The following is a 144,179-nucleotide window of genomic DNA, read 5'->3' as shown; positions in this document are numbered from 1 at the left end:
AAGAGAAAGAAAAGGAAAAGGGAAGAGAAAAGGAGAAGCGAGTGGGGAACAGAAGGGCGTGTTGACTGTGAGAGAGACAAACAGACAAGAGACAAAGAGAGGGAGGGAGGGAGGGAGAGAAGGGCAGACAGAAAGACAGACAAAGAGAGACTGAAACAAAGGGAGACAGAGAGAGGGGGGGAAGGAAAAGGACTCGATTTTCTGAACTTTGAGATGACCAGTCTATCAGTTTAGATTACTCTGATTTCTAAGGTGTTGGGAACAACTAGTACTGTTTTATCTTCCTTTGTTTTCCCTTGGTCTGAGAAAGATCTTGTTAGTTAAATAATTACATAGTAATGTGGGTGGAGCACAAAACTCCCACTATGCAATCAGAAGGCTCTGATTCATTGAGAATGACCCTGAATTTACAGGATGGACCAATGAGCTCCATTCGGAGCTCTTGAAATTCCAAATTACTGTGGTGGTATTTTAAGATGAAAGGTCACCCCCATGTCTGAAGTCACCAGTAAACTGTATTCAGAGAAAACTGGGAAGACTTGTATAAAGTGAGCAGAAACCAGAGAACAATCTATACTGTAGCACTGTCAAGAAAAACAGCTTTGAAAAAACTTAAGAACTCTGATTGAAGAGAAGATCAAGCATCATTCCAAAAGACTGCTGATGAAGGATGCTTCCCTCCTCTTGGTGAAGAGATGTTGAATTGAAGCTACAGGATGAGACATCTTTTCAGATATGACCATTGCAGCATAAATTTGTTTTCTTTGACTTCCAAGGAGAGATTTTGGGGATAGGGGTCAGGGGTGGGGGTGGGGAAGAGGACATGGTGAGAGTGGGAGAAAATAGTAATAGTGGTGCAAAAAAAAGAAAAAAGAAAGAAGTGTTGAGATATTTCAAAAATATACAGAAAACAGAAGTTCAGAAGGGGATACAGATAAGTGGGAAAATGTGGATGCTGCCTTGTTAAACTTCATATATAGTGTATCTATTTATATGTGTATTATTACATTATATTAATATTAGTGTTACAGGTATAAATCTGTTTATAATCAATTCACAGTTTCAAATACAGTCTTCATTTTTTACCTTCTTTGTAAGAAGTAATAATAATAGCTAGCACTAATATAGTGCTTTTGAAGGTAGCTAGGTTGCCCAATGGATAGAGCCCTAGACCAGGAGTCAGGAAAACCTGAGTTCAAATCAAACCTCAGATACTATGTGATCCTGGATATTTAACCTCTTTTTTCTTTAATCTACTGAAGAAGGAACTAGCAAAACACTACAGTATTTTTGCCAAGAAAGCATCATGGGTGATATTGGCAGGCTGTGGTCCACAGTCACAGAATCAGATACGTGTGAATGACATAGTGCATTGAGGTTTACAAAAAGCTTTACATGTCAATTCATTTGATCCTCCTGACAGTCTTGTGAAGTAGGTATTATCTCCATTTTATTATAATCTATTATTAACCTTATTTTACAGGTGAGGAAACTGAAATTTAGAAAGGCTAAGTGGCTTGAGCCCAAGATCAAAAGTCTAGTGTTTGGGAAAGGATATGAATTCTGGTCTTCCCGTTCTATACTCCATCATGTTAGCTGACGGTTTCTAATTCATAATAAAAATATTTTTTAACTTTAGTGAGAGAGGAGGCAGAGGGAAAAGATATTAAGAGGGAAGGAGAAAGAAATAAGAAATTGAGGCTAGTAAAGGGAAAGGTTAGAAGCAAAGATAGAATCCTCTTCATGGATCCCTTCTCCAGTCCAACTATTTTCTCCAATATCACAAATAGGAGACTCCACCTGCCTTGGGAATTTTTAACTCCCCCACTAAAGGTCACCCCCCCAACCCCAACCATGTCCGGCCTCTTCAAGACTCCATGTAAGAGTGACGAGTATGGAGTCCCTGAAAGGAAGCATCTTTGGCATTTATAGGACTGAAAGGAGACGGACATCCTGAAGAGTGGTGGTGGGGGGTGGAGATGAGCAAGGAAACAGGAAGGTGGAGAGAACTTCTCATGGGTCCCATGAGATTGGGGGAGGGGGCAAGTGTTGGGGTTCACTTTTTTTCTGATTTCTGGAAGGATGGAGCCCTGTCCTTTCCCTTCTCAGTTCATCCCTAGAACATCACGTTTGAGAAAGGGAGAATATGGATCCAGGGAGCTCATCCAAATTAAACAAATGTTTGTTGAATGGCTTCTGTGTGGGAAGCACTGTACTAGACCCTGGGAATCAGCAACCAAGTGGTTGTTTAGCTTCAACAGAGTTGCCGATCTCTGTACTTCCTCTCAGCCTCTCCTGATGTTCTAAAACAGAACCTGTACACAGAATTCCCAGAGCAGACACACCCTGGCTCTTTAAAAGAGAGGACAATGTTCTCTGGTTTGTTTCCAACTCCTTCCTCATGATGTCCAGCACCTGGTGGTAGCCTGTTTGGAACCACAGTGACTCCCAGATCCTTTCCCTGAGATCTGATACCCCAGAGACAATTGTTCTGTAATTTGTATTATTTTTCCCTGGAACCCCCCCAAAAAATCAGTTCTTTCTAGATGATTAACTCATTCTCTTCAATCTTTTTGACTTTCAATCTCTTCTCCTTTGTTTTCTTTCACTGTGCACACACAAATATGTATGCATGTTTGTCTTTAGTCTCAAAAGATTTAGAAGGGGAAAGAACCTTAGAGATCAGCTAGCCCAAACCTCCTCTGATTTTATGTAACTATATCTTCAAATTTTTTAATTTTGTTTTTTGTTTTTATATCATTCTTAGAAATACTTCCCATTCCTCAATAGACCTCCAAGTTGAACATTTCTTCCCTAGCATGGCAGATGTCAGGTGTCAACCCTCAGAAAGTTTATAACTGCCTTTACATCAGGTAATTGGACAAAAGAGGTATTGCAGAGAGAAATGATTTAGGACATTGCCCTTACACTTATCTATATATTAAGTATATCAAACTGAGTCACACTTGTTCACACAGCTTTAAAATATCTTTAGGTGTTCCTCCTGTGTGTTTGTCATCTTCTATTTTGGATTATAAGCTTCTTGAGGGCAGGAATGTTTCATCAGGATCAAAAAGTTTCCTCTGGTGCCCATAAGCACGGGGGCCATGAGGGGTACAGGGTGGTCTGATAGAAACTGGTCTTGTCTTTGGCTTCCCAGACTCCTGCCCTCCGAATCTACTGCCAATTAACCTTAAATTAACCTTAACTTAATAGCTAGATTCCTATGGTGCCTCAATCATCTAGGGAGCTCCCAGAGAAAACTTGAAGACAATGGGTCTTCTCAGACCTCTAGCCCAGCCCTGGGAAAGAAGAAAGGTGGGAACAGGGAAATCCTAGCACCTAGACACCAGGCCAGAAACAACCATCAGGTTCCCAAATAACTTTCCCCTTCACTGTAAACTCTCTAAAGATCTCCACCCAGTCATCACCCTGAGAAAAGGTCAGCCAAGGCTGACATAGACATAGAATCATAGCATCAAGATAAAAACAAAACAAGACAATAAAAATATAAAAAAGAAATCAAAGGAAAAAATGTAGAGCTATGCAACATACTAAATAAACAAGAGCTAGAACCAGCCTCCACAAATGGGAGTTACCCAAGGTCCAAGAGTAGGAAAGTCAGGATTAGAACCTGGGTATTTTGATTCCAAATTTTTCCTCTCTGTATCAAAATACCCCCTATATTTCTGAGATGATGTGCAAGTAGGCAGATAAGTGATCCAATGAATAGATTGTTGGACCTGGAGTCAGGAAGACTCATTTTCTTGTGTGACTAGGCAAGTCATTTAGCCCTATTTGCCTCAGTTTCTTCGTCTGTAAAATGAACTGGAGAAGAAAATGGTAATCCACTGCAGTATCTTTGCCAAGAAAACTCCATGGACAGTATTTGTGTGCTATGGTCCATAGAATCAAAAAGAGTCACACAGGACTGAACAACAGTCCTATTACATCCTGCCATATTACATGCCATAAGAACACAGTGTAGGTCAATGGGAAGGGAGAAGCATTTGTCTGGGCCACGGATTCTAGCCTCTAATGCTCCTGAGAGCAACAACTCAACCAGCCATTCACCCACAAAAGATGGAGAGGTGTTGGCATCCTTTTGCCCCAGAGTTTCAGTGGTTTGCAGTATCAAGAATTCCTTTTCCCTATATTGTAACCCATTGTCTCTGGTCCTGTGTTCCAATGAATAAAGAATAGCTTTAACCACAGGCTTAACTGATTTTGATTCTGTTTGCATCAAGGACCAAAAGAGAAAGAGGTTGCCCATCCTCTCCCAGGTCTGCTTAGCCTCACAGACCTGTCTGACCCTGTTTGATCTTCCCACTCCTGGCCTTTGCTCCCTGTCAATGAATGACTTGGAGGAATGCTGAGCTGGGAACAGAGAGACTTCTTGGAGTTGGGGGGGGGGGGTTGGCAGGAGATAAGGAGCCAGTAAATAAATCATTAGAGGATTCATATGAGCAACAGAAAGGGGAAAGGCTTAGAAAGGGAGGAAAGGAAGGAACTGAAGGATTAAAGGTCAGGGACAGGGAGTAAGAACTCAAAGATATAGTCATAAATCTAAGATAGAAAAAGAAACCAAATTATGAAAAGTTGGGAGAAGACTGTCCATACCATCCAAGTTATAAGGCCAAAGACCTAGAGCTAGAGGGGTCCTCTGATACCCCCCAGACCAACTCCTTCATTTGATAGATAAGGAAGCTGAGTCTCAACTAGCTGAAGTAGAAATCTTGTGTTTGATAAACCCAAAGATCCCAGCTTTGGGGATAAGAACAAACTATGTGATAAAAACTTCTGGGAAAATTGGAAAACCAGTTTGCAAAAATTAGGTTTAGATCAATATCTCACACCCTATATCAAGATAAGTTCAAAATAGCTATATGATTTAAATATACTGATACTATAAGTAAATTAAGTAAACATGGAATAGTATATAGCTGTCAGATCTATGGAGAAGGAAAGAATTTAAGACCAAAAAAGAAATAGAGAATATTATAAGATATAAAATGAGTAATTTTGTTTATATTAAACTAAAAAGGGTTTGTACAAACAAAACCAATGCAACCAAGATTAAATGAGAAGCAACAAACTGGGGGGAAATGTATAACAAAATTCTCTGACAAAGGTCTAATTTCTCAAATAAACAAAGAACTAAGTCAAATTTACAAGAAATAAAATCATTTCCCAATTGATAAATGGTCAAGGGATATGAATAGGCAGTTTTCAGATGAAGAAATCAACTAGATGAAGTGACTTGCCTAAAGTCCCACAGAGTAGTAAGGAGAATCAAAATGCCTGTGAGGACCATTGTTTAATCCTTAGTAAGAAACAGAATCTATCTGTCCCACTGGTGGGATTAGGTCCATTGGAAGGGGAAGACACAGTTCTTATTCTCAAGAACTTCTGGTCTTATGGGATTGACAGTTCTTATCCTTAGGGAATCCCTGATAATGTTGGGGGAGACAGTCTCTGCTTTCAAGAAACTCTCAGTTCATATTAAGTCCATTTGAAAGAACCCAAACTCTGAGGAAGGGGACACATTCTCTGCCCTGGGAAGCCCAGGAAGCTCGGGTCTGTGCCCACTGATTCCTATGGCTTTTCACAACTGAAGTAAATGTGACTATTCACTGTGGGCATTTGCTCTGGAATTTTTGTAAACAGGAGTGGGGAAGCCCCAGGAGTTACCTACTCTTATCACACTTCTTTATTAGCCTTCCCCATGGGTGACTAATATAGAAAAAAACCATAGCAATCTAAGAGAAATAGAAACCAAACATGGAGAGTAGAACTTCCTTCCAGAGGACAGCCTTCAATAGCAGAGGAGAGTCGGTTGGGACTATAGACATCAGTGGTGAAATAGACATTCTAAGCTATCTCCTTCCCTCCTCCCCAGGAAGTTGACCTCAAAACAGGGCTAGGTGTCTACAAGAGTTGGATGAGGAAATAGGATATGAGCTGGGGGTGAGCCAATAACCAGGGAAGCCAGTGCCCAGGACCAGGATGGGGGCACCTGGCAGAGATACTACCTCATCCTTGCCAGGGTCACGAAGACATGATGTTCTCTCTCTCACCTCCAGTCCAGGATAACTAAAGCATCAGCTGATCTGTCCTACTCAGATGCATTTCATCAATAAGGGAGAAAGAGATTTTGGCATGTTGGCAAGGTCTACAGAGTGGTGGGAGAAGGAACTGGGAAATGGTGAGTACTGTGCAAATGCTAAACAACCTGGAGCTTCCCTCTTACATAACTGCTAGAACATTCCAGCCTTGGGCAGGAGGGGTGGAGCCTCAAAATGAACCCCTTCTCAGCCTCCTCCTGCTCTAGGTTTCTTCTTGCCTCCAGGCTTTGAAATGCATCTCTGGACTGAACAGCTCCAGACCATTTTCCCTACTTGTCTTTTGAGGAATTCTCACCTATACCCTCTCCCCTACTTCATATTTCCCAAGAAGGAAACTCAACTCCCAGAGCTGCCCTGATTGGGACTGCAGCTTTGAGAAAAATGATGGCTTTGTGGAAAGAGTCCTACATCTGGAAGGATGTGACTACTCATTTTCTGCTACCTACTTACCTGTATGATTTTGCCATTATAACTTTTTTTAAACCTTACCTTCTATTTTAGAATTAATACTATGAATTGATTCCAAGACCGAATAGTGGTAAGGGCTAGGCAATGGGTGTTAAGTGACTTGCCCAGGGTCACACAGCTAGGAAGTGTCTGAAACCAAATTTAAACCCAGGACATCCTGTCTCTAGTCTTGGCTCTCAATTCACTGAGCCACCTACCTACCCTCTGCCTGTTCCTCCTTTGGCCTCAGTTTCCTTCTCTGTAAACTAAAGGGTTTGAATTAGATGATGTATGAATTCCTTATCAGCTTTAGGTCCTAAAATCCTAAATGCTACTTTTTATCTAGATGAAAGAAAGTCGGGATGGGTGGGAAGCAACTGAATCGGTATTAATGAAGAGGCTATACTTTATCTTAAGGTTGTTGTTTGTTTGCTTGTTTTCATCCTGAACCCATGATTTTATGGAACTTCTGGAGTTCTCTACCAATATAGATCAGCACCTGTTTCACATCTTCTAGTTTTAGAAAATTAGTTGGAACCCTGGGAAGTTGTGACTTGCTCAAGGGTCAGATAGATAGTATATGCCAGAGGAGAACCTTGAAATCAGATCTTACTAATTCCAGAGATAGAAACTAGCATGCTATGCCAGGCTGCCTTACTTCCAGGCTTATGGAACACAAGACCATTGATCTTAAATTCAAAAGACCTGAGCTCTAGTCAGACTGTCTTTGGTGCCAGAAGACCTAAGTCTGACTGTTGACTTCAATAGCTAAAGCTCAGTGATGTTATGCAAATCTCCCTGAATTCCTTATCTGTAAAATTGTGAATGATGACACATTACCTACTTAAAAAAAAAAAACAACCTTCTTTTCTGTCTTAGTAACAACTCTAAGACAGAATGGCAAGGGTTAGGCAAAAAGGATTAAGTGACTTGCCCAGGGTCACATAGCTAGGAAGTGTGTGAGGGCAGATTTGAACACAGGACCTCTCATCACTAGACCTGGCTTTCTATCCACTGTGCCACCTAGTTGCCCCTACCTTTTCTTTGTAAAAGATCCTTTTCGTTTTTACCTTGAACTTGACTAATATAAGTATTTCCATATGTAGAAAATTTAAAAAGAATATTGCTTGTACATGAAATTTCAGGTCTCTATTATTGAATAGTTTGCATTTAAAAGAACTATAACAAATTCAAAACACCAGTTTAAGAACTATGCAACTTACCTATCTATGTCTCCTGTGAATCATTTTGTCCTCTAAGCATTTTTTAAAAGTAATACAATGACTTTTATCTTCCCTTTTTTTGGAGGGCATCATTATCTGTAGTTTTCTTCTCCCATCCAAACACTTCCTCCTCAATCAAAAAACAAACAAAAAAACCTAACACCTGCAACAAATAAGCCTAGCAAAAATAAGCAAACAAAATCCACACATTTGGTCATCTCAGAAAAAAAAAATGTATATCTTAATCTTCCCCTGGGGATCCCCTGTCTATATGTGCTATACAAGTAGCAGGTTTCATCATTAGTCCTTTGTAGTCATGGTTAGTCATTTTAGTCATTGAATTAATCATATTTTTTGAGTCTTTCAAAGTTATTCTTCCTTACAGTGTTATATTTAGGTTATAAATTGTTCTATTGGTTCTGGCCACTTCATTATCCATTATCTCTAAATCCTTCCCCATCTCTTTTTCTTAAAAACAACAACAACCTTAACTTCTTTTTTTTTTTGTGATAGATTGTCATTTCATCTTATTTTTTGTTTTGTTTTTAAACTTTATTTTATTGGGTCATTTTCATACATTATTCATTGGAAATAGAGATCATTTCTTTTCCTTCCCCCTCCAACCTCCCCAACCCCTCATCCCCGACACTCCTCTCCTATCCGACTTGAGATTCCATTGGGTATCACATGTCTCCTTGTTCCAAAACCATTTCCTTGTTGTTCGTATTTGCATTAGAGTGCTCATTTAGAGTCTCTCCTCAATCATATCCTCTCAACCCCTGTAGTCAAGCAGTTCCCTTTCCTCAGTGTTTTTACTCCCACAGTTCGTCCTCTGCTTAAGGATAGTGTTTTTTCTCATAGATCCCTGCAGATTGTTCAGGGACATTGCATTGCCATTAATGGAGAAGTCCATTACATTCGATTGTACCACAGTGTATCAGTCTCTGTGTACAATGATCTCCTAGTTCTGCTCCTCTCACTCTCCATCAATTACTGGAGGTTGTTCCAATCTCCATGGAATTCCTCCAATTTATTATTCCTTTGAGCACAATAGTATTCCATCACCAACATATACCACAATTTGTTCAGCCATTCCCCAATGGAAGGGCATTCCCTCATTTTCCAATTTTTGCCACCACAAAGAGCTCAGCTATGAATATTCTTGTACAAGTCTTTTTCCTTATTATCTCTTTGGGGTACAAACCCAGCAGTGCTATGGCTGGATCAAAGGGCAGACAGTCTTTTAGCGCCCTTTGGGCATAGTTCCAAATTGCCCTCCAGAATGGTTGGATCAATTCACAACTCCACCAGCAATGAATTAGTGTCCCCACTTTGCCACATCCCCTCCAGCATTCGTTACTTTCCTTTGCCCTTTGCCATCATGTTGGCCAATCTGCTAGGTGTGGGGTGTATCACACCAGAGTTGTTTTGATTTGCATCTCTCTGATTATAAGAGATTTAGAGCACTTTTTCATGTGCTTATTAATAGTTTTGATTTCTTTGGCTGAAAACTGCCTATTCATGTCCCTTGCCCATTTTTCAATTGGAGAATGGCTTGATTTTTTGTACAAATGGTTTAGCTCTTTATAAATTTGAGTAATTAGACCTTTGTCAGAGGTTTTTGTTATGAAGATTGTTTCTCATTTTGTTGCTTCCCTTCTAATTTTGGAGGCATTAGTTTGGTTTGCATAAAAACTTTAATTTTATGTAATCAAAATGATTGATTTTATATTTTGTGATATTTTTCTAGTTTTTGCTTGGTTTTAAAGTCTTTCCTTTCCCAAAGATCTGACATGTATACTATTATGTGTTCACCTAATTCACTTATAGTTTCCTTCTTTATATTCAGGTTGTAGCAGTCCACCCCTAGCTATGGGCAAGGGAAACAGTATGTACAGAGTGGCTTAGAAGAGAGCATGCTCAGTCTTGCGCATGGCTGGGAAAGCCTCTGACCCTTGACCCCAGCTTCCCCCAGGTTAGGAGGGAAAACAGGTTTCTTTGTGCTCACCTGGCTAAGAGAAACCACACCTATACCTTGTCATTAACCAATGATAATCATCCCTATGTATTGTGTATATTTGCATATCAAAGAGATTAAATACTGGGCCACAGAAAGCTCCGCCCCTCTCTTCCTCTTGGATCTCAGCTCTCTCTGATGCCTGTCCTTGCTGGAGCTAGGCCTCTGGCCAAGCTCCATCTTTGATTCTTTTCCTTATCTACCTCTCCCACTTGGGACCTGGCCTTCAGCCAGGCACTTTCTTCTCTCTATCATGTCTCTGACCTGTGTGGTATTAAATATGGATCTTTGGACGGGTATAAGCCTTCTGAGTAGTCCACTGATCTGAGTTTTTGCTGTGGCTCCTTGATAATTAATAAGGCCTGGATTTCTGACTCATTCCTGCCACCTCATATCTCTAACTTGGCTCCACCATCCCCCTTGCAGCACCCAGAACTTCTATCCTTCGTCTATCTTCCTACCTTGAGGCTTCTCGCGGGTTTGAGGAAGCTTCACAGGTCATTCGCTCATTCTGAGTTTATCTTGGTGTAGGGTGTGAGATGTTGATCCAAATCTAATCTCCCCCATACTGTTTTCCAATTTTCCTAGCAGTTTTTATCAAATAGTAGATTTTGGTCCCAAAAGCTGGGATCTTTGGGCTTATCATAGACTGTCTTGCTGAGGCCATTTACCCCAAGTCTATTCCACTGATCCTCCTTTCTGTCTCTTAGCCAGGACCAAATTGTTTTGATGACCACTGCTTTATAGTATAGTTTGAGATCTGGGACTGCAGGATCTCCTTCCTTCACATTTTTTTTCATGATTTTCCTGGATATCCTTGATTTTTTGTTCTTCCAAATGAACATTGTTATGGTTTTTTCTAATTAAGTAAAAAAAGTTTTTTGGTAGTTCAATGGGTATGGCAATAATAAGTAAATTAATTTGGATAAGATTGTCATTTTTATTATGTTAGCTCATCCTACCCATGAGCAATCAATGTTTTTCCAATTGTTTAGATCTCATTTTAATTGTGTGGAGAGTGTTTTGTAGTTGTGTTCATATAGTTCCTGTGTTTGTCTTGGCAGATAGATTCCAAAAGTATTTTATATTGTCTAGGGTAATTTTAAATGGAATTTCTCTTTCTAATTCTTGCTGCTGAAATGGGTTAGAGATATATAGAAATGCTGATGACTTATGCGGGTTTATTTTGTATCCTGCAACTTTGCTAAATCAAAATTCTCAGATTTTCATAAAAATACAATCTCAAACAAAAAAATCAAAATTCTTGAATTTTAAATTAAAATACAATCCCCCCTGAAGTAGGTGTTAAAAAACATCCAGTTCAGCTCAGGATGCAATGTTGAGTTTTGGAGGTTTATGAGTCAATTATTAAAAGAAGAGAAAAATAATCAAAAACATGAGAAAAAAATTCAAAATAAGTCCTTGTATAGGTCCAATTTAAAGTAATTTCTATCCCACAAGTCTGTAGGATAGAATGCAGTAATATTTCATTTAGCCATTTGTAGCCAAGACTACAGGAAGTTGCCATAATATAAGAAGAAAAAGAACTAGAATTCTATTTTGATAGGGAAGCATCATTCGCTCATCTGACTTTTTTGTCATTCTCAGGGATATAGGGAGCCAGCATGATAGTCAAATTTTGTACTTGTATGAGTACTTCGCAAAAAGTGTAGATACAAGGAAGTCCCACGACTTAACATATGTCAAGCATCGCAACCTCGAGTCTCACATTATTTCCTGTGTGCTCTTTTGGGCACTATTCAGGTTTAAGTCTTTGCTCCTTGTTTTTATCCCATTTCCTGGAATCAGATACAAACATTAATCACAGTCCTATAATATTTTATCAATAAATGGCAGGTTCCCATAGTTTAAAGCTTTTTGGTATGTATTGACATTATAGCAAGAATATATACATTAACTTGTATTACTGCAGAAAAATATTAATTATGTGTACCTTTAGTACAAGAAAAGAAAAAAATCAAATATTCTAATCAAAATAAAGAAAAGCAATAATAAAAATTAAGGAAAAATTAGTAATTCAATGTGTTCTCAAAAAACAGCATCCATTTGTCTATGGATTATTATCTCCAACATATATGATAGGGTACAGTCAATCAGTCTCAGCAGAAGATGCTTTCTTCACATGTGAGCAATGAATCCAAGAGTCCTTTTCTCCAATCTTTATAGATGTTGGAGTAGTTAACAATATTTGGAATGGTCCTTCCCATGAAGGCTGAGTTGCTCCAGTTCACTTGAAATTCTTAATATACACTTTATCTCCTGGGTTCAGGTCATGAAGAGAAAAGTCTAATGGTCCGGCTTGTACTGCAGCTCCGGATTCATGAAGTTCATGTAGTTTGTGCTGTAATTCCTGTATATAGGAAGCAATAGTAGTATCTCCCCCTAATAGTGATGTATATGCAGGGGAAAAAGGTTTAGCCTGTATAGGAGGATGTCCAAAAAGCATCTCAAATGGTGAAATATGTAAGTCTCCTCTAGGCCTGCTTCTAAGATAAAATAGGGCCAGAGGGAGAATTTCAGGCCATTTTAAATGGGTCTCAGTGCATAATTTTCCAATCATAGTTTTAAGTTCTTTGTTCATTCTTTCCTACTATTTGGAGTAGAGACAAAACTGAAAAAGGTTAATTAATATCAACAAAATCAACAAAGTCTAAGAAGAATCACCTTCATTATATTTGGGAAGTTCCTTGGGCACCCTCCTGAAGGGCACCTCTCTGAGGGGCATTAGCACCTCAAGTATTTTTCGGATGAGCACCATTTCTCATATATAGTTGTTGAGTATTATTATTTTCTTCATTTTGAGTATTGTCATTTTCCCAATTCCTATTTTTATAATTCTGGTTTCTAAAGTTCTGATTTCTATATTCATTATAGTTATTTCCATAATCATTATTATAATTTCTAAAATTTCTAAAATTCTGGTTTTTATGACCATTATCATCATTTCCATAGTTATTATTTCTAAAGTTATTATTAAATTGCATATTCCTTCCAATCATCTTAAGAAAGGTTCTACATTCCATCATTTTGTGGCCCTTCTTCTCACAGAAGTGGCAAGTTACTGATTTATTTGTGAATTCCCACAAAGGGGCTATAGTCTCTCCCTTATTTTTCAATTGTCTCTTTAACATTTCAATTTCTTTCTTTAAATCTTCCACTAATGTATTGTCTTCCTCAGGTCTTTTTACACGACCTTTATAAACATAGGTTGCTACTCTCCTTAATTCTTCAAGGTCCATAGAGTCCCAATTAGGACAGCTAGTTTTAAAGTAGTCTTTTACCACTGAACAACAATTCTCAACGAATTGCCTATGTATTTGCCTAATGTCTCTTTCTCTGGATAAATCAAGGTCCATATATGTATTTCCTCCATCAATAAGTCTGTCCATAAACTGGGAGGGTGTTTCATCAATATCTTGTTGGGTTCTTTCAAATTTTGACCATTTTTCAGGTCTATCAGAACAAGCTCTCATGGCTGTCAATAATGCTTCTCTGGCCTGGTTTAGTTTTGTGTGGTCTAGTTCAACATTGGGGTTCCAATGTGGATCTGCAGTTGGCCAATAATTTCCTTTTTTACCTCATTTTTGATTAGCCAGAGAGATGATATTATTTTTCTCTCTCTTTGTCAAAAATGCTTCTAATAAATTCTCAACATCCATCCAAGTGGGGTCAAAAGTTCTGAATATGTTCTCTAATTTTTTTATAATTAATACTGGTTCTTCCTCAAATGATGGCATATCTTCCTTCAATTTATTTAAATCCTTGGGGCTAAAAGGTGTATGATGTCTTACAGATACCAAGTTTCCATTTTTATTAAAAGTGGGTACTTTCCTTAAAGGAAATAAGCTATCTGAATTATTTGATACTCCTGTTTCTAGGCTTCTTGTTCCATTCTCAGGGGGGTAAGTATGAGAAATAGAAGAGTTGGGCATACTAAGGGAGAGGGCTTGTTGTTGTCCCATAGTGCCAGAAAGATCAGAGGTAGGAAAGATCTGAGAATCGAATTGAGCAGGGTGGGAAGGAGAAGCCAAGGAAGAAGTGTGAAAGGATACAGAGGTATTAGGATTGGTGGAATCAGTAAGGTGTGAAGTGGAAGCATTAGGATCAGAAGTATGGGTAGGGTGTGAACTTAGAGTGGATTGTATAGGGTCTGAAGCATGGGTGTAGTGTGTACTTAGAGTTGAGGGTGTGAGGTCAGAAGCATGACTAGTGGGGGGAGTGAGTTGGTTAGAAGTAGGGTTTTCTTTTTTTTTAACCCTTACCTTCCATCTTGGAGTCAATACTGTGTATTGGTTCCAAGGCAGAAGAGTGGTAAGGGCTAGGCAATGGGGGTCAAGTGACTTTCCCAGGGTCACACAGCTAGGAAGTGGCTGAGGCCAGATTTGAGCCTAGGACCTCCCATCTCTAGGCCTGGTTCTCAATCCACTGAGCTACCCAGCTGTCCCCAGAAGTAGGGTTTTCTAAGGCCAGTGGGGCAGGGGGAGGGGTGGTTTGATTAGATGTAGGGTTTTCTGAGGCTGATGGGGCAGGGGGAGGGGTGAGTTGGTTAAAAGGGTTAATGTCCAGAGTTTCTGATAATGTTCTTAACTCTCTTTTAATGCTTCTCATAAAAGTTACGATCTCCCCATGACGTCCCTCCATAAGCTCCTCTATAAGCTCCTGCCAAGTATTTAGTTCTACAATTTGTTGAATATTAAAGGGAGCAATTGGTTGGTTTGACTGAGAAGTGAGTTCTTCAAGGAAATACAATATTACAATTACAACAATCAAAAACTCAGGGGGAAAGTAGTATGTCGATTAGATTTTGCCATAAGTTCCATGGGATGAGCCCTTTCAGAGAGACAAGGAATTCTGTATTTATAAGATTGGTCATGGGGCTGATGAGCCAGCTGTTAAGTAAGTTGTAGACCAATGCTTGTACTAAGAAAAGAACAAAGTATTTACTGAAACGCCAGTTGTTAACTAAGTTCTGAACTGTCTGTAACTCCATATTTCTAAAGTAAACACGTGGGAAGCAGGACAAAGCCAAAAGCTTTCCCAGGTTTTTCTAGTCCTGATTTAGGCAGTTGCAAGCCAGGACCTTAGGGCCCTGTTGCTAAGATCTAAAACAGCTTAATTTAAGGAGAATCAAAAATATTTTTTACTCACCCGTTCTTGCAGCTGTAATTTTGAAGCCAAGTTAAAAAAGAAAACAAAATTGACTGATAGAGCAAGTAATAGAGCAAAGAGATAAAGGAAAGGGATTTCACAGGAACTTTTTGAGGGTTTTCTCACCAACCTCATGGTCAGCCATAAACTGTAATAGTTAAAATAGTTGGTTGACATAAACTGTAGTGATTAAAATAGTGAGAGACTTAAATTATAGTAGATAAAAGAGTGGATGAGTAAATTTTGACCGCAAAGATATGTTTTCACTACAGTGTCTTGTTTTAAAATCAATTATAAGGTGGTCACCAGGGAAAAATTCCCAATTATGAAATATACCCAAGTCAACTGGGTTTTATAGAGTTTTTAATTAATACAAATGTGAAATTAAAGAAAAAGAGAGATTGAGAGAAAAGGGGAATAATGAGAAAAGGATAGGCCAACCCAGGGCAGCCCTGGCCAACCCAGGCCTAAGCCCTAAAAGAAATATCAGTCAGTCTTTAATCACTCACCACAAGATCTGTCCAAGCAAGGATTCTGGTGACACCAGGCCAGCTTTATCTCAGCTGACTCCACCAGCTCAATGCCTGAATCTGAAAATTACTCAGAATGAATCTGAGCTCCTATTTAAAGGGAATTTTCTCCTATGTCTCCTCCCCTAAGTTCTCACATCTACCAATCACAGTAGACGTTTTTCAAAGGACAGACCATTCTTAGTTCAAACCTGAGTAGACTAATCTTTTGAGTAATTCACACCTGAGTAGACTAGAATCTCTGAGTAAGTTTTCACCTCTTTGCTCCTTGTAAGTTCACGCAAATCTATTCTCTGCCCCAATGGATTGGATTGTTCTTCCCTCTTTGGGTCAGTTTCAAAGCACATAAGAGTTGAGTATTTCCTATCTCCAACCTCTTTACCCTTCTAGTGTATAGATGTTCTCTCCCCTCCCACCATGAGCTTCTTTGTGACATATAAATATATAAATTTACCCCTATTTGTTTCTTTTCCCATTTCTTTTAGTATTAACCTCTTTTTGTTTAGCTCTGGTTGTGTGTGTGTATATACATATATATATATATATACGCATACACGTATATGTATTTATGCATGCATATATCTATATACCTATTTATGTCTTGTCCTTTCATCCTATACAGTTTGTCACTGTTCCCTATAAGTGTAATTCTTCTAGCTGCCCAGGTGATAGCAACAGTTTTTAAGAGTTACCAATGACCTCTTTTCTTATAGGGATACATATCATTTTTAACTTATTGAGTCTCTTAAAAAATATTTTGTTGTTTTGTTTTTCTTTTTCCCCTCTTTTTTAATTACCTTTTGATGATTCTCTTGAGTTCTGTGCTTGGACATCAAATTTTCTGTTCAGGTCTGGTCTTTACTTTACGAATGCTTGGAATTCTTCTATTGTGTTGAATGACTATACTTTCCCCTGCAAGAATATAATTAGTTTTGATGGGTATTTGATTCTTGGTTGTAGACCTAGTTCCCTTGCTTTGTGGAATATCATATTCCATGCCTTTCGGTCCTTCAGTGTGGATGCAGCCAGATCCTGTGTTATCCTCACTGTGTTTCCGTGGTATCTGAATGGCTTCTTCCTGGGAGCTTGTAATATCTTTTCTTTGGTCTGATAGTTTTTGAATTTGGCTATAACATTCCTGGGTATTGTCAGTTGGGGATTAAATACAGGAGATGATCTGTGGATTCTTTCAATCTCCACTTTCCCCTCTTGTTCTAGGATATCCGGACAGTTTTCCTGAATAATTTCCTGTAGTATTATGTCCAGACTTTTTCTTTTGTCATGGTCTTCTGGTAGACCAGTGATTCTTAAATTGTCTCTTTTCAAACAATTTTCTAAATCATCTGTTTTGTGAATGAGATGCTTCATATTTTCCTCAATTTTTTCATTCTTTTCGTTTTGTCTTATAGTGTCCTTCTGCCTTGTGAAGTCACTTAATTCCAGTTGTTGTATTCTGGTTCTTAAAGACTGGATTTCATCCCTGGTTTTTTGGTCATCCTTTTCCTTCTGGTCTGATTTTCTTTGAAGGTAGTCTTTCATCCTCTTTACCTCATCTTTCATCTCCTTTGCCTCATTTTCCAGCTGGTTGATTTTGGCTTTCAAGACATTTTCTCATTTTAGTTCAAGTGCCTCTGTTTCCAGATGACTTATCTTAATTTTTAAGTTCTTCTCCCAATTGTCTTCAGCCTCTCTTAATTGTGTTTTGAGTTCTTCCACAGCCTGTATCCAATTTGCTGGGATTTCTGATTTATTGTTTGCTGATCTCTCACCCTCTGTTCTGTTTGCTGAGTAGAAGCTATCTATTATAGTTTCTTTCTTCTTTTTCAGTTGTTTGCTCAAATTCACCCCCTTCTTTACTCCCCGTATTTGTCTGTGCTCTTGCTCCTCTTGTTTTTTTGGTTTTGGGGGCTTCTGTCAGTCTCCCCTCTTGGAGCTTTAACAGGAGATCTCTCAGTGTAGTCTCTGGTGGAGGTTTGTTGGAGTTTGAGCTTCCCTGTCCTTTGGAGGCTTTTGATTGAATTAAAGTCCAGCAGTCAATGAGGATGAGTGTGGAGCCTGGGTTTCCCTGAGTTCTGGAGACTTTTGATGGGATTAAATTCAGCTTAGTTGGGCTGGGTGTGCTCTGAGTCCAAAACTTCCTGGAAGGCTGGAGCAAATACAGAGGATCTCCACAGCTCTGGCCAGGCTGCCAGGTCCATGATCCCTCTCTAGCTTCTTCCCCACCATCTGTGTTGGACACTCTGAACTTGATCAGCCCTGCTCACAAGGTATGCCCTTCAGACCAGAACCTTTGCCCACCCAGAAGTTCCCACTGCTGCTAGAATCTCAGTGCTCTGGATGGGAGGGGGGATGGGTCCTGGGACCTTCCTTCTGTCTTCCACTTAAACCCAAGTGTTCTTGGATTCCAGATTTTCGGGGGGCATATCTTTTGAATTAAGTCCAGCAGGAGGGTTCCTTGGCTCTGTCTTGTTGTTAAGTTTGATTTTCAGTCCCCTGGGAGCATTCAATTTGTGATCAATTAGGAAGGGTATTCAGAGGTCTGAACTTCTACTCCTTCTAGGCCGCCATCTTGACTCCGCCTCTTCATTTCCTTAACTTCTATCTTCAAATGATACCAAGTATTAGTTCCAAGGCATAATGGAAGATCTAGGCTATTGGGGTTAAGTGACTTGCCCAGGGTCACAGTTAGGAAGTATCTGACACCATATTTGAACCCAGGAGCTAGTTCTCTATCCACTCAGCTACCTAGCTGCTTTCCCTTTTAAATGAATCCTTCCCTTTTATCAATTCTTTATATATAATAATCTGTGTTTCCCTTCCTGATTTAATGAGAACCCTCTTAGTTTCAAATTCTCTCCTTCAATAAAAAGTGCTGCTATAACTATTATTGTACATCTGAATCCTTTCCCTCCATCTTTGTTCTCTTTGGAGAAATATGGCTGATTGTCATCTCCTTGGGTCAAAGAGTAAGTTAGTGACCTTACGGGTACAGTTTCAAATTGGTTTCCAGAATGGCTGGATCAGTTCACAGCTGATTTAAATTTAAACAATTCTGAAGTTCTGCCTTATATCTATCAGATTGACAAAGATAACAAAAACAGAAAATGACAACTAATGTGCCTGTTTTCCTATATTTATTACATTTGTCATTTTCTGGGGGCAGCTGGTAGCTCAGTGGATTGAGAGCCAGGCCTAGAGACGGGAAGTCATAGGTTCAAATCTGGCCTCAGCCACTTCCTAGCTGTGTGACCCTGGGCAAGTCACTTGACCCCCATTGCCTAGCCCTTACCGCTCTTCTGCCTTGGAGCCAATACACAGTATTGACTCCAAGATGGAAGGTAAGGGTTTAAAAAAATTTTTTGTCATTTTCTGTTTTTGTTATCTTTGTCAATCTGATAGATATAAGGCAGAACTTCAGAATTGTTTAAATTTACATTTCTCTTATTAATGATTTAGAGTTTTATTTTTATTTTTGTGGTCAATGGCTTGTATTTCTTCCTTCAAGAACTGCCTTTCATACCAGTGCATTATTGGTGGAGCTGGGAAGCAATGCACCCATTTTAGAAAGCAATTTGGAATTATGCAAATAAAGTAACTAAAATATATACCCTTTGAATCAAAGATACCACTTGTAGGATTATGAACAACGAAACCATTGATATGAAGAAAATCACCATAGATATCAAAATATCTATAGCAATATGTTTTGAGTTTACCTATGGAAACAAAGTAGATGTCCATTAATTGCAATGTATGAAGTAACAGAATATTATTGTGCTATAAGAAAAAGATGAATATCATGATTATAGAGAATCATTGAAAGATTCATATGATCTGATGCAGAGTAAAATAGACAGTACTGAGAAAACAACATACACAATGACTATAAGCATATAAATAGAAAGAACAATCACAAAAGAAAGATGACATGAAAGAGCAGGTGGGGCTCCAAAGAAGAAATATGGGAAGACAGTCCTACTCCCTTCCTTTGTAGATGTAGGAGGTCCATAACTGCAGTTTTTCAATATATTGACCAATTTGCTGATTGCTATTTCTCTTGCTCAATATCTTCATCAGTTTTCTGACTTTTTTCTCTTCTTTTTTCTGCCTTTACAAATATCACTTCTTTTTTTTTAATCCTTACCTTCCACCTTAGAATCAATACTATATATTGGTTATAAGGCAGAAGAGTGGTAAGAGTTAGATAATGGGGGTTAAGTGATTTGCCCAAGGACACACAGCTAGGAAGTGTCTAGGTCCAGATTTAAACCTAGGCTCTCCCATCTCTAGGCCTGACTCTCAATGCAGAGTTACCCAGCTGCCCCCAAGAATATCATTTCTCACATAAAATGGCTTTCTTGGGTAAGGGGGAAATGAAATGCTTGGGGAAATTTTTAGTGATCATCAAACTTTTTTTAAAAAGACAAAAAAATTTCCTGCTTACATATAACTTTTGACCATTTCTCATGGAGAATGGCTTTATGTTCCTGTATATTTGAATCAATTCCTTTTATCTCTCAGATATGATATTTATCAAAAGAAACTGGCTGCCACACTCTTTGTGGTGGCAAAAAAATTGGTAAATGAGGGGATATCCTTCAATTGGGGAATGGCTAAACAAATTGTGGTATATGTTGGTGATGGAATACTATTGTGCTAAAAGGAATAATGAACTGGAGGAATTCCATGTGAACTGGAACAACCTCCAAGAATTGATGCAGAGTGAAAGGAGCAGAACCAGGAGAACAATGTACACAGAGACTGATACACTGTGTCACAATTGAACATAATGGACTTCTCCACTAGCATCAATGCAATGATAAAGGATGATTCTGAGGGACTTATGAGAAAGAACACTATCCACACCCAGAGAAAGAATTGTGAGAGTAGAAACACAGAAGAAAAATATGATCTATTACATTGTTCGTTGGGGATATGATTGGGGATTGCTCTCTTGCAAATATTAATAATATGGAAATAGGTCTTGATCAGTGAAACATATAAAATTCAATTGAATTGCTTGTTGGCTATGGGAGGGGGAGGGAAGAGGGGAGGGAAATAATATGAATCATGTAACCATGGAAAAATACTCTTAATTAATTAATTTTAAAAATAAAAAAGATAAAAAGTTTAAATGTTATTAAAATATAAAGCTTTTTTAAAAAAGAAACTGGCTACAAAGGATTTTTTTCTTAGCTGCATTGATTTTGTTTGTGCAGAAGTCTTTTCAACTTTATGTAATCAAAACTGCTATTTTATCTTCTACTATCCTCTTTATCTCTATATATCATGAATTCTTCTCTCCATAGTTGTGAAAGGATCTCCTTTGCACCTTGATGAGATGTGACCTTTTATAACTAAGTCATGTATACATTCTCAGTTTATTATGGTATATATGTAAGATGATGGTCCAAGCCTGATTTCTGCCAGACTGTTTTCCAGTTTTCCCAGCAGTTTTTTTTTTCCTGTTGAATAGCATGTCCTTATCCCAGTAGCTAGGAATCTTTGAGTTTATTGAATATTATGCTACTGCTTTTTTCTTCTCCACTGACCAATTTTTCTTTTCTTTTTTTTGTGAGTACTAAATAGTTTTGGTCATTCTAGCTTTGTAGTATGGTTTGAGATGTGATACTTCTTGTGAGGGAAGCACTTGATACTAAATGTGAGTTATTTTTGCTTTGTTCTTCCTGGAACAGGACCTCTGTCTGCTTAATACCTGTACTGGCAGTTCTCTCCCCATGCCCAGGGCTGGCCTTATCTGGAATAGCTTCCTGCCTGTGTGAACTGAAGGGCACCCAGACTTACCCATACCTTCAAATATCTCACTGCTAAAAAAGCATAGAGCCATAGAATGTTAAGTTTGGAAGGGATTGTAGAAATCATAAGGATAATAGGTTAGAGGCAAGAAGAGACATTTGAAGTCAACTAGTACAATTCATTTTTCAGATGAGGAAATTGAGGTCTATAAAAAACCAGTAAATTGGCCATTGTCAAACAGAAAGGAAGAGGAAGAATCAAGGTTCAAATCCAGGTTTTCTGACTTCAAATCTAGCTCTCTTTCCACTATGTCCCATTGGTCATCTAATCCAACTCCATCATAGTACAGTGTAGTGATTCCCAACATTGTTAAATTAAAAGACCTCTTCTTATTTTTATAAAAAAAAAAGTCAAGTCTTTCTCTTCCCTTTCACTGCCCCCTCCCCCCCCCATCCTACAATGATAGTAGTTGCACTCAGTATCTTATTGGCTGAGATGATGACTGGAAACTGAATGCTGCAAAAGTCTAATAACCAAGCTCATCCCTAAAGAAGAGATATGAAAAGGCATTTCATTATTTGCAAAGATAGGGGATTATGGAATATTGCATATATTGCCAGACTTTTTGACTATGTTGGTGAGTTTTGTTTAAATTTGCCCCCCTTTTTAAGTCTTTGTTCAATTGCTCTCTGGGATATTAGGGGGAATACATTGAGAAATGCAGATGATGTGAAAACAGAAGATATCCAGAAACATTTACGTTAAGAGGAAAATCTAGAATGACAAAGGCCATTATAAATCCAATCATAATTTTGAATAAATATGTATGTTACTCATCAAAATCACATCTACATCTATTTGAAAAGTCATAATATATATGTATATAAGTCACATTATTCAGTCTACAAAGGGTATATTTACTTATTAATGGATTCTAATTCAGGGATTCCTTGCCACCTAGGGCCCATGAGTTAGGAACCACTGGTATAGAGGAAAATATACTATATTGAGCCTCGAACCTAGGCTCCAGACTTTGCTGTGCCACTGATTTTACTGGGTGATCTTGGGCAAATTGCTGAAATTCTCTCCAATTTTTTGTTACTACAAAAAAGTTTTGTTATAAATATTTTGGCATACATATTAATATATATGTATATGTAACTAGATTACATATTGTATGGACATACATATATACATAGACCTAACCTGCTAGGCATAGATAGATCTATAGATAGATACATATATATGCATATATATACACACATACATATTTATTTGCCAGGAGAAACATCAACAATCTCAGATAGATGATATCACTCTCATGGCAGAGAATGAAGAGGAATTAAGAAACCTCTTGATGAGGGTAAAAAATAAGAATGAAAAAGCTGGTTTGAAGTTTAACCTTAGAAAACCTGGAATCTTAGCAACTGATTCCCTCATGTTCTGGCAAATAGAGGAAAAATATGTTTATATAAAATATACACATATAGGTTGGGTTTCTGGGTCGAGTGTAGACATATTAGTCACTTTCTTGACCTAATTCCAAGCTGATTTCTAGCGTGGTTCGTCCAACTCATAGCTCCACCGATGATGTATTTAGTAGTAGACGTATATAGTCCTAACTATAGAAAACTCTAACTGTCCTAGATTTTAACCATGTTTTCTGCTCCTAGTCCAGAATGCTTTACATACTTGGGAAAAAGTGAAAGGAACACCGTCTAATAGTTACTTGAATTTGCTTAAACATCAGTTTTCCAGGGGGTTTTGATACATTAAAATAATCCTCTGTAACTTTAAGCTAAGCTTAAGAAATGGGGACCTAACTGAATCTTACCCTAACAGCACCAGCAAGACCTGGACTGAGAACAGTTCTAGAAAATTTTGCTGATAAGAAGATCATTCTCTCACCTGGAGGTGAGATTTCCAGCCTGGATAACTGTTAACAGCCTATCTCCCCAAGATCCCAAAAGCCACTACAAGAAGTTACAGTCAAGAATTAGCTGTTAAAACCAGTCTCTCAAGCCACAATCTGTTTTTTTTTTCCCTTCTTTCACTTCCTCATGTTTCAAACAACAAAAGCTGACTAATTTCTGTATCCAATGGGGATTCCAGCATGCGTGCTTATTCTGCTGAGAAGAATACATTAAAATGCTCTTGCTTATTCCTCAGTTTCTGTGTTTTTCTCTCACTTAATTCATCCTGGGTCCTGGTGGGGTCAGACACCCAGGAAGATAATGGGTTGATACTTGAGAAGTGTAGAAATTAATTCCTCAAAGGGATAAGAGCTCAGAATAAGATTTTAGAAGCTGCCAACCTACCCTATAAATCTTTCCCCACATCTTCAACCCTGTTGTGGCCTTGTATGATGAGGAAGGGACAGGGCAAGGCAAGAGACAAGACAGAGAAAGGGAGCCTAAACTGTCTGTCAGAGAGCCCAGCAGACTAGGATAAAAAGAGGACATTAGGTTTGGAGTCAAAGAACCTAGTTTCAAGTCCTGTCTCTGATGCTTTCTCCCTTTCAGCTCTGGCAAGTCACCTCCATGGCCTCAGTTTCTTCTTCTGTAAAATGAGAAAGTTAAGTTATATGATTTCTATAGTCTCTTCCAGTTCTAAATCTATGCTCACAGGATTCTTTTTTGTGGACAGAGTCCTGACCTGGTCTAGTGTTCTAGGAGCAATCTTAAAGGAAAAGAGGGAAGTCAGATGTTGGACAGTGTCTCCATATCTCCTTCTGGTTAAAACTGAAATGAGAAACTGAAACAAGGGCTGGGAATTTTCTGTAGATTTCATCCACCTAAGTTTTCCTTACCTTCTTCTACTACCAGCGGGGCCAGAGGTCTGTAGACCAAAACAACAGAACTCTGGCACAGAGTGTCTAGTTCTGGGACTTCCAGTTAGGCTTTTAGGGGATCTTTGACCTCACTTCTGGCTGGCGGAGCAGGGAGCAGCAGAATGTTGTGGGGGACACATCTCTGGGGGCCCTGTGATCGCCATGACCAACCACCACATAACCACAGCAACCATCATCCAATCTACTCTTCTGGTCTGTCCTGGATTAATTAGAAATTAATTAGAGACCATCATTACTGAGATAAGTGAAGAGGAGGCTGGGAGAGGTAAGGGCCTATTCTATGGGTGCTGTTTCCCACCATTAGAAATAGTGGCAGCCATCTTAATTCACATAAGGACCCCCATCTTGCAGCATAGTGCAGACTCCATTTCACTACTATTACTCTTGTGCATCCTTATTAACTCCGATTTCTGCTTATTAACTCTGCCCTTTCCTAAAAGACCGTTACATGGGCCATCCTGTGGTCAGTTAGGCTAGTTAACCCCTAATTGCCTACAGGGCTAATAGGTTATCTATAATTCTGTCTTCTGTCATTCCCCCTCATAGAAAACCCAAAAAATAAAAAACAAGGTTAAGTAAAGGAAATGGTAGTAGCAGTAGTCGACCCTTTCACAAGACATGGACCATGATGTATGGCATCATAAAAGAAAATGACAGATCATTTTGCATTCTATATACTGAAATGGTAGTAAGCAGAACATGGAATATAAATAGATATTTTGAAACTAATCATTCCCAGCTCTTGGGAAAAAAATGAGAATGAAAGGAAGGAATATATTTCCAGGCAGCTACATCTTTATAAGAGCCAATCTAATTCCATCCTGAAATTTGTAAAAGGCTCTACAAATTTAACATCTGCAAGTTTGAGCATTGCTCACTCCATAGCTCAGCATGGAAAAGCATGCAGTGAGGGAGAATTTATTAAAGAAACACACCTAAGATGTGCACCAGTTCTATTTCACAATATGCAGAATAAAGATGCAATTATTAAAAGAATATCTGTTACCACTCAGTAGAAATATCATAAAAAACCAGATAATGAGACTGAACACAAACATACAACATCAATTAAAGAGAGACATAAGTAATTGTAAATATTTTTTTGATCTCTTGATGAAACTACTGATGTCACATCACATGCTCAGTTGGCCATTATTGGTCGATATTCTGATAGTCTCACAATGAGAGAAGAGTTGATAAAGTTAGTATCAGTGCCAACATGTATATCAGGAAGCAAAATATGTAAGGTTGTTATACAAACATTCCGTGACCTAAGCATTGATATCTCTAAAGTTGTTTCAGTGATGACAGATAGGGCACCAAACAAGTTAAATAATATCAAAACCAACAAAAGAAACCAACTGACAAATGAACAAAGAAGGCACTAAGCAGATTAAATAATTAGGTTTTGGTTTATTAAATACAGTTATATATTACAATTATACATTTTTGTTATTTAAACTATAAATATCATAAAATTATGGTTTTTTCTCAAAGTGACATACCACCCTAGTTATGCTCATGTTTTTGGTGAATTTTGACACACCAAGCTCAAAAGGTTGCCTATCACTGTCCTAAGGCCAAGCCAAAGATATTCAGGTCACTATTGGTTCCTGGGAAAGGTAATATTTGAGCTGAGATTTAAAAAAATTATTTATTTTTTTATTGTTAGTTATAATAAAGGGTCTTTAATGGCAGTCAGAAAGATTATTACCTGGTTGGCCAATGGTAGTAGTCTCTCAGTAACCGAGAATGACGATTGTCTTTGTGCGTTTTGCACAAAGACACCTGTGCATGAAAGAGATTTAAGTGGAAGAGTCGATGCACAGAGACAGTCCCACTCTCTCGGCGTTGGAAGCCTGGGTCCAGTGGCACGAAAAGTCGTTATACCTGGAGACTTCCCCAGCTGCATTGGATGACCATGTTGTCTTTTGTGCTCCAACACGCCCTAAGCACTCCACAGTGCTTTGCTGCGTCGCCCTCTCAGCCATTGAACCTTCTTATTGGTTTCTTCCACCTGTTCAGCCGAAGCAGTCTTCACATGCTGGGTGAGCAAAGCCTTGGTTCAACAGGGGTCGACGACCTGATGGCTACCCTCACAAGGTTTAGCCTGCCTGTCGAAGCCGTTGCCCGAGGTGTGGCCGCTGCCACATGCTAGCAGCTCCTGGGAGCCACAAGTGAGAGCTGGGTGTCAGGTGGGGGTCAGAGGCTGGAGAGCTGCCCTAGGAGGGCACGACAAGCCCTCCATACCAGAGATACTATCCCTCTCCGAACACCCCATACACCCCTAAAAGCCACATTCCCTGACCAGGAATCAAACCCGGGCCACGGTGGTGAGAGCACCGAATCCTAACCACTAGACCACCAGGGAGCTTCTTTTTGGTTGGCCAATATGACAGTAAAACAAAGTGATAAATGTTGGAGAATATATGGCAATATTGAGGCGCCAATGCATTGTTGGTGGAGTTGTGAACTGATCCAACCATTCTGGAGAACAATTTGGAACTATTTTCAGAAGGCTGTAAAATTGTGCACACCCTTTGATCCTATAATACCACTCCTGGGTCTATCATCATTTTAAAAAATCATAAAAAAGGGGAGATGACCTATTTATAAAATAATATTTAGAGCAACTCTTTTTGTAGTAGCAAAGAATTTGAAACTGAGGGGCTGTTCATCAATTAGGAAATGACTGAACAAATTATGGTATATGTTGGTGGTGGAATACTATTGTGCTATAAGAAATGATAAGCAAGGTGATTTCAGAAAAAAGCTGGAAAAATCTACATGAACTGATGCAGAGCGAAATAAGAAGAACTGAGAGAACATTGTACACAATAACAACAATATTGTGGAATGATCAATAGTGAAAGACTTCACTATTGAAATAATCCAGGACAATTCTGAAGCTCTTATGACAAAGAATGCTCTCCACTTCCAGAGAGAGAACTGTTGGAGTGGAAATGCAGAACACTATTTTCTACTTTAGTTTATTTGGGTTTTTATTTTGGGGTTTTGGTTAGGTAGGAGTGTGGTCTTACCACAAAAGCCAATACAGAAGTGTGTTTTGCATGACAAAACATGTATGGCCCAGATCAAATTGATTACTCTCTCTGAGTGGAGGGAGGGAAGTAAAGGAGGGAGACCATTTGGATCTTGTAATTTTGGAAAATGCAGATTGAAAATTATCATTACATGTAATTGGAAAAATAAAATACCTTTGAAAAAGATTGCAATCTGGGTTCCCCCCACTGCACCATGTACCACGCACCACGATACTTGGGATTTACAAATCTGATTCAGGAAGAGAGAATTAAATAACCTTTTGGAAATGGGGGAGAAGAAACCGTCAAGTTACTAGTGTACACAAAGGCTTGGGTGGCTGGGAGTGGATCTCTGGTTCTTTAAATTTGATTGTCCTGGGCAGCCAGGAGGCTCAATAGACAGGGCTGAAGAGGGGTATTCAAATCTGACCTCAGACATTTCCTGTGTTACCCTTGTCAAGACACTTAACCACCATTTCCTAGACCTTACTACTCCTCTGACTTGGAATGGATACTTTGTATTGATTCTAAGATATAAGGCATGAGTTTAAGGAAAAAAGAGATTTGTTTGTGTTCTTTCAATTCAAAATTTAAATTCAAAACAGATTAGTTCCTAGGAAAAGGGCAAGAATAATTCATAGTCAAATTAGTCATTATTTATCTTTTGTGTTCTTTGTTTTAGCATTCTGGGGAAAAGTCAGTAAGATTCTATGCAAATATCATTTACCCCAGATAGATAATTCCATCATTGACTAAAAGAAGCTTCTCAAGTATCAGGATACTAAAGGAAAAGTTCAATGAGATACAGATGTAAATAGATTAAAAAAATAATAATAGTGATGGATTTTAATCTTCCCCTCACAGAACTAAATAAATCTAACCAAAAAATAAATAAGAAAAAAGTTAAGGAGATGAATAGCATCTTGGGTAGAATTGAAAATATAGATCTCTAGAGAGCCCCAAATACCTGCATGAGCTTAGTCGTAGATCTAAGCATATACATAATCCAAATATAGTTTCAGGTGGGACACTAATGGCTAAGTGAGGATAAATATTCTATAAAAATCTTACCTAAACACTCATATTATGGAGGTAATCCTGCATCCCTGAGGTATTGTGGAACTAGGACAAAAGTTCCACTGGATATAATCAAGCTGGAAATACTTATTTGGAAAGAGTATGGTCCTGGCAGCAGATTGTGTCTGCTGCATAAGGACCAATCTAGCAAAATATGGTCCTGATAACATATGTTAACTGACAACCAGATGGACTAAAGAGATTAAATTAAATGCTGATAGAAACATGGAGAAACAGACTTGGTATTATATTGCTAGACCAGCTATGAATTTTGTTTTTTTGAAAACAAGATGGAATCATATATTAAGAATTACAAAGCTGTTCATGCTCATTGACCTAGAGCTCCCATTATCAAGAGTAGGCCCTAAGGGCATTATTGAGAGGGTAAAAATTTATGCTTATATGAAAATATTTGTGGAAGTATTGTTTATTATGACAAAATAACTGGTAATAACACAAATGCCATGAATGGGAGAGATGACTGAATAGATTGTGATATTTGAATGCAATGGATTGCATTATATTATTAAAATGACGAATATTGGATATTGTAAAATTGGACTTGAACTCTGGACTTCAATCCCCACAAGCCCTTGCTCCACTTCCCCAAAATGCTTTGTAATCTCACGGAAATTCTCAGGTGGGCCGAGATCGAGAAGGGATTTAACCTGATTGCAAAAGCTTTTGTCTTTTTTTTTTGGACTTCCATTTTGGAGCAGAGGCGTCTCTTCCATGGTGTGAGATTATCTTGTCTAGGCCACTCTGGCCTAGGCATGTGTTTCTTATCCTGTCTTTTCTTTAATCCTTAATCTTCAATAAACCTCTAAAAAATATAATACTCCTTGCAGAGAGAAACTAATTTCTATCTGCCTCAGTCTCCCCAAAATTTTAATCTTTACAATATATAAAGAAAATAAGGGCAATATAGGAAGAGCTGAAAAGAGAACAGAAAATAAGAATTATACATACCATGATTAGTAGTAGTGGTAGTCTCTCGGTGATAGAGAATGACGATTGTCTTTGTGCAGTTTCATCTACGGTGTACCCTCATATGGCTTTGGAGTCCAAAGGCTGAGGTGCAGAGTTTGTGGCACATGGGGCCTGGGACGCCAGTTGTTACGGGAGGTGCAGTTGTGGCCTGGTGTCGGCGTTCACGCGCAGCGGCAAGACATCTACGTAGCTCATCTTCAAAGGTGGCGTCGCCCGAGAGCCTGGCTGGCCTTTTGGATCCTGGCATTAATCTCATGGTTTAGGGACCCGTTGTTGGCAATGGTGCTGCAGTAATGCACAACTGGTTAGTTGGCCTCCCTGGTGCAGGTTGGAACAGCACCTCTGTTTTTCTGAGGCTGATAGTCAGGCCAAACAGTTTTGTTGCAGTGGAGAACCTGTCCACAATGGTTTGAAGATGATTTTCTTGGTGGGCCATGAGAGCACAGTCATCTGCAAAGAGAGCTTCCAGGATACCATGATTAAAGTTAAAAAAAAAAAAACACACACAAAAAAAAATCAAGAGGAAAAAAATCCAAGCAAAACAAATCCAAAGGGAACTCAAAATCAGAGGACATTTATATTAATTTTATTGTAAACAACATGGAGTTTACAGTCCTGTGCATAATCTTTCTTATGAATTTGTTGAGTTCATTTTTTTGGTGGTGGTGCTGATGGTTACTAAGTTTGTAATAATAATAATTTAAAAAATAGAACCAAGATACTGCAGGAGGACTTGAGCTAAGCTTTGAAGGAAGCAAGGAATCATAAGAAATAAAAATGAGGAGGGGAGTGCTTTCCAGGCATGAGTCACAGCCTGTACAAGGGCAGGAGATGGTTTCTCCTATAAGAGGAACCACCCCAAATATCAATTGAACTGAATTATTCCAACTAAATTTATCTGAAATGAGTATCTTGGCTTACATACATACAGCAAGCCTGCCTAGAGGAAAAAGAGATGTGAATTAGTGGGATGAATTCCTCTACCCCATAATTGGAGGGCTAGAAGGTGGAACAGTAAAAACTTCTCACAAGGCCTTCCTTTATCATCTTTCTGTTTTGTTTTGTTTTGTTTTGTTTTGTTTTAGCTGCAGTTTTGCTTGATTTCTAAAGCACTGAACATCATAGGCCCTGGTGGTTCTCTCTTCCCCCTTTTTCAAGCTTTTGTAAACTGACTTTCTTCTTTAGAATGTAAGCTCCTTGAGGGCATGATTATTTTTATTTTTCTTATTTGTATTCCAGGTTCTTTAGCACAGTGCCTGGCGCATAGTAGGTGCCTTAAAAATGATTATCAAATAGAAAAGCATACTGAATTTGGAGTCTGAATACTCATTTGGGTTCAGATTCTAGCTCTGCTCTACAGCTGGTATGACCATTAGCAAGTTCCTTCCCAAACCTGGGGCTCAGGTTTCCTAGCTTGTAAAACAAAGGCATGGGACTAAATGATTATTAAGAACTAAGGAACCTGTGTATCCATGCGTATGCATGCAGGTCTGAAGTAGCCAAGTAATGTGAATATGAAACCATCTACCTATTTTAACCTAGTCACAGGGAGACCCTTTATTTACTCACCCAGACTGGCGTCCCTCCCTCTCCTCCATGGGACTGTCATCATCTCTCTCAGGAAAGGTTTTCCTGGGTCTGTAAACATTCATTCATTTATTCAACAAACATTTAACAAATAGTTTCTATGTGCAGGGCCTGTGACAGGTGCACAAAGGAAAACAAAACTGAATAAGGCTTGATTCCTGCCTAGAAAATCTAGCAGAAGACATACCCCCTCTCCCCCATACAGACTGGGGCCTGTTTGCCTCAGGTAAATGTTGCCACATCTATGTGCACTCCCCATATATGTTACAGGACAAACCAGGAGTCTCCCAGCTTTCTATGCTTATCTCTCCTAAGGCTTTCCAGCAAATACACAGTGCCCTGGGCTTCCAAGATGATATCAAGCAGAGAACTCTAGCTAGTGAGAGACTAACTCCACACACACTTCCTTCTCTCTAGCGTCTCCCCTCCTGAATGAGCCTCCATTTGAGAAAGCCCAAACAGGCTTCCTGACTCCCACTCCCTAAACTTCTTCTGAATGTTACCCCTGCTACCTCCCCCCACTTTCACCTCTTTTTTTTTTTGGTATTATTTCTATATATCAGGTTCTATCTTTTGTATTGTTATCATGTAAGCTTCTGATGGGCAGGGATTGCCTTGCTTTTTGCTTAATAAGTACTCTATCTATCTAGCTATCTAGCTATCTAGCTATCTGTCTGTCTGTCTGTCTGCCTGTCTGCCTGTCTGCCTAATCTGCCTGTATCTATCTCTCCCCTACCTACCTCTGTGTCCATATCTTAATCTGTCTGTCTATCTATCTATATATCTGTCTGTCTCTCTCTCCCCCTACCTACCTCTACGTCCATCTCTTTACCTATGTTTGCCTATCCATCTATCTTCCTCTTTATTTCTTTATCTTTTTGTCTGTCTAGAAATCATTTTATGTATCTCTTTGTCTATGTACCTTTCTCCAACTATCTATCCATCTATCTATTCATTTCTTTGTCTATCTCTTTATCTATCATCTATCTGTGTCTGTTGCCCTACTTCTTTGTCTATTTCTTTGCCTCTCTTTTTGTCTATCTTTATTTATCAATCTGTCTTTTTATCCATATATTTGTCTGTCTGTTTATCTATCTATCTATCCATCCATCTATTTATCTGTCTGACTATCTATCTATCTATCTATCTACCCATCTGTCTCTCTATCTGTCCATCCATCTACCTATCAGTCTATCTACCCATCCATCCATCCATCCACCCACCCATCCATTCATCTATCTATCTATCTATCTATCTATCTATCTATCTATCTGTCTGTCTGTCTGTCTGTCTGTCTGTCTGTCTGTCTGTCTGTCTGCCTGCCTATCTATCTATCTATCTATCTGTCTGTCTGTTTGTCTATCTATCTATCTAACTAACTATCTATCCATCTATCTAGCTATCTATCCATCTGTCTCTCTATCTGTCCATCCATCTACCTATCAGTCTATCTACCCATCCATCCATCCATCCATCCATCCACCCATCCACCCATCCACCCATCCATCCATCCATTCATCTATCTATCTATCTATCTATCTATCTATCTGTCTGTCTGTCTGTCTGTCTGCCTGCCTGTCTGTCTGCCTGTCCATCTGGCATGGGAATTGTACCACCAAATTATAGAAGTGTTTCAGGCAAACTAAGCAGGGAAATTCCTTTGCTCCCTTCTATTCTTGTGAATCCTAACCCAAAACATCTGATGACTCCTATAAGACCTTAAGAGAATTATCCTCCTTGGATCATCCTTTACATTTGAGATGGACAGAGAGATACACTTCCTTGATACCATCAAGTTGTATCTCAGACATCTGTCTATCCTCTAAACTATGAGGGTCACCCCCTATGTCTTCAGGCAAACCTCACCCCCCCTCCAGTGCTTCAGGGCATACCATTCTAGAGTCATGCCTTCATCATGGCACAGGGGAACATCTTTACTGTGGTAAAGAGTATAAAGACCCCAGAATTGATGTCATCAGGGGGACAGCTTTCCATCCATGCTGTCTTCCTGACCAGATTCAACATTACCTTCTAAATTAATAAATTTCTCTTTTTTTTTAAGCTAAATTTTGGAGCACCCTTCCCAAACCCCGGGGGTTTACCTCAAGCTCCCCACAACATTTTGGCACCCAGTGTGTTTGGCTTTCCTGAAGAAAGCTGCTTCTGTACCCTGGATTCAGGTAGGAAGGGGCCTTTCTTGGACTCCTGAAACCTCCCCCCCCCATTTGGGGGTGACATCTTTGTGGGACTTCTTTCACCCTCTCTCCCATTGGCCCCAGAGGTCAGTCAGGCCATTGGATTTGGGATTTATCATCTCCTCTTAGGATGTTCTGGTGTAGAGGAGTCTCACCTCAGCGCTGAACTGAGTGCTAAAAGTCTGGCAACCTCTGTGGACGCACAGTTGTCCCTCAGTGAGGAACTGATCATTCCACATCTAAATGGAACAGAGACAGACCATAGCCCAAGATTCCCCTTTAGGGTGCATACTTACAAATTGGAAAAAAAAAAAACTTAAGTCTGACCTAGACTGCTTGTATCCTCCCTTGGGTAGTGACTGCATTGGACTTTCTCCCTTCAGTCTGGGAAGCCTCAGGGGCTGAGTGGCCAGATAGGGACTAGCCAATCCAACTAAGACAGAGGGAAAAGCATTCTCACAGGCCCAAGCCTAGGCAGCCTGAGTGAAATTCTAATTGAGGTGTTTTTTTTTTCCTTATGTTAAAAGACTGAGCAATATCATGGAAAAAAAATGAGGAATTTGGCTTTTTGATTCCCTAAATTCTAACACCAGGTGGCAATTGGACATATTTTGCAGGAAGAGGGCATATGGACAGAAGCCTCTTACCTTTTAGCTTTGTCCCCTCACTAGGCTCCCAGTTCTCCAAATTCTAATCTTGGATTTTTAAGGCAAGGGCCCACCCAGAAATCCATGCTGAGAGAGAGAGAAAAAGGAAATAGGGTAGCCACTGTTCAGATCTGCCTTTCTGTTCTGCTACAGGGAGGAGGAGGGTTGAAAGAGATTATTCAAGACAAAGAAGAGCATCCAGTCCTCTTCATGAACCATCTGGTTGAGACTGAGGAAATCCACCAGTTTAGACCCAGAGTATGAACAAGGAATCATTGTTCTACATTTCCATTTTATTAGTCAACTCCAGACATAGGACACAAACAACAGAAGCTAGACTTTAATCTCCAAACTCCTACTTTCAAATTAACCAAAGCTGCTTCTAAACTTTTGGGGTTTGTTTTGTTTTTTGGGGGGGGTTGCTAGAAACAAAGGCTCCTGCTGGAGTTAAGCTGCTTCCAGTCACCCTCACCCCCACCTTAGAGGCGGCTTCATCTCAAAATTCAGAATGATGGAAGCCTGTACCAGCCCTATCTCCCATCACAGCAGCAGACAATTAGAACTGGTGAGACACCCCTACTTTGGGGATTTTTAAGTGTCTTACACTTTTAAAACTAAGGCTTTTTTTTTTCCAATCTGTGAACAACATTCTCAATTATCCTCTGTTTTGGGGCAAAGAGATATAGAAAAGAAGTCCTGATAAAATCTTTCTCTGTCTGCTGGCCAAAAGGCAGTAATGCTTAAATCTCTCTATTAGAGTTCTTTATTGGTATTTTATTTCAAAACATGTGGGTTTAGAAAATAACATTCTAATTTTAATTATGTTTGTGGGACAGAGAAATTTCAGTCTGTATGGAAAAGTCATGGATCTGTTTTGTAAGTTTGTTTGTTTGTTTAGCAGTATAGCCTCAAGAAGACTTCACTCAATCCTTATCTGTCTTTCCATCATAAGAGGATTAAGGAAAAAAATGGGTTTAACTGTTTAAATTTACCAAAAATGGGTTGTTTTAAATTATCAAAAATGGTTTTCATCTCAGCATATTAAAGTTGACGAACTTTCTTCCTGATCTTGAAAATAGATAACCAGCCTGCTTGTCAAAAGGTTTGCTTTAATTGTACAAAAAATCAAGCCATTCTCCAATTGATAAATGGGCAAGGGACATGGATAGGCAGTTTTCAGTTAAAGAAATCAAAACTATTAATAAGCACATGAAAAAGTGCTCTAAATCTCTTATAATCAGAGAGATGCAAATCAAAACAACTCTGAGGCATCACCTCACACCTAGCAGATTGGCTAACATGACAGCAAAGGAAAGTAATGAATGCTGGAGGGGATGTGGCAAAGTAGGGACATTAATTCATTGCTAGTGGAGTTGTGAATTGATCCAACCATTCTGGAGGGCAATTTGGAACTATGCCTAAAGGGCGATAAAAGACTGTCTGCCCTTTGATTCAGCCATAGCACTGCTCAGTTTATACCCCAAAAAGATAATAAGGAAAAAGACTTGTACAAGAATATTCATAGCTGTGCTCTTTGTGGTGGCAAAAAATTGGAAAATGAGGGAATGCCCTTCGATTGGGGAATGGCTGAACAAATTGTGGCATATGTTGGTGATGGAATACTATTGTGCTCAAAGGAATAATGAACTGTAGGAATTCCATGTGAACTGGAACAACCTACAGGAAATGACACAGAGCAAAAGGAGCAGAGCCAGGAGAACATTGTACACAGAGACTGATACACTGTGGTACAATCAAATGTAATGGACTTCTCTACTAGCAGCAATACAATGATCCTGAACAACTTGGAGGGATCTATGAGAAAGAACAGTATCCACATTCAGAGGAAAAACTGTGGGAGCAGAAACACAGGAGAAAAATAACTGCTTGATCACATGGGTCGATGGGGATATGACTGAAGATGTAGACTCTAAATGATCATCCTAGTGCAAACATCAACAACATGGAAATAGGTTTTGATCAAGGACACATGTTAATACCCAGTGTAATTGTGATGGGAAGGGGTGGAGGAAGGGGAGGGAGGGAAAGAATATGATTCTTATAACCCAAGGAATAATGTTCTAAATTGACTAAATAAAATTTTCAAAAAAAAAAAGGTTTTCTTTAAGGTTTATAGCACTCAAAAGGTTAAAAAGAGAGAGCTTCTGGAGCACTGAGAATTTGTGCAAGGTATGAACACTAGAAGGAAAAAGCTATCAAATCTCTAAATTGAAAATAAACTCTATAATACTAAAAGCTTTATGATATTCTTTTTAAATATGACTTGTGAATTGTTCCTAAAACATGTATTTTAAGCATTGTTTGAATGTAAACAAAGCTCATTTTAAACCTGACTATACAATAGATTTTGTTCAATCCTAAGTGATTACCTCAGTTTACCAATTTGTACTATGAACTGAAATTTATAACTGATGAGTACTATGCTAAATATACAGTGTTTTAATGATAGAATCCTTTAAATCAGGATTCTTTTGGGTTATTGATTAGCAATTGCAGTGATACTGAATGGACTATTTATTTGACTTAAGATGTTAAAAGGCAAGTTGGAGAAGGTGAAGAGGTATGTTGGGTTTGAATATGGGAAAAAGAGGGACTTTGATCTAAAGTCCATAAAGCTTGGGTAGGCAGATTTGTGGAGGGAGAATGAAAGTTGTGTTCTGTTTTTTAAGCATATGGTTTGAAGGAAAAAAAAAATATATATATATATATATAGAGAGAGAGAGAGAGAGGAGGTGAAAGAGAACAGACAGATTACTCTAATAATTGGATCTTTAACTTAGGGATGATTTCTAAAATTGATGTATGTAGTTTTGGAAAATCACAAATGATTCTAGAATTTCTCTGGAAAGTTACCCTAGAGAAATTCCTGACTGACCTTGTCTTAAGTTCTTTCAAATGGCCTTAGACCAGGATGATCCTCTCCCTTGGATGATCTAACCCTGATTTGTATTTACTGTGGAGTTAATCAATTCAACACTCCTATTCCTTATTTCAGGTTTTGTGACTAAATTTTGATATATTAATTATTGCCAAAATATGTAAGAATAACTGTTAAAATGTAAACTCATAGGCTTTAAGGAATCCTTAGAGTGGGCAAGTGATTAGCCCTGTAGGATGAGAAAGGTTTGTTTGAGGTATATGGGATTTTTTTTTGTACTGCTGATAAGCAGAACTTCTCTGAGCTATAATGGATAAGACTTGTCTTTTAAGACAAAAAGGCTTCTGGGATCCAATGGTAATGAAGTACTCAAAGGATAGAGAAAGTCCATCCAAGGGCATTAACTTACAGTGAACCCCACCCACCTTTTATTTGAGCAAGTATTTATAAGCACCTACTATTTTATGGGCACCGTGCTAAACCTTTATAAAAATTATCTCATTTAATCCTCATAACAACCCTGGGAGGGAGGTGTTATTATTATCCCATTTTACAGATACAGAAACTTTGCTAGACAGAATTCAGGTGTTTTGCCAAGGATCACAGAGCTTATAAATATATGAGGCCAGATTTGAACTGAGGTCTTTCTGACTCTAAATCCAGGGTTTGCTTCATTATTTCCCCAAACTGCCTGAGCTGGAAGACTGATACTCCCTCCCCAAACAGCCAACCAGGACACTGTTACCTCGGGCCTCTCCAAATGGAAAGTCATCGGCTCCAGTATCCCTAATCTATTTCCTATCTCCAGACTGAGGGGAGCACATGGAAAATCCCATCTTCCCCTACCCCCTACCTCTGCTCTACTGCACCTGCTTCAGCCAGCTGGGACCAAGACAAAGGATCAGCTGAGAGGAGGAATCCTCACCTGCTTGAAGGGAGGGAGCAAGAAGGTAGCAGGTGGTTTCTGTGAAAACTGTGCTGGGAGGTAGGAACTAGTCCAGTCTGGTTGGATCTGGTTCTCTCAGACTCCCCAGAGAAGAGGAAGGCCAAGCAGGAGTCAGACACTTTAGAGTTAGAAGGAACCACAGAGGTTATCTTGTCCAACCCAATACCCTTCTCCAACATTCCTGACAAGTGGTCATTCAAACTTTCTTGAAGATTTCCATGACCTGACAAGGCAGTTCCATTTCTAGAATGTTCTAATTGCTATAAAATCCTTCCTTTTGTTGAATTATGTTATTGTTTCTTTTTAACTTTTATCCATTGTCCCTGCTTATGCCCTTATTATCAAATGGAAAACATTTCATTCACCTTCCCCGTTACAACCCCTCTGATACTTGTAGATAGCTATCATGCTCCCTTGAGTCTTCTCTTTTCCAAGGTAAACATCCCCTGATATTTAGGTTGGTCCAGTGGAACTTCATATGAACTGTTCTCAGTGACCAGCAAAGCAGGAAGATTTGATCTTCAAGGACACCCTTGCAATTTAGTTGGTGATAACCAACATGATGTAATATGAGGGATACCAGGACTTCCTTTGCTAGCAAATAGCCTACCTGTGGTAAGAGCAACATTCTTGTCATGTAGGTAAAGCTGGGTTTTTCCCTTAAAAAAAATTGTCTGCAATGATCTGGGAACATTCTGAAGGATTTATGATGGGGAATGCTATCCACCTTCAGAAAAACAACTATTAGAGTCCGATCAAAGCATGCTATCTTTCACATAAGCATATTTGTGGTTTTATTTGGGGATTTTGGTTTTCTCTTACAATAATGACCAATATGGAAGTGTGTTTTGCATAATAATAAATGTATGGCCCAGATTGAAAAAAAAAAAAGATTTACTTGACTTTCCTAGCTGTGTGATCCTAGACAAGTCACTTAACTCCCATTGCCTAGGCCTTACCACTCCTCTGCCTTGGAAACAATGCATAGTATTGATTCTAAGATGGAAGGTGGTGATTAAAAAAAAAAAAGACTTAATTGGCACCAAAGATTAAGGCTTGACCCAATGACGCAGCTTCTGGGTCTCCTGAAACATTAAAAAAAAAAAAACCCTACACAGAGTTAGTCTTTTTCACACTTGAAGGACTCTTTTTTTGCTGTGTGAAAGCAAGAGGTGCCAAGTCCATCTAAAACAATGCTATATCCTTATTAAAATACTTTCTATGACGTTATTGAGCTTTAAAAAATAGGGATGTTGGTCTAAGAATGTTTCATTTTGTTCTAATCCCAAATCAAAATCAGAGGACCAGCCTAAGTTAGGCTTGTTCCAGAACCCCACAACCCACAAGCTTTTATCTTTTAGTGCTTCTTTTTCATTAGAAATCTTACTGGTGGTAGTGATGGGGCAATGAGGGTAGAAATGGTACTGACTCCTTCACTTTTCATCCCTCCACATGAATTTTCCCATGATTTTCTGTATTCTTCCTACTCATCCCCTCTATATAGAAATACCTATTATAGTCAAGTACCACATGCATATCACAATGTGTTTAGCCCACTGATATCTACCTTGTATCCAGTTTGCTTCTACAAAAAAAAGTTCTGCTACAAATATTTTTACTTAAATGGGAACATTCTTTCTATAGCTTTGACTTTCTTGAAACAAAACTATTATTGATCATTAATTAATACCCAAGTAGAATTTTTTTTTTCAAATTGATTTCCTCAGTGACTGCTGGCTTGGAGAGTAAGACATAGAATTTTGGTCATTTCATTCTGGGAAGAAGAAAGAAACAATTTTGGACTCCAAAGTGTTCAGTGCCTTCATTGATGCCCCAGTGGGGGATTCTATGAAACCTGGAGACATTTATGAGGGTGCTTGGTGGCTGAGTGTGTACAAGAAAAGGTCACCTTGAAGAAAGAGGGAAGTCACAGAAAGAGAACTTGGAGATTCCTGAATACTGACTTTGCCTCGCCAAAGATGGTAGCTTAAAGCTATGGGGCTTTAAGATTTATTAAGCATTTCACATACATTATCTCACTTGATTCTCTTAGCAGCCCTTTAAGGAAGGCAATGTAGTTATTATCATTCTACAGATAAAGAAACAATTTGATAGGTTCATAGAATTAGAGTTAGAAGAGACCTTGTTATTGTTTTCCAGTCATTTCAGTCATATATAACTCTTCATGACTTCATTTGGGGTTTTCTTGGCACAGATACTGGAATGGTTTACCATTTTCTTCTCCAACTCATTTTACAGATGAGGAAAGTAAGGCAAATAGGGTTATGTGACATACCTAGGGTCGCATAGCAAATTTATATTAGGCTAGATTTGAACTCAGTTCTTCCTAACTTCAGGCCTGGTGCTCAATCTACTGAGCTAATTTAGCTGCCCCTAGAAAAGGGCCTTAGAGGCCATCAAGGATGTCAGAAACATTAGAGACTACCTGGGCTAATCTCCTAATTTAAAAAATGTGGAAACATGTTCAGTGAGTTTAAAAGATTTGTGCAAGTTGGGGCAGTTGATTAAGAGCCAGACCTAGAGACAGGAGGTCCTGAGTTTAAATATGACCTCAGACATTTCCCAGCTATGTTTCCTTAGGCAAGGACTTAATCCCCATTGCCTAGCCCTTACCACTCTTCTGCCTTGGAACCAATACACAGTATTGATTCTAAAACAAAAGGTAAGGGATTAAAAAAAAAAGATTTGCAGTCATATAAGCTGGTAAATATCAGAAATGGGTTCTGAGCCTAGGTTTTCCTGACACCAAGTTCAACACCCTATCTATCATGTCTGGTCTCGTTCAGAGGAAAGAGGGAAATGCCACTCCATTGAACCAAGTCTTCTGCTTTCTGGTCAACTACCACCAGTCTACTGCCTGAACTGCCTAATAGCCCTGAGATAACTCCAACCTGAAGTAAAAGCCTTGGGATATTAATAAACTACCTGAAGACATTCTTCAATGATTAACAAACTCTCATCTGGTCATAGTCTTCCCCAACCCAATGATTCCAAATCCCTAGCTATCATCATTCATCCTTTGCCAGCTCCTTTATTCCTATTCCTCTCAATGCAACCCACCCCCATGTCCCACTCTGAAGCTACCCATTCCCTCCGCTGTGCTCTTTAAAATATTTGCTCCATAGGTAATACATTTGCTTTCATCTTCAATCTTTTTCTTTTACTCTACCTTCATCTTCTGGTTTTCAGAGACCTGACACCCTCTGGGTGACAGATTCCAGAATTGGAAGTCCTCTCATTCATTCCCCCACTCATGGACATGGTGGTGGAGTTGGAAGACTCCTGGGTCCCCATTGCCACTTCCTGACTCTTCCGCTACCACCATCACTCAGCAACTCCATTTGACTACTGCCCAATGGGGTATATAGAGTGATCAGAAATGACTAGCACCTCTAGTGTGAGGACTTGCTGAGTCCTTTTCAGGGCTACTCATTCACCTTTGGTGTCCATCTTTCACCTAATTCTCATCTGTGGTTCCAAGAAGCTGTAGCATGAGTAGTGGTCACCTCTTGGTAAAACTGTCTCAGCAAACCAGCTAAAAAAGATTGAGGGTAACTGGACCCCAAATCTGTCAATGAGTTAGGGAGGTATCTCTACCAAGCATGTGAAGACTTCCTTCAGCAGAATGGGCAGATGAGAACAATTTGTTCCAATGGCCACAAAAGTGGCTGAAGCAGGTAGTATGGAATGCCTAGAGCTTCATCAGACATTACAAGCACCAAGGTCATCCACTGCATCCCAGGCCATTACGTGTCATCTTGACTTTGTCTTGATGCTGGACTTGGACTTTTTTAAGGTTGGAAGAGACTTGGGCTTGTTTTTAAACAACAGGGAAGCAGCTGGTAAAAAGGGAGAGACTGAAGATGAGGGAGAGAGAGTGGGGATGATAAAGGGGGCAATCTGCTGGAGAACATAGGACAACAGAATGGGATCACTTGATCATGAAGAGGAGCTCTTGGAAAGTTGAGCAGTTTTTATCAAATAGTGGATTTTGGTCCCAAAAGCTGGGATCTTTGGGCTTATCATAGACTGAATTGCTGAGGCCATTTACCCCAAGTCTATTTCACTGATCCTCCTCTCTGTCTCTTAGCCAGGACCAAATTGTTTTGATGACCACTGCTTTATAGTATAGTTTGAGATCTGGGACTTCAGGTCCTCCTTCCTTCACATTTTTTTTTCATGATTTCTCTGCATATCATTGATTTTTTGTTCTTCCAAATGAACTTTGTTATGGTTTTCTCAAATTCATTAAAAAAAAGTTTTTTGGTAGTTCAATGGGTATGGCAATAATAAGTAAATTAATTTGGGTAGGATTGTCATTTTTATTATGTTAGCTCATCCTACCTATGAGCAATCAATGTTTTTCCAATTGTTTCGATCTCATTTTAATTGTGTGGAGAGCGTTTTGTAGTTGTGTTCGTATAGTTCCTATGTTTGTCTCAGCAGATAGATTCCAAAAGTATTTTATATTGTCTAGCATAATTTTAAATGGAATTTCTCTTTCTAATTCTTGCTACTGAGATATGTTGGAGATATATAGAAATGCTGATGACTTACATGGGTTTATTTTGTATGCTAAAGTTGTTGATTATTTCCACTAGCTTTTTGGTTGATTCTCTAGGACTCTTTGAGTAGATCATCATATCATCTGCAAAGAGTAATAGCTTGGTCTCTTCAGTGCCTATTTTAATACCTTCAATTTCTTTTTCTTCTCTAATCGCTACAGCTAGCGTTTCTAGTACAATGTTAAATAATAGAGGTGATAATGGGCATCCTTGATTTACTCCTGATCCCATTGAGAAGGCTTCTAGTTTATCCCAATTGCAAATGATGTTTGCTGATGGTTTTAGATATATTCTGTTTATTATTTTTAGGAAAGGTCCTAATATTCCTATAGTTTCTAGTGTTTTCAATAGGAATGGGTGTTGTATTTTGTCAAAGGCTTTTTCTGCATCTATTGAGATAATCATATGATTTTTGTTTATTTGCTTGTACTGAACCATCCTTGCATTCATGGTATGAATCCCACCTGGTCATAGTGAATAACCCTTGTGATGACTTGCTGGAGTCTTTTTGCTAGTATCCTATTTAAGATTTTTGCATCTATATTCATTAAGGAGATTGGTCTATAGTTTTCTTTCTCTGTTTTGACCTGCCTGGCTTGAGAATCAGTACCATATTTGTGTTGTAAAATGAATTTGGTAGAACTCCTTCTTTGCTTATTCTGTCAAATAGTTTGTATAATATTGGGATTAGTTGTTCTTTGAATGTTTGATAGAATTAATTTGTGAATCCATCTGGACCTGGGAATTTTTTCTTAGGGAGGTCTTTTATGGCTTGAACAATTTCTTTTTCTGATATGGGGTTGTTTAGGTAATCTGTTTCTTCCTCTGTTAGTCTAGGCAATTTACATTTTTAAAATATTCATATCACCTAGATTGCCATATTTGTTGTCATATAATTGGGCATAATAGTTTTTAATGATTGCCTTATTTCCTCTTCATTAGAGGTGAGGTCTCCCTTTTCATCTTGGATACTTTCGATTGAGTTTTCATCTTTCCATTTTTTAATTAGATTGACTAGTACTTTGCCTATTTCATTGGGGTTTTTTTTTCCAGAGTACCAGCTTCTAGTCTTATTTATTAAATCAACAGTTCTTTGACTTTCAATTTTATTAATTTCTCCTTTGATTTTTAGGATCTCTAATTTAGTCTTCATCTGGGGATTTAATTTTTTCACTTTCTAGTTTTTTAATTTGCATATCCAATTCATTGACCTCTGCCCTCCCTAATTTGTTAATATATGAACTCAAGGATATAAATTTCCCTCTGAGTAGTGCTTTGGCTGCATCCCATGCGTTTTGAAAGGATGTCTCATCATTGTCATTTTCTTCAATGAAATTATTGATTGTTTCTATGATTTCTTCTTTAACTAACCAGTTTTGGAGAATTGTATTGTTTCATTTACAATTAATTTTTTATTTACCTCTCCAAGTACCCTTACTAATTATTATTTTCATTGCATTGTGATCTGAGAAGGTTGCATTTATTATTTCTGCTCTTTTGTACTTGTTTGCAATATTTTTATGCCCTAACACATGGTCAATTTTTGTGAATGTACCATGTGCTGCTGAAAAGGTGTATTCCTTTTTGTCCCTATTTATTTTTCTCCACATATCTACTAACTCTAATTTTTCTAAGATTTCATTCACTTCTCTTACCTTTTTCTTATTTATTTTTTGGTTTGATTTATTTGGTTTGGATAGAGGAAGGTTCAGGTCTCCCACTCGTATAGTTTTTCTATCTCTTTCATCCTTGAACTCCACTAGTTTCTCCTTTAGAAATTTGGATGCTATTCCATTTGGTGCATATATGTTGAGTACTGATATATCCTCACTGTCTATGCTGTCTTTTATAAGGATGTAATTACCTTCCCTATCTCTTTTAACTAGATTTATTTTTACTTTGGCTTTGTCAGATATTGTGATTGTGACTCTTGCCTTCTTTTTATCTGTTGATGCCCAATAGATTTGGCTCCATCCTCTTACTTTCACTCTATGTATATCTACCTTCTTTATGTGTGTTTCTTGTAGACAGCATATGGTAGGATTTTGGATTCTGATCCACTCTGCTATTCACTTGAGTTTTATGGGTGAGTTCATTCCATTCACATTCAGAGTTATGATTACTAGCTGTGTATTTCCCAGCATTTTGATTTCTACTCCTAGTCCTGTCTTTTCTTCTTTCACTATTTCCTTCTACATCAATATTTGTTTTTATCAGTTCCCCTAGTTCCCACCCTTATTTTCTTCCTTTCTACCCCCTCCCCTCTAATTCCTCCCCTTATTTTCTTTTCAGTCTTTTTTAAACTACTCCCCCACCCTCTCCCTCCCTTATACTGCTTCCCTCCCCACCAGTCTGTTTGTTACCCTTCAACTTCCCTATAGGGCACGGATCTATTCTCTGCCCCAAAGGATTGGATTGTTCTTCCCTCTTTGGGTCCATTTCAATGCATGTAAGAGTTGAGTATTTCCTATTTCCAACCTCTTTACCCTTCCAGTGTATTGATGTTCTCCCCCCTCCCACCATGAGCTTCTTTGTGGGATATAAGTTTACCTCCTTTTGTTCCTTTTCCCATTTGTTTTAGTATTAACCTCTTTTTTTAGCTCTAGTTGTAAATATGTATATACATATATATATATATATATATACACACACACATGTATATGTATTTAATCATACATATATCTATATACCTATTTATGTCTTGTCCTTTCATCCTATACAGTTTGTCACTGTTCCCTCTAAGTGTAATTCTTCTAGCTGCCCAGGTGATAATAATAATTATTATGAGTTATCAATGACCTCTTTTCTTATAGGGATACATATCATTTTAACTTATTGAGTCTCTTTAAAAAGGGTGGTTTTTTGTTTTGTTTTTCTTTTTTCCCTGTTTTTTAATTATCTTTTGATGATTCTCTTGAGTTCTGTGTTTGGGCATCAATTTTTTTCTTCAGGTCTGGTCTTTTCTTTACAAATGCTTGGAATTCTTCTATTTTGTTGAATGACCATACTTTCCCCTGTAAGAATATAGTCAGTTTTGCTGGGTAGTTGATCCTTGGTGGTAGACCCAGTTCCCTTGCTTTCTGGAATATCATAGTCCATGCCTTTCGGTCCTTCAGTGTAGATGCAGTGAGATCCTGTATTATCCTCACTGTGGTTCCATGGTATCTGAATGACTTCTTCTTGGCAGCTTGTAAATTTTTTTCATTGGTCTGATACTTCTTGAATTTGGCTATAACATTCTTGGGTGCCGTAAGTTGGGGATTAAATACAGGAGGTGATCTGTGGAATCTTTCAATCTCCATTTTTCCCTCTTGTTCTAGAATTTTGGGGCAGTTTTCTTGGATCATTTCCTATAGTATTATGTCCAGGCTTTTTCTTTCATCATGGTCTTCTGGTAGACCAATGATCCTTAAGTTATCTCTCCTAGAATGATTTTCTAAATCTTCTGTTTTGTGAATGAGATGCTTCATGTTTTCTTCAATTTTTCATTTTTTTTTATTTTGTTTTATAGTGTCCTGCTGCTTTGTGAAGTCATTTAATTCTAGTTGTTGTATTCTGGTTCTTAAAGACTGGATTTCATCCCTGGCTTTTTGGTCATCCTTTTCCTTCTGGTCTGATTTTCTTTGGAGGTCATCTTTCATCCTCTTTACCTTGCCTTTCATCTCCTTTTTCTCATCTTTCATCTTCTTTGCCTTATCTCTCATCTCCTTTGCCTCATTTTCAAGCTGGTTGATTTTGGATTTCAAGACACTATTTTCTGTTTCCAGATGGCTTATCTTAGTTTTTAAATTCTTTTCCAAATTTTCTTCAGCCTCTCTTAATTGTGTTTTGAATTGCATTTTGAGCTCTTCCAAAACCTGTATACAATTCTCTGGGATTTCTGATTTATTGTTTGATGATTCTTCCTCCTCTGTCCCATTTGCTCTTTGTTTGTTACCTGTATAGAAGCTGTCAATTGTAATTCCCTTTTTCTTTTTCTGTTGTTTGCTCATATTTACCCCTTCTTTACTCCCTGCAGTTGTCTATGCTCTTGCTCCTCTCATTTTTTTTTGGCTTTGGGGTTTTCTTTCAGTCTCCCCTCTTGGAGCTTTGTCAGGAGATCTCTCAGTGCAGTCTGTGGGGGAGGGGTGTTGGAGCTTGAGCTTCTCTGTCCTCTGGAGGCTTTGATTGGATTAAAGTCCAGCAGTCTGTAGGGGAGGGGTGTTGGAGCTTGAGCTTCCCTGTCCTCTGGAGGCTTTGATTGGATTAAAGTCCAGCAGTCTGTGGGGGAGGGGTGTCAGAGCTTGAGCTTCCCTCACCTCTGAAGACTTTTGATGGGATTAAGTTCAGCTGGCTTGGGCTGGATGTGCCCTGAAGCCAAAACCTCCCAGAATGTGGGAGAAATATGGAGGGTCTCCACTGCTGTTACCAGGCTGCCAGTTCTGGGCTCCCTCTCCAGTTCCTTCCCCACAACCTGTGTTCAACTCTCTGAGCCTGGCACAGTTTTTCCTGCAAGATACTCCCTCCAGACCAGCACCTCTGCCGTCCAGAGGTTCCCGCTGCCACTGGAGGCTTAGCACTCTAGGTGGGGAGGAGTACCGGGATCTTCCTTCTTCCTTACCCTTAAAGCCGAGTGTTCTCGAATTCTGGCTTTTGGGGGGCGTGCCTTTTGAATTGAGTCCAGCAGGAGGATTCCTTGGCTCTCTCTTGTTGTTAGGTTTGATTTTCAGTCCCCTAGGAGCATGTAGTTTGTAATTGGTAAAGAAGGGTTTTCAGAGGTCTGAACTTTTGCTGCCTCTATGCTGCCATCTTGACTCCGCCTCCCAGTGCCCCTATGTATAAACCCTTCCCTATCTCTATTTTTCACCTATAGTTTTCTCTGTCTGGTTCCTCTTTTAAAAGATGGAACCCAAATATGTACAACTCAGATACTCTTCAATTGATCATGAATTAATTAGTCATTTACAATATGATATCATTGAACCCAGATCCAGATTTAGAAGGGGAATGGCTTTTTCTTGTTGTCCTAACATTTAAGGAGGGAAAATTCTTCTTCCTTTTGGAAATTAACCTCTCCAGTCCTTTCACCTTACTTCAAAGACCTCCCTCCAGAAATCTTATGGAGGGGGAAGATATTCTGGGGAACAAGCTACTCCCTCCCAGCATCATGACTGTACAAACCCAATTCCTATATCTCAGCATTGGACCCATCTTCTGAGTCACCTCTGTTATTCCTTCAATTAAATTTGCTCCAGAACAATTTTAGCTCTTAGTGAATCAGCCATCCTTAATGAAGCCTCAATGGGACATGTAGTACCCTAGGCCAGAAGACTCCATAAGCCCTCCCTGAGGAGCCAATTCTATAACTCAAATCAAAGATGGCCTCAGTGGAGATGTTTACATCTTTCTAAGGAAGCCAATTCAATGCCAGAATAAAGCCTTCCTCCTATAACCTTGTCCATCTTGGCCAAGTTCTTTCTGGGTGGGCCCTTTACATTTATATTATTTCCATAGTCCATAAATTGATCAGCCATTGCCCAATCAAGAGATAAAATCAATAGATTTGGGGGAAGCTAGAGAGCTCAATGGTTTGAGAATCAGGCCCAGAGATGGAAAGTGGTGCGTTCAAATCTGACCTCAGTACTTTTTAACTATGTGACCCTGAATGAGTTACTTAACCCCAATTACCTAGCCCTCACCACTCTTCTGCCTTAGAACTAATTTGGTATAGGTTTTTGAGATGAATCTTTAGACTTGTTTCCCATTTTGGTTTTTGGTTGGGGTTTTTTTTTTTTTGGGGGGGGGGTGCATGGTTTGACCAATCAGATAATTAGATTCATATTGCTCTCATCAATAATCCGAAAAACAAATAATGGAGAGTTAACTATAACAACAAACAAAATCCTAGTTTTCCTGGCTTCCAACTTACATTCTCAAGGATCATATTGCACTCTTTTTGATAAAGAAGGAAGTAGAGCCACAGAGAAATCAATGGCCTAGGAGGGGATTAGAGTTGGGGCCAGATATATAGCATTTTATTGTAAAGAGGTTAGGAAGCTAGAGGATAGGACTGGATTAGGGCCAAATTCTCTGAAGGTTAAGAAAGTCATTCTTTCCCCTTAAGTCACTAAGTGGAGCTTGGTGTCCGTCATGGCCAAAGTCCAGGAGATGAAGAAAACATTGCTCAGAGACCGTGAAGCAAAGCTGGGGGGTAAATGTTTAAGCCCCATGGGATAGGGATGAAAGAACAGAGATAATATGCCTGGCCAGAGGGGGAGGGGGGCTCAAACCCATCTTTAGAGTGAGACTTTAACCCCTGGAGAGAGATTTAGTAACTCCCTACTCCACCTCCTCCCTAAGCCTCTAACAAAGCAAGATTGCCTCCTTCCAAATGTCTGCAGAGGGATGCCAGGTTATCCAGAGAAAATCTTAGAGCCCAGAGAAAGGCCATTATTTGGAGTAAAACTTTTCATCCAAAATTCAGAACGAAAAAGCTCTCCTCTCCTGGGGTGGATGGGCTCAGTTAAGGACATTTTAATTTGACCTGATTCTCACAAAATAATTTATTTTTCTGCCAAAGTGAATTTTTTCTTTATCCAGGCAGTCCAGAGGATCCCAAAAGGTCTTCCTATTCCCCAAACAATATTAAATTCCAATAACTACTTTCTCTGCTTTTTTCCCCCAAAACAAAATTTGCCCTTCCCTCTCCAAAACATTCCCTGTTCATTTACATTTCAGGCTGTGTGAAGCAGAAATTGAGGGGACCTTGAAAATATTGAAGTATATCCTCTTTAACCACTACTAAAAATATGACTAGGGAAATCCATCACTTAAAATATAATGCTTTATTGAGAGAGAGAGAGAGAGAGAGAGAGAGAGAGAGAGAGAGAGAGAGAGAGAGAGAGAGAGAGAAATGGGGGTCACTCAACCACTCAACCACTTTAACATTTTAAAGAAATGATAAGGAAGTTGGAGACAGATACAAAGAGAAGAGTTTAGGACTGGGTTATCTGGGAGGGGCTAATATGAGTATCATTCCAGCCACTGGGCTTGATATAATGGGAGCATAATGGAAGTGACTTCTACACAAAAGGGTACTCAAGGTTGGTACTTGAGATTTGTTCATTGAACTCTACTGCAAATATTAATAACATGGAAATAGGTTTTGATCAATGATACATGTAAAATCCAGTTGAATTGCTCATTTAGCTATGGGAGAGGGAAGGGAAGAGGGGAGGGAAAGAATATGAATCATGTAACCATGGAAAAATACTCTAAATTAAATGAATGCATCAATCAATCAATCAATGATTTGATCTTTGGGTTACTTTCAGGATCCAAAACCATCAGCCTGGGACTCCTGCTTAAGGCAAATTCCACTTAACTTAAAAGCTGTAAAGTCTTTGTAAGGATGGGGGCTGGGGAACAGCTTTTACTAAGCTTTTGGAGATATTAATAACTATTACAAACTTGAGAATAGCACACTAATTTCTCACTCCACACAAGGTCAAAAGTCTGGTCCTTTAGACTCTGTTCTATCCCAATTCACATCATATATATTAATATGTTTGGGAATTATATATATACATATATATACATATACATATATACACATATATTTTTTAAATCCTTACTTTCTGTCTTAGTAACAATCCTAAGACAGAAGAGTGGTAAAGGCTAGGCAGTTTGGGGTTGCCAAATGTGATTTTTAGAACCCCCAAGTTTGCCCCTTTGGGAACTTTCCTTAAGGGAAGTCCCAGATTGATCTGGTCTCAGACTGAACAATAAACCTTAAAGTACTTAATGATTCTAGTTTAGGTTAAATTAGTATATAATCAAATCTTAAGTACTTTTTGTCTTAGAAGTTTCTCCCATTGTGCCAGAGACCACTTTCCAGGTAGCTCATGCAGCCCCTGGATGGAATCACATTTTTGTATCCATTGTAAAACATCAGCCTGATAATCCAGCCCTGGACTCCTCATTTCCTTGTGGCCATTGTTAAGCTAATCAATTATATTTCCTTGTCCTTTTTTCCCCAAAAAGTATATAAGGCACCCAAGTTCTATTATTCTGTGGAAAATCATATTTGGCAGTGTGTTTTCCCAGAGTTCCCAAAGTCACAGAGCTTTGCCCCTGTGTGGTATTAAACACTTGACTGTGGTGGCCAAATCTTGAGTACTGGCTCTTACCCTGATTAAAGACTTGTTCTTCCTTTCTTTTTTTAAGACTTGTTCTTTCTGATTACTTTAGTGGTTCTGTGGTTTTCAAAGTTGACAGGGTTAAGTGACTTGCCCAGGATCACATAGCTAGGAAGTATCTGAGTTCACATTTGAACCCAAGACCTTCTTTCTCCAGACCTAGAGCTCTATTTACTGGGCCGCTTATCTGATCCCCCGCATCATATATTCTTGAGAGGCATCATGGGGAGAGTGCTAGACTTAGAATCAGGAAGATCTAAGTTCAAATCCCTGCTGAGTCACTTACTAGTTGTGTGAGTGTGCTCAGTTCATTTAACCTCTTTCAGTCTCAGTTTTCATCTCTGTCAAATGGAAGTAATTTCATCTACCTCCTAATGCCAAATCAAAGGAAAAAAAAGAGCTTTGCAAAACTTAAAGCACTATAGAAATGGCAGACAATATCATATTACTATTTTGTGGATGAAGAAACTGAGGATAATGAAAGTTAAATTATTTGTCAGCAGTTATAGCTAATAAATGTAGAGGCAGAATTGAAAATAGACTACAGGACTTTTCCCAGAGACAGTATGTTTCTCATAATTGCACATGCATATTCAATATCAAATTGCTTGCCATCTCAGGGAGGGTGGAAGGAAAGGAGGAACCAAGAGAATTTGGAACTCAAAAAAAAATGTTTTAAAATTCTTATCTTCTGTCTTGGAATCAGGACTATGTTTTAGCAATAGGGGTCAAGTGACTTGCCCAGAGTCACACAGCTAAGAAGTGTTTGAGGTCAAATTTGAATCTAGGGCCTCCCGTCTTTAGGGCTGACTCATTCCACTGAGCTACCCAGCTGCCCCATCTCAAAATTTAAAAAAAAGTGAATGTTAAAAAATTGTTTTGACTCGGAGTCATCTTTCCCATCAGTGTATTTATGGTTTTATTTTGGGGTTTTGGTTATGCATAAATGTGCTCTTAAGTGAGTTTTGCATGAAAATAAAAAAAATTTTAACTATTTCAACATGTGATTGGAAAAAAAATTACTTTTTTTTTTTTAAAGACAGAGGCAGAGCCAATGTGATCCATAAGTGGGAAGTTAGGAAAATACTTTTTGATAGGTCGTTTGATACTCAATTACAGTAATAGTCAAAGGTTTCCAGATTCACAGGAGGCCTGCTACATCTGCCCCTTAAGGTTCCTGGGGGGACTCTGAGAGATTTGGGCAAGGGGTATCTTCTCTAATGTTCTTTGAGCCCTAATCATCTGTGTCCTGTGATATGGAAATCACATTAAAAGACTGATATATATTAATTTAAGGTCGCCAAGGAATTCAGCTATGTAATTCCTAAGTGAAAAGTCAAGTCAGCAGTCAACCTTTTATGGAGTTTTTAATTACTAACAGGAGGAAGAAAGGTATGAGAGAGAGAGACAGAAAGAGAGACAGAGAGAGACAGACAGACAGACAGACAGACAGAGACAGAGAGAGAGAGACAGAGACAGAGAGAGACAGAGAGAGACAGAGAGACAGTGAGACAGAGAGACAGAGAGAAAGGGGAGATAAGGGAATAGGGCTTAAATACCCACTCTGCTTAGGCTGGGCCAAAGGCCCAAGGCCTTGGATAGCTGAGGCAAAGAAAAGAGATCAGTCCCTATCACTCACATGACCAAAATGGATAAACAGTCTTGGGCCTCCACCTCAAGCACCAGGCTCCAACTACCTCACTCACCCTCCACACAGGAAATCCCAGCCTCCTCAGCTCTCCTCTACCCCACTTCCTGTGTCTCCCCTGGCCAATGGTGGCTCTAGCTTAACCCAGGATCGCCCAGAGGTCTGTCCCCTTTGCACATGTCTGTTGAAGGTCATATTCTCAAATAATTAAATCTTGAGCTTTGCTGCAGCCCTTCCTAAATCCTGTTACCTTGAGTAGGGTGGAGATTGTAGTTTCCAAGACCTGATTCTGTCATTCCAAGTATCTCTATTGTTATTGATCAGGAAATAGCCAAATCCCATCCTCTAAAGAATGGTTTGAACAGGGTTGAGTAGTTTTGAAATTCACAGTCCCCACCCTCATTGTTACACCCTAGTTTCATTTAACCACATCAATTAGCTTTTGCAAAGGGGTATTTACTTTGAACATAGAGCAATGGCAAAGATACAAACATTTCCCACCAACACCTTGGGATAAAACTCTGAACTGTCCTATTTCCATCTCCGGGAAAAATAGCCTCAGACTTTGCTCTCTCTCTACACAGAATTGGTTCCACCAAGTTCACATCCAAATGCTGCCTCTCTTCTCAATGGCCCCAAAGGTCACTCTTTGTTTCTTGGGGGCATTAAAGCTGAGCTGGCTGCAAAACCTGGACGCTGGGACACTGGAACCTGGGAAATCAATCTCCTTTCTCCTAAAATGTAACCTTAAGTAAAAGAACCAAGGCCTCTCTTCAATGGGTTCACAGATTCAAATTCTCCTTCTTTATAGCACAGCCCTCACTTTGATGATTGAAGGAACCATGGCTTCCCCAAGATCAAGTGGCTGAACAGAATAGGGCTGAGGCTAACCAAAGCCCCTTTGGAAGCATCACTAACTCTGACTAGGCAGCCAATTCAAGAAGCTTCTCCTAAGCAAGTGATTGATTAGCAGACTGGAACCAATTACAAAATATCTACATGAACTCTAAAGTCTCTCCTCTCCTGGAAGCAAGATCCCAAATCACCTTCAAGTAGGGTAACACTCTCAGAGGCACTCTGCCCATGTGTCATTCCCCATTACACAGGAAATGTACAATTATTTATTGTTCTGTATCCAGTCCTACACTGAGCCTAGAAAGCAGCCTGATTCTTCTACCTGTCCTGGAAACCATCTCTTCTCTCTTGCATCCTTTCAAGATATTTTATTAACACTTTTTATTTATTTTATTCTGCAGATACTTCTCTATACTCATCCCTCCCAATAGAAACTTTCTTTGTTAAAACAACAACTAAAACTAACCTACACAATGGTCATATCTAGCATTAGATACAATATTCTGAACTTATACCCTCCCCAACCCTCCTCTAACTTTCTACCTAAAGGAGAGCAAGGAATAGGCATTTATTAAGTACCACTTTATGCCAGGCATTATGCTAAACACTTTACAAATATCTCATTTGAGCCTCACAACAACCCTGTGAAGTAGGTGCTAATATTGTCCCTATTTTATAGTTGAAGAAATGGAGGCAGATAGCGTTTAGGTGAATTTGCCCAGGGGGCACAGCTGGTAAGTGTCTGAGGTCAGGTCTTCCTGACTCTAGGTTTAGTACTCTATCTACTTCACTGTTTTATCATTTCTCCCTGGGAGAAATTGAACCAATATTGAAAAAAATATTGGTCATTGTATTTCATCTGAATGCAACTATTTTTAATTGTTTCTATTTGCACTACTTTCATCATTGTATACCATTTCTTCGTTTGCTATTCCATTCTAGTTTATACTAGTCCTTTCATGTTTCTCTAAAATCTTTCTTATTGCTCAATCGTTTTCTATTAATTTATGTCACAATTTGTTCAGCCACTTCCATAACAATGGGCACCTGCTTTATTTCTAGTTGGTTTTGCTATCACAAAAAAGTGTTTTCTTGAATATTTTGATTCACTTGGGTCCTTTTTATTTTTGACCTGTGTGTGGTATATACTAAATGGTTGGCTTGTTGATGTTCTTAAACTTTTAAAGTAACTTTTCTCAATTAATTCCAAATTGTTTTTATTCAAAGCTTCACCATGAGCCCACCTTACCATAGCCCCTCCATCATTGGCTATTTTTTTCCTCATCTTTGCCAATGTGACAAATCTAAGGTAGGGACTCCAAGTTGTTATGACTTAAAATGTTATTTCATATAGTTTTTGATAGTTTGTACTTCTTCTTTTGAAAATTATTTATATCCTTTGATCATTTATCTACTGGAGATCTCTTGCATATTCACTCTCTCTCCACTAATTCCCTCTCATCTGCTTACAATCATGGTATAGTTGGAAAACGGGTCCACTGAGGCTCAGGAACCTGGATTCAAAGCTCAGCTTTTTCACCTACTATGTCACCTTGAACAAATTACTTCCCCTATCTGGCCTCCCCTGTAAAATGAAAGGTTTGAGGTAGACATAAAAGGTACCTTCTAACTCAAAAATCTATAATCCTATGTTCATCATCAAATTCTGAATTTTCTTTTGATGGTTCTAAGGCCCTGTTTAATGAGGTTGCATGTTTTATTTCATATTACTTCCTTTCAGGCACTCTACATTCTAGCCAAATTGAACCTTTAGTCATTTAATAAGTTTAGGACTTCCTAAGGACTTGGAGCCTACACAGACATGGAAGCTGAGGGCCTAATCACAAAGATCAAAGTCTCTCTTTCACTCTATCCATACTTAGAATGAAACTCTAGGGAAATCTCCAAAACTAAGCTAAGCCATGGCTCCTGTCTAGGTTTTCCCCAATATAGGTAGCAGAGTCCTTTCCACAAGGGTATTCAACAACAAAATTAGAATATTAAGTTTGGAAAGCTTTCATTTCTTCTACCACAGAAAATATAAAAGACACAAAGGACTCATGGGTTTATTCAAACAAATAAGAAATAAAACATTCAAATGACATCTCATTAGTGTGGAAAAGAAAACCCAGACTGAAGAACCATTGTTTAGAATGTTGCCAGGAAGGGGAGCGGCAGTTGGAGCAGGAGAAGAAGCTAGTGGGAGAAAAAGCTGAAAAAGAGATCTTTTGCCATGTGAACTCTGGAGAGTCGGGAGCTAGGACCCAAGCTCGAGATCCTACCCTTTGGTGCCAGAGTCTTGCCTCCATTTACCTTGCCCTGAAGAGAGAAGATTCCTAATATCTTTAGATCATCAACTAAAATAAGAAAAGAACAACAACTGCTGCTGAAGGGGTGCTGATCCTTTGAACTTCACAGGGTCCCCCCAAAGACCCTTCCTATCCCTTGATCTTCCCAAGGAGGACACTTGACATTTGATTAGAATAGGACAGTGACAGTGATTAGAGAGGAAGGAGAGAGAGAAGCTGAAGCTGAGCCATTTGGCTCAGCTGAAGAAGGACAAAGATAACCCGTAGGTCTCCTATTCCCACAGACCTACCCCCCCCTTTTTTTGTCACTTGAATTAATAAACAATCTTGTATTGAAAAAACTCACAGTCAGATTCAAATCATAGAAGGACAAAGAAAGAGAGGGTGTTGGCTAGGCTGGCCATTTAGCCTTGGCTAACAACAAAGAGCCAGAAAGGACAGTGGGACTTCTGGGGGCTCAAGTACCAGTCAAACCTTGAGAGAAGTAAACTCCATTATTCCTCAGAAGCCTACTCATTGAGACACTGATCCTGTTCATCCTTGCCTTAACATCAGCTCAGGAGTACCTCTCTCTAGGGTTGAAGTGTAAGGGAAAGGGAAAATTACAAAGATCATTTCAGTCCAGTGATTTTCTCCTCTACTTCACTAGCCCTCCTTATTCTTTCTGTCCTTTCATCTCCTCCATTTCCTATTACAACCCTTCCTTATTCCCTTTACCCAATCCTTACATTAGCCTCCATGGAAGGGAAAGACCCTTAGGGAGATTACTGAATAAATATTTCCCTTTCACTTCAATACTGCACCAGGGTTGGTCAGGTCTGAGTGTCCTATGATATGGTTTAAGCCCTCCAGTTGCAGAATCCTATTATTAGTGACTTTCTTCTTCTCTAAGAATCATGCTATTAAGGAAAACTTCTCACTTGTGGGAGTCAATGCCCATCTCTGAAACTCAGAAACCATAAGATCTCTTGAAAATACACAGAACTCAAGATCACCTAAAAGAGGGCTGTGCTAGAACTCCCCTAGAGTTTCCTCTTGTTAAATTATCAATGTGAGCATTTATGCCTCAGAATGCTGGGCCTGATTTATTGTTTTGTTGATTGCCTAGACTTAAGAAAGTGATGGAAAAATATTAATAATGCAGATTAAACTTAATAGAGTGTCTTACATATATCTTTTCCCCAAGAACTAGTTAATCATTTATCACTATCTAAAAGGTAACTCCCTATGTGGCAATAATCATTCTCAGAACTGCTAGTCTAACCTGTGCTTAGAAAAGGAAAGAGAAAGGCTAAAGGCTGCCAAGTATTTTAAGATCATGAGCACCTCTTGAATAAGCACAGGTCACTTACTATGTGCTTCTGTGTGTTTCCATTTATGATTCTGGTGGCCATCATAAAATCACAAATCCACCCCACCTGTGGTACTAAAAAGCTATAGCATGAGAAGTGGCTACATCACAGTAAAACTGTCTCAGCAGGTAGACTAAGATCAGGTGGAAAATAACCCTCAAACCCTCAAAAAAAAAAAAACCTCAAACCCATTGGTAAGTTGTAAGAATGAGGTCTACCCAAGTATGTGAAAACTTCCCTCTAGCAAAATGGACAGATGAGAACAATTTGTTCCAACAGCCATGAAGGTACCTGAAACAAGCACTGTGGAACACTTAGAGATTGGTCAGACATGGAAAAGGCCAAGGTCATCCACTGCATCCTGAGCCATCACCAGTCTTTCTGACTTTTGTCTTGCCACTGGACTTCAATGACTTTAGAAGAGAAAGTGAGGCTGACAACTTTGTGCGACTCTGCCTCACTTATATCCAATTTACTCCAAATCAAGACATCATTCCATGTCACTGGTCCTCTACAAAAACAGAGGAACAAAAATGTTGCTGTTTTATGTTTCCATCAGTGGTAGGGAGAAATAAAAAAAAGAGGAAGAAATTCTACCTTGCTGAACTTAATAGAAGGAGACTACCATTCTTTTCTACAGGTAGATAAAGTATTTGAAAAGAAAAAAGGAGTCAAGAGTTTTTCATAGCCCTTGCAGGCCACTGAGAAAGCCTTTCTTCAAAGCAGAGTACATATATCCCTTGGCTTTTCTTAGTCATAAATCATCCTGGAGGCAACCCGGTCACTGGGAACCAATCAGAGGAATTCATCTCTCAGCAACAGGCAAAGACGTATGTCTAGTCCTACCAGAAATCTGCCCCCACCCACTCACTTCCAACAAAAGTTCATGTCCTGTAATCTCATCAAGTTGACTGTGGTAGAATCATAATAAATTAGAAGATCACTTGATTAGCTCCCATTATATCTGGAGAGTACTCTCTTCATATCTGCCAAATGAATTCCTTCTCTTCAAAGCTCATTTCAGATTTTATACCTCTTCCATGAGAATATCCCGTTTCCCTAGATGAAAGTACTTGTTCTTTTTCTGTTTTCCTATTCTCTTAGCTTGACCCCTGGGATATATGGGGTGTTTAGGGAAGACTAGTAACTCTGGTGTGAGAATTTGCTGAACTCTTTTCAGAGCTGTTCATCTACCTTTGGTGTCTACCTTCCACCTAACTCTCACCTGTGGCTCCAAGAAGTTGAAGCTTGCACAGTGGCCAGACTCCAGTAAAACTGTCTTGGTAGATAGCTAAACCAGGTTGAAAGTAACCAACAGACCTCAAACCCAACAGTACTTTTGGGAAATCTCTTCCCCAAGCATTGAAAGTCTTTCCTCAGCAAAAAAAAAAAAAGGGGGGGGCAGATGAAAATAATTTGTTCCAATGATCATAAAGGCAGCCAGCTAAAATAAGCACCGTAGAGAGCTTAGAGCTTGGTTAGACATAGAAGATGCCAGGGTCATTCACTGCATCTGGGATCATCACTAGTTTTCCTTACTTTTGTTTTTCCATTAGACTCCAATGACTCTGAATAAGAGAGAGTGATGCCAAAGACTTTGTGCAACTCTGTCTCACTTAAATCCAATTCACTTACAAGTCAAGACTCCATGATATCATTGGTCCTTTTTTAAAATGAAATCCTTCAAACCACCACCAACAACAACAATAACAGCTTGTACCCTCATCTGAAAAATGAGGAAATTGAATTAAGTGGCCTTAAAGATCTCTTTCCAGTTCTAAATTTATGGTCCTAATTCTTGGGGAACATTAATATAAAATGGCCAGAACCCAGAAAGGAGACAGACAAGGAGTTGACAGAAACATGAGAGAATGAGGAGAACTAGGAGAGTGTAGTATCTCTGAGGCCAAGGGAAGAGAACAATTATTTAGTAAAAGGAAGTATCTATTGACTGGTTACTAATGGAAAACACACTGGCAGGGGTTTATTGACTTCAGACTTAAAAGTACAGCCTCACAAGCTTATCTCCAGATCCTTGAAAGGTAATAGTCATCCCCATTAAAACAAACAAACAAATCCAACCAAATTCAAATTTGGGGACATAGACCAAATTTTAAGTAAAATAACAAATTTTGCTATTTAAAAAAATGACATCACAAAGTGTTTAGGCACAGCATTATTTCCAATGATGTCCTATGTTCAAGAAGTTTCATAAAGGAAATCAATGAAGAAATATATTATTGAAGAAAGATATATTATTATTGAATGAAATTCTCAGTGTGGAATTCTGTCTCCATAGATGTAGACTGGTAACTCATCTCTTCATCTGTAACTTACAGATAACTTAGAGAGTCTGAAGAGACACTCAGATTTTGTATCTTGCTTCATAGTACAAATATTTTTATCCCTATTTTGTGACCTGCCCATAGTCATACAACTAGTGGGTAGCAGAGGGGGAATTCAAACTTGGGTCTTTGGACTTCAAAACCAGCAATCTTTCAACTAATTTGTGCTGCAGACTTGATGAAGACTGTTTATCTGAGGATAAAAGCAGAGAGGAACATGTCTGGGACACTTTTTTTCAGCAGCTTTTTGGTGCTCAGTTGCTCAGTCATGTCCAACTCTTTGTGACTCTGTGGACCATACCTTGCCAGGCCCTTCTATTCTCCATTAGCTCCTTAAGTCAGTCCAGGTTCATATTCATTGTTTTCATTACACTATCTATCCATCCTATCCTCTGATGTCATTTCCTTTTGTGTTCAATCTTTCCTAACTTCAATATCTTTCCCCATGAGTCCTGTCTTTCCATTATATGGCCAAAGTTCAGTGTTTGACTTTCCAATAAATAGTCTAAATTAATTTCTTTAAGTAGGGACTGATTTGATCTCTTTGCTGTCCAAGAGAGTCTTAGAAGTGTCTACCACCACAATTCTAAAGTTGATTCTGCAGATGCAGCTGATTAAATTATCTACTTAGGTATGGAAAGATTGCAGTCTTTACAGCCTGAAGGACTGCACACATAGGTAAAATTATAGATTCTTAAAGTTTTCAAGTATAATTTTGTATAATAACTTCTCAGAACATGCCACCTTTTAAATTAATTTTATTAATATCCTTTATTTTTTTCAGTTATGTCTGACTCTTCAGTTACATCTGATCCCATTTGGGGATTTCTGGCAAAGATACTGAAGTGGTTTGACATTTTCTTCTCCAGCTCATTTGACAGATGAAGAAACAGAGGCAAATGAGGTGAAATGACTTGCCCATATGAGGGAACTGAGGCAAATGGGGTGAAGTGTCAGAAACAGGATTTGAACCCAGGTCTTCTTGGCTCCCAGGAGAGTTATCTCCTGTATTATGCTCTAATCCATGTTGTTTCTGGGAAACTGAGGCATAGAGGGTTCAGTGGCTCAAACAAGTCTCATAGCCAGTTAGTGTCTGAGGCAAGATTTGTATTCATTTCTTACCCAACTCCAGTACTTTGGAAGCAGCTCTGACTTCTTGACCACAGCCCCAGAGAACTTATTATTGGGAAAACCTCATCAGATCCCATTGGCCTTGAGATTCATCATCGGCCTTTTTTCCACTGATAAATGAACTCCAAAATCTCTATTGTAGGAGGGAGCACAGCTCAGAACATCTCATTTTTCACCTGGCTTCACTACTTTGAGACTTCTCTGGCTTTTTCATCATACACATTCTCTTTTATCTCCTTTTCACCTAACTTTTCAGGGTCTTTTGCCATTAAATTGTAAGATCCTTGAGGGCAGGGACTGTGTTTTTTTCATATTTGTAGCCCTAGTACTTAGCCCAGTGCCCTGCACAGAGTGAGTGAGAAAAAAGTTTTCTTGATTTAAAAAAAAATTTTTTTTAAACCCTTACCTTCTGTCTTGGAGTCAATACTGTGTATTAGCTCCAAGGCTTCTGCCTTGGAGTGGTAAAGGCTAGGCAATGGGAGTCAAGTGACTTGCCCAGGGTCACACAGCTGGGAAGTGTCTGAGGCCAGATTTGAACCTAGGACCTCTTGTCTCTAGGCCTGACTCTCAATCCACTGAGCTACCCATTTTCTTGATTTTTTAACCAACTACTCAGGTCTTCCTGATTCCAAGTACAGCACTCTGTTCACTATACTATCTAGGTGCATCTGATGTAGCAACAATGGAGGCTTTCACAGGATGCAGTGGTGATGGTGGTGTGGATGTTTGCAAGAAGAGGAAGGGAGAGAGAAACAGAGGTAGAGACAGAGAGAGGGAGAGAGGGAGATAGTCTTAGACTTCATCTTTGCACTAAGATCTGGCTCAACTCAGGAAGGAGGCCTCCCTGGCATCAGTGGTAGTCTTTCTAATGGTGGGTATGCCACTTCCCATTCTGAGTCCCCAATGGGTAATTTTTGTGGGATGTAACATGAAAAGATTTTTATTATTCAGATTAACCAGTTGCCTCCCTGTCCTGCACCAATGGTAAATGTCTTATAACCAATATTACAGAGATCTCTTAGCTACACAGAGGCGAACTCATGATGGGAAGCCATCCCAGAAATAATCTCAAGGGTGTTTCAAGTGGTAATGGGAAGTGGGATTAAAATTTATTCTTCTCTGTAAATTCTGTAACTTGACCACAGAGCTTTGTACACACAACATGCTCCATGACCGATTGTGGAACTGAACTGATTTGTCACCAAAAGCAAAAGGAGCTGGTAAGGATTTTTTATTAAGTGTAACTCAAGCCTCACATCTGGAGCATGTGCACAAAACCAGACTCATTGGAGGAGATAATAATGACAATGCTACATGCCTACCTGAGGGTTAGAATTGTCAGAAAGAATTTAGGAGCCTTCCTCTTCTTCCCCCCTTTCTCCTTCTCCTTGTTCATCTCTCTCTCTCTCTTTTTCTCTATCCCCCTTCCAACACACACCACCTCTTCCAGCAACGTTACTACTACCAGCAGTAACAAAGATAACAATTTAGAGGTCTTTTTTTTAAAACCCTTACTTTCCATCTTATAATCAATACTGTGTACTGGTTCTAAGATAGAAGAGTGGTATGGGTTAGGCAATGAGGGTTAAGTGACTTACCCAGGGTCACATAGTAGCTAGGAAGTGTCTAGGGCCATATTTGAACCCAAGATTTCCCATGTCTAGGCCTAGCTCTCAATCCACTGAACCACCCAGCTGCCCCCGAGGTCATTCTTGAAAAACAGTATTACAACTGCCTTGCAGGGCACTGCACATTAGGGCAAGAGTTTCATACATGATTATTTTCTGATCTGGGGCAAATGGCTTTCCTTTTCTGTGTTACAGACCCCCAGTAGGGTGGCTAATCTCCACAAGGAGGTCTGAGCACCCATTATGGTTACACCAGAGGTAGAGGGTGGTAGGATGAATAGAGTTCTGTATTTGGAATCAGGAAGACCTGAGTAGTGGGTCAGAAAATCAATAAACATTTTAAGGGAAAGACCAACCAATAAGACCTCGGTTGAGGCTTTGGTATGAATCTATCTATGTGTGAGTGTGTGTGTGGTTGCTTATAGTGGATCCAACTATTGTGCTTCCTGGTAGAGAAATTAAACTTTATAGGGAACAGCTGAGCATTGGAGAGGATAGAGACAGCATGCTGTGGTATAACAAGCATCATAATCTATCTAGAGTCCTGATTATAAAGTAGTTTGGTAGTAGGACCTGTATTGAACATATCTTATTTTTTAAACCCTTACCTTCAAGCATTGGTTCAAAGGCAAAAGAGTGATAAGGGCCAGGCAATGGGCAACTTGCTCAGGGTCAAGCCACCTAGTTACTCTTGAATCTATCTTTAATAAACATTGTCTGGTTGAGTTCTAGTCCTGTAAACTAGAAATGATCATCAGGAAAGGGTATAAAATACTGTGAAATCAGATGAAGGAAAGACCATTGTATGCTAAGAGCCATAGGGAAAACTTTCTGGGGGCAGCTAGGTGTTTCAATGAATAGACAGTCAGGCCTAAAAAACAGGATGTCTTGGGTTCAAATCTGACCTCAGACACTTCCTAGATATGACACTGGGCAAGTTACTTAATCCCAATTGCCTAGTCCTTCTGCCATGGAATTGATACTTCTATGGATGTTAAAAGAGAAGGTAAGGGTTTAAAAGAAAAAAGACTTTATGGAGGAGTCAGTATTTGAGCTGGGACTTAAAGAATAGGAAGAATGTCAATAGGTAGAATTGGGGAAGGCATTCCTGAAATTGGAACTGTATAATAAAGGCAGAGTGGTAGAAGGGATTGTTAGGTGCTTGGGTGATGAACTATCGTCCAGTTTGGCTATACTGTAGGTACCTTAAGAAGAGCAATGGGAGATAAGATGCTGGAAGAAACCTCAGAGGTTCTCTTGCCCAACCTCTTCATTTTTTGGATAAGGAACTGAGTGCCAGAAAGGTTAAGTGGTTTGCCTGGGGTCACATAGAAGTGTTTTCTGTCTCTCCATCCAGGGTTCTTTCTATTGTTGTTCAATTGCTTCTGACTCTTTGTGACCTCATTTGGGGTTTTCTAGGCAAAGATGGTAGAATAGGTTGCCATCTCCTTCTCCAGCTCATTTGACAGATGAGGAACTGAGGCAAACAGGCTTAGGTGACTTGTCCAGATTACTGAATTAAGTGTCATGCCCAGAATCACACAGGTAGTAAGTGTCTGATTTGGACTCAGGAAGATGAGTCTGACATTAAAGGGGTTAGGTAAAAAGTCATATACTGGTTTAAATTGGTTCTTCTTGAATCCCTAACTATAATTGTGGAAAGAACACTCAGTTTGGAATTAGAGGTCCTAAATTCCAAACATTGTTCTGCTACTTAATACTCAGTTTCTTCATTCATCAAATGAGAAATGACCTAAATGATCCCCAAGCTCCTTCCAATTCTAGGTCCTTCTGTCCTGTGGAATGTTATAAGACAGGCAGACACTCTGCCCCACACCTGTAGCACTGCTGTCTCTGGGTCATCAATTTTCTTGCCAAATCTTTTAGTCTCATGATTCCCAAATATTCATCCTGCAAGTAATGTCCAGCTCCAGAACCTGAGGCCCACGTCCTCCTTATGACCAAGTTCTGTTTATTGTCCAGATCAGACTTGGACCTTTGCTCCTTAGACAGAAATCTGTACTCATTCCAGCTGGTCCTCCTCCCCCTCCAATCAATCAGTAAATTCCCTCCTTCTCCTCCTTCTTCTGAGTGGACAAGTAACCCATTGTCTTCTTAGATTCCCTCTGGCCCCCAGGATCTATGCTGTGTAGGGGCCCCAAGGTGGGCGGGCACAAGCATCTGGGTCAAAAAAAAAATCCGTCAGAGGGTCCTGAAGTCCAGGGAAACAATGGTGAATCACAGAATGTAGCATGCCAGAGCTGGGAAGGTCTTTATAACAGAGTGTTAGGCCACAGACAGACTGTCAGAGCTGGGGAAACTTAGAAATCATCTGTCGAACACTTACATTCTACAGCTGGGGCTTTTTTGAGTAAAAGAAAATTCACCCAATTGCACCAGGCTCTCTAGACAGTGAATGGAGTATCAGTATAAATGTAGGGAAGGTGGACTGTGAGTCAAATAAGGACAACAACCAAGGGAAACGGGTTATCTCTTTACACAAAGGACAATTGTACCCATGGACCTATTGCTTATATCACAGGCAAAATCTGATTAACATTAAAGATCCCCAAGAAGGGAGAAAGCTATGTTTGAAAAACTGGCTACAGAGGTCTAAAGGGACAGCATATGAGAAATGGCAGGCATGGATGAAGCCACTCAGTAATATAGGTACCCTAGGCCTCTCTGAGGTGCATCAAGGTGTCACATTGGATGGAATAATGGGCTTGGGATTGGGAAGACTCATCTTCGTGAGTTCAAATCCAGTCTCAGATACTTACTAGCTGTGTGACTTTGGGCAAGTCACTGTTTTCCTCAGTTCCTCAACTGTAAAATGAGATGAAGAAGGAGATGGCAAACTACTATCTTGGTCAAGAAAACCCCAAATAGGGTTAGAAAGAGTCAGAAATGACTGAAAACGACTGAATAATAAGTGGTTTCTGAATTTAGTACAAGAATCTTTTCAGTCAAGTTCTGTCTTTAGGGACTAACATAAGAAGCTATCTCATGTCAAGAGGACAGGAGAAGGTCCCCCCAAAAATGGCTTCTGGGTTACTAGGTAGATGCTGTAACTTTTTGAAATCTCTGTAGTGGAGTTGTTAGGATAGAAAAAAACTGGAGATAAATTTGAAGAGAGAAAAAAAACTTTCTGCTAGTAAGGGTTAATATCTCATTTGTTCCTCATAACAATTCTATGAGACAGAAATATTATCTTTATTTAAACATGAAGACATTGAGATTCAAAGCGTTACAGTCACAAAGCAACTAAGTGATAGAATTTGAACACCAGTCTTATACTTAAATGCAAAAATGTATTTCATTGGTCCTGGGGTCAAAGCTGGCCTCAGATACTTCCTACCTGTGTGACCCTGGACAAGTCACTTAACCTCCATTGCCTAGCCTTGGAATCAATACACAGTCTTGATTCTAAGTAAGAAGGTAAGGATTTAATTTTTTTTAAGTATTTCATCTCTTCTAGCAGAGACATATAAAAAATTATTATTGAATTCTTACCCCAGGTGCTTCAAATCGCACAGACACATCAAGATACTCTTGCCTACTCTCCCTGTGAGGTCCTCTCTGGCCTTGAACCTAATTTTGTTCATATTTGGAGATCCTAAAGTTTGTTCTTGTTCCCTGTTCCCAAGGGAATCTATCATAAAGGGAATCCCAAGCTAGCAGTTTCAGGCTGTCTCCAGAAGCCTTTCCCAGTATATCACACCCTCCTTCCAAGGATTCAACTTGAGGATCCAACTGGAGATCTACAGCTTGCCAGACTAATGCACTATCTACTGTGCCAAAGAGTCACTCAACTCCAGCTTAGCTCCCACCTCAAGTGGATTGGCATTCCCCTGAGGGTCCCCTACTCAGCCTGAAACTGCTGGCCTGGGATTTCCTTTAGGGTAGATTCCCATGGGAACAGGGAACAAGGACAAGCTTTGGGGTCTCCAACCTATAAGCTAGTCCTGAAATTTGAGGTTCATAAGATCCCACTAGGCCACAAGTTTTGGATTCCTAGATTCCATGTTGACACACTGCTGGTTGACCATTGATAACATCCTGTCTCACTTCAATCTTCTGCCTTCTCTCAAGGCAATGGGAGTAAAGAAGCCATCTTGACCTTCTCTTCTCAGTAAAGTTAATGATGACAGTTCTGGGAAAATGTGCGGGTCAAGTTAGATGGTAAAGCTCAGGGTAGAATATAATAATTGAACAGAGGGGTTCTGGTCAGGAAACTGGAGCCAAGGCACAACACTTGGGAGAGGAGACAGAGCAAAAGGGATTGGAAGCTACTGAAAAGTCAGGTAGGAAAAAAATAAAATAAAAAAAGAAAGGTCAAGTAGGAAAATATACTAAAGGAAGAGATGGGAAGAGACTAAAGGTGGGAGAGGTGGAAAAATTGAAAAAAAAATAGAAGATTAAGGAAGAGGCACATAGAGGTGTTCAAATCCTGCCTCAAATATTTCCTGGCTGTGTGGCCCTGAGCAAATAACAACCTTCCCTTAGCCTCAGTTTTCCCATCTCTTAGTAGAATCCATTTTATAGGGTTATTGTGAGAATCAAATGAGTTAGTGCTTGTAAGGTTCTTTGTAAATCTTAAAACTACTTATAGGGCAGGTAGGTGGCTTAGTAGATAAAGAGCCAGGCTTGGAGTCAGGAAGACCTGGGTTCAAATCTAGCCTCCAACACCCGATAGCTGTGTGGCAATGGACAAATCACTTAACCCCAATTGCCAAGTCCTTACTGCTCTTCTGCCTTAGACCGGATTCTTAGTATCACTTCTAAGAGAGAAGGTAAGGGTTTAAACATACACACACATACACACATACACACACAAATGAAATGATAGGGAGGATAAGGAGACACAACAATGGCAGTCCTCATAACTACTAAAAATGCCAAGTAAAAAGCTGGCCAAACTTATAAACAGTGTCTGGCATATAGTGAGACTCAATAAAACACTGGTTGTTAAAAAAAAAATACTCCTTCTACCTTTGATCTCATTGCAACAAAAACAAAACCACAAAACAAAAACAAAACTTTCCCTCTCCACATTGCTTCCCCCTTCACCCCACCCTACAACTGAGACAGGAGCTGGACAAGGCATTGAAGATGCATTCTTGAAAAAAATAAAATTTGTGCCATCCCTACATTCCCTCCCACTCCTGCTGGGCTGAACTGTTCACACCAGCTTCTGAAGTTTCTCACAAACATGCATCTGAGCTCTGTCCTCCCAGAAAGGTGAATAAGCTCAGAGAAAATGGGAAATGTCTCTTTTAAATCACAGAAATGAGGATAAAAGGCTATATTAAAAAAAGACCTTCCACTGTGGTATATAGGTGAGGCATTTAGAAGGTGGGTGAAATATTACAAAGTTGACCCCCTAATTCAGGGCTAAAAAGACAGAAAGAAGTATTTGGGACCATGACATTTCCTCTTGCAGCAAAAGGCAAAGATACTAACATACATAAATGCATACATATACACTACAGACACCAGGAACAAGCACCTCCACCCAAGACATTAGAGCATCCTTCTGCCATTGACCCCCAACCCTATTATTTAGCTGGCCAATATCCTCCTGGAAGCCAGGTTACTGAGTGGTGTCCAGGATCTTAGATTCCTGCTACTTTATCCTCTCTCCTATAAAGAAGACTTTTTTCCGACAAAAATAGGTGTACTTGTAAGAAGGAAAGTGTCAAGTCCTCCAGGTTTTATGCCCTATGAAGCTATCCAGCATGATTACCCTTCGTTCTAACTGTCAAAACTTTCCTGGCATCTAGCAGGGAATGGGATCTGAAGGAGGGGAATGTTTCCCCCATTGTTAGCACCCTGTAATTCAAGTCTTCTCTCTTCCCTTCCTGGCTTTCTCCTACCCAAGAGCTTTTTAGGGTCAAGATGATCCTAGTATTTATAGCAGATGAGGACTTTGGAGGTTATATATCCAGTATTTAAAAGAGACAACACTGTTGAAGTTTACTATTGTCCCACTCTTCATGACCCTATTCGAGATTTAATTAGCAAAGATGCTTGTGAAATTCGCCATTTCTTTCTTCAGCTTATTTTACAGAGGAGGAAACTAAAGCAATCAGGGTCACACAGCTAGTAAGCATAGGAGACTGAATTCGAATTCAGGTCTTCCAGACTCCAGGACTGGCTCCATCCATTGAGCCACCTGGCTGCTCCGGACAGCTGACTTCTCATTTTACGGAGGAAGAAACAGAGGATCAGAGAGAGTAATCGATTTACCTAAAGTCACACCTAAAGTAGTTAAGCTTAAAGAGCACGCTACAGTTGCGGCAGAGAAATGTGTCTCCCAAAGGCTACAAAAAGAAGGTAAGGTAAGCTAATTGAGAATGGAAGCTGGAAGTCAAACAGAATTCCTTCACTGGTCGCAAGGATCTATCTGCTTATTGTTTGTAGGGTTACGGGAAGCCACCTACTTCTATTGGGTTCTCCAGCCCTGCAGCTGGTACCTTTTCCCCTGGCCCATTCTCCTTTCTCTTTCATCAATTCCATCCTTCCTCTTTTCTGCCTTAGTCCCCGGCTTTCCTACCGTAGGTCTCCAGTCCCCTTGGGGGAGAAGCGAAATAATAACAATTAGAAGCACTTACATTAATTAAAAAAATAATAATAACAGGGATGCCACTGCCCTCAGGCAGGTTCCGACACAGCTCCCAACACTCCACTCCACCTCCTCCTCCACCCTCTCCTGGGACTGGGTGAAGAGTAGGGGTAATGAACCTGGTGGAAAGGTGCTTCCAAGCCTCTTCCAGGAAGCTGAAGGAAGAGATCGCTTAGCTTCCTTCCAAGTCCAAAATTCTAAGCGGTAAGAATTAAATTTCACCTTCCATACTCTTCACCACCCCCCACCTCTTCCCGCCTCCAGCGGACTGGCCCATTAGGGAGGGGCGGGGCCGGACTCGTTCCCTCCTCTTAGTCCAAGGCTGGGGAGGGCGGGTGAGCCGGCTGGCCCCTCCCCAGGCTCGGAGGAGTGCGCTCGGGGCAGCTTGTTAAAGAGGCGCAGACTGGCGAAGCGAGCGCAGTGCAAGGCTAATACCGGGTGGCGGGCGGAGAGGAAGCCCACGTGTCTCCCAGTAGAGTGGGACTTGGAGCGCCCACCTCCTTACCCTAACGCAAAACTGCCCCTCCCCAAAATCTCCGTCACTTCTTAACCCACTGGGCTGTGTAAATCGAGGGTACTTCCCCCACATCGACCACCAACACCCAGCTAGTCCGGGACCCAAGGCGGGCCAACTTGGCAGAGAAACTTTGCCCTAGGAGAGGCGCTCCGCAAAGAAAAAAAGGAGCACTGCGCATGCGGTGCACCAAATTCAAACAGCTGTTTCCTGAGGCTGCGAGGGAGGGCGGTGGGGAGTCCTGGGGGTTGGGGGACCGCTTGCCCCTGGCACCACCCGCCCCTAACCTGGCGCAGGCCGGGAGCGGCCGGCCCCCTCCAGAGCCATGGTGGACCGGGGACCTCTGCTGACATCGGCCATCATCTTCTACCTGTCCATTGGGGCGGCAATCTTCGAGGTGCTGGAGGAGCCGCACTGGAGGACCGCCAAGGATAACTACGCCAGGCAGAAGATCCAGCTGCTCAAGGAGTTCCCGTGCCTGGGGCAGGAGGGCCTGGACAAGATCCTACAGGTAAGACTGGGCAGCCAGCCGGCCTTGGGGTCCTGGCTAAGCTCAGGGGCTTGCTCTTGCTTTTTTGGGAAGGTGACTCAGTCTCTCCACTTCCCGCCCTGATGGCCCTCTCCATCTTCTGGGAGTGCCTGTTCTAGGGTTCGGGATATGTGTTGGGATGATGGGTGCTGACACTTCGAAGCTTTAGAGAGGGATTGCTGAGAGCAACTCTCTCCTTTCCTCTCCTGTAATAGTTTTCTCCTGGATTCAATGTCTCCTTTCCACTGGGACTATTCTTCCTCCCCTTGGCTAGGGAGGTAGGGCGGAAGGATGGTCCTTTCCTGGGATGTTGTATTTCTGGGGAGCATATTTTCTTTTAGGGGGCAGAAGGGGATGCTACCTGTCTAGAGACCAATTTAGCACACCTCTTTTAAAGCGCCCGCAGTGCACAACGGTACACTGTTAAGCCGGAGTAATACAAAGATGGGCAAAAAATGAGGGAGCCTTTCAAGGAACTTTCTATTTACTGTTTACCGGGAGGGGTTTGGAGCCTTTTAGTCCAGGAATTTTGGAGGCCCGTTTTGGCGAGTCCTAAGGATTGACCCTTCCTTGACCCTGGAATTGGCCCTCTGTTAGCTAGTGTGTGCACCAGTTCATCCGTCTCCTAGGAATGACTAGAAAGGAGGACAAAAGCCTTCGATCGTGCCTTGGAGCCCTCCCTGCCAGCCTTGGGTAGTTCTTGCATCCCCTCTCCACTGCATTACAGTGCACTCTTTCCTCTGTTGCCTCAGTGAGACTGGGGTAAGGAGTTGCAGGGGTGTTGTGTGACTTTGGGGCTCTGGTTCCCTGATCTTGCTCCCACGTGCTGGCCCGCGAAAAGCCTCCAGTCCCCCAGCAGGGCCTCAGGGGAAGGGAGATGGGAAGCAGGTAGGATGTTGTGACTTGATAACTCCGGAGCAGCTCGGGTCTGGGGGTTGGGGAAGGACACCCTCTGGGAGACGGGGTCTGTGGGGAGATCTGTGTGGGGGCGGGGCGGGGCGGATTGTAAGGTTTGTGGCCTCACTTCCCGAGGTGGCTTATCTTCCCCAGACACCGGGGCTTAAAAGTACTACTGTTGGAAAGGAGGAGGTTAAAATGCACCCCCCCCCAGCCAAAACGGAATAAAAAGAAAAACTCTTTAAAACTTAAGTCTCTAAGTTTTGCCTCAGGCATCGCTCCACAGGTCTTTTCTTTAGGGGAACCACGGGGAATTAGGGTGGATTGCGAAGGATGAAATCAGGAATGGGAGTTGAGGGGGGAAAGGGGGTGACTCTAATCTCTGGCCGGTACACACCCCATCGATCCCGCTGACCTCACAGTTCATAGCTACCAACCGCCCATTCTGGGTGGTGTTATCTTTTGGGGAGCTATCTTGCATACCGTGCTAGCATGGGGGCAGGGAAAGACCATTAGCAGTCTGCTCTGGGGTCTTTCAAAGACCTCAGTCTGCTGGTCTGCCCTCCCCCTTCCCTCCTCCCCTCCCTTTGCCCGCAGACAATGGGGGGAAGAGGCTAAGGGGGCCTGGATAATCCTTTGACTATGCAAAGTAGAGAGCTGAGCTGACTGCTGGGGTGTTTGTGTAACTTTCTGGTGGAAGTTGAACGGGAGACTTGTTTTCCCCTAATATCTCTTCGGTGTTGCCTTGGACAAATGGTACACCGAGCCTCAGGTTCCCCATCTTTAAAAGTGTAGAGAATTTGAATAAATTTAACTCAGCTTTACAGCTTATTCTTAGATTATTAGAACCACAAAAGCAGGAATGGTTGTTACAGAAAGTTGTGTTGGGGAGCCCCAGACATTTCTTCCCATTTCTGCTGAGTCTTTTTTATTTTTTAAGTTGTCCTGCACTTCCAGACCCTATTTAGAATTTTCTTGGCAAAGATACTTTAGTGGTTTGTCGTTTTCCTCTCCTGCACATTTGACAGATGAGGAACCTGAGGCAAATATTGTTAGGTGACTTATCCAGAGTCACACAGGTAGTAAGTGTCTGAGACCAGATTTGAATTTAGGAAGATGAGTCTTCTTGACTCCAAGTCCAGCACTCTATCCATTTCACCATCTAGCTGTCCTTCCAGTCTTAAGAATGCAGTTTCTAGTTTTTTAATGTCATTGTGACCGAGGCAGTTCCTGTGGGTGAGTAGAGCCACTAGCAGAATTGGCTTGTGTAGACATGCCTTCTGAAAACAAAGAACCAGAGAGGACTTTCTGTCTTTTCCTTGGGTCTACTGGGGTTCTGATGACCTACCAGAGGAGTTCCACACCCTTTTAATATGCCAGGTCCTACAGAAATTAGATATGGAGGATTGGAGTTTCAAAGTGTTGTTGGGGGAATAAAGATCCTTGGATTGTTAAGGGGGAAGAAGATTTTGGGGAGCCAGTGCTTGATAGTAAACTAGGGCAGCCAGGTGGTACAGGAGATAGAGAGCACCAGGCCTAGAGTCAGGAAGACCAGAATTTAAATCCAGCCTCAGACATTTACTAGCTATCTAACCCTGGGCAAGTCACTTCACCCTATTTGCCTTGGTTTCCTCATCTGTCAAATGAGTTGGAGATGGAAATGGCAAACCACTCCAGTATCTTTGACAAGGAAACTCCAAATGGGGTCACAAAGAGTTGGACATGACTGAAATGATTGGAACCCTTAACCTTCTTCAGTTCCTGGGGTTTCTAACAGTGATTCTTTTCTAAAGTTCATTACTAGTCTCAGCTGATTTAGGAGGGTCGGGGAGGGAGGGAAGAGAGAGGAGAGTGTCACTGGATGATTTCCCTTGAGGAAACAATTTCCCTGGAAAACAAGGTTTCCTCGGAGTTTTCTTTACCTCTTTTGTTTTGCTGGTGGTTGAGAGGGTGCACACCAGGAAGGATTATAAAGCCTTGTTCTCTACTCTAAATGTTTCCCTTTTAGCTGCTACAGGACTGTGATAGGGGAAGGAAGGAAAAAATCCAAGGCTGAATGTGGGAAAATAAATTTCAAAACATGAAGGGAAAAGGGGGGGGGGCATTGTAGAGGGAGGCAGCTGGCTACAGCTGCTGGTGGTACTACATACAGCTGGCTGGCTTCCTTAAGGTGTTTGAACAAATAAAATGCCTCTTAATTCTGAGATCCTGCTAAGACTGTAAACAGAGCTCAGGCCCTCACTATAAAGTGGGCAGGTTACTTGAAAAAGAATTTGGGTATGGCCCAGCTTTGAACAATATGATGGAAGAACATCATAGACACGTCCACACATGCAATGTTTCTCCCCTCTCCTCACCCCCCCACTACTGACCCCCTTTCTTCCTTCAAACTTCCCCCTCCCATTAATGACCCAAATGAAGCACTTCACCAACTTCAGTTTTCCCTGTACTAACCTGCTTATCTCTCCATTATGATCTGTGCTTTAGGCACTGCCTCTGAGCTAGGGAAATAGTTTAGACAAAAAGAATGAAAGAAATCCTCTTCTCTGAGTGGGTAACTGGGCATTGTTGCCCATCTGGCCCCATAGCCATTTACTGAACACAGGAGCACTTAAGAGCCAAGTTTTCCTATTATATCTCAGTGGGATGGAAATTGCTTGAGGATAAGAACTCGGTGTTTTGGGGGTTTCTTTGGTTTTAGTTTCTGTCTGTATCCTGAAGATCTCATACATAAGCAATAAGTGACATTTATCTAGAGTTTTAAGGTTGGCAGAGCACATTACATATAGTATTTCATTTGATCCTCACAATAATCCTGGGAAGTAGGTGTTATTTATTATCATTTTACAGATAAGGAAAACTGAGGCTGAAAGTGCTTAAGTGAGTTGCTCAGATTCACACAACCAATATCCAAGGCAGGATTTGAACTGAGGCCTTCCTGACTTAAAGCACTAGCCATTGTACCCTCTAGCTATTTTGCTTGGTATAAGTAATTGTCAATTTAAGGAACATTTATCAAGTGCCAAAATATGCAAAGTACTATAAGTTCATACCCTCAGATCAATATGGGTGAGGTAAGGGAATAAGAAGAGCAATAATGGTAGCAATGGTGTTTTGCCCTCAGCCACATAAAGCATTTCATTTTGTTGATTTGCAAACAGTTTTCCAAATAGTTATTTGGAATTTAAATAATGCACCTTCACCTAGATGAACTTTCCTGTATTCCTGGTGCTATGATTTGAATGTGATAGTAGTGGAAATAAAGTTAGTTTTCAAACCCAAGGTCAGCTACTTATTATCTATGTGACTTCAGTGCTAATCATTTTTAAATCTACTTATCCAGCCTCAAGCTCTTTGCTGACCTCCAGTCTTGCATCTTAGACTGCTCAGTGGACATCTCATAGTGGATTGCCATGGACATCTTAACATATCCAAAACCAAACTCATTATCTTTCCCCACAGACCTTCCCCTTCTTCTAACCTCTCTATTACTGTCTGGAGATCATCATGCTCCTAGCCCTCCAGGTGTGAAAACTAAGAATCATCCTCATTCCCTTCTTGCTTCTCTTCTGACATTGCCTTTTCTCTGCTGCAGCTCCCCATTCATGACATTAAAACCATCTTTTGGCCATTCTTGCCACAAATTTCTTACCTAGTTGATTTTCCACCCAGCAGGTCTGACCATATCACTTCATATTCTGACTCCAGTGGCTTCCTGTCACCTCCAGGATCAAATATAAAATCTCATTTTGGCATTCAAAAGCCTTCATAACTTGCCCTCCCCAACAGCTTTTCCTGGGCTTACTTCTACTTCCATTTCACCACCTTAGCCTCCTCCACATGCTTGGTGAATGACTACACTGCCCTCCTTGTTGTTCCTCATGCAAACTAATTCATTTCCTGATGCTGAGCTTCTTCACCAGGTCTCCCTTGCTTAAAATTCTCTCCCTCTTCATCTCTGGCTTTCTGTCTTCCTTCAAGTCCCAATTGAAATCCTAGCTTCTACCAGAAGCCTTTCCCAATTCCCTTTTTCTCTAGAGCCTTCTCTTCATAGATTATCTCCAATTTATCCTATGTATATCTTGTTTGTATATAATTAATTCCATGTTGTCTCTCCCATTAGATTGTAAGCTTCCTGAAAGCAAGAATTTATTTTGCCTTTTTCTTTGCATCCCCGACATTTAAGTAAGCACTTAAGAAATGTTAACTGGCTTTGGGCAAGTTTCTTCTGTTTACAGTGTTTTTTCATCGGTAAAATGAAGGGCTTACTCTAGAGGGCATTTAAGGTTTATTACAGTTCTAAATCTATGGGTCTAGGGACAGCTAGGTGGCTGATTGGATAGAGAGCTAGACTTAGAGATAGAAGGTCCAGAGTTCAAATCTGGCCTCAAATACTTCCTGGATATATGACCCTGGGCAAGTCTCTTTTAATAGTTGCCTAGCCCTTCCCACTCTTCTGCCTTAGAATCTGATGCTTAGTATATACTCCAGGAAAAAAGGTAAGAGTTTTAAAAATAAACTTATGACTTTGAACATTTACTTTATTTATATTGAGTCGTTCTCCTAATTTCCTTGGCATCTAGAATGTTCTTATATTTGATTTTCATGCTCTTAAAAAACAGCTTGCCTCTCCCAGTTTTAGTTGTTCTGCCTTCCTCCCCTCCCCCACTCTTTGGAAGAGGCAGCAGGGACATTTGGAAAAAATCCACATTCTGGTTTCTAGACGTGGCTCTGCTTTTCAATTCCTCAATTTCATCACCTGAAAAATGGGTATTGCAATACATTTAAGTATCCTCCCTCACCAAATCCTCTTGAGATTACCCTGAGATAGGAGCCAGAAAGAGATTTGCCCAAGTCAACCTTCCCTGATGAATTGATTGATTAACTTGCTTTCCAAGTTAAGTTCTCACCTGATGTGTTTTTCTATATTGCATTGACTATGCTTAGTAAGTAAATGAGGAACTGGAATACCCTGCAAGCTCCCCTGAAGTAGGAACTCATTCTCTAGTGAAGTCCCTTTTAGCACATCTGGGTGGAACTACCTAATTATCCCTTGATTTCTCCAGTGACCCACCATATTCATCTCTCTTTTTGACCTGACACTCTCTATACCACAATGTAGCAGCTAATTACACATCTGTCTTAATTGTTGCACATATAAATCTTGTTTCCCCTGATAGGTTTTATAAGCTCTTGGTGATCTAGTCAGCCTCTCATAATTCTTGTATTTCCCCATGATAGTGTGACAGGCTCATAGATTAATTGGGAAGACATATTAATAATTTTTCAACCCTCTCTTTTCCCCTAAAAAAAGAAAAGCCTAACAACCCCCATATATAACATGTGACAAGAGTGGATAGAGTGCTGATCTTGGAGTCAGGAAGACCTGAGTTTTAAATCCAGCCTCAGACATTTATTACCTGTGTAATCTTGGGCAAGTCACTTTATCCTGTTTGCCTCAATTTCCTCATCTGTGAGATGAATTGGAGAAGGAAATGGCAAACCACTCCAATATCTTTGCCAACAAAATGCCAAAAGGGGTCAGGAAGAGTGGGATGTGACTGAAAATGACTGAACAACAACAAAAATGTTTCTGACTCCAGACCCAGCTCTTTTTCCGTGTCACCACCAGCAACTTCTCTGTTTCAGGCACAGTGCTAAGCTATACTTATACAAAGGCAAAAATAAAATAGTCCCCGCCCTCAAAGAGCATCTATATCATTTTCAGGTAAGTAAAAGACCATTTTAGATCCAGGCTAGGCTTTACTTTTTTTTTTAACTGGTTGGGTTTACTTCTGATACTCATTGGGATACTTTTAAACTGGAATTACTCCTGATACTCTTTGGGATACTTTAGGCCAGCTACTTAGTAGCCTTGTGCCCTTGACACTTAAATTATAGACCTGTTAGAAGGAATTTATACAGTAATTCTCTTATGTTGTGAAAGGATTACACATCACAACAGAAAAAAGTTACAAAGTCTCTATGGAGGGTATATCCCTCCCAAAGTCATGGACTGCTCAAGGAAATGAGATCTTCTGGTGAATTAGGTAACTGTGGGTTGTTTAAACTCTGTTGAAATCTGTGATGCATATTAGGCCATTTCCCAGTTTTACATTACATGAAAATGATTTAGGAGACACTGGAAGATCTTCATTCTGAATTGAATAACATTTGTTTAGTTATCTCTAATTCTTCATGACCCCATGGACCACACTGTCTGAGGGGTTTTCTTTTTCTTTTTTGGAAAAATTTATTTAATTAATTTAGAATATTTTTCCATAGTTATATGATTCATGTTTTTTCCCTCCCCTTCCCCACCCCCAGCCAATGAGCAATTTCTCTGGGTTTTACATGTGTCATTAATCAAGACCTATTTCCATATTATTGATATTTGCACTAGAGTGATCATTTAGAGTCTATATTGTGGGGTTTTCTTGGCAAAGGTACTGGTGTGGTTTGCCATGTTCTTCTCCAGGGGATTAAGGCAGTTTATGTGATTTACCCAGGGTTAGCTAGATTAGAATTCAGGCCTTCCTGACTCCAAGAGCAATACACTATCCCCTCAGTCCCTTCATTCTAAATAGGAATTCTCATTTTGGGTGGGGGGCTATAGATCTGGCAATGATAGGATAAGTTGGTGTTTAGAATAGGAAACAGTTTCTTCTCATAGCTGAGGGCAGCAAGGAGTAAATCTAAACCAGTTAAATGGTTTTTCTTGTTAATTGAGATCTTGCTATTTAAAAAAAAAACAAACCCAAAATATAGATTTTTAAGTTTCTAAGAATTTACAGATTTTTGTTCTCTAGTCAATTTTTCTTCTTTAATAAAGTTCAGGTAGGGAATTACTGGGAGGCAGTTAGGTTGCTCAGTGGATAGAGCATCTGGCCTGGAGTCAGGAGGACCTGAATTCCAATCCAGCCTCAGACATTTACTAGTTTTGTGACCCTGGGCAAGTCACTTCACCCTCTTTGCCTCAGTTTTCTCATCTATAAAATGAGCCATAAGAAGAAATGACAAACCACTCCAGTATCTTTGAAAAGAAAACCCTAAAAGATCATAGAGTCAGAGACGATGGAACAACACCAAGGTAAATACTGAGAAGAATATTTAAGCAGTTCAGATTTAGAGTAAAAAAAGACCACCCCCACCCTCATTTTTACCAATGAGAAAACAGGGATCTAAGGAAGTTGTTTGCCTGAGGTCTCCTAACTCTGAACTTAAAATCTAATCCTCCCCTCAACTGTTCTGATACTGCCTCAGTGGGGTTCCTGTCTCCAGTGAGGATAGATGGGATGATGTGGGGAGATTGCCCCTGAGAAAGGGTCATGCTTTATTTATAGCCTGGCACTTAAAAGAAACAAAATCTCCTGGTTTAGATGCTTTGCTCCAGTGGCCCTGACCTTAGGCCAAGTGCTTTCATCTTGAGCTTGTCCCGGGTTGCTGTCTGATCTGGCGAGCCCTCTGAATTCTCTCTTTTTTCCCCTGCTTGTGGTGGTGGTGGTGGTGGAAGTGTGGGGATGAAGGGGGAAGGGTTAGTTAGAGATTGTCAACAAAGATGTATGTGACAGGCACCCATGGTGCCAAGGAGCTCAGCCTGCTAGAGACCCTCCTTTCAAACTGAGATTTTGTGTCCCAGGCAGGGAGGGACCCTTAGAGGAGGTGGCATGATGTGCAGACATGCAATATGGTGAAGGGATCACAGGAAGTGAGGTGCCCAAATCTCTTTACTTCTTTCCTGGGGGTTACCTTGGCTAAATGCTCGAAGTTTTCACTGAGGGTCAAAGGCATTTTGAGAATTTCCCCAGGCAAGACTGGGGATCTCCCTCAATGATAACCAGGTCTTTGGGGTCTGGGAGTAGGGGGAGATGGAGAGAAGGAATTGGGTTGGAAGCCTGTTTGTTCTTCTGGGAAGAGAGTGCTTGGTAGTCCTTGGTGAAAGGGGTGGGGGAGATTAGAAAAGGCAATGGATGTCTCTCATTTACTTCCCTCCTTCCCTCTCCATCAGCCACAACTGCCCTGAAAATTATAATGCTGTCCCTCTTCTGAACTCTGGTTGTTTTTCCCCTCTCAAAAAAAACATCCTTCTGTGGGAATATTCTCCCCACCCCCTCCCCCACCCACCCACCCTAGAGGTGTCACTGTGAGAACACAAGGTAATTTCCCACCCCTGCTGCCATCAGCAGCTGGCTGGCTTTCTTTTCTTTTTTTTTTTTAAATATAACTAGCTGATAAACCAACAGCATCTCTCTGCAAAGGCTGAGGCCCTTGTGGGGATACCTCCTCCTTCCTTTCCCCCTCCCCCAGATCACTAAGCAATTTGTTTCTAACGGAAACTTTTTTTAAAAACTCTTTTCCTTTGACTATTGACTTCGTGCCCAAAGCCACCTAAAGGAGCTCCTGTAGATCAGAGACTAGAGGACTTTGTATGTGTATATGGAGAGCTAATCTAGGAGCTCAGAGACCTGGGTTCCAGGACCTGTTTACCTGACTGATTACTCCCCTGGCCTCTGCCTCAGTGACTCAAATTTTCCACAGTACTTTATCTGACTCCTCTTTGCCCCTGCCTCATTCTGCCTTGTGTCAATTATTTGTATACGGGTTCTATTCCTTGTTAGACTGTGAGCTCCCTAAGGACAGGGGTTATATCTTTTCATCTTTGTATTCCCAACATATTTTATTTTTTATAAAACAGATCTGTGACTTCCTTAGTATTGGGATTTCCCAGTGAGAAAACTTCTGTTAATGTAAACTTGTATTTGTTCTGTCACTTAAAATCTTAAGTCTGGTACACTGAAAGTTAAATAATGTGCCCAAAGTTGATCACACTCCTTATATGTCAGAAGTGGGATCCAGGCCTTCCTAAGTAAACTAATCTCTATCCATTCCTCTAGACAACTAACTTAACACATTTGTTTATTGGTTTTCAGTTGTGTCCCACTCTTCATGACCCCATTTAGCTAAGAAACTGGAGTGGTTTGCCATTTCCTTCTCCAGTTCACTTTATAGATGAGGAAACTGAGGCAAATAGCAATTAAGTGTCCTGGTCAGGGTCATACAGTTTAGAAGCCTCCGAGGGCAGATTTGAACTCAGGAAGATTAGTCTTCCTTACTCAAAGTCTAGCACTTTTTCCACTGCTGAAGAAATTGAAGTTCAGAGTGGGGAAGTCAATTCATAGGACATTGATTTAGAGCTGGAAGGAATTTTAGAGGTCATCTAGTTCAGTCCCATTCCCCCCATTTTACCTCAAGAAAACTTGAGGTCCAAAAAAGAAGTTAAGTGACTTGCCTAGGGCCACATAGCTAGTGCCTTTAGTGAGATTCCAAGCTTGCTGCCTGACTCAAGGGCCTCATCATGCTTTAACTTGTATGAAGGTATATATAAGGTTAAAAAAAAATTAAGTATTCCCCTGCTGTGTCAGGGAGGTAGAAGGAGAGAGAGAAATAGAGACAGAGAGCACCCACTGAAAAATGAAAAATATTCTAGCCTCTGATATTTCCTTGCTTTTGGGATCCTGGGGCAAGTCACCTAACTCCAAATGCCTTTGCCCTTGGGTCTTAGAATTGTTACTAAGACAAAGTAAGGGTTTATAAAAACAATAATTTTTAAAAATTGTATTGACATGTAAAAAACTTAAATCTTCCCTCTATTGCAAAATCAATTATTCTCCCTTCCCTTGTCCTTTTTGACAATTGTATGGTGAAACTTTTTGTGGCATTATTTAATTATTTCTAAATAAATCCCACCTCTTAAAAGAATGGAGAGAAAAGGAATGGCTCTTTTGGGGGTAGAAGGGCTGGGAAACTCTGGCCTTAACCTTCTCCTTCTTAAAAATGGGGATAATGATAATTACAACATGTTTTAGGAAGCAGGTCTTCCTGAGAATGAGGCTGTAGAATGCCTTGATGCCTTTGCAGTAAGGGAAGGGTGAGCCTGAGGGAATGTGGCATCAGCACGGGAACTGGGAGAGCTAGGGAAGGTTTTGTAAAAAGAGGTAGAACAGTGTTATCTAGGTGGATGGGCCTGGGTTCAAATATGACCTCAGATACTTTAGCTGTGACCCTGGGCAAGTCACTTTTGCCTAGACCTTTCTGGTCTTCTGTCTTAGAGTTGCTAAGGCACAAGGTAAGGGTTCAAAAAAGGGAAAGGAAAGAAGGAAGAAAAAGAGGTTGAACAAATTGGTCTGGGTCTCTTATCTTATAACTGGAAGATGTGTGCCCTCTCCAAGCCCTCACTGTGGTCCAACTCCACCCTATCGGCTGTTTGCTGGGCCAGGAGTTTCCCTGTCAAATCACAGGGATGAGGGAGGCTACCTTTATATGCCTTTTAAAATCAACAATAAAACCCTCTATGTCCTGGCTGTAAAGTTCCACCTCCTCTCCCTGATCTGCCCTCTTTCAGGTTTAACTGAACCTCCCACAATTTTCCCCTTTCCTCCTGAGAAACTTCTCTCTTCTTCTTTCAAAGAAGGTTTGAAAAATCTTGGAAAATTTGAGGTTTTTTGCATCTCTCTGCCCTCTTTCCAGCTGGACCTCCTCCCCACTGGCTGAGTGACCTAGAGGAGCCAATGAAAGGTTTTCTCTGTTCCAGGCTTTGCCTGCTTCAGGCTAGGATTAACCCTTCTGTTCCTGGGGGAGTCCTGGAACCCTGGGACCTCACATAGCTGGTCCTTCTGGTCTGTGGTCAAAAGTGCTCGCTGGTAGAAAGTGAGAGAAGACCCTCCCAACCACCTCTTCTCTCCTAATATTCCTGGAATCATAAATCTCTGAAGTCCCTTTTGGCTTGGTTTTGATGCTGGTATCCCCTTTTAAAATCTCCTAAATAATTCATTTTGTGGGGTTTGGGGGATTTTTTGTATGTTTAGGTAGGACTGTGTAAATTTTGTTAAAACCCTGGCTTCCCTAGCCTTAACATGTCACAAAGGAGCTCTTAGTGTCTTCGGGAGGTGGGGGAGACAAGTCTTACTTTGTTGGAGAGTTAAGGTAGCTCCCTTTCCCAATGTCTTAGGATTCTGTTGACTCCCTTGAATCTTTAGGCTTCTTACTATTAACTACTCCTGAGAGTTACATACAAAGGGGGGGAAATAAAATTCTTTATTTAAATATTTTATTGATAACTTTTTTAAAAAAGAAAACACATCCTAATGAATGACTCTTGTCTTCCCTCCTAGTCTTGCTTTGTTGGGGATTTAAGAGATCTTTTATTTGTCAGGGGGAAAGGACTTAGTTGTACAAAAATATTCAGAGAAGTCCTTTTTGTAGCAACAAAGAATTGGAAAGTGAGAGGACATCCATCTGGGGAATGGCTGAGAAAATTTTGGTATATGGTGGTAATAGAATACTATTGTGTCATAAGAAATGATTAACAGGATGACTTCAGAATAAAGCATGCCATTTTTTACCTTGTTTCCTTTTTGAGTTTTTTTTTTCCTTGTATTGTGATATGTGTCTCCTTTCAAGGCATGAGGAATATGGAAATATGGTATTACATGACAATACTACTATAACCTATATCAGATTATTTATCTCCTTGGAGAAGGAGAAAGGGAAAGGATAAGGAAAGGAGGGATGGAGAAAATCTGAATTGAGAAATGTCAGTTAACTGTTGTCAAAAATTATTTCTACATGTAATTAGGAAAAAGTAATAAAAAAAGATATCTTTTCTCTGGGTATGAGAAGGAACTAATGTCATGATCAAGGATGGTTACAGATTTATCTTTCCCATTGACTTCACTGACTCTTGGCCTCACTAACCATGAGAGTTACATACAAAAGGAAAAAATAAAATAAAAAAATAATTCTTCATTTGAATGTTTTATTGATGTCCTTAAAAAAAAACCAACTTCTAATGAATGGCTGTCTTCTTTCCAAGAGTTTTGTCTTATAACAAATACAGTTAAATAAAGCACATCAACTACCTCTGAAAATGTATCCTTTATTCCACACCTAGGACAACTGGGTGGCTCAGTGGATAAAGCACCTGACCTGGAGTCAGGAAGACCTGAGTTCAAATTCAGTTTCAGACTAAATTGCTTCACATTTGGTACACTGTGAGGGTAATTGGAGGCAACATCTGTTATTGTGTCTTCTCCCCAAATTACATTGTAATCATTCTGTCCACACTTATTAAATGTATATAAATGAATGAAAAAAGCATTTAGGAGCAGCTAGATCAGTGATGGGCAACCTTTTGAGCATAGTGTGTCAAAATTCGCCAAAAAACCGAGCATAACTCGGGTGGTGTGTCACTTCAAGAACTGCCCCCCCCCCATCCTTCTCAGCATTTGGCCCCATACTTCTCTGTATGCCGCTGCATGTCATTGAAAAATGGCTACGCATGTCAGTGCTGACACACATGTCATAGGTTCACCATCATGGAACTAGATAGTAGAGTGAAAAGATCGCCCTGTTTTGGGGTCTGGAAGACCTGGGTTCAAATCCAATCTCAGACACTTTTTAGCTGTGCGAGCCTGGGCAAGTCACTTAATCAGTCTGCCCCAATTTCCTCATTTGTGAAAGAGGCATAATAACAGCATCTGCCTCTGTGAAGATCAAGTGAGATAATCATTGTAAAGTGCTTAGCATAGTGCCTGGCACAGAATAAGTGCTATTTAGGTGTTAGCCATTACTACTCTTGAGCCAAAACTATTATGCTAAGAATTGTATTGGGGATAAGAAGGAAAAAATTGAGACAGGGCCAACTCAGAAGGATCTCACATTCTAATTGGGAAAGACAACATACCAAATAAAATCCAGCTAGCTGTAGGGCAGATGGAAAGACAAAGTTTTTAGTTTGTTGTTGTTCAGTTGTTTTAATCATGTCTGACTTTTCCTCACTCAGTTTGGGGTTTTCTCGGCAAAGATAATGGAGTGGTTGGCTATTTCCTTCTCCATCTCATTTTACCAATGAGGAAACTGAGCCAAAACAGAGTGAAGTGATAGTGCCCAAGGTCACACAGTAAGTAGACTATATTTGAACTCAGGACTTTTCCTGACTCCAGACCTAGGGCTGTATCCATTATGCCAGCTAGCTGCCCAAGTTTTTAGGTTACACAGACATTTAAAGGACTAAAGGTGAAGAAGACTTGGAGGAAGATGGTGTGGCTTAGAGGATATTAGGAGGCAGAGACAGGATTGAAGGTAAGGCCTAGCAACTCTCCATATTTTCAGAAGAGAAGTTATTGATCTCAACCAAGCTCTGGGAGCAGTCTAGCAGTCCTGGGGTAAAGGGGAAGGGTTGTCTCCCTCCTTGCAAAGTAAGCTTCTTGAAAGGTTCTTTCCTTTTGTCTTAATTCCCTTTTGTCTTAATTCGATATGTATGCTTAACCATGTATGCCTAACTCAGTGTTTCACAAATAAATAATAGGCACTTAATAAGATGCTCGTTGATTGATTTCTGTACAGCCCTACCTTCAGGGAAATTCCCACATCAAACTGTGACTGGTAGACAATTATATACTGCCTCAAAATTCAATTATTTCATCCATGTCGTTAGGAGTAAAAATTTAGAGCAGGAAGATACCCTCAAAATCTTTTCTTCCTTTCATAGGAGGAGGTTGGGGAGTAAATTTAGGAAAATAATAAACCCAAGGCCACATGGTACTCCGAAGTCCAGCTGAACTTGAATATGTGTCTTCCTGGCTTCAGACTGAGGGTTCCTTCCAATCTGTCATGCTTGCAGGTGAGAGCTTGTCAGAGTTGGCTCCCTGGTGACAAGAAACCAGGGCTACTTTGCCAAGGTGAGGGATCAAGATAGGGCGTTATTGAAAGAGCTGTCTATATCTATGACTATATATAGAATGTGTGTGTGTGTGTGTATATATATATATGTATATATATATATATAGTCAGATTGCTCATAATATATATATATAAATAGAATAAAAATATATCTGTATATAACATATATACTTACACACAATATAAAATTTTTTTAACAACTTAGACAGATGTTCAAATATAACATGAGCAATTATGACCCAGACTAAAAGGAAAAGGGTGGGAATAATGAGTTGTCATTCAGTCTGTCTCCATCAGTGGCTGTCTCCTTAGGGACTTTCTTTATACCCAATATACAGCTATAAGGAATGCAGAAATAGATGATATGTTCCTTGCCTTCCTCTGGCTAATATAGTATAACATATAAGAACAGTAGTGGTATTCAAAATATGAAACTGTGCAGCATCCTTAAGAGAATATGGTGTTTAAAGGGTGGCCTTTGGCACCAAAGGGCAGTTTGGGATTATAGGAAACTTGGTAGTTTATACACATGAAGGAATGGGTTGAAATGATGCAGTTTAGTACGACTTGGGACTTGGAGTCAGGAAGACATGCCTCAGATCCTTGTTAGCTGTAGGACTCTAGATAAGTCATTTAACTCCTCCAATCTTCAGTTGCCTCAGCTCTGGTTTTCTTAGTAGCAATGAATGGTTGTGAGAATAGAACCCTAAGGAAAGCAGAGTGCTAACATAATTCCCACTTTCAAATTGTGGTCCTGAAGAAGACTTGAGAATCCCTTGGCCAGCAAGAAAATCAAATCTATAAATATTTAATCAATTCAGATCATTCATTGGAAGGTTAGAGATGGAAACAGAAGCTTTAAGTACTCTGGCCACATGATAAGAATGCAGAACTCATTGGAAAAGACCCCAATATTGGGAAAGATGGAAGGCAGAAGGGGATGACAGAGGATGAGATGGATATAGATAATAGTATCATGGAAGTGATGAACATGAATTTAGACTTTAGAAGTATGGGTTTTTAAATTAATATTCAATAACTCAATTATTATTTATAAGATTTATTAATAATAATGAAAGTAAAAAAGAACTAGCTAAAAAAGGTTCTAACCCAGCCCGCTTGCGAAAGAAGAGAGAGAGAAGGCGGAGCATCAGAGCTTATACAAACTTGACCACACAACATGGTAGAGAGATTAAAAGGAATTTTGGGAAATACTAAGGGACTTCTGGGGGATAAAGTCCAAGGGTTTGAAATTCCACTTATATGGAAGATAGTGGAGGAGAGAAGGACCTGGTGTGCCATGGTCCATGGAATCAGGAAGAGTTGGACATGATTGGACAACAGCAAAGAAAAATGGTGGACAGTCACAGGGTTTTGAGGTTTAAATGAGAAAGTAGACATAAAATACTTTGCAAATCTTAGATGTATAAATATTAGCTGCTGGTATTATGATGATAAAGCCCAGAATTGACTAATAGCCAAGCATTAATGAATATTTGAATCCTCTAGGGTTGGTCATGAAGAGGCCTTCATAAGAGGTACTTATGGTTGCCAGGAGGGGACCAGTAGCAGTTCCTCTTCAGGCATCAGGAGTGTAGTAGAAAGGGAGTTGGATTTGAAGTCAGGAAGCCTCAGTTCATATTCTGGCCTCAGCACTTACTAGCTTCAATATAATGAAAAGACTACTTACTGGCTATGGAATCAAAGGATTTGGTTTCAGATACTGACTCTTTGTGATCTTAGGCTAAGTCACTTAACCCTCCCAGGGTCTCAGTTTTTCATTTGTAAAATAAAGGGGCTTGAACCTAGGCTCAAATATGGCCTCAGACACTTCCTAGCTATGCAACCCTGGGAAAGTCACAATCAATTCTAAGATAGAAACAAAGATTTTAAAAATAAAAAAATGAATAAATAAAAGGACTAGGCCAGATGACTGTTGAGGTTCCTCTCTCCATTTGACTTTTAAAGCTTAATAACTTCCAGCCTTTCCAATCTTTCACCTTTCATGGGTTTCCCATACTCTGATCTAATGACCTTGGCCTTCTTGCTATCTTCACAAAGGATGCACTCCATCTCTTAATTTGGCTTTTTCTCTGGCTTTCCTCCATTTCTGAAACACTCTCTCTTCATTTCCACCTCTTATCTTCCCTGGCTTCTTTTCTTTATAGGAAGCCTTTCCCAGTCTTCCTTAATCTTAGTTTTTTCTCTTTGATATTGCTCTCAATTTATCTAGTATATAGCTTCAGAGCTTGTTGCGAATGTCTCCCCATTAGACTGTGAGTTCCTTGCCTTTCTTTGATTCTCCAGTTTCTTAACACAGTTCTAGACACATAGTAGGAATTAAATAAATGCTTGTTGAGCAACTTACTGATTCTAGCATTAGAGAACTAAAGGATAAGACACTTAATTCCTTTTTTAAAAAACTCTTGCCCTTTCTCTTAGAATGGATACTAGGTGACAGTTCCAAGGCAAAAGAGCAGTGGGGGTTAGGCAGTTGGAGTTGTGACTTCCCCCAAGTCACACAACTAGGAAAATATCTGAGGCCAGATTTGAACCCAAGTCCTCTCATCCACTGTGCTACCTAGCTGCCCCAAGTCACTTAATCTTTGACCCCAGCTCAATTTCTCCTTTATAGAATGGGAAAAATAATTGTAGCTGACCAACAGTTACAAAATATTCTAATGTGGGTTGACCATCTAAAAGGGAAGTTGGGGTCTGAGGGAATTTGGGTTTAAAGATTAAGATGGGAAAGACATAGAGAAGGTATAGAGACACAGAGATGCAGGATTCATCAGCATAGCATTCAGCCTGTCGATTGCTCCTCTGATGGTATGAGAGAGTGAATTATAGGTTGAATACGGTTTTTATTGAAGTTCCAAGGAATAGGGAATGGGACATAGGACATAGTTAATCAAACATGTTACATGGTAGAGAATTTTAATATCAGTTTGGCAAACAACAATGAGATCAAAGAGATGCAGACCAAGACAATGTGGTAACCAATGCCCTGCCCAGAAGTTCATTTGACCTTTGGACTGAAGAAGGGGGTGGGTGTCAGAATACCACAAAATTTGAGTCCCAAATCAATTCATGTATCCAGAAATCAATTATTTGAAATATTAGAAAATATATCCATAAGTTTGGTACATGAGCATATTGTTCATAAGAGTCAGTTATTGAAAGCATCTTTAACACTTTCATGATTTGTTTATACCTGCAACTCTACATTAATGATAATTATGCCATCTTTTTCAACCAGTTATTGTGAAAAAAAGACATTGTAAACCTTGAGTGATTATTGGACCACTTGTACCTTTTGAGCAAAAGGGAGTATTTGGGTAATTTAGAATGAAAATCTATAAAAGTAAAATTATAGTTGCAGATTCAGTAGACTTCTGGGTTCACAGACCAGCAATTGAACCATAGAACATGGAGCCTGGAGTCTGACTCAGCCTGGGGCAGGGAGGGAAAGGATCACTGGGAAGGTGGATCTAGAGTCCCTTGTGATATATAGAAATGCTCAGAGACCACTGACCTGATGCTTGACCCATAGCAGGTCCTAGAGAGCTTGCCACTGAAGCTGGAGTTGGAGGAGGAGGAGGAGGGGGAGCCTCCTTAGCCTAGAGGGGAAGTGGAACTGACTGATGCCTTCCCTTTCCTGTGAGGGAAGGAGGGAGGGTAGAGCTGACCAACAGCCCTATCTGATTGTAGGATTTCACTCTGGAAGGAGCCTTAGAGATTATCTAGTTCAGCTCCTTATTCATTTTACAGATGAGGCTGCTAGGAGGCTCAGAGAGGTTGTGACTTGCCAAAGGCCACACAGGTTAAAAGTAGCAGAATCCTAGAATTTGAGAGACAGAAATGAAGGGGGGGAGAGGGGGGTTGGGAGGATTCTGGAGATTAGAGCTTGAAAGGGTAAGTGTACTAAGGGGAGGAAAAGCATGGGAAGACCACCCAACCCAGTAGCCAGTCAGGACTATATTCAACAGCCTTTCTCTGTCCCTCACCTAGAAAACTAGCTCTCCACTGTAAGTACTGACTGAGTTTGTTTCTCTTTTCTTTTTCTTTTCCTCTACTCTCCTCTCCTCTCCTTTTCTTTTCCCTTTTCCTTTCCCTTCTCTGCTCTTTTCCTTTTTTTTTTAATTCTGGAATGAGCACTGTATGATAGAAAGAGAGCACTGGCTCCAAGCCAAAGGACCGGTTCAAATACACTCTGTTGCTTCTGTTATCAATGTGGAATCTAGAATCCCCCAAACTTGTAGCCTAGTAAGATCTGATGAACCCCAAGTTTTAGGACTAACTTGTAAATTGGAGACACCAAAGCTTGTACTTGTTCCCTGTGTCTGTGAGAATGCACCCTAAAAGGAATCTCAGGCTAGCAGTTTCAGACTGAATAATGGACCCTAAGGTAAGACAATCTACTTCAAAACCAAGCCCAAGTGACTGTTTAGTGCAATAGGCATCAATCATATCAGCTGAAGGTCCTGAATTTGATCCTCAAAAGGAGGGTGTGATACAATGGGAGAGGCTTCTGGTGACAAGAGCTCAGTGGATTCAATTCATTGGCTCCAAGGCAGAAGAGTGGTAAGGGCTAGGCAATGGGGGGGTCAAGTGACTTGCCCAGGGTCACACAGCTGGGAAGTGTCTGAGGCCATATTTGAACCTAGGACCTCCCCTCTCTAGGCCTGACTCTCAATCCACTGAGCTACCCAGCTGCCCCCTCTATCATTCTTAACTTATAAGGAAGTTGATTTGAATCATTTGTTTCATGTTAGAAGAGGAGGTCAGGATTGGTGGCAGACCTCAGATTGGAATTCTGTGCTCCTAAAGTTATCAGACTTTTTAGTTGTTGTTTTTTCCACCACCCTATACAGCAACCTCAATAGATCCATAGCAAATACTTATTGCTTCATGGATTAGGAACATAGGAATGGGAGAAGGGACCATTGGGAAGAATACTTAGTGCTGAGTAGGGAATTTCCTCCAAAGAGTAATGATGTTAAAAAAAAAAAAAAGAATGTGAGCCAGATCAAGTGAGCACCAAGTAATAACAGGCTAAAAATGGGGGGTGGTTGAGGGGGAGTTCAGAGCCACATCCTCCTTCCTTGGGAAATGGATACTTAATCTCCAGAATCTTCTGAGGAGGAAGAGGTTGGGGGCATTTCTAGGTAAACAGGGGCATGTCCCCTGTTGTTGTTCCTGTTGCCTCTCGAAGCAGGTGCTTCCCCTGAGCAGCGACCCTGTTTTGAAGGTTCCCATCTCCTCTCCCCTGCTGCAGTCAGAAAGGGCATGTGCTGCTGACAAAGGGTGTTGGTCACAAAGACAGTGTTTTCAGGGTGTTTCTTATTATGGAAAGAGGTCCCTCGGGTCACATCTACCCCACCAGTCACCTTGGTCACCTAAGCAAGGAGTTCACAAACACTGGGGGTGTGTCACTGCTCTTAACCCTTCCCCAAATAATAACCAACTTTACTTAAATTTATTTTTATCTTGTTTTTATTGATATCTCCATTTCTGGATGTGTCACTCCCCTGTTCCTACCCATCAAGCCCTCCCTTATAACAAAGAATAAAAAAGAAAGAGGGGGTGAGGGGGTAGGGGTGGGGAAACCCATTTAGCAAAATTAATCAGCCTTCATTGGTGTCTTCTTAGTATGAACAGTATTCCATCCATAATCCTCCACCTCAATCAGTCAATAAATATTTATTAAGGACGTACTATGTGTCAGGCTAGGTGGCACAGTAGATGGAGCACTGGGCCTGGCCTCAGATACTAGCAATGACAGAAATATTGTTTGAAAAATGACTTTTATTATGTCCACCTCCAGAGAAAGAACTGATAAATAGAAATAAGCAAGACATAGTTTTATATATACATGTCTTTTTTTTTTTTTTATTAAATGATGCCTTCTAGAATGGGGGGAAGGGAGGGAGAGAAGAGTTATCTAGGTATCTTATGTAATAAACAGGATAAATGTAATTTTTTTTTAAAAGATACTAGCTGTGTGACCCTGGGCAAGTCACTCCACCCTGTTTGCTTCAGTTTCCTTATCTATAAAATGAGCTGGAGAAGGAAGTGGCAAACCACTCCAGTGTCTCTGCCAAGAAAACCCCAAATGGGGTCATGAAGAGTCAGACATGACTGAAAAACAACTGAACAATAACAACAAATGTGCCAACCAAGCAGCTTGGAAGGTTGAGCATTTTCTCAGCTGTTCTTCTCTGATTCATACCTATTTGACTGTCATGAGGCAGGATTTTTCCCATTTTATGAATTTGTAAATTAAGGTTCAGAATTCAGACTAGAACTCAGGATTCTTGATTCCCAAGTTCAGAGTTGTCTTTTCAAAACCAGTGTTTAGAATAGTTTTTTGACCCAGAATAAGCCTGTGGATGTCTGATCTGCCCAACCAGAATCCTGCATCCTTCTTTGGTATTTGGGATGGTAAATAGTTTGTTTACTAGAAGTATATGTAAAACGGTTGAAGTTTAGAATCCTGATGATGAATAGTTGTGTGACTTCAGACAGAATCATTTTTCAGTGGAGAGAAAGGGCCCTCAGTTTCCTTATCTGTAATAGAGGAGAGGGGAGAGAATAGGTCTTTATGGGTAATCACTATGTCTTTTGAGTCTCTTCTCCAGCTCTCTTGAGTCTTATGACTGCCAACTCCATCTAGAGAGAATACTTGAGCAAGGATCATTCAAGGAAGACTTCTTGGAGAAGGGTATTGTGATATGATGGAAAGAGTTCTGGATCAGGAGGCAGTGGACCTGCTTTCAAGTCCTGCCTCTGATTCTTAAGCAACCTTGAACAATTCATCCTCTCTGGGTTTCAGCTTCCTCATCTGTGGCTCTGAGGTCCCTTCCCACTCTGAGCAATGATTTGTGATGGTTGTGTTGAAATAGTAACTGATCTCTTCATGTCCCAGCAGGGTTAGGCAGTCAGTTCCCCAACTTAATTCTTATAGATGTAGCTGTTTTCCTAGCCTTGTAGATAATGTGACCTCAAGCTCATAGGCTGTTTATTAATTGCTCCCTTAGTGTTACAAAGAACCTCCTTGGCTAAAGCCAGCTGGTCCCACCCTGTCCCTGTGTTGCCTTGAGACAAGCCAGATGAAGTCAATGGCCTCCAAACCCCACATTTGGAAGCTTGGTGAGCTCCCAGCCTTCTTCAGGGTAGCACAGAGTCTTCATTCATTCATTCAACTTGTATTTATTAAATGCTACTGTCCCACAGCTGGGGATATACAGAAAAAAGTCCAGAAACAAACCAAAAAAATCCTTTTGACAGTCCTTTCCCTGGCAACACCAAATGCTATTTGGGGAGTTCACAATGACCAGACATTAGGCTAGGGAAGGGGGGATATTTTTGAGGAAGAAACTGAGCAGGAGTGGAAGGAGCCACCTGGGAGTAGGGAGGATAGGAAAGATTCTACAGCTCTATATAGAAATAGTAATTCTCTAGCGTTCTGTTAGGACACAGAAAGACATGGGGACCTTGCTATATTACATTTTCTATCTCTGATTTCTTTTTTGTTACCTCAAATATTTGTATATATTTTTAATTGTTTAATTAAATAATTAGATGTAAATAAAAATATAATTTAATTATTTTAGAATATATTCTAAATATATAATTCTAATATAATGATATATTAAATAATCATTTAATTTAAATATTTTACTAATTTAATTTTAATGATTTGATTTTATTATTATTTAAAGAAATGATTATATTATTTAAGTTTATTATTTAAAATTAAATATTTCATATTTTAATTTAAACTATTTAAACTTCTGATTTAGTTTATATTATTTGATTTCTGCTATTTAAATTTATTGAAATATTTACATTATTTGATTTATAGTATTTATATATTTAAATATTTTATTCTGATTTAAACTATTTACATTTATTATTAAATATTTTGCACTATTTAAACTATTTAAATATATTATTAAAATATTTACATTATTTTATTTATACTATGTACATTTATTATTACATTACACTATCTAATTTAAACTATTTAAATTTATCATTATTCTATAATTTTTTTCCACTTTTGTCATCTTAAATATGTCAAAAGTCGGAACAAGAAGCTTGGCCCTGAGGCTGTATTATATATGAGGACATTAGGCTATCATCCTGCCCAAGTTCTCATAGTATCTGCTAATGATCTCCATTCATATTCCCTAAAGGTTTACAAAGTTAACAAAGTCTTCTGATTAAAGAACCAACAATCTTTTCCATAGTGGTACCACAGACTGCCACAGAATTAGGGAGAAAGAATGGGGCTGAGGGAATAACATGCTCATTCTACATGCTCATTCAAAGTTAAAATGATTTTATTATTATCAATATATCATAATTATATATTATATCACACATATAAATAAATATCAAAATAAAATAATAATATCAAATGATATTATTATTATAAACTTTAGTGTGCTTCTCTTCAGACCTGGGTCCTATCAGTTACTGTCACTTCAGTTAAATTCTCTGGATTTAAAGTTAAACCTATTTGCTACATTTCAGTTCCTGGACTCTTAATGTGAGGGTTAAATATTAATGGGATCAGTCTGCCTTGGGAGGTTGTGCAAACTCTCTCTCTCTCTCTCTCTCTCTCTCTATTTTCCCCCATAGAAGTGTTAAATACCTCAGAGTCCCCATGGAACCCTGTGCCAAGGGGCAGGAAATCTACTTGCTTTGCAGTTACCTAAGGATAAGGGGACTCTTCTGGAATTTTTTTTTGCTTGCGCCCCCTCCCCCCCAATTTCTGTTATTATATGAGTTTATTCCCATAACTCTCCTGCCCTGCAGCTTTGCCTGTCCCGTGCATTGTCACTGGGAGCAGGTACCTGCCCACAATCCTGCCCTACTTCCCCCAGGATCTCTATCATTTGTCCCATCCTTTTATGCTACTCCTATTTAAATAAAATACCTCACCTCCCTGGTCATGGAATGCACTCTCACTGTGTTGACTTTGGAAATCTGCCCTTTTCTTCTTCTCAGGATTCCCACCCCCTTTTTCAGCGTGCTGGATAGGAAAGTAGGCACTGTGTTCTTACCCTTTGCATCTGGTACCACCACCAGAGTGGTAAGGGAAAGGAAGTGTCATATTTCCCTGGCCTTCAAGGCCTTGCACCTGTTGTTCTTTCTATAAACACAAGCACTACTCCCTTCTCTGTTCTAGCCAACTTAATTCAGTAAACAATTCAATTCTATAAGCCTTTATTTGAAAAAAAATGGTTTTTAATTCATCTTTTGTTTCAACGTGACCATTTTCAAATCCCTCTCCTCCACATTATAACAAAGCATAAAATGGGGGTGGGGAGAGGGTGGAGGGGTGGATATAAAGGAAGGCCATTCTCCAATAGCTTCTTCTTGCCTCTCCTCATCTCTCATTACCCAGGCACCTTCTGCCACTATCTCCTGCTTCATCCCTGTCTCTTTAGAAATGGTGGTCCTTCTTGCCAAGGCAAATTCCTCTAGACACCCCAAATGATCTCATTTCATTCCATCTCTCACTTGACTTTCAATCTTTCCCTGGCAACTGGCTGCTTCCCTATTGCCTACAAACTCTTCCATTCTCAAAGAACTCTCACTCGATTCATCTATCCCCTGACAGCTTTTGTCCCATATTTCTCTTTTCCTTTTGTGGTTTGAGAAAGCCATTTCGGATAGGTTCCTCTACTTCCTTTCCTTTCATTCTCTTAATTCTTGGTAATTGAGCTTCAGATCTTATCCTGCCACCAAAATTTACGCTGTCTAAAGTTACTGATGTACTTTTTTCTTCGTCCTCATCCTTCTTGATCCCTCTGCAGACTTTTTCATTGTCCAGTCACTCTCTTGTCTTTGTTACTTCTTTTTAGATTTCTGTGACATTATTTTCTTCCTCTCCTCCTACCTATTTAATGGATCCTCACTTTCCTTTGCTGTATCTTTGCTCAGGTCATACTGGATAAACCTGAGTGTTCCCTGGGGCTCTGTTTTTGAACCCCATCCCCAACTATTTCGGTTGGTGATCTCATTAGTGCCCCATGGATTCAATGATTGTCTATGCCAATGATTCTTAAATCTGTGTATCTGGCCTCACTACTGACTTCCTTTTTTGCATCTCCAACTGCCTATTGGGTATATTTTGAACTGGATGTCTGTCAGACATTTTAAGCTCAAAATATATCTCTCTTTCTCTATTTCTGTCCCTCTCTCTCCCCTATCCTCTTAGAATCAATACTATGTTTTGGTTCTAAGACAGAAGAGTGGTAAGTAGGGGTTAAGTGGCTTGCCCAGGGTCACACAGCTAAGTATCTGAGGCTAGATTTGAACTTGGGACCTCTCATGTTAAGGCCTTCCTCTCAATCCACTGAGCCACCTAGCTGCTCCTTATCTGTCTACCACTCCAGTTCAGGCTCCTACCATCTCATTGCTAAACTATTGCAAGAGCCTCCTTCTGTGCCTGCCTAAAAGTCTTTTCAACATTCCAGTAAAATGTCAAAAAAAGGAGCTTCCTAAGTTGTCTAACCATGTCATTTCCTCATTCAGACTTCAGTGGTTCCCTATCATCCAGGATCAAATATAAAATCCTCTTCTTTGGCATTCAAAGCCTCTTGTCTCCCCCCCATACTATGTGATATGATCAACAGTGATTTCCTCCTTGCTATTTCTCACATGAGACACTATCTCCTGACTCCTTGCATTTTCACTGGCTGGAATACTCTGCCTCATGGTTTCTCCAGCCTCCAACAGAGACCCAATATCCCCTTTTCTTCTTATGCCTTCCTTCCTTCCATTGGTGATCTCTAATTTATCCTGTTTATACCTTGTTTATACATAATTGTAGGTTCTTTCTCCCAGTAAAGATGTGAGCTCTTTTTTAACTTGAAATTTTTTTCAATTACACATAGAAACAATTTTTGACAATTGTTTTCTGCCATTTTAATATTCAGATTCTCTCCTTCCCTTTTCTACTTCCTGCCTGAGGCAGTAAATAATCTGATATAGTTATGTCAGTGCTTTCATGCAATATATATTTCCATGGTCCTCGTGCCAAAGCAGAAGACACATAGAGATCTTGAGCTCTTCAAGAGTTGAGACTTGTCTTTTGCCTTTCTTCCTTTTCACAGGGCTTAGCAAAGTACCTGCACATAGTAGGCACTTAATAAATGTTGACTGACTGACTGGAAAAAAAACAGTCTTGTAACCCCAACTAATATTTAACTAAATAGGAATATACTGTATACAAAGTGCTTGATGTAGAGAGATAAAAAAGAAATAGTCCTTGCCCTTAAGGACCTTAGGATATACTGAAGGATCATCTGTGGCATGTCTGCTTTATGACCAGCCCTGTGCCTGATTCAAAGACATGTAAACCACATATGAATTTATAGCCCAAGTGGTGAAATAGGCATGGGAAAAATGAAAGGTTATAGGAGAGCTACAAATCAGCTACTCTGACTTTCTCATTTTATAAATGAGGAAACTATGACCCAGAGAGGTTAAAGTAATTTAACCAAGCTCATGTAGATCTCACATGTAAAAGAGCTGGCATTTGAACCTCGGTTCTCTAATTCTAGGTAGGAATGGGCAGCTGGGAGGCACAGTAGATAAGTATTGGGCCTGAAGTAGGACTCATCTTTTAGAATTCAAGTCTGGCCTCAGACACTTCCTAGCTAGGTGACCCTGGGCAAGTCACTTTACCTATTTGCCTCAGTTTTCTCATCCAAAAGAAGAGCTGGAGAAGGAATTAGCAAACCACTCCAGTATCCTGGCCAAGAAAACTCCCAAGTGGGGTCATGAAGAGTCAGACACAAACTGAAATGACTAAACAACAAGCTTTTAATTCCAAATTTAGTTAGTAGGTAATTCGTGATCATGAATGATCGCTGAAGGCCAGGTCAGTCAAAGAAGGGAATCTGCTTTATGTCGCTCCCCCATGATTATTTCCTACCCTTAGACAAACCATCCTGAAACGAGGGAAATTCTTTCCAGTCCTACTCAGAGGCAATTCTCTCTTTCAAAAATTTACCACAAGGAAACCTTCTTTGATTGACTCTGTTGACCTCTGTTCCCTCTCAGCTGTCTGGCATGAAGTTCCCTCCATATGTCTGGACAGGTTGCAAGTTTGCTATGGAATGGTGCTCTTCAGCAATTTTTGATCTGTTGGAAGGGGGGTGGGAATGGGAGAGATGATTGTTTTGTAAGTCTGATTCAAGGGGAAAATGAGCCTTAGGAAACTTGGTTTGAATGACATCCGTCTCTTATAGTTCTTCTCAAATTTTTAGCTCTCTCACCTGTGAGAAGAAGCCTGCATTGTTAGGAATATTGGGTCTGTAAGTTTTGGGTCTTGGGGACAAGGGCAGCACTGGGTCTTCATGGAGGGAGGGAGGGAGATTCCTTTATTTGATTTGTTTTAAATAGGTTACTTTGCCCTCCCTGCAAACAGGACAGCTTGTCCAAAACTGGAATTGCATTTCCATTTTGTCCCTTTCTTCCAGCTATACATGTAAACTCACCTCTGCTTTGGAGTCAGGAAAGGGAAACTCTGAAGTTGAGTTGGTTATTTGCTGAGCAACTGAGGCATAGCCAGCTTCAGAAACTCTTCTTTTGGGACATCTAGGGGAGTCAGTGTATTGAGAGCCAATTCTAGAGACCTGAGATGCTGGGTTGAGATCTGGGCAAATCATTTAACCCCATGGCTTAGCCTTACTGCTCTTCTGCTTTGGAACCAATACACCGAAAGGTAAAGATTTAAAAAAGAAAGAAAGAAAGAAAGAAAGAAAGAAAGAAATACTTTCTTTGACTGGACCAGAGCTTCTGGTACCTCTAGTAAAGGATCTTCAATGGTCCAAAATGCCAGAGAAATAATAACTAAAGGGATTTTAAGGTTTGTAAACTACTGTACAACTATTTGATAGAATTATTTTCCTTACAACTACCCTGGAAAAGCGGTGCTATTATAGGAATTTTGCAGATGAGGAGCTGAGGCAGATAGGTTAAAAGAATTGGTCCAGGGTCACATAGGTAATGAGTTTTTGCTCAGTCCTTCTCAGTCATGTAGTGAGTGACAGATGGATTTTGGACCCAGGTCCTCTGACTCCAGATCCAGTACTCTCTCCAAAGTTGTTGCAGTTGTATCCCACTCTCTGTGACCCCATTTGGGGTTTTCTTAGCAAAGATCCTAGAGTGCTTTGCCATTTCCTTCTCCAGCTCATTTGACAGATGATGAAACCAGGCAAACAATGACTTTTCCAGGGTCACATAGCTAGTAAGCATCAGATGGCCAGATTTAAACTCAGGAAGCTTTCCTGACTTCAGGTTTGGTACTCCATCCACTGTAGCACCTGATTGCTACCTCTCTCTAGTAACCTGAGTTTAAATTTCAATTCTGCCAATTATTAGCTCCTTAACTCTGGGCAAGTCATTTACCATCTCTGGGCCATTGTTTCCTCAAATGTAAAGTGAGGGGAGTTGGATTAGATCTTGAAGGTCTCTGATAGCTCTAAATCGATGATCTTATAATGATACCACCTAGAGGATGTTCTTTGGTTCCAGCCCTGGGGAGGTTAAAAGAAACAAATTGTGAGCAGTTTATTAGAAGCCTAGTATTGACAGCCTAACAAGTGTAGATTTAACTTGGCTTTTTGCCATTATGTTGGAATCAGCATTTTTCTCCAGTCCCAAAAGGGAATTTCAAGTCAATTATTTAACAAGGCCAGGGAGGCAAGAAAAACAGAAGAAGACCAAAGTCCATTTCCTGAGACTTTTATATAATTTGTTTGGGGAGAGAAGAAAGAGACAAGGAGCTCAGAACAATATGTGAGCAAATACAAGATCTTGATTGTGTAATATGAGCAATTGATGTTATGGGTCAGAGAAAGGAAAGGTGAGTGTGGCCTACAGTGGTCAGGGAAGAGCTTCTTGGAGAAGACTGAGAAGGGAAGGACTCTGGAGTAAATAGCATGAACATACTCTCCCAAGGAAGGTGCCCTAATCCCCCCCCCCCATCAGAGTGAACCATTTCTGTGTCATTGTCTCCTCTGGATGATATGTGAGACCTGGGGACCCCCTTCTCAGAATGTATTTAAATGCATAAAAGAAAATGCATTGGATTCCAAAGAAAACCAGTTATATTGAGATATAGTCATTGATATAGTAATAAAGAAATATTAGCCCACAGTAGATGCCTGTGGCTAAATCAGAGTTGGAAACAATTTTGCAATATTACTGTCTTTTGCTGTATTTCATTATGCCTCTATACTAGGAAAGCCTTGCTTTGTTGTCATTGATCAATGAAGAAGGACTGAATCCAGAACTGCCAATAAATGACATTTTTCCATGAAGCAAAGGAAAGTTTGGGCCAATTTTCTCATCTGAAAGGAGATAGTCATTGTATAATATAATATAATAGTATAATAAAGAAATTTTAAAGACCACAAGTTAAAAATTCCCGGGCTTAGAAATAAGGCAGAGAAATCTGGTGTTAGACACTTTTTAGCTATGTGACCCTGAGCAAGTCACTTAACCCCAATTGCCTAACTCTTGCCATTCTTCTGTCTTAGAACTGACACCAAGACAGAAGGGAAAGGAAAGAAGGAAGAAAAGAATGGAAGGGGGAAGAGAAGAGGGAGAGGGAGAGAGAAGGAAAGAGGGAAGGAGGGAGAAAGAGGGACAGAGGGAGAGAGGGAGGAGAACAGAGAGGAAACAGGCAGATGGGGATGACTTTGCAACGTTAAGATATTTCATTCAGTAATCCATCCCTACCACATGGCAGCTTTTCTCCTGAAATCTTCATTTCCTTTTAGCATCAAGCAAGGGAAGCTGCTGCTGAATCATTTCAGCCCACTTGGGTGGGAAGGTAGAGTTAGAAAGTAATTGCAATATTGAGGCATGGACTGTTGAGTGTGGTAGTGTGGTTTTTCGGGGAAGTCAGAGAGCAGGGGAGCAATTCCCCACCCACTCCATCTGGAGGTAACTTCATCAACAACTGCCATTTCTCTTTATAGCAAAGTTAGACTTTGGGGGACCAGGAGAGGGTGGTTGGGAAGGTTATCCTGAGTATGTGTGTGTGTGTTTTCCAGAGGTATCTAAGAAAATTCAGGCCCTAAGAAAACACAAAGCATGATTAAGTAATGATAAACGTTTGTCACTGAAGATATTTTGAAGGAAGAGGAGTCAAAAGGGGCCAAGACCTCCAAGCCCATTGATGTAATCAACAAAATCTTGTTTGGTGAGAAGTCAGGGGAATGATCGTGAATACTTTCAAGAGAGGAGGAAATGGGGGGTGGGGGGGGCAACTGGGTAATTCAGTGGATTGAGAGCAATGCCTAGAGACAGGAGGTCCTGGGTTCAAATATGGCCTCAGACACTTCCCAGTTGTGTGACCCTAGGCAAGTCCCTTAACCCCCATTGCCTAGCCCTTACCACTCTTCTGCCTTGAAGCCAATACACAGTATTGATTCTAAGACAGAAGGTAAGACAGAATACACAGTATTGATTCCAAGACAGAAGGTAAAGGTTAAAAAAAAAAAGAGGATGGGTTTTGGTTCCCCATTAAAATCTGGCTTCTTTTGCTATCCCTGAATTTCTAATGACCTCAGGTTCCAGATTGCTTCATTTGACCCCTGTGTTTGAGAAGTTTTACAAAATTTGAAAATGACTACTTTGGAGTATCCTTCATCTAGAACCCATGAACTTGGCCTCTTTAGTTTTGTTTTGGGGTTGGGTTTTTTTGGTTTGTTTTAGTGTTTTATAACCATTTCAGTATACTGTAATTGGTTTCCTTTTGAAATCTTGTGTTTTGCATTATATATTTCCATATATTAAAAAAAAACCTCAAAGAAGGAATCTGTCACCCAAAAAAAAGGTTAAGAGCCCCTGATTTAGAGTCTCTTCCTTATGGGTCTGAATGGAAAGTTTGAGGAATCTTCCATTACTTTTCCCTGGGCATGAATTGTGAATGCTTCTTTCCCCACATGTAGGAGAAGTAAAATTAGGGGTGATTGAAAAGAAGGAAATTTGGCAGTAGGGCAGTTGCCCAAAGCAGAACACTCAGGGCAAGTTGAATAAGGAATGAAAAGGGATTGAAAATTGGGGATTGAGCCCCAGTCATGGCTCATGGGGGCATGGGAGATGCCATCCCTGGAAAATAGATATTTTTCATATTACCTTGACATTCCCCTTCCCTCAATAAGAGCTAGCATTTTTATAGCCCCTGTTGGGTTGCAAAATGCTTTACAAATATTATTCTATATTATCCTCATAACAGTCCTAAAGGTAGATGTTATTATGCCTATTTTACAAATGAGGAAACTGAGACTGAGAGTAATTAAGTCACTTGGCCCAGGGTCACACAGCTTGTTAAGTGTCTGAGGCCAGATTTGAACTTGGATCTTCCCATCTCTAGGACAAGTAGTTTATTCACTGCTGCCCCAAGCATATGCTGGTTATATCAGTGGGTTGGGAGAGCAAAGCCTCTTCTTTTCAAAAAACATTTTTGCTTCCAGCCTCACTAATATGTGCCCTGGTATACTTATTTATATATTGGTGACCTATAGGTGCTCTGCTTTCTACCCTTTGGTGAAGGTATGAGGCTGGAGGACTTAGCTATTTGTACTACCTATTCCCCCCCTCCCCCTGCCCCGAATATTAATACAGTGAGGTGTCCTATCTGTAGAGAATATGTTCCAAGACTTACCGTGGATGACTGAATCCACAGATATAAGCAAACACCCCTAATCCCCAAATATATATGTACTCTTTTCTCCCTGCCTCCTGACTCAGTTCTCTGTGGCCTCTCCCCCTCCCTTTCCCCCTCCCCCCAAAGAAAAAAACTAAAAAAGGGTGAAAGGAGAATTGAAAGAGATAGGAGCACACACTGCTGAGCTTCATGGGACTTCCTGGCTTGGGTGGCAGGCAAAGGTACAGTGCTTGGCGTTGACCACAGATAACTAAAACCACAGAATGCAAAACTGAAGATAAAGGGGCCCTACTGTATTATTTTGTAGCAGGCATTTTTAAGTTGTGTCCAGTTCTTTGTAACTCCACTTGGGGTTTTTTTGGCCAAAAAACTGGAGTGTCTTGCCACTTCTTTCTCCAGTTCATATATGCAGAAACTGAGTCAGATGGTGATGTGACTTGCCTAGAGTCACACAGCTGGTAAGTATATAGGACTTTTCAAAGCAGAAGGGCAAACTTTGGATCTAATAAAGTAATAGGGTACCTAAAGTCACTAAGGTTTTGGGGACAAGAGAAGTCAGATCTTAAAATCCTTTCTCTTTCATAAGAGTCATATCACCTTGAAGAACAAATCTTGAAGATTTCAATTCAGGAAGATGAGTTTTCCTGACTCCCAGCCCAGCATTCCATCCATCTAGCTGCCCTAATGCTAATACACCACCTCATCTTCTCATTTATGGCATCTGTATACTTTGTCCCTGCAGTAAGATTTTGAGTTCCATGAGAACTCTGAGTCTTGTATTATTGTGTTCAGTGCCAATAAGCATTATTGAGCTGAACCTTAGTTGAATTGAATCTGGATGGATATGAACTACCCATGCTTTGAGTTCCTGGAGTCAAAGCACATTTTTGGCTTCTGTTTGTGGTCCAAAAGACTGTGATGCCTGGCCATATGTTCTCCGTTGAGTGGTCACATCTTCAGATGCAGATAAAAGGATTTACTATTCACCATTCTGAGAAATGACCTTTATAAAGAAAGAGAAGAGCCCCAGTTACTACCTGAGAGATGGGAGGAAAGATAAAAAGATTCCCCTGCCTTTTTCTTCCTGGTGTGCTTGTATGCGAGTTCCCTCTCTCTTCTCACTAGGAAGTGATGATAGGATCATCAGGGAGAAGCCAGACCCATTTAACAGATAATTAGCCCAAAGCTCTGTAGGGACAGAGTATGGTGGCAATAAAAATCCCTAACTTAAAAATGAGGTCTGTTCTTTATTTGTCCAAAAAATGAGACCTTCAGGATCACCTAGTCCTCCTTTTATAGATAAGGAAACAGAAGCCTGGAGAAGATCTTTGTGAGAGTCCAGTCATCTAGTTGAATGATGGAATCAAGATTCAAACCCAGGTTCCCCTAACTTTGGGACAGCTGGATGGCACAATGTATAATGTCAGGCTTAGAGTCAGGAAGACTCATCTTCCTAATCTCAAATCTGGCCTCAGACACTATCTGTGTCATCCTAGGTGAGTCACTTCATACTATTTGCCTCAGTTTCCTCATCTGTAAAGTGATCTAGAGAAGCAAATGGCCAACCATTCCAGTATCTTTGCCAAGAAAACTCCAATGGAGTCATAAAGAATTGAACACATCTAAAAATTACTAAGTAGCAGCAATAAAAAATAATTATGTATGAACAAGCTAAGTATAAGATAAATTAGAAATAAGCAATTGAGAATTAAGAAGGACCTAAAAAGACTTCCTGTCGAAGAAATCAGAGTTGAAGGAAACCAGAGAACCATAAGAGATGTGAGGAGAAAGACAGCCAGTGAAAATGCTTGAGAGTCCTAGCTGTGTGACCCCAGGCAAGTCACTTAACCCCATTTACCCCAGTCCTTACTGCCCTTCTGTCTTGGAAATGACCGAATCTATTCTAAGATATAAGGTAGGAGTTTTAAAAATGCTTGGATTCAGAAGACGAGTGTCTTGTTTTGAAGACAAGCAAGGAGACCTGCTTTGCATCTCAGGGAGTTTGCCGTGGGATATAAATTGTAAGAAGCCCAGAAAGATGTGTGTGCTGAGGGGGGGGGGGGGGGGGAGTTGCAGGTTATTCTGGACTTTGAACAACAAACATGATTTTTTATTTGATGCTGGCAGTGATAGGGAGTCACTGGAGTTTATTGAGTTGGAGAACGTCATGTTCAGACCTGTGCTTTTTGGAAGATTTGACATCTGAGTGCAAGATGAACTGCAGTGAAGAGAGACTTGTGGCAAGGCTATTGCAGTAATCCAGGAGTGAGGTGATGAGGATCCACACCTGCCCACAAGTCAGTGTCAGAGGCAGGATCTAAACTCATATTCCCTGACTATAAGTCTAGACCTCTTCCCAATATTCCACTCTTAATATATCAACCTTCCTGCTAACCCCATACTTGATCCAAATGCTGCATTTGCTAGAAAATTTGGAAAGGAATATTTGTGGACCTGGGTTGGGTAGCAAAGGGTTAAACACAAGATTAGAAACCATTCCTGGTTGAAATCTTTTCCCCTGGCCTGGTAAATTTCCCAGTGGGATTCCATGGAAGGAGAAATGTCTTTCATTTCCTGTTGCCAGTTAGTTCCCAATCTCTGAGCCTGGCAGGGGGAGGGAGGAGAGGTTAGGTAGGAGAGCTGGACCAGGTTTCCATTTATCTCTCCTTCTACCCCCCACCCCCCTCAGGCAGCCTTTGAACAGGGCTCAGCTGTAGTTTTCCACACCATGAGCATAGAATAGCTCAATAGTTCCTAACCCTAGTCACGTCCCACTACTGAGACAGGCAGAATGGGGGGCCAGACTGGGTAGAATGGCCCCAGTGGCTTTGACTTGAAATTCCACAGGGAGATAGAGAGATGGTTGCATTATGTTTTGTTTTTTAAACCCATTTTTGTATCAATTTTAAGACAGAAGAGCTGTAAATAAGGATTATCCAATGGGGGTTAAGTGACTTGCCCAGGCTCACGAAGCTAGGAAGTGTCTGAGGTCAGATTTTAAACCCAAGTTGTGCCCTGATTGCATTCATTTTATGTCTTTCGCCTTCTCCAAACACTCTCTGTTCGAGGTGTAGCTAGCTACAAGTATTAGGAAATAATGAACCATCAAGGAAGATTCTCCCTCTGTCTCCTAATTCCTCCCTGTGCTTCCTGTCTTCCCTTTCCCCAACTCCTACAAATATGGGGACTCCATTATAAATTGTGTGTCATCCCACATCCTCCTTAACCCTTTGGGAAGGGGGTTCTTTCTACAAAAGTTCAATGTAGAGTTTTTAAAGATCAAGGTTGTTGCTGGTGGAGCTGAAACTTTGTGGCCCTAGTAACTTAGTACAGAGGTTTCAGCCAGCCAGCCAGCAACACTACTGAGTTTAGTCCCCACCTGATTAAAATGTAATTAGGAAATGTCTAACAAAATGAGTAAAAATATAACAAAACCTAGGTGGTGTTAATATGTAGTTTTCTTAGCCTGCAGGAATCCTTATGGACAGTTTAGTGCCCTGCACCCCTTTCTTTTTGAGGTTGGCATCCCTAGACTAGAAAGACAAGGAGAGGATGTCAAATTCCCCTCAGTCTCTTGGGGATAAAGGACCAAGATATTGATTATGGTTCCTGACTTGAAGCTAGTCTACAGAATGATGGATAACAATTACTCCCATCTCCAATTTGAAAGAAAGAAAGAAAGAAAGAAAGAAAGAAAGAAAGAAAGAAAGAAAGAAAGAAAGAAAGAAAGAAAGAAAGAAAGAAAGAAAGAAAGAAAGAAAGAACGAGAGAGATAAAGAAAGAAGGGAAGAAAGAAAATCTTGCCTTCCCTGAGCTCTACGGGAAGATCTGATAGATTTGTGTACAATTTATTCCAGGCTGAATGGAGAACAGCTGCCATCCCTCCTGCCCAAAGATGGAACCAGAGGAAATGGGTCTGCATTGCAGCCTGAGGAACTTGGGTTAGACAATAAGGAAGAATTTCCTGACAGGTGGTGGTTAGCCCCTGGGGAGAATCTTTGGGAGAGTAAGATAGACAGGCAGCCTGTAGAATTTCTCTGCCAGGAATAGTGTTAGGTGAGGTTCTTCATGGAGGCAGGGGGATGACTGAGGTGACCTCTGGCTGCCCCCTTCAGTCCCCCAGAGGCTCTTTTATAAACAGGAGTGGATGTTTTGATTTCCCAGTCATCTTTAGGACTCTGTGGAAACACCATCATTCCAGTGAGACTTTCTTTGGGTTTTTTTTTTTTTTCGATAGAGAGGTTGAGTTGAACCTTTATAGTGTTCTTATCAGAAACTAATAAGTGGGATGGACTAATAAATATCTTAACACATACATCCTAGCCTTCACAGATGAGCAGTTACTGATTACCCAGAACCACCACCACTGGCCCTCCCCTTCATAGCCCACTCCTTTAGCTTTTGATTCGGAAGGAGATCTGACTGCAAACTATTTTTCGAGTTCTCTGAAATGTTGAGGTGGCAGTGGTGGTGTTAAGAGTAATTTTGCCAGCTTGAGGCATTTAAAAAACAAAACAAAACAACCCATCCAGCTCTAGTGGCTGTTGGGTGTATAGGTATTGTGTGTCCAGGTTTGGTAGCTTCAGGAGTGGAGGAATCACAGAAGTTTAATCTGTGCCCCCTACCTTCATCCCCACCTTCCCTTTGTGTGAGGGATGTATAAGCTCAGACCCAGGCTTTTGGCAGAAGAGTGTGGGCAAACTTTGTCAGGAAGGGGGGAAGACGTAGATCTTTGGATTTCTTGCTGAGGGTTCCAGGGAGGACTTAGAGAGAACACCCCAGGATTGACATTCATATTTCCAGTGTGGCCTGGGAGCATTTGGAAGAATCCTGTTTGTCAAACCACCCTGAATTCTTTCTGGCTTCCCTATCCTCCCCACTCACCTTTGTCTGGAATTCATATGGTTCCAAAGTCTAACTGGGAAGCTGAGTCATCTGGGGAGAGGACCTCTGGGGGCTTTGACCTTGGAGGAGAGTCACAGATGATAGAGGAAAGAACAGAAAGTGGCAGGCACAGAATTGATTAACTTCTTCACACCCTGCTCTTTACAGGACCTAACACTGGTCCTCTAGCCCATACTGGACATTTAGAGAAACTATTCAAAAGCCGTTAGATGAGGGTCAACGACTGGGCCCTAGGGTGCTGTTGGCTTTTCCTGATTGAGGACAGCTCATGGTAAAGTCATGGACTGAGGCTGTCCACTCACCTCTCCAGAATTTGAGAAATTAGCAATCATCAGAATCTCAAAAAAGGCTTCAACCCCTTGAAGGGTTCCTGCTCTCAAAAACTCTAGCCCCTAAGGTACTTCAGCACAGAATAATAATAAAGGGGGGAAAATAGCTGCCCAATGTAAGTGGGAAATGTTGAACAAAATAAACAAAAATGCAATATAATATGGGTAATGGTGATTTATGGTTTTCTAAGTAAATTTGCCTCCAGCACAGATCAGTTTCTCAGTCTGATCCTACTGCAACAAACTATAATGGGCCACTTCTCCCTTTCCTCCTGTGGGTCTTGGAGGAGTAAAGTTTTCTAGTTCAGGCTTTATTCTCTCACTGAAGAATTACCAGGGTAGGAGGCAACCAGGTAGTTCAGTGAATTGAGTCAGGCTTAGAGACAGGAGGTCGTGGGTTCAAATGTGGCCTCAGATACTTTCTAGCTTTGTGACCCTGGGCAAGTCACTTAACCCCAATTGCCTACCCATTAACATTCTTCTGCCTTGGAACCAATAAACAGTATTGATTCTAAAACAGAAGGTAAGGGTTTAAAAAAAAGAATTTCCAGGGTAGCCCCAGAGAGATTATCTTTAGGATCATTTTGTGCATGATATTTACATACATACACACAGCATGTAGAGGGCCATAGTGGATTGACAAGCCAATCTGAATTCAAGTTCAGCATCTTAGCACATTTTAAATGTGTCCCACAGGATATTGTAGGCATGTCCCTTAATTTCTCAGTCCTCTGGGCAGCTTTAATTTTATTATTTTTTAATTTATTATTTATTTTAGCATGCTTGTAAAAAAAATTTGAATTCCAAATTCTCTCTCTCCCTATAGTCCCTTCCCCACCCACTTAGAAGGAAAGCAATGTGATATCAATTATACATGTGAAATCATGCAAAACATTTTTCCATATTAGCTATATTGCCAAAAAAAAAAAAGCAAGAAAGATAATGAAAGTGAAAAAATCATACATCAATCTGCACCTCTGAGAAACTTTCTAGAACAATAAATTGCTGAGTTGGTACTCATCTCTATTTGTAGTGGGAGTTTCTTAATCCAGAGAACTTGGATTCCTTTGCCAATGAAATTACAGGTCTGGTCTCCATACCATTCCTAATACATATATGACTCATCATTTCAACCCTTGTCTCCAAAATGATTTTTGGCAGAATGGCCTTTCTCCTTCCCTCCCATCTTCCTTCCCAGTATCTGGGATACATCTTTCCTGGTCCTATCTTCTTGGGAAGCCAGATGATCAGGAGAAGGGACAGAGTAAAGAATAAACAGAGCTTTGGGAGATTGGCAAATCGATTGGGAAGAGATTGTTTCCAGTGGATGAGAAACAGTGGCACATAGAACCTCAACTGCAGATCAAGCTAATACAGTTTCCATTTGCCTTTCTTAAGGCCTTTTTCCAGGAGATTGTCTTCCCAAATCATGTTGTATAGGTAGTATTTGGTTTGCTGAACTGCAGTTAGGAGACCATGAGGAGAGCCATCAAAGGATGAAAAGGTCATTTGTGGATAACTCCTATTCTCTCTGACAAAAAAAAAATACAATAATGGACTAGAGGAATGTGTATATCATTTAGAGACTTAAACCTTCATGAGGAGAGAAGAGTGAGTAAGAAATTTCTGTGACCTGGTGTCCCTCATCTTATATTCTGCATCTGTAACCATTTTCTATAACTCTTCCCATTTTATGGGGAAGCAAGGTGGCACAGTGGATAGAGTCTGGAGTCTAAACAGGAGTCAGGAAGTCCTGAGTTTAAACCTGGTCTCAAACATGCTAACTGTATGATCCTGGGCAAGTCATTTTACTATTTGCCTCAGTTTCCTCATTTATAAAATGAGCCAGAGGAAGAAAGGACAAACCACTCCAGTATATTTGCCAAGAAAACTCCAGATACTGAGGGAGTTGGAACAGTGCCCTTTGAAGTTACTAGATCTGTGATCTATGGTTCTTTAGCTAGGGATGGGGACCAGGCTTGGGAGGGGACAAGGACTTTTGCTTAGGCTGTAGTGGGATGCCCAGTCTCCATCCACATTACTTTTAAAACCCTTGTCTGGAAGGGAGTATAAATTGGAATAGATTTCATAGTTTGGAGAGACAACAAGGGTCTCTCTCAGTCTCCCCGCCTTGCCAGACCATTTAGCTTATACTCTCTGCTATCTTACATTTGTCTTCCTTCTCTAGCTTAGTTCCTCAAGATCAGACACCGCATCTCCTACCTCTCCTGAATCACTGAGAGCAGCTGTACTAGCACGGTTCAGGGCACATGCCAGAAAGGAAGTGGAAATGGGTGATTGGGAAAGAGATGAGGCCACTCAGAAACTGATATTTGCCTTCAGTAACAGGGTGAAGTTTATAAAACTCTTTAGTCCTCTGATATCAGCTGAGATCTAGAGACCCATTTCCTTGATTTTTCATTCAATGGGAGGAAGGGGGGGTGAGGCTGGAGAGCCCAAGGGAGAGCAATTGCTTCATCAGACTCTTACCAAGCTTTTTATTTATATTTTATTTTATTTTTAAAATTTTATTTAAGAAAAATTTTCCATGGTTATATGATTCATGTTCTTTCCCTCCCACTCCTTTCCAGTAGCCAACACTCAATTCCACTGGGTTTTACTATTTCCATATTATTGATTTGCCCTAGGGTGATTGCTTAGAGCCCCATCGACCCGTGTGATCAGGCAGTTGTTTTTCTTCTGTGTTTCTGCTCTCACAGTTCTCTCTGGATGTGGATAGCGTTCTTTCTCATGAGTCCCTCAGAATTGTCCTGGATCATTGTATTGCAGTTAATAGGGAAGTCCATTACATTCGATTGTACCATAGTGTATTGGTCTCTGTGTACAATGTTCTCCTGGTTCTGCTCCTTTCATTCTGCATCACTTCTTGGAGGTCGTTCCAGTCCCCATGGAATTCCTCCACTTTATTGTTCCTTTGAGCACAATAGTATTCCATCACCACCAGATACTACAATTTGTTCAGCCATTCCCCAATTGAAGGGCATCCCCTCATTTTCCAGTTTTTTTGCCACCACAAAGAGCACAGCAATGAATATTCTTGTACAAGTCTTTTTTCCCTTATTACCTCCTTGGGGTATAAACCCAGCAGTCAAGCTTTTTAACATGGAAAGGACAAGGCACATTTACTGATGCAAAAAAATATTTTACATTGAAATAAAAATATATGTTCTGTCTCCTATCTTATGGATGATACTTTATGGTATCTATTGCACAGGGTGGCCCTTTAACATATGCTTAAATGCTGTTCTAGTTGTATCTACCATATAAAAAATATTACTCATTCATTGGGTTTATATTATTTTCTTTTTTTTTTTAATCCCTTACCTTCTGTCTTAGAATAGATACTAAAGCAGACGAACAGTAAGACCCAAGCAATTGGGGGTAAGTTCAGGGTTATATAGCTAGGATGTGTCTGAGATCAGATTTGAATCCAGGACCTCCCATCTCCAGGACTGGCTTGTAAGTTATTTTCAAGCATACGTCCTTTCTTCCCTTCCTTATGCCAAGGAGTCTTCTCTTACAAGAAAAAAAAAATTCTTGAAGTTAAGCAAAACGAACCAACCTTACACAATTATCTGACCTCTCTTATGCAGTATTCCATACCTGTCCTTCCCCAGCCTCTCAAAGGAAAGGATGGAAGATGCTCTCCTAAACTATTGTGACAGTCTCCTAATTGGTCTCCCTGCCTCCTTCTTTTCGAAGGCATCCTCTATCTACCCCATTGCCAAAATGTTCATAAATTACACTCTCTCTTCAGAAACTTTTAAACCTTCCTTGTTGACTCTCAGATAAAACACAAAACCTTTAGCCTGAGATTTTAAAGCCTGCTATGATCTGACCCACCCCCCTTCCACCTGCCTTTCCATTCTTACTCCTTATTACTTCCCTTCACACCATTCCTGCCAAATTGACCCCCTCGCTCATTTCCTGATGGAACTCCATCTCTGGCTTCTTTGTTTAAGAGGTTTCCCTTATCTGGAATCCATTCCTTTCCCACCTCCGGTTGGTAAATTCATTAGTTTCCTTCAAAGCACTGTTCCAGTACTACCTTCTACAGGAAACCTTCTCCAAGTCTCCCTCCCCAGTTATTTTCGTGTTCTCACTCTATTGGTTGTATTTTCTTGTTTAAATAAGATCGATAAGGGAATCAATAAAGGAAACTTACTAGATGTCAGAGCAGCTGGGTGGTATAGTAGATAGAGCGCTGACCTGGGGTCAAGAAGACCTAAGACCTAAGTTTAAATGTGGCCTCAGATACTTACTAGCCCATAACCTTGTTTGCCTCAGTTTCCTCATCTGCAAAATGAACTAGAGAAGGAAGTGACAAACTACTCTGGGATCTTTGCCAAGAAAGCCCCAAGTGGGGTTCAAGAAGAGTTGTAAATGATTAAATAACAATATGTGTCACATAACCACTTTGGTGAGGAGAAATACAAGTAAAACAAGGACAAGCCCCTGCTTTCATAAAGCTTCCATTTTCAATGGAAGGAAAATGCTTGAAGGGGAACCAGGAGTGGGGTAGGGGTGACTAAAGTTGATCCATCAGAGCCCAGGGTGGGGAAGGGCTGGCGTTGATGGTGCCACTAAAGGCTTCATGGCATGGAACTGACTTGGAAGTATTAAAAGTTTTTCACCTTCCACCCTCTATCCCCACTCCTGGACTTCTGATGGGGACAGGGGGTAGTTTTTCTTGGTTACTCCCATAACCTAGCACAGTGTTTGGTCCACCAAAAGTTATTAAATTGTTTGGTGGAAGCCATGGAGAAAGAGGAAGGGTCATCCCTCAAGCATCATTGAAGATGGAGATTTCGTGCCACTTTGAGCTGGATAAAGCCACTAGCTATGTGACACTGGGAAAATCACTTCACCCTGTTTGCCTCAGTTTCCTCACCTGTAAAATGAGCTGGAGAAGGAAATGGGAAACTACTCCAGTATCTTTGCTATGAAAACCCCAAATGGGGTCATGAAGAATCAGACATGAGTTAAATGACTGAACGAGCTTGATTCCTGGAAACTGAATTAAGGAAGTGTGCATAGAATTGTTCATTCCAGCCCCCAACCACAACCCTGCTCCCTCCCCTTTCTCAACATACAATTTGCCAAGGTAGCTTTCCCATCATCCCAGCCTCTTTAGGAAAATCTAATTCCTGGGGAGCCTTCCCAGACAAATCAGGGGTGATTATGACAAGGAATGGTGGTTTTGGAAGAGAAAAGGAGTCTTTGAGGGGGGAGATTATTCACATCCAACAAGATCATTGTATAGAGCTCATATTTCTCTAGACCTTTTGTATGGGCTTTCTTCCCAACAACCTGGTGAGTTTTATTAGGAATTCCCATTTTGCAGATGGTAAAATTGAGGCTTAGAAAGGCAAAAGTGTCTTGCCTCAGCTTTAGCAGCCAGAAAGGGTCAGAAGCAGATTTGAAGCTAGGTCTCTTGACTCCTAAGTCCAGTGCTCTTTCCACCAGACCCAGACGTCGTACTGAAGGGCTGGGAAAGGGAGGTAGCGATGAAGGATCTGGGATCCAAAGTGACAGATCACCTGGGTTAATATGCTTGGGGATTTCCAGTTTGTACTGCTTCTCCTGTTCCCTCCACCCCCTCCAGGGGCCTGGGAACTCCTGCTGACTTCCCATTTCTGGCCCAAAGCAACGCCAACTGGTTTTGTTTGTCTTAACCCAAACCTGTATCCCACCCAGGTCAACCCCTGACAGTAAAGGTTCCATTTCAGCGCTGTCACTGGACAGTTAGATATTGGAAAGGGGTGGAAGGGGCCAAGGGGTTACTGTGCAAGCCTGGGAACAATGGTTGAGGAGGGAATCACCCCACCTTTTTTGTCCCCCTCTGTTCCACCAGCAGTTGGGTGGTGATTCTCAGGCATGTGAAAGTCGGAAATCCAGAGGTTTTTGCTGAAAAAGTGTTCACATCTGGCATGATACACATTCCCAGGATTGTGACACAGCAGCCTCTCTCTGCCGAGCAATGAGGACCCACGACTGGACAGGATGGGTCAAGATGAACTATCAGAACAGAAAAAGAAAGCTGAAAGGTGACAGTGCATTTATAGGGAGGGAGAGAGGAGAGGCTGCATTCTTTCAGTTTTTTGCACCCTTGTCCCACAGATGACTTCAAGGCTGGCTAGAATCCCTAAAACACGTGGCAGCCCAGTATGAGCCTAGTTTCCCATATTAATCTTTCTCTCTCCATCCTCCCCTCTCCCTTTCTTCCTCTCTCTTTCTCTCCTTCTCCCTCCCTCCCATCTTCTGTCTTAAAACCAATACTGCATATTGGTTCCAAAGCAGAATTGCAGTAAGGACTAGGCAGTGGGGGTTAAGTGACTTGCCCAGGGTCACACAGCTAGGAAGTATCTGAGGCCAAATTTTAATCCAAGATCCTTTATTTCTAGGCCTGGCTTTCAATCCACTGAGCCATTTAACTGCCTTGCAACCTCCCTATATTAACCTCTTAATGAGCAGCAGGTCAGGAGAAGAGTTGGCAAAAAGGAGACTAGGGGAGCTGAGGGCAGGGATAAAACTAGTGGGAGGAGGTGGAGGAGGCAGCATCTATTCTGGGAATTTGCTTGTACCCTCTCCACCCTAGTGCCTGGAATTGGGAGAGAGGCCAATGATGGGCGTAGGGGGCAGGTCAGCAAATGAAGGAGGGAGGGTAGCCAGGGGGACACAGGGGTGTGTATTTCCTCCCTGTGCTGCTTGTGGTCGTCTTAGTTTCTGCGGTTTTCAGTTTAGGTTTAGAGACTCATAAGGTGGAAAATTGAAATCCTAAAGGCTGTCCAAGCAAATGGAAAGGATTTTGTTTCTACAGATTCCTGGCTTGCCCTCAAGTGACGACAGGGATCCAGGGGTTGTTTCCTTTCTGGCCAGTGCCGCTAGGCTCCCTCTGGGTGAGCAGAGAAGAGCAAGAGTGAATGAGCTGATGGGGATTATTTTAAGGCTTGAGAAGAAAGATGGATATGAAGCCACTCACACCTGTGAAGAAAGTCTGTCTACATTTACATACTGGTTCTGCTGTTGCCTAGCCACAAAATAAGGGGAAGACTAGATGCCCTCCAAGGTACTTCCAGCTCTGAACCCCTGAGCCTCAGTTTCCCCAACTATGGATAGAATAGGACCTAAAGTCAAGAAGAAGACTCCCCTTCCAAAGTTTTAATCTGGCCTCAGTTTCTTCATCTGTAAAATAAACTAGAGAAGGAAATGGGGAACCACTCTATTAATCATTGCCATGAAAAGCCCAAACAGGGTCACAGAGTCCGACATGACTGATCCGACAGCAACAAAGAGTGGATGGTCTGTGAGGTTCCTTCCAGTTCTGAAATCTTATGAACACAGAGGGAATGGGGAGCTCAGATATGTAAAGGGGAGGAGTGTAATGGCAGAACAATCCCTTGAGTAGGAAGAATTAGGATAGGGGTTGGTCCTGAGAAAAGACAAAAAAACATTTTGGGCTTTTGCTCAGGGTAGCAGGACTTGTCAGGCAATCTCAAAAGTTATCTGAGTGAGAGGAGGCTATTTGTTTTTATCGGAAGGGACTTTTAGCATTTGCTTTAGGCATACACCTTACTAAGTATAAATTACTTTCAGGTTATTTCCTGATAGTCAGATTTGATCTGAGACGAGGGAGTGGATATAGAAAGAAATCATGAAGAGATTATTTACTTGAAGAGATGATTGCGTGCCAGTAAGGGAATGGGGTACAGAAAGGGGAAACACTGAAGATGCTCCAATAACTTGATGATTTTGCCTACTTCTACTCCTAGTATTTATTAGTCTGCCTCTGCCTGCTCTTAAGTCTTTTTTCAATCAACAAAAATCTATTATTCTCCCTTTTTTCTGTGGGAGGTAGGGAGAAAGATCTGTGATAAAATACATAGGTTCAAGCAAACAAAATTCCCACGTGAACTATTTCTAAAAAATAAATGTTAAATCATTCCCTGATTCATTGCTTTGATCAGAATTCTCAAGTCTTTCAAAGTTTATCATCTTTTCAATGAAATCATTATATAAACTGTTGTCCTGATTCTGTTTCCTTTGAAAGAGTCCCCATCATCATTTTAGGATTGGGGCATCTAGGTTGGGACAGTGGATAGAATTCTGGGTCTGGAGTCAGGAAGATTCAGAAGAGAGAGTTCAAATCCGACCTCAGGTACTTGCTAGCTATGTGACCCATGGCAAGTCACTTCACCCTGTTGGCTTCAATTTCCTCATCTGTAAAATGAGCTGGAGAAGGAAAGAACAAATCACTCCAGTATCTTTGCCAAGATCCCCCCAAAAGGAATCTCAAAGAGTTAGACACTACTGAACCTACTCAACCACAATAACCCCACTCTCTTAAACAGGGTTGAATGACTTGCTCAGGGTCACACAGCTTGTAAGTATCAAGACTTGAAGTCTTGAAGATTTGAGTCCTCCAGACTCCAGACCCAACACCCAATCCATTTTGCCATCTATCTCTCCCAGGGAGTAGGAAGCTACTTATAAAAATGACAAAACACAAGCCTTTTATGTCCTAATGACTTCTTAAGACTATAGCCCTTATCTCAGTAATCAAAACCATTATTGGTGTGCAAGTAAGCAGCCAGACCCAAGGCAGTACTTCTACTCATTTTGTGATTTGGGTCCTCTCACTTTTCAAAATGTATTGTGTCCTTTTCTTTCCCCAATGGCCTTCACCTTCGTCTTCCTCTTTAGAGGCTTTCCTTATTGTTCACTCTACTTATAAAGTGCATGAGCCTAACTGCCTCTCTCAAGGGATTCATCCTCTGTGATTTTTTTTTTTAAAGAAGAAAGCACCTAGAAATGCATAGTTTCTAAGAGGTCAGAGTTTAACTTCTCTGGGAAAGCCCATTAGGAGATGTAGTGTGAGTTGGTGTGGGGACCCTGTTGGGGTGGGGACTGTGCCCCAAACTCTAAGCACATTTAGCAAATCATGCATGTGCCAAGAATGAGACTTCTCAGTGCCAGTCTTCATCCAGTGACCTGCAGTCAGTGCACATGAAACCAGTTAAAGAGGCGGGGTTTGTGGCATTTCCTGGATGCTTCTGCCTGTTTTGACTTGCTTGGCTGGATGGGAAACTGGTCAGGGTTGCCCTCTGGCTCGAGTTGGGTCAGAAGCCTCTGATTGCCTTCTCTGATCCTAAGAGTTCTGCTGCCTTTTCTTCTCCCACTGTCCTCTGCACACATACCTTCTTCCCTTCCCCCAGGAGAAATTGCTTGGTTCTCTTTCTGCTTCTGATGGCTTATCACCCAAGTGGCAGCTGGGAAATTCTCCAGAGCCCTGCCTGATACCTGGAAGTTCTCCTGGTCTGCTGCTGCCTTCTGGACCCTGGTGCTTCCTGAATCAAATGAAAATGCTCTCATTCAAAATCCTTCATAATCTAGCCCCCTCTTACCTTTCCAGGCTTCTTACACCTCACTCCCTCAACACCTGGTCCAGCAACACCAGCCTCTTGGCTGTCCCAAGAACAAGACACTATTTATCTGCTCTGGGCATTTTCTCTATCTCCCCCTTCCCCCCCCCCCCATGTTTAGAATGCCTTCCCTCCCTCTGAACCTGTTACTGACCTTCATGGCTTCCTTTAAGCCCCAAGGAAAATCGCTTCTTTTACTGGAAACCTTCCAATTCTAGTGTTTCCTTCTGTTATTAACTATTTGTCCTGTCTGTAACTTGCTTTGTATATATTTGTTTGCATCTTATTACATTAGATTATAAACTTCTTGAGGACAAGGGCTATTTTTTGTCTTTTTACATCACTGGTGCTTAAACATAGAACCTGGGACATGCATAGTTGGTGCTTAGTAAATGTTTATTGATTGATTGATGAGAGGGGAGATCACGTTTCTTTAAGATGACTAGCAAAGTTTTAATTTTATAAAGTTTTTTTTTAAAGGGAATGGGGAGAGAATAAGCATTCATCAATTTTCTACTATGCTGAGTGTATTACAGATATCTCATTTGATCCTCATACCTACCCTATGAGGTGTAGTTGCTATTATTTTATAGTTGAGAAAAATGGAGACAGAAGGAGTTAAGTCACTTATCTAAGACCACTCAGTTGGAAGTCTATGATGCTGAATTTGAACTCAGATCTTCCTGACTTTAGGTGTATTTCTCTATATCCACTGTTCCACCTAGTAGACTAATTTTATTTAATTTTTTAAAACCTTTCTTTCTTAGCAATAACTTTAAGATAGAAGGAGCTAAGAGATTTGCCCAGGGTCACAGTAGAAGGAAGTTGTCTGAGGCTGAATATGAACTCAGATTGTTCTTTATATCCACTGTTCTACCCAGCAGCCTCATTTTACTTTTTAACCATTACTTTCTGTCTTTGTGACAACTTTTAAGAAAGAAGGGCAAGAGCTAGCTTGCCCAGGATCACACAGTTAGGAAGTATCTGAAGTCAAATTTGAATCCAGGTCCCCCCAACTCCAGGCCTGGCGCTCTATAACTACTATTTCTCCTGGATCCCGCATTTTAAAAGATGGAAGAGTGGAGCAGAGCTAGAAAGATGAGTTCGCTCTTGAATTTAAGTGATATAATGGGGAAAATGCTGAATTTGGGGTCAGAAAAGATACAGGTATAAATTCTAAGACAAAGGTAATAGTTTTAAGAAAAAGAAATGAAAGTAATGTAAAACCAAAAAGAGCAGCTAAGTGATACAATGGATACAGCTTTGGACCTGGAATCAAGAAGATTGAATTTCTCAAATAGTTACTAGCTGAGTGACCCTGGGCAAATCACTTCTACTCTACTTGCCTCAGTTTCTTCATCTCTAAAATGAGCTGGAGAAGGAAATGGCGAACCATTCCAGTATCTTTGCCAAGAAAACCCCAAATGTAGTCACGGAGAATTGGATGTGCCTGAAACAACTGAATAACATCAAAAAAAAGGTGTTTTTTGTTTGTTTTGTTTTTGTTTTTAAAGAAAAAGCTTCATAAAGGACCCTCTGGTTGCTCATGGTCTGCTAGGTTGTATAGTGGATAGAGTGCTTCAAATCTGGCCTCAGACACTTAACTACTCCAGTATCTTTACCAAGAAAACCCCAAATGGAGTCATGAAGAGTCAGCCACAACTGGTGGCTGAATAACAAAAGGTACATAGACCAAAAAAAGAGAGAGAGAGAGAGAGAGAGAGAGAGAGAGAGAGAGAGAGAGAGAGAGAGAGAGAGAGAGAGAGAGAGAGAGAGAGAGAATGAGAGAGAATAGCCCACAGGTCTGGGTCTAGACAGAACTATAAAGTCCAAGTAAAGCCAACCTTCTCTGCCCCATCATATCTAAATGACCTCTCTGCCATCATGAATCCTGGAAGTATCTGGTCATGAGCCAGGTTTTCCCCAGCACATAGCATTTTCCTATTTGGTCTAGGTAGACCATAGTCCTATGGATGATGGCGATGGAGATAAAGTCTCCCCTGGGCTTCAGAAACTGGGAGAGAACCCCCTTTATTTTCCCTGGAATTATTACCATAGACATGGAGTCCTGTTCTTGTACACCCTTCCTGCCACCCTCTCCTACACCCCCCCCCCCAAATCCTTTGCCTTCCAGGCTCCTTCAGGTCTTCTACTTCTGGCTTCATTTGTGCCCTGACCCTTTTCTTCTTGGTCTTTATTCCCCTGACCCATTGCCTCTACACCTTGCCCATATCTGTTCAATCCTCTCCTTTTGACCCTGCCTGGCTCCATTTTCCTTCCACAATTCCAGTGGGACCAGCTCTCCACATGGAGAGACTCGATGGTATTAGTTTTGGCATCTCATACATCCCGTAGCCTGGCCAGCACCATTGTGGGATATTTGCTGATTAGATTTCCCTCTCTCCCTCCCTTCCTCCCTTGCTGGGTCAGGCAGCCCAGAGTCTTAGTAGAAACTGGAGCCTATTCCTGAGTCTTGCTGGCTATCACAGGATACTAGCTAGCAGAGCTATTGCTGCTGGTTTCAGCTGAACTAAAATTGCCAAAAGATGTCAGATGGAGACAGGGTGCCCCAGCCTGCATCCTTCTGTACCCCCATCCCCCAAGGACCAGCTGGGGTTAGAGAACCTGTGAACTGCTGGTGGGACAAATAGAAAGGGAAAGATTTGCCTGCCTGCCTTCTCTAGGGACATACAAGCCAAGATATGCATTTTGGTTTTTCCTGGCAGCTGTTTCTGCAAAGCTGCAGAAATTGGTGCCTTTGGGTGCCTCGTGTATTCAGGGAGCTAAGCCTGTGTAAGGGGAGCCAAGCATGGTAGACCTGAGACATTCAGGCCTGTGTTCTGGGCCAGAGGGGACTTCTTTATAGAAGGGGGGGGGGGATTTAAGCATTCACTTGGGTCAAAACGCTAAAGTAGGGGAAGGTTGGGCAAATAATTCCTCCTCTCTAAATCTTAGTTTATCTATATCTATATACATATATATAGTTTATATACATATACAAATATAGTTTATAAGATAGATAGATAGATGGATAGATGGATAGATGGATGGATGGATAGATGGATAGATAGATAGTTTGTCTATAATCTGCTTTACAAATTTGTGTTAGGGACTCATCCTCAAGGAAAGGCTTCATGGTGGACCTACCCACCTCTGTTGGCATTATGAAGGAGTCATGCCTCACACAGTCCCTGTCTCCATGGGAAAATGAAGTGTGCTGTGGGGACATGAGCGGTGATTGCCCTCTGGGTTTTGATCCCATTTTTGCCACTGCCAAGCTGTGGTAGTCTATCAACAACTCTAGAAAGGATCTGAATCACACAACCTCAGATTTAGAGCCAGAAGGGATATTAGAGTTTGTTGAGTTCAGCCTCCTAATTTTACAGAGGAAGGAACTAAGGTCAACAGAGATGAAATTATTTGACCAGGGTTTTAAGGTTTATAGAGAATTTATTCACATCATTCTTTGAGGTAGGGAATCAGTATATTATCTTGTCCTGAGTATTATATTTCCACAGGTAATATTAGAGCCAGGGCAGCTAGGTGGTGTAGTGGATAGAGCTTTGGTTTTGGAAACAAGAAGACTCATCTTCATGAGTTCAAATCCAGCCTCAGGCTCTTAGCCACCTGTGTGATCCTGGACAAGTCACTAAACTGTTGGCCTCAGTTTCCTCATCTGTCAAAAGAGCTGGGAAACAAAATGGCAAACTACTCTGGTATCTTTGATAAGAAAATTCCAAAAGGGATCATGAAGAGTCAGATATGACTGAAAAAAGGTGTTATGCTAGTTTTGGACATAGGAAGACTTGAATTTAAAACCAGTATTCCCAGGACCTTGTATCGATGTGTCTGTAAGTTCTGGGGAGCTGGCTTTGGAAAGGGCTGGCCCTGTGGTACCATGGCAGTGGCATAAATCCTACCTCTCCAAGAGGTTGACTACACTCCAGCTAAGAGTTTTGAGTGAACAGATTTGACTAATTGGGAGTCCCTTTTAACCCCTCTTTCGTCTTGTGGCAGGGGCTAGAGGACCCCACGCCCAAACTTAGCCCCTGCCACTTGAAAGAAAATTGGAAAACTAAGGAAGGAGTCTGAACTCTTTCCAAAAATAAAAACTAAGCCTAGCCTGTCTTGAGGTCCCCCTCTTACCCCTTTTCCCATCCCTCGGCCAACTCCAGGCCTGTGCAGAAAATGAAAATATTGATTTGTGTCATTCTGAGAGCCAAGTTAAAGAATGCTTTGGGTGAATGGGACTGGCTGGACCCTTTCCTGGGGAGGGAAGCTTCTCTAACCTCAAGGCCTGGGCTGGGGCAAGGACAAACTGTCTTCGAGGGTGTCTGACTGTGACCGGTTTATTCCACACCCAAATTCTACCCTCCACCCTTGTCTAGCCTCACAGAGCGTTTTTTTACTGTGAAGGTTGCAAAGCTTGCTACCTCTTTCATTCCAAGAGAAAGTCTGGTGCCAATGGAAGGAACATTGAATAAAGACTAGACTGAAGGTCTGTACAGAAGGGGCCATCGTACCTAGCTTCCCACACAGTTAACAAAACTAAGATCTGAACCATGATGTCTTATGTGGCTTTGTTTTCTTTCTTTCTTCTTTCTTCCTTCTTCCTTCTTCCTTCTTCCTTCATCCTTCTTTCTTCTTTCTTCTATCTTCATTCTTCTTTCTTCCTTCTTCTTCCCTTCTATCTTAGAATCGATACTTAAGTATTGGTTTCCCTGTAGAACAATGGTAAGGGCTAGGGAATTGAGGTAAAGTGACTTGCCCAGGGTCACTCAGCTAGGAAGTATCTGAGGCCAGATCTGAATCCAACACCAGGCCTGGGTCAATCCACCAAACCTCCAAGCTGCCTTCCCCCCAATCTTCAGTAGAGCTTCTAAAAGTGTCTCTCTTGTCTTCCTTAAGCTACACCAAGATACTAGCTGTCTTGCTGTAATTCCCCAAGATTGAAGCAGTAGTCAAGACATTCTTGTTCAGGATAGATGGAGGAATAGATGGATTCATTCAGTAACCTTTTAAGCACCTACTACGCACATGCTCAACAATAAACATTAAAGATGCAATAAAGGGCAAGATACAGCCCCTCCCCTCAAGGAGCTTGAAATCTAATATGAAACAGATGAATGAAATGAAACAAAATAAATGAAAAAGCATTTATCAAATGCTTTATGTATACAAAGGCAATGTGGTATAAGAACACTGTATTTTGGAGCCAAATCATAGGTTTTAGTCCTGGGCTTGCTATTTTCTTCATGTTTGAATTTTTGACAAGTCAATTCTCCTCTCCAAGTTTTAGTTTCCTTCTCTGTAAAATGGTTAGAATAGATGAACTCCAAAGTTGTGGGGTTTTTTTGTTTTGTTTTTTTTTCATGCTCTAAATCCTATATTACAAGTAGAGTGTGAATGATAAATAGGTTCCCTTGGCAGCTGAGGAAAAAACTGGTAACCGTGGGTCACATTTACATGGTACTTTGGGAAGCTAAGTGGCACAGTGGACAGAATCCCAGACTTGGAGTCAGGAAGATTCATCTTTCTGAGTTCAAATCTGACCTCAGATACTTCCTAGTTCTGTGACCCTGGGTAAATCACTTATTCCTATTGGCTTCAGTTTCCTCATCTATCAAATGAGCTGGAGGGAAAAAAATGGCAAATCACTAGCTGTGTGCCTCTGGGCAAGTCATTTAATCCTGTTTGCCTCAGTTTCCTCATCTGTCAAATGAACTAGAGAGAGAAAAGGCAAACCACTCCAAAATCTTGGCCAAGAAAACTCCATATAGGGTCACAAAGAATCAGATGTGACTAAAAAATGACTAAACAAAATGTATGTTTTCTTCCCCATATTCCAGGATATAAGCGAACACCTGCTGACCCCCTATATAATGTAATTTTTAAAAAAAATATTTTTCCAGGTTTATATGATACATTTTCTTTTCTTCTCCTTTCCCAGAGCCGACAAACAATTCCATTGGGCTATACAAATATTATAATGTGATTTTCTTCTATGTATACATACATATATAATAAAGTTTGATTTAACAACATTAAATCCAGTAATAACAAAATATAGCATATATATTATATAGTACTGTACCCCCTTATCCTGGGAGAATATGTTCCAAGACTCCCCAGTGCATGTCTGAAACTATGGATAGCTTTTGTTTTAACTTTTTTTTTATCCCTTACCTTCTGTCTTAGACCCAATACTGGCAGAACCAATAAGGCAAAAGGGCAATAAGGGCTAGGCAGTAGGGGTTAAGTGACTTGCCCAGGGACTCGCAGCTTGGAAGGTCAGATGTGAATAGAGGACCTCCCATCTTTTTGGTCTGTCTCTCAGTCCCTTAAGCCATTTAGCTACCCCTTGCTTTAACTTTTATCACCTGTTAACTTTGCTGTATATTAATATGTTCTCTCTCCCTACTTGTGCCCTTTGACTTAACACTTCATGGCCTCTCAATCTCCCTGTCTCTACCTTAAAAAAAAATCTTTCAAGTGAAAGCAGAAAAATTGACTTCCAGAGACCACCTCCTTGGGCAGATGCTAACTGAGACTGGGGAAATCGAAACCATAGATAAGGGGGACCTACTGTATTTATTCTCCTATTTACTCCTGTACTGTATTTATTTTCCTACTTGGCACTCCATAGATCATGCCATGGAACAAGTTGCATCTCTTCTCTTTAAGCCTCAGTTTCTTTATGAAACATTTAGACCAAACCTCCAGCTTTTAAGCTTATGATCTGGGAATTTTAGGTTCCCTGAGGGCAGGAAGTATATCTGTTCCTCATCTTCCTATCCCCCTTGACTAGCACACTGCCTGGCATAAAGAAGGTAGTTAATTAAGATCCTTGTTGAATCGAATCCCTCAAAATGCTCCTGAAAGGGTTTTTTCTTCATTCCATCTTCCTCTGAAGTTCCACTCACCCCTGGGCCAGGATTGATCATAACATGAGTTAGTCTCATATGTATAAAAGATATATGAGAATAACTATTCTCATATATGTAATATATGGGAATATATTTATATATAAAATACATTTATATTCCCAATTTCTTGGGAAGCTGTGTGTCCACAAAGAGACTCCATCCATCCACTAGAATGAAAACTGTGGCACCCCTCAGAAAAACAACGGCTTAAAAAATTAAAAGGACAGATTTAAAATTAAATTACAAATTAAAAAAAATTAAAAAGAAGTGACTTTCACAGGGCTAAAATCTTCCAGGGACTCTCATCCCTGACTCCTCCCCAAACTCTGGGGCCTTATTAGAACCTTGTACTGACAAAAATGAGAATAGAGAGAGTAAAGCCTGTGCCAGACTGATAAGGAAAGGGGCTGAAGGGGGTTATAAAGCAAATTGCTTTGTGTGCTGATATGGGTCAAATGAGCAGTCAGGTTGCCAAGGGCAAGGAAGCCCTTGAAATAGTCATAGAATCATAAATCTGGCCATATAAGGAACATCAGAAAGCAACTGATGTCCATGAGTGGGTAGAGAGTCATGCTATCTAATTGGGTATCTTCTTTATGGAGCCAAAGAAAATAACGTCCGGGTTTGTGACTTAACATAGTAAGCTAAAGTAGAGCTAAAATTTGAACACACATCCTTTGATTATATTTCTTCTGTACCATATCTCTTAAATGTCTTCAGTGGTCTCTCTTAATTCCCTTTATTCCTTCCCACTGGCTAATTGTCTCTTTTATTTTCTCTTTCTATCATCACCCTGACTCTGGACTAAATAGGCTATGAGAAATGATTTGAAATTTATTTATACTAACATGTAAGTGACTGCTAAAAAATTGAAGCATTATTCGTCTTAGGGGAGAAATGTAATTTAATTTAATTTCATTTAAACCAAGGTACAAAGTGCTAAAAAACAAATAAATAAAGCTCAGATACCAGGACCTGGCCTATAGGCATTTTCCTTTGGGTTATGACCAAGGCAGGAAGGAAATAAATGGTACTCAATCCTATTCGACCACACAAGTAGCTACCACTTGGTAAAGTGAAAAGGGTAGAAAAACACTGATTTAATGGTAAGGGCAGTAGATTTGGAATTAAGAAATCTTATTACAAAGGAAGGGGCCTCAGTGACTTGCCGAAGGTCACACAAGACTAAACTCCATGTTTTTTGACTATCCAGTGCTCATTCCACTAAACCATCCATCTTCACATTTGGCATGACTTGTTCGTAGTGAAATCTATTAAAGTCCTCCCTCTGGTGCCTCATTATAGTCCTGGATCCTCAGGAACCATGCCAGTGAAGAGTACCAACAGGTCCTAGCAAGCTGGAAATACAGGCCTGGCAGTGGAATGTGGGTGTATCATTCATCCAAGGACCAGCCTCGCTCATAATGAGAAGCTTGGCCACACAGTTATAGATAAAACATTTATTCAATGTATATTTGTTCTAGGCACTGTGCTAGGGTTACAGAAAAAAAAAAGCAAAAGGAAGACAGTTCTGACTCTCACTGAGTTTACATTTTAATGGGAAAAGACAGCAAATAAAGAGGAGCTGGATAGCAAAGGAATCACTGTGCAGGGGTGAGGGATGCTAGATGAGGAGGAGATGAAAAAGTCCCAAAAGTTAGGAATGGAGTTGGTAGTGAAGACTCTTTCGTGTGCCTCATGAAATGTTGGTCCAAATCAGCAACTGGACAGTTGAAAGAGAAGACTGACGAGTGGAGGCATCTCCAGGGTGAGAAAGATGCTGGTGGAAAAAGTAGAGAGTGAAAAGTGAAGCCAGAAGTGCAATTTCTGACACTGGCATAAAGACTGTCTAGTAAAATGTGGAAAGGTTTTATTCTCTCTTGATAGATCATTTCAGTGAAATCCCATCAGGAACTGAAGAAATTGTCTCAGTGAACCCATATTGGCTTCTATTGATCAACACTAAGACTAAATATTCAAAGATGTTTAATTAAGTTATAATTTTGCCTAGGAATCAATCTTACCTGTCTGTAGTTTGGGGGAGGAAAGGAGGGAGGAGTAGACAAACAGGCAGTGAATTGGGTCATTTAAATTGACCATCTCTTACCTTCTGGCCCTTATCCAGGTTTCTATTTCCTTGAGGATCACTGAAAGTGGTGGTTCTTTGGTCATGTTTGCCAAGTTCTTTAAGTCCCCTAGAATGGAAGTCATCTGCCCTAGAGATTTAAATTAAGGCTATCTTCTCACCTATCTTGGACCTCAGTTTCCTCCTAACCATATTTGTTCTATCCTTTCCATTCTGAAGATCCTTCTCTTTGATAGAGAAGAAAGAAACTCACAGCTGAGCAGTTTTGCTTTCTCTCTATTGCATCATTTGCCCCAAGCATTGGACTGGTTCCTCCCTCCATCTTCCAGGGTATAAAAGCCCAGTTTATTGTACTTAGTGCTTTCTGACCAGTCCCAAAGCAAACCTTGAAACATCTTTCACTTTTCACCCATTTATATTTTCCTCAATTGTTTGGCCTATGTCTTGTCACATCTTTAAAGTAGACTGTGAACTTCCTGAGGACAGGGAACATTTTATTTTTCTACATATATAAGTATATATTCTAATACATTTATATATTATGTTAAATCAGATTTAATATAATGTTATATAATAAGTTTAATTTGCAGGGTAGCTAGGGTGGTACAGCAGATAAGAGTGCCAGGCCTGGAATCATCTTCCTCAGTTCAAATATGGCCTCAAACATTTACAAAATGTATAACTCTAGACAAGTCATTTCACCCCATTTATCTCAGTTTCCTTATCTGTAAATAAGCTAGAGAAGGAAATGGTCTACCACTGTAGTCTCTTTGCCAAAAAAACTCCAAATGGGGTCATGAAGAGTCTGACACAACTGAAAAAATTGGACAATAACAAGGTTTAATTTAATAAATTACTATTTATATGATATTCACATATATTAAATTATATTGAACTTAATAAATTTAAATAGAATTAAATTTAAATAATGTAAATATAATTTTAAATATTTCAGTTATTTTCTGCCTGTCTTCCACCTCCCCTTGTCCCTGCTCATATCTTCCTAACCATTGTGTCTCTGTGGAGGAATGGATGATAGACAGTGTTGATGGCCTGTTGGACCAGCACATCTAATTGGAAAATTCTTTAAAGAACATACTGTATCCATTTACATGGATTCCCTCACGGTATCTCTAAACTGCACATTCCAGTCCAACAAATCCACCCTTTTGCTTTTTTCCCCAACAAACGTCAGTGGAGTTGGAGCTGACACAAGCTAGGGGTGTGGTAGTGGGAGAAGAATGATAAAAGTTCTGTGCAATCTCATCCTGGGCTCTGAATTTGACACCCCTCCCTCCATCTCCTTCTCCCCTCTAACCTCGCCTTTTCCTTCATTAAAGTCCCATCTAGATGTTTCAGCCAGTGTCTTCGAGGCTGAAGGCTTTCCCCGAGTTACTTTATTTGCAAATGAGATGAGGGAGGATGTGGGGCTTATATCTTGGACCCCAGGACTAGAGTCAGGAGTAGATCTTGTTCCTTTCTCATTTGGGACTTACCCTGCTGGGTCCTTGACTCAACATTCCCTTACTAGAAATAGTCAGAAAGTATAATGGATACCGCAATGGGCTTGGAGTCAAGATGACTTGAGTTCAAATATGATCTTAGACAAGTACTAATAGTATAACCCTGACCTGTCTGCCTCCTTTTCTCCATTTGTAAAATGGATTAAACCCTCCCTGGGTTGTTATAAGAAGGACCAAATGAGATAATAATTATCAGGCACTTAGCACAGTGCCTGACACATAATGAACGCTATATAAATATAATTAGGGCACTCAAAATCAATAAATAGACTCTTTTTCCTGGGTTCAAATCTGCTCTCGGACATTTAGCAGCTTTGTGACCATAGGCACATCTTTTAATTAATCCTCTTTACCTCTGGTTCCTCATCTGTAAAATGAGCTAGACAAGGAAATGGCAAGCCATTCTAATTTCTTAGCCAAAAAAAATCCCAAACGGGGTCACAGAGTCAGACACAAATGAAATGACCCAACAACAGAAGTATATATGTGAGCTATTTTTATTATTAAAGGAAAATGAGAGGGTTAGTTAGACTAGATGATCTCTAAGGTACTTTTAGATTGTAAATCTTGTGATCCTTCTAAACCTTTCTTTTCTCCTAGCCCAGAAGTAAGGACCTTTGATCTTATCAGGACTTACTTCTGATCCTTCCCGAAAGGCAAATATCAGTGATATTTGTGTGTGACAGCTCTCTCTAATAGAGTACCTTCAGGATTGCAGAGTGATATCCGCATGATTTTTTGTGAAGTAACTGGTGCAAGTAATAAAATCTTCCATTTTAGTAGATAAGAAATAGGAATGTTAACTGGTCTGTCCAGTTAGTTAAGTGTTAGAGCTGAAGTCTGATCTTAGATCTAGCACTAAAAGGGGTTAGGGAAAGAGGACACCTTAAAGGCTATCTGTCCGGTGAAGGACCTGATCTGTCCCAATCTCCTCATTTTTCAAATGAGGAAACTAAGCCTAAAGGTTAGATGATTTGTCCAAGGTTACACAGATAGTAGACAATCGGGGACAAGATTTGAAGACTCTTATCACCTGATACCTGGACTATTGCAATAGCTTCCTGGTTGGTCTCTGTGCCACAAATCTCTCCCAGTCCAGTTCCTCTTCCACTTGGCTACTACGTGATTCTTCTAAGATGTACGTCTGACCAGATCACTTCTCATTTGTTTGTAATTGTTTGTTGGCATTCAAAGCCTTCTATGACTTGACCCCTTCCTATTTTTCTTGTCTTCTTGTACTTTATACTACCCATTTTAAACAATATTTTGTGATCCAATGATTCAGGTCTCCTTGCTGTCGCTTGAACAAAACACTCTGTCTCCCTATTTGGTTTGGGTTTTTTTGTTTGTTTGTTTGTTTTACTATCCATCCCCTCTGCTTGGAATTTTCTGCATGTCCCCCTTCTGACTTCCCTGATTCCTTCAAATCCAGCTAAAACCCCAACTTTAGGAAGCTTTTTCTTAGCCCTCTTAATTCTAGTGCCTCCTCTCTATTGATTATCCTCAGTTGATCCTGTCTGTATCTTATTTGTACATCTCTGTTTGCAGTTGTTTTCCCACTAGCCTGTGAACTCCTTGAGAAATGGGACCATCTTTTGCCTTTCTTTGAATCCCCCTACTTAACAGTTTCTAACACCTAATAAGTGCTTAATAAATGTGAGCTGAGATTGTCTTTTGCTTTTCCTTGTATCCCCCTACTCAGCAGTCTCTGACACCTAGTAGGTGTTTAATACATGTGAACCTGGACTGTCTTTTGCCTTTCCTTGTATCCCCCCAATCAGCAGAGTCTCTGACAGCATAGTAGGTGCTTAAAAAATGTTTATTGACTGTAATACCAGGAACTGGTTCCATAAGCATACATTGTTCTCTGTAGCATGCCACCTTCTGACTTGACACTCTTTCCACCATATTAAAAATCCATCTTGTGGTGTGGAAACTTCATTGATTTAGCAACTAGAAGTAGGATAAATGGGAGTGGGGATGGCCATAATAACAAATAATTTTACCACCTAGCTGGGAAATTCCCAGCTCTGAGCTAAGTCTGCTAGCCTCAAAGGGAAATGATGAGGCTCTTTAGCTCCCCCCCCCCCAAAAAAAAAAAACTTCTGGGTATCTGGAGTAGGAAATTTGCTTCCTGTAAGGCTCTTCCCTTGAGGCTGATCTCCCCTTATCTATTCCTTCCTTTCTTGTTTGAATTCTCACCATTTTGTTCTCTCCTCTCTCCCTCCAGGTTGTATCTGATGCTGCTGGGCAGGGTGTGGCTATCACAGGGAACCAGACCTTCAATAATTGGAACTGGCCAAATGCTGTCATCTTTGCTGCCACAGTCATCACCACCATTGGTATGTCATTCTGCATCTAGGCTGAGGAGCAATGCCTCACATGCCTTCCTGGTTATTGGGGATCTTTCAGATGTATCCATTCCTCTATCCCATCAGCTGAGCTTCCAGGAAGGGCTATCCAAGGACTAGACAAGGTCTTGGGAGCTCTCAATTGCCAGACAAAAAGATTAGTCACCCTTTGCCCTTTCAATGCCCTCCTGTGGACTCCCAAGAAAAGAGCTTTTTTTCCCAGAGTCTGACACAACTCACCAAAAATTACTGAATTTAAGATTGGGCATTTATTTGGAAGACAGAGGCAAACATGTTGTCCCTATCCTCCAGGAGCTCCTCCACCAGAGAATGGAGATAATTAGTCAAAATAAATAATTGACAGCAGGTGTTGAGATTAAATCTTAGCCAGAGGTTCTGATAGACAGAAGTGAACACAAACTGTAAATCCCGGAAGGCTTGGGTATGCCGTGAGCTATTGTAGGGGAGGAAGGGACTGGAATTTATCAGGTTTTGGAGACTTCTCAACTCATTCCTATCACATCAATATTCTTCTTAAACTTTCTCTTTTTTTCCCACTGAATCCTTTTACAAAAAAGGGATTACTTTTGTCTGACTCCTTTTTCTTTCCAAAGGTTACGGAAATGTAGCCCCCAAGACACCTGCCGGACGCCTTTTCTGCATTTTCTATGGCCTCTTTGGGGTTCCCCTCTGCTTGACCTGGATCAGTGCCCTGGGGAAGTTCTTCGGGGGACGAGCTAAAAGACTGGGGCAGTTCCTCACCAAGAGGGGTGTGAGCCTGGTATGTATGCTTCTGCAGGACTCCCTTCCTGAAAGCCTGATGAGCCTGGTCTCCTTGCTGGGGCATGCCTGGGGAACTAGGTAAAGAGGTACCCCCTTTGCCATTCCCTGCTTGGTCCCTGGGGAGCAACCCACACTTACCTCAACCCACACTTACCTCCCATTTTGAGGGCAGGAGTAGGAAGATCATAAAAGGTTAGAGCTTGAAGATAGTCTAGCCCAATCCCTTTGAGGAAACTGAGACTTGGAAAGATAAAATTCCCTGGAAGACCTGGGATTTGAACCCAGATCTTCTGACTCTAGAGTTAGAACTCTACAATCCAGGTTTTGAATAATTGATGTGAAAGGGCAGAAAGAACTCAGTTTTGAAGGAAGGGATGGTAAAGAAGAAGGTGAATGTGCCATATTACGTATCAAGGCTGAGAACAGAAATGCTAGCATAGGATTTGTAGTCCAGAGAATAAAGAGGTGGAGATTCCTCTGCCTGCTTCTTTACCTTGGGCTTCTCCACCTGAGATTTATCACTTACCAATAACTTTCTTGGGATTCTGTAGACCAGGCTGGGTAAGTCCTTTCAGAGCATACTGGAATCTTTGTCCTTGACTTTCTAGGTCTTGAATAGACTGAACTTCCTTATTTTCTTTCTCTACCCCTAAACAGAGGAAGGCTCAGATAACTTGCACAGCCATCTTCATCATTTGGGGGGTGCTAGTGCACCTAGTGATCCCTCCCTTTGTGTTCATGGTGACTGAGGAGTGGAACTACATTGAAGGCCTCTACTATTCCTTCATTACCATCTCCACCATTGGCTTTGGAGACTTTGTAGCGGGTAAGTTGACTCTTCCTTCTTCTTGGTTTCTTCTTTCTCTTACACATTCTTCCTTTGATCCTGATCTCCTACTTTACTTCCATTCTTGTTTTTGCTTTCTTCTCTTCACACTTTCCTCATTTCCCTACTCAAACTTTTATATTCCTATTTTTTCCTCATCTACTTCCATCTCATTTCTCTCTCCCTCCCCTCTCCTCAGGTATGATTGGACAGATTCCCCATTCCCTCCTTCTCTCTCTTCCTTTCTTCCTTTGATATCCCTTTCTTCTGCCTTTCCTTCTTACCTTCCCTTATCTCTCAGACAGAATGCCAGGACCTGGTTCTAAAGCCTACTAAGGGATATGAAAAGAAATCTTGGAGTCCTTTGCTAGAGGAGCTTTTTTATCTTGCCACAAATTGCGTGGTCAGTTGTTTTTCAGTCATATCCAACTCTTTGTGATCCCATTTGGGATTTTCTTTCTTTTTAAAATTATGTATGTAATTATGTTAAAATATATATTTACTAACTAATTACAGGTAATAAAAAATTTCTAAACAAGTTTTCCTAAGTTATATAATCAAACTTATCTCCCTTCCCTTCCCCCTCCCAGTGCTGGCAGGTGATTCCATATTAACATATTGTTCATTTTTGTAAGTGAATAATAAAACCAAAACCCCAAAACATAAACCCAAATAAACAACTGAAAAATTGTGTGCTTTCATCTGCATTCTGACTCCAACAATTCTTGCTCTGGAGGTGGATAGCATTCTTTGTAATAAGTCCCTCAGAATTAATTGTCCTGGATCATTGTAATAATATAATAATAATAGCTGTCTATCACAGTTGATCAATTCCACAGTATTGCTGTTTCTGCATACAATGTTCTCCTGGTTCTGCTTATTTCACTTTGTATCAGTTCACATAGGTCTTTCCAGATCTTTCAGAAATCATTCTTTTATAGCACAATAGTATTCCATTGCCATCATATGCCACAACTTGCCCAGCCATTCCCAATTGCTGGATATCTTTTTAATTTCCAAATTTTTACCACCAAAAAAAGAGCAGCTATAGATTTTTTTTTGTGCAAGACCCTTTCCCCTTTTTGGCTTTTCTTGACAACAAGATATTAGAATGGTTTGCCATTTCCTTCTCCAGTTCATTTTACAGATAAGGAAACTGAGCCAAACAGGGTGAAATGATTTGTCCTGAGTCACACAACTAATAATGTCTGAGATCAGATTTGAACTCATGAAGATGAATCTCCCTGACTTCTAGATCCAGCCTCTATCTGCCATACCATTGTAAGGGCTAAAAATTAAAGGGTTGGACTCTATGAGTGTGATTGACAGAAATGATTAATCAAGTCAGAATGACTTTATGGCAATTTATTTATAAAATAGAGGGAAAGAGTGAAAGTAAGGAAATGAGAAAGAGTAGATATTTACTCTGACCTGGTCTGAACCAGGCAGGGCTTCAGAGGCAAGGATTTTAGCTTTGAGGGCTCCATCAAGACAAGGGGCCTCTCTGGAGGCTAGAAACTCCAGAAAAGCCAGGAAAGGAAATCAGCCTTTTCCATTCACCCACATGGTAGTTCTAAGGGAAGATTGAAGAGCAGTCCAAGGTCCCAAGCCAGAGCTCCTTCAAGGTCAAGTTCCAGGGTGAAAGCTGGTCACAGGAAGTTCTTGCCACTTTTAAAAACCCTTCATTTCATCACTTCCTGTGCCTTCCTTCCACTTTACTTGGACCAATTGAAAGTATAGTTTTGCTTAGGACTGCCCAAGGGACAGTCAGTGGGTTTCTGATTCGTCACCCACTATAGCACAGACCTCCCCAGACTTAAGGATAAGTGGGGTGTATACTATTTTGGTGATTAAAGCTAAAAATGGGTAGGGGAGAATTAATCCCATCTTTATACCATCTAGCTGCCCAGAAATGAAGGGTACCAGAGACCTTTCTAAGGTTTTGCTTAGATACTTAGAATATATACTCATGATCCAAGAAAATAATCTTGAGTACTTCCAATGCCACTTATTCTACCTACCCCCACTCTTCCTAGTCTCATCCAGAGAGTGATAAAGCTCTGGCCCCATTGTCTCAACAGGAAATCATTTGAGTGCCTGCCACCCCCATCCACCCCCCTCTCATAATGTACTTGACCCTTGTCCTGTACAGAACATACTTTTATCTTTTATCTGTTCATTGCTTGTTTTTCTGAATTGACTCTCCATTTGTTGCTTCCTTATTTCTTTTCTTTGTAATTGGGTATGCATCTTCCAACGTGGGCACCTTTCTGAAGGGCCACATGTAGAGCAGTGAGAAGAAATGAGGGCAGTTGGAACAGGGAAAAGAAAAAAAGGAACATTCCACATCAAACCTACTTCCTTATAAAGGGTAGCTTTAGATACCCAGGATGACAGAAAACGACCAGCTGAGTCACAGCTTCTACAGAAACACAAAAGAGTTGGAAGGTACCTCCGAGGGCAAGTAGTCCAACCTGTACCTTCACAGGGATTCCCCTCTGCAGTATACATAACAAGCTTATTATCATCCAAGTCCAGGGATCAGGGATGACTCCTAAGGAAGGATGGAAAAAAGGAAGTACTGAGTCATTGAGTTTCACTGCTAGGATGGCTCTCAAATTTTAAGTTTGTCCCAACTCGAATTTACACTGCTTGACTCTGTTTTTGTCCCTAGAGCTTAGCAAAGAACCTGGAACGGAGTAAGGACTTAAATGCCTCTTGACTGACCAGTTGTCACAGGGGTTTTATTTTTGGTTGTTTGGAGGAAGGAAAGAATAAATACTTGGGGGGAAATGTTTTAGTTTTTAAAAGTTTGCTCCAATTCTCTTCTTCAGGGAGCTTCATCCATTTGATGGAGAACCAAATTTTCTCTATAGTCTAATGAGGAGATAGGACCTTTATACATTATTTAAAAGCAAAGCTGTAAATATTAGCAGGTTCAGAAACTAAGAGAAACTTAAGGCAACAAGAGAGGACTGGGGCAGAGGGTCTTGAGAGTCAGAGGTCATTTAGAAATTTTTTCGTGGTATCTGTAGTTGCATCTTGATGGAGGTGAGGCTCTTCAATAAGTGGGAAGCCAGAAAGGGAAAAGCAGGAATCTGAGCAACTTCTGGGAGGAGAAGGATGCAAATATTTATGGACCAAATGAAAATGAATGTGGATGTGATAAACTGGAAGCCACTTGAAAATTGATCAAAGGAACTGAGGATGTTTAGCCTGGAAAAGAGGAGACTCAAGGAGGACATGAGAAGCTGCCTTCAAATATTTGCTCCTGCAAATTTCCTTTTGGAAAAGGGGATTAGATTTATTCTGCTGGGCTCCAGAAGGTCTAACAAGAAGTAATGAATGGAAGAAGCAGAGAGGCGGACTGATGCTTTATGTCAGGGGAACTTCCTAACAAATTAATAAGTTTCTAATAATCCTGTTTTAGACCAAAGTGCTACCATGGGAGGTGGCAGGTCTGGCAGACATTAGTGTGTGTTAGAGAGAAGCATTCTTGTTAAGATATAGGTTGAACTAGGTCAATACCTCTCAAATGTTTTAGACTCAGGACCCTTTTTATTCTTTAAAAAAAAATTATTAAGGAGGCAGCTAGATGGTCTAATGGATAGGGAGCCAGACTGGAGGCAGGAGATCTGAGTTCAAATGTGGCCTCAGACACTTCCTAGGTCTGTAACTCTTGGCAAGTCATTTAACCCCAGTTACCTAGCCCTTGCTTCTTTTCTGCCTTGGAACCAATACTTAGTATTGATTCTTTTTTTTTTTAACCCTTAACTTCGGTCTTATAATCAATACTGTATATTGTTTCCAAAGCAGGTAAGTAGTAAGGTCTAGGCAATGGAGATTAAGTGACTTGTCCAGAGTCAAACCTTAGGATCCATTCTAAGGCACATAGAAAGGGTTTAAAAAAAAAAATTATGTCTATTATATCTTTCAGTGTTTACCAGAAATAAAAATTGATCAGTTTTTAAAGTATTTATTTTTAATTATCAATATTTATTGATTAATTTTAAACTTACAATTAAAAGCCCATTACTTGTTAACATAGATAATTTTATTTAAAAAAAACTATTTTCCCAAAAAAAATGTAGTGAAAAGGGTGGCATTTTTTTACATGTTTGTACAAATATCTTTAATATTTGGTTTGATAGAAGACAGTTGGATTCTCCTATCTGCTTCTGCATTCAATTTTATGGGAAATTATTTTCACTGAAGCATATGAAGAAAATTCAGATTCTCACAAATAAATAGAAAGTAGAAAAGTATTTTAATAGCCAAAAAATGTCTTCTAATTCTATTTTATGGAATCTCTGAAAATGTTTCAGGGACCACCATAATCTGTACTGAGCAGTTGATGGTGAGCCTTACAATCCCAAGATCTGTGAGTACAAAATCTTTGCTCAGGTGCTCAGAACAGAGATAACTTATCAAAAAAAAGTTTCGCATTCTTGACTTAGATTGAGTAGAGGACAAAGGCCAAGTTGTGAGGTTTTTGGATGATTCATAGATTTTTTTTTAAACCCTTACCCTATCTTAGAATTGAGACTAACTATTCCAAGGTTCCAAGGTAGAAGAATGGTATGGGCTAAGCAGTGGGGGATTAAGTGACTTGCCCAGGGTCACACAGCTAGGCAATGTCTGAATGCAGATTTGAATCTAGGACCTCCCATCTCTAGGCCTGGCTGTTAAACCACTGAGCCACCCAGTTGTGCTCCCACCCTTCCCCATTCATAGATTTTTGTAATCCATTTTGGATTTATCCATATCGTTTAGTCTCACCTACAGCCTAGGATATTCAGGTATGACTCTTAGGATGAGAAAATCATATGAGTCCAAACTAGAAGAGTCACAATTACCCCTTTATTTAGTCAGCCTAACTCTTATCACTTAATACATGAGACCCAAAAGTGCAGTGACTTACCCAAAGTCATCCAGGAAGTTAGTGACATGTCTTCTAATCCTTGAGTCTCATGTCCTTTGCACTTTACTCCTCTTAAGAATGTACAACTCTTTCCTTCTCTTTTATTGGTGAGAAGTGGAGGTTTGATCTTTGAACCTGAAGACAGCCAAATGCCTTCACTGGCTGGAGCACTGAGCTTGTTATCAGGAAGACCTGGGTTCGATTGATTAATTTTGTGACCCCAGACAAATCACTTTAAACTCTGCTTCGGTTTCCCCATTTGTAAAAAGGAGAGTTTGTTTTTTAATGTATTTTAAATGTATTTTTAAATATATATAATTATATATAAGATATGTTTATATATAATTATGTATAAAATACTAAAAATGTATTTTAATTTGAAGTTGTGCATTAGGTTTTCCTCAATCCGTTTTCAGGGTCCCTTCCAGCTCTGAGTTATATAGTCCAATGAGAAGTCTGACTGTTTTTTCTCTGACCTTTGTGGCTCTCCCTCTTTTCTCCCAGGGGTCAATCCTGATGCCAACTACCATGCCCTCTATCGCTACTTTGTGGAGCTGTGGATTTACTTAGGGCTAGCCTGGCTATCCCTGTTTGTGAACTGGAAGGTGAGCATGTTTGTGGAAGTCCACAAAGCCATCAAGAAACGTCGGCGGAGAAGGAAGGAGTCCTTTGAAAGCTCCCCCCACTCCAAGAAGAGCCTACAGATGGCAGCCAGTGGGGGTGCCAAGGACATCAATATTTTCAGTTTCTTGTCCAAGAAGGAGGAGACCTACAATGACCTGATTAAGCAGATTGGAAAGAAGGGCCTGAAGACGAGTGGGGGAGGTGGAGAGAGAGCAGTGGGACCTGAGAGTGGAAGGGCTGCCCTCCCACCTGCCCCTGTGGGCCCACTGGCGATCTATACCAAAACCCGTGTGCCCAGCTACGAGGAGGTATCGCAGACACTGAGACTGAAAGGCCACGTGTCCAGGTCTCAGAGTGGGGAAGCTGGGGAGGGACCCCTAGGTGACAACACCAATGCTACCACGACGGTATTTGTCAACCAGCTGGACCGGATCAGCGAGGAGGAGAGCGAAGCATGGGATGCCCGGGACTGCCGCCCACTCATCTTCGAGAATGCCAACATCACCTTTGTGAATGAGGAAGGGGGCCTCTCCGATGAGGACACTTCTAAGTCATCTCTGGATGACAATTTAGCTGGGGAGGAAGGGGAAGAACAGGGAGAAGGGGAGGAGGCTGAGGCAGAAATGCCCCTGAACCTGGGGGAATTCCCATCCTCGGATGACTCCACTTTTACCAGCACAGAATCTGAGCTCTCTGTGCCTTATGAACAGCTGATGAACGAATATAATAAAGCCAACAGCCCGAGAGGCACGTGAGACCCCTCTCTCTGCCCCTCACCCTATCCCAGAAATCCTACGGCCTCTTCCTTCCCCTCCCCTCCGGGGGGGGGGGGGGGATCCTGTGATGGCTGAGATTCCTGGACCTTTTTGAACCCGGAGAGAAAAGGGAACCTTAGTTCTCCCAGCCCCTCTGGCCAGATACCACTAACCACGCATACTCCCTGCGCTGCCTGCCAACTTCACAATTGACTGTGTCTTTTTCATATGCCCAGTGGTGAGATGGCCAAAAGAATCAATCATGAAGTTGGGAAGAGATTCGGTTCCTGAAAGCCGGTTTTTGTTTTTGTACTTTTTTACTACATTTGTAATTTTGGTGGGGTACAAAGGATACTGGAGCCAGACAAGGTCAATGGATGGTCAAACCTACAAAAAAGCATCAAGTTTTGGGGTGTCTGAAAGAGCTCCAATCCTGGGAGGATCCATATAGAGAAAGCTCAATTTAGCAGGTATTGACTGAAAGTTTATGTTGCCCAGCAACAGGACTGTGAGTCTGAAAAGCAGTGCACTGGAGACCGTCTGTCCTTTTTCTCAAAATGATTTAAAGTCAACTTGGGGATCCCAGGTGAACACACATGAGACAGTTAATGGGATAGGGCAGTATGTGAGCAAAAGGCATGTGTGTGTTGGGGGGGGAAAGTATAAAAGGATGCTAGGGAAACGGACCTTATATTTGTTCCAAGCTGCTTCTTCCCAAGCTCCTCTTTACCACCACCTACCACCATACCCACGAAGGGATTCTTAATTTTTTTAACTTTTTTTGTTTGTCATGGATCCCTTGGGCAGTCTGGTAAAAATTGTAGACCTGTTCTCAGATTTATCTGTTTGTTTTTTTTTTCTTTTAATCCCATACCCTCTGTTTTAGAATTGATACTATGTATCAGTTCCAAGACAGAAGAGGCACAAGGGCTAGGCAATTGGGGTTTGGCATCTTGTCCAAGGTCCCACAGCTAGAAAATGTCTGAGGTTAGATTGAAGCCCAAGACTTCCCATCTCCAGGCCTGACACTATCCCCTGAGGCACCTACCTGCCCCTCAGAATTACCTTATAAAATACAGGTATCCCTTCCACATTGTTGGGGACTAGGGGCATAGTACCCCCATGGTCTCGAATATCCACGTAAAAATCTTTATCCTCTTTACATACCAGAGAAGTCTGAATTTTTTCTTTTTTCTTTTATGGGGTATTGATAATACTACCTTATTGTGATATTTGGACTAAGTAGTTGGTCATAGGCTATATAATTTCTAAACTTTTTCTTTGTTGTCTACAGGCCTTCATATGTCATCCTGTGGCTTCCACAAAATTCCCCAAATTCCCATTAATTTCTTATGCCAACTTGCCATATATCAAAACCATGGGGATGATGTCTCCATGTGGAAAGGATACCTGTGCATGGGATTATAATAGAAGCCAATTCGACTATTGAAATAGCTATATATATTTGGGGTTTTTTAAGTTCACAGACTCCAGGTTAAAAACCCCCACTCTAATGAGACAAGGGCTGTTAAGGGTTTGAAGAAGGCGAAGGTTGAATGTGTAATACAGATCCCAAACTGAAACACTCCCAGTGGTGTCCACATTTTATAAAGACAGTTCAAGCCAAGCCTTCCCCAAAGGAGAACTTTGTGGAGTTGCTGACAATGGGGGTGGGGGTCTAGGGTGTCCCCACAGTTTGCCTTGTTCTGGATTACCCTTGCAAGGAGAAACAGAAGGAACAATGAGAGAGCAGTGTGGAGTATTGGGACATAGACTGAATCTGGAGTCCAGGAGATGTGCTTTTGCCACTTAATACCTAGATGATGGGCAAATCATTTCCCTTCCAGCCTCATTTCTTTACCTGCATTAAGGTGGCACTGTCCAAGATTCCCTTCCAGCTCCATGATCCTATTAGTTCCCCTCATCTTCTCCCAACCCCACCACCCTCCACCCTTGGAAACAATGATTAGGAGAGGGATAGGTCTGTGTATCTGCTTGGCATCTTGCCCCCTCCATCCCTCACACACGGGTCCTTCTCATGGGCTAAGAGAGGTTATGCCCTACCCTTAAGGACTTGAATGTGGGCTTCAGGGGATATGGAGGATTAGGACCCATGTCAGGTAGCTCTTTTTGTTTGGAAGGTCTGAACTCGACTAGCTTGAGGTTTCTGGGACGGTTGGATAGCACAATGGACAGAATGTCAAACCTGGAGTCAGGAAGACTCATCTCATTCAAATCTGGTTTCAGACATGTATTAAGCTGTGTGACCCTGCACAAGTCACTTAACCTCAGTTATTTATCTGAAAAAAATGAGCTGGAGAAGGAAATGGCAAAACCACTTCAGTATTTTTGCCAAGAAAACCCCAAATGGAGTGAAATGACTGAACAACAAAGCTTGAGGTTTCTAGTAGAAGGGGAAGACCTTGGATCATAACTTTAGCTCTTTGTACCTGAAGACTTTCCCTTTCCTTCAGCTACCCCAGAAACAAGTCAATGATTACTTAATTGTGGGACCAGGAGACAGATGAGCTAGATAAGCCAAAACTCTTTGGGAATGGTTGAGGGAAGAGGGATTCCACCCATCCAGTTTCCGTGGATTAATATATAAAGTCTCTAGATAACAAAATACACTCCATGTGCCCCCTGAAACTTAACTATCCCCAAGGGAATGTTACCACACATTTCCTCATCTTCTCCCCTTTATCCCCTGTCTCTGAGATGTCTAACTCATTAAAACTGGCTTCCTTCAGGCCTTACCTAGAGCAAAGAGTTTGGTGATCTTCCACATCATGCCTTACCTGCATTTGATGAAATGGGGAAGTAGGTCAATGAACACTGCTCAAGTCTCCTGGCCCCCTCTGCCTACCACATCTCCCAATCAACAGTTTCCATCGATCTTAGATCTTCCATAGAATCTTGGGAAATAGTAAGGTATATATATGCATAGGCCTGGGAAGGGTGTGCTGGGTAAGTGCTTCCTACAACCTAACCTCTAGAATCCCCAGCTGCTGTTTTTGTTTTGATTTTTTTAGGGAAAATGGGGGAACCTGGCCAGAATATAAAATTGTTCAGGAAATTATTCCCCCTTTTGCTTTGGGATGGAAAGAAGGGGGCAAGACACTTTCTGTGCAATGTCTCCCTGGGGCAGTCCTGTTCTGCTCTCTGTGGATAGTTTTTAGTTTATTTTTTTTTATTAGTATTTTTAAAAGGGTGGTTTTTTTGTTTTTTCAGTTTTAAAAAATGTATATATAGGTGGAGTCTGTGGTTGGCTACTGATGGCATCTTAAATCCATATCCCAAAAGTAAGGGGTCTGGGGAAATGTTTGGGTTGCCCGGAGAACCCATCTGATAAATCAGTGAGTCTTAAGCCATCTTAGATGGAAAGCACTGAATAGACCACTCCCTCCCTCCTTCTTTCCCCATGGCTCAGGGCTTTAGCCAGTATCGTGTGTTAGGGGATTGAGTGGTACATAGAGCACTTTTATAGAGCCATCTCTGCCACCTCAGTTTTATCTTCCTCCCCCTGGTTAATTGCCAGGTAACCTTTAGCTCTTAACTCCATTTGAAACTGTGTTGATGATTGTCTCAGCTGAACCCATTGCTACAAAGCTGCTGATTGCTCCTAGGGGTAGGAAAAGTATCCATTGCAGGCAACTGGATGATGCAAGAGAGACCTAATTTCCCACAGCTCACCAGCAGATGCTAAGACCCAGGGGGGCTTGGATTGAACACTGAGAGTGTCCTTCTGTGGTGGGAGGCAGCATTTTGTAGTGGAAAAGTGGATTGGAGAATCTGAAGATGTGGGTTTAATCCCAGCCCTCAACACATAACTCTTCTGTGTGATCCTGGGCAAGTCACTTGTACTGTGCAGCTCAAGTGTATTCATCTATAAAATGGGGTTATTAATAGTTGCACTACCTATCTCACAGGGTTGTTGTGAGGAATGTGATTTTTGTAAACCTGAAAGTACCATAGAAATGTGAACCATCATGGGGGTGAATGGCCAGAAGCTCCCTGTTCTGTGGAGTCTGGCATGCCACCCCCACACCTACCTGCACCTCACTCCAAGTGTTTGAGGTGGATGGGAAGGAATGTCCTCATCTTTTCATATGATTGATATTCATGACATTTTCTTCATTTGATGATCCCACCTTGCCTATCACTGACTGTCTTGGAATCAAACACACTGTATGTAAATATTGGCAAAGTCAATGTCAAGTGTAATTTATTTTAACATTTTTTCAATAAAAAATGAGATGGATAGTTAAGCCTTGTGTTTGCCAAATGGGAGGGATGGATGGTCAGATGGGAATGTTGGGAGATGAAGGAATATGATCCTATAGTCAAGGACTTCTGGAGGAAGCTGAGAATTCTGGGAAACTAAGGAGACCTCTTCTGGGTACCAAAGGTAGACAAAATGAGGGCATGGAATATGAGGATGTTGCTAAATGGAGACATGTGGCGTGACAAGATGTAACTTGGGAAATTGGGAAACATATTGTGTGATTATGAGAAAGCCCCTACCCCTTACTTAGCAGGACCTGGGTTTAGCAGGTAGGATGTATAGACACAAATTACTAAAATAAAATGTGAACATGCACAAAGATATACAAAATCACTTCTGGCTTATGGAAACCAGGAAAAGCTATTTGTTTGAGCTGGGCTCTAAAAAATAAGGGCAGCTAGGTAGCCCAGTATTTAGAGCACTGGGTTTGTATTCGGGAAGATTCATCATCTTTATGAGTTCAAGTTTGGTCTCAGGCACGTACTGTCTGTGTAACCCTGGACAAGGCACTTAACCATGTTTGCCTTAGTGTCCACATCTGTAAAATGAACTGGAGAAAGGCATGGCAGGCAAATCACTCCTGTATCTTTGCCAAGAAAACCCCAAATGGGGTCACGGAGGCAGACATGACTGAAAAGACTGAATAACTAAAAAATAACCAGTACATTAGGAATAGGGTAGGATTGAACTACCATCAAGCACTTAATGAGTACCACCTGTGGATGAGGTGCTTGTACTCAAGGGGCTTTCCATCAGCATCAGTTTCTAGAGAATCAAAGAGGAAGGCATTCTGCTGTCCACTTTCTGAAAGAGGTAAGCTAGGTTTTTAAGGAGGTATATTCAGAGGACCATGGCATTGAGCTGAATGGGAGATCAGGGAGTATAGAGAACTAGTGGAGGATTAAGTTGGGTAGGAAGGTAGAGCCAGATGATGGAGCATCCCAGAATCCCAAATAGGGGAACTGAGAATTAATTCCACAGGCCAAGGGGATGCCCTTATTAGTTCCTGAGTGAAGCAATAACAAATCAAAGTGGTGTCTTGGCAAAATTTGCCTGGCAACACAGAGGATGGATTAGAAAAGGAGGAGACTAGATACCCAGAGACCAGCTAGGAGGATATAGCATCAATTCAGGCTGAATCACCCTATTTTGCAGAGGAGGAAACTTGTGGGAAGTTATGACCTGCCCATAATCACACTGTATAGGATACAGTCAATCAGTCTCAATGGAAGATGCTCTCTTTACATATGAGCAATGAATCCAAGAGTCCTTTTCTCCAACCTTTATAGATATTGGAGTAGTTAACAATGTTTGGAATGGTCCTTCCCATGAAGGCTGGGTTGCTCCTGTACACTGAAAGTTCTTTATATACACATTGTCTCCTGGGTTCAGGTCATGAAGTGAGAAGTCTAGTCTTTGCATTGAGTCTGGGCAGACTGGGGAATAGAACTGGGACTCCTTGCCTCCAGTGGGATTCAATTCAATAGAATGTATTAAGCATTTAGTGTGTGTCAGATACTGTACCAGGTAAAAGACAAGAAAACAAGCTTCACCCCAAGAAGCCAAGGAATGATGCCCACTCATTTGTGTTCCAACAAATGGAGAGTGCTTACTCCCACCTGGGTGGTGCTGAGTTCTTGGATAAGAGTGAAAACAACATGTTGCAGTCCTTGCCTCAAGAGAGGGAAGGAGAGCTCACCTGGGGATATCTCTATCTCTCTTTGTCCTGATGGCAATTATTCTCACCTACACTCAGAATCTCTCTCTCTCTCTCTCTCTCTCTCTCTCTCTCTCTCTCTCTCTCTCTCTCTCTCTCTCTCTCTCTCTCTCTCTCTCTCTCTCTCTCTCTCTCTCTCTCTCTCTCTCTTCTCTCTCTCTCTCTCTCTCTCTCTCTCTCTCTCTCTCTCTCTCTCTCTCTCTCTCTCTCTCTCTCCTCTTTCTCTCATCTCCATCTCTCTCCATCCCTCCCTCTCTCTCCTTTTCTCTCCCTCTTTCTCTCTCTCCTTCCTTCTCTCTCTCTCTGTCTGTGTGTGTCTCTCTCTGTCTCTCTCTCTCTCTCCCTCCCTCCCTCCCCTCCACCCCCTCTTTCTCTTTCTTCCTCACATTCAGTTTTACTAATGCCTTTTGTTTTCCATCAAAGTCATTTCTAGATATTCACCCCCCCCATTCTCTCCACTCAGTGTGTTCATTCCCTTTTGAACCAGTGGTCTTACTACTAGGCATATACCCCATGAAATCAAACATAGAGAAGCCCTATAAATATTCTTAACAACACTCATGATAGCAAAGAACTATACTTTGAAGACCAGTCAATAATCTAACAGATGAGTTTGGGAATAGAATGGAAATCTGTCACCATGAGAAATGATAATTCAGAGAAACAAAAAGGCTTAAATGAGCTGAAGGAGAACCAAGTGAGCAACATATGCAATGACTACCATAATATAAATGGAAAGAATTTCAGAAGGCAGTTTCTTTCCCTTTCCCACAAAATAAGTTTGATTTGGCAGGCCCTTCACACCCTTTCCTGAATACTTTGCCAGTTATTGGCAAAGCAGAGGACCGAGGAGGCACTGTTGTCACTACTAGGGAGCTCCTCATCTGATTAAAAAAAGTTTGGTTTTTAATCTAAAGGAACTTCTGTGGGAATAGACAAGAACCAGGGAGGAATCGAGGAAGAAGAGAGAGACAAAAAGTAAGTCAAAGGGAAAGATAAAAACAGATTAGAGGCCAGGAGAGAGACAGGAAGGGAGGAAGGACTTGAATACTGTGAAGTGAGGTGTTCATTAGGGAAAACTTGGAAGTCTGGGAAAGTCTCTTGAACTGGTTCTAATTACACATTCAAACCTGTCTAGTAGGCCCAAGCTGCTGACTCCACTGGGCTGGTCACAAATCAGATGAATCATTTGCTAGGCCCCACTCCCTCACTTTCTCCCAGGGGGATCCATCCAAAGCCCAGTTCAGGGGTTTTGCATTGTGTGTGGGTGTGTGGGTGTTAGCAAACTCACAAAAGAAGCAATCACATTAATATCCATGTCCAATTTTCAGTACCAGTCATCTCATGATAAGGACTTCCAGGGGATGGGAGTTCTGGGAGTCAAAAAAAGGCCTCCTGAGAGATGAAGGAGGAAGGATATGATCACTAGGCAGGGCCTTTGGAGTCCCGATCAGGTTCTCATCCATAGAACTAAGGACAGAATAGGATTATAAAGGAAAGACTCCAGAAAGGAAGGGGCCCAGCTATTCCCCAGATTTTATACTGGTATCCTATTTCAAAGCAGAACTTGTAAGGACTAGAGGACTGGGCCAAAGGACTTGCCCAGAGTCACCCAGCTAGGAAGTGTCAGAGGTCAGATTTGAATCTAAGGTCTCCTGTCTCTACTTCAGCTATTTATCCTTTGAGTCACCTATATGTCCCTGATCCCATGAGCTTTTTATTTATTTTTATTTTCCCATGGTTACATGATTCTTGTTGTCTCCCTCCCCTCTTCCCTCTCGCCTCCCTGAATTGACAAACATTGTATGAGCTTTTGACCTTGTCTAGAAAAACCCACAGTAGGATCAGCATCTATGGAAAACAAGATTGGGCTAATTTTTAGGGGAAAAAAAGAAATGGAGGGAAGAGGATCATTATCAAAAGAGGGAAACTAAGTAAAATGAAGGTCCAGTTCTTTGTTTATCTTCTTGGAAGATAAGGACTAATTAAATTTTAAGGCTTTTGTAACTTTTTCTTTTGCCATTTTTATTCTATCTATGTTTCCACATAGTGATCTATAGTTTGAAAAAACATTTTAAACTAAAAATGATAGCCTAAATAAATAAGAGCCTCAATAAACTTGTAAACTGATTTTTCTTAGGGGTTAATGAGTAACTTGCA

The 144,179-nt window shown here is 40.7% G+C and overlaps 1 protein-coding gene, 1 long non-coding RNA gene and 1 other non-coding gene across 4 annotated transcripts; 1 reads left to right on the top strand and 2 right to left on the bottom strand.

Annotated features, from left to right (window-relative positions):
- Positions 1–25,512: 25,512 nt before the first annotated feature.
- LOC130457365 (uncharacterized) lies at positions 25,513–68,395 on the bottom strand. Its single transcript, XR_008916533.1, has 2 exons — positions 29,210–68,395; positions 25,513–26,283 (listed from the first exon to the last, which is right to left on the bottom strand). It is a non-coding gene; the product is annotated as an uncharacterized LOC130457365 (long non-coding RNA).
- Positions 26,419–26,490, bottom strand: TRNAE-CUC (transfer RNA glutamic acid (anticodon CUC)). Its single transcript has one exon. It is a non-coding gene; the product is annotated as a tRNA-Glu (tRNA).
- Positions 68,396–68,534: 139 nt separating the features above from the next.
- Positions 68,535–140,285, top strand: KCNK5 (potassium two pore domain channel subfamily K member 5). 2 transcript variants are annotated; one of them, XM_001370193.3, is made up of 5 exons: positions 68,535–69,185; positions 127,988–128,099; positions 128,723–128,889; positions 129,549–129,717; positions 135,143–140,285. In XM_001370193.3, the coding sequence occupies exons 1-5, from the start codon at positions 69,000–69,002 to the stop codon at positions 136,015–136,017; spliced, it is 1,509 nt and encodes a 502-aa protein (XP_001370230.1). In that variant the 5' UTR covers positions 68,535–68,999; the 3' UTR covers positions 136,018–140,285. The 2 variants fall into 2 exon arrangements, with proteins under 2 accessions (XP_001370230.1, XP_056674148.1); XM_056818170.1 differs by lacking the exon at positions 68,535–69,185 and adding an exon at positions 78,256–83,781.
- The last annotated feature ends 3,894 nt before the right edge of the window (positions 140,286–144,179 follow it).

The sequence above is a fragment of the Monodelphis domestica genome, chromosome 2 (assembly GCF_027887165.1).
Source record: "Monodelphis domestica isolate mMonDom1 chromosome 2, mMonDom1.pri, whole genome shotgun sequence".
NCBI classification, from domain to species: Eukaryota; Metazoa; Chordata; class Mammalia; order Didelphimorphia; family Didelphidae; genus Monodelphis; species Monodelphis domestica.
This window is presented reverse-complemented; position numbering and strand designations above follow the sequence as displayed.

Coding starts and splice junctions, on each gene's coding strand:
- KCNK5 (XM_001370193.3), top strand. CDS start 69,000: ATGGTGGACCGGGGACCTCTGCTGACATCGGCCATCATCTTCTACCTG. Junction 69,186..127,987: donor GCCTGGACAAGATCCTACAG/GTAAGACTGGGC, acceptor CTCTCCCTCCAG/GTTGTATCTGATGCTGCTGG. Junction 128,890..129,548: donor CCAAGAGGGGTGTGAGCCTG/GTATGTATGCTT, acceptor ACCCCTAAACAG/AGGAAGGCTCAGATAACTTG.